The 144179-nt window shown below is 40.6% G+C and overlaps 4 protein-coding genes across 6 annotated transcripts; 1 reads left to right on the top strand and 3 right to left on the bottom strand.

Moving 5' to 3' along the window:
- Positions 1 to 12836: 12836 nt before the first annotated feature.
- LOC121877920 (neurexin-3-like) lies at positions 12837 to 13715 on the bottom strand. The gene has a single exon (XM_042383881.1). It carries the CDS (start codon positions 13467 to 13469, stop codon positions 12852 to 12854), a length of 618 nt encoding a protein of 205 aa, XP_042239815.1. The 5' UTR covers positions 13470 to 13715; the 3' UTR covers positions 12837 to 12851.
- A 17331-nt stretch (positions 13716 to 31046) lies between these two features.
- On the bottom strand, positions 31047 to 31700 carry LOC121877915. The gene has a single exon (XM_042383870.1). It carries the CDS (start codon positions 31698 to 31700, stop codon positions 31047 to 31049), a length of 654 nt encoding a protein of 217 aa, XP_042239804.1.
- A 13363-nt stretch (positions 31701 to 45063) lies between these two features.
- On the bottom strand, positions 45064 to 52372 carry LOC121877919 (3-oxo-5-alpha-steroid 4-dehydrogenase 1-like). 2 transcript variants are annotated; one of them, XM_042383879.1, is made up of 5 exons: positions 51930 to 52370; positions 49529 to 49698; positions 47861 to 47962; positions 47313 to 47463; positions 45064 to 45966 (listed from the first exon to the last, which is right to left on the bottom strand). In XM_042383879.1, exons 1-5 carry the CDS (start codon positions 52250 to 52252, stop codon positions 45900 to 45902), a joined length of 813 nt encoding a protein of 270 aa, XP_042239813.1. In that variant the 5' UTR covers positions 52253 to 52370; the 3' UTR covers positions 45064 to 45899. The 2 variants fall into 2 exon arrangements, with proteins under 2 accessions (XP_042239813.1, XP_042239814.1); XM_042383880.1 differs by lacking the exon at positions 45064 to 45966 and adding an exon at positions 45997 to 46869 and having other exon boundaries at positions 51930 to 52372.
- Positions 52373 to 55519: 3147 nt separating this feature from the next.
- On the top strand, positions 55520 to 84126 carry LOC121877916 (developmental regulatory protein wetA-like). 2 transcript variants are annotated; one of them, XM_042383872.1, is made up of 3 exons: positions 55520 to 56259; positions 78282 to 78433; positions 79170 to 84126. In XM_042383872.1, exons 1-3 carry the CDS (start codon positions 55962 to 55964, stop codon positions 79389 to 79391), a joined length of 672 nt encoding a protein of 223 aa, XP_042239806.1. In that variant the 5' UTR covers positions 55520 to 55961; the 3' UTR covers positions 79392 to 84126. The 2 variants fall into 2 exon arrangements, with proteins under 2 accessions (XP_042239806.1, XP_042239805.1); XM_042383871.1 differs by lacking the exon at positions 55520 to 56259 and adding an exon at positions 71911 to 72418.
- Positions 84127 to 144179: the final 60053 nt, after the last annotated feature.

Here is a 144179-nt window from a genome sequence, read left to right as displayed (position 1 = left end):
CCTCACCACGGGTATCGAACCATCCAACCACGTCAGAGATATTCATACCAGGCAAAGTCTCTCAGTGGGTAACTTTTTTCCTTTCTCTCCCCTCCCCTCCCTCCCACCCCCCTCCTTCCTCTCTCCCCCATTCCCTACGTTACTGCCAGTTTAGGAATGTGGTTAATATTCTACCAGCACAAATTTTCTTTAACGTTTCTTGATACTCTATTAGGTTAGGTTAGGTTAGGTTAGGATAGGTTAGGTTAGGTTAGGTTAGGATAGGTTAGGATAGGTCAGGTTAGGTTTCCTTAGACAAACACCAAATCAATCTGTATCAAATTTGTTTTCTCAATGGCTCCATGGTATCTGTGAGCTGCTCTTATCTTGTCTTCAGTATCTATATAAACTCTTAACTCTGTACAATATTCACTAAGAACTTAAAGACTATCCAGGTGAATCAAACAAAAACAAACAAAAAATCACTGAACTGTCACTAATATATTGGGCTAAAAATTCGAGTCTTCTCCTTCCTCCCCTCGACTGTGTTGTTGTTGACTGAAGACAAAATTAATAGTCATTATGAGGCGGATCGATCATCTGGTGTGTGTGTGTGTGTGTGTGTGTGTGTGTGTGTGTGTGTGTGTGAAAATTAATCCTAAAAACTAACAGATGGAACGAAATGATAATGAGAATAACATTGACCAAATATATATGAAAAAAAAAACATTACAAAATAAAAAGAAACGCCCCATCGTGTGGTCTCGGTAGGCTGTCAAGGGGTTAGGTCTGGCTATGGTAAATAAAATTATTTCTCAAACTTATTCACGGGAAATCGTTTATTACTTTTAATTGTTTTATTTTTGGGTGAGATAATGACTCAAGAATCATCATAATTAAAGCAGGTTTTTATAATAACTTATAAATCCTGTAATGATTCGATTATAAACAAGGTCAGGTCAAGTTAAGGTCAGGTCAAGCCTAAAACTCCAGGCAGGGTAAAATTTTGCTGGGGGATTCAGTAGAGAGAACCCCAGAGACAGGAGATATTAAAGAGACAATAAAAAGAGAACCCTAAGGACAGGAGACATTAAGATAAAAAATAATAATAAAAAGAGAAAATGATCATCGTGGAAAGAAGAACGAAACCATTACAATTTGGATCAGTGTTCGTGAGCACAGGCGCCATTACTTGTATTATGTAAAAACTCCACCGTCTAAATATAATCCCAATGTTTTTTCCCACATTCACTTTGCCCTGTTAATATTCTAAGGTAAAGTCTAATATCACAGGAAAAAGACTTAAAGTTAATTTTGATGTTTAATGAATAAATGTATGTAGACTTATGTTGAATTATTCCTTTAATATTATATGTCAACACGAGAGTATAAGACTAGGATGAAAAAAAGTGACGGTATAGATGGCGCTGTTGTGCACTGCTGGCTGGTTGGTCTTTCTTCAAATGGCCTTTACTAAAGAACTGAAGACAAAGACTAACTAATTTAATGGGTTCTCCAGACTTTAATCTGTGTGAGAGACGCCAACTAATGGATAAAAGAACTGAAAGAATGACCAGAGTTTCAATATTAACGTTAAAGAAAGATGTTCAACAATAGTCGACATAAAGTAGAAAATAACACATTCATATTTCAACAACAGAGAAAGAAATCTTCACTTTACCCAAAAAAACCTTACCACGTCCATTACGCCTTTTGTACGATAATTGAACGGTCAACTGGTCAATTTTACCCATAACTAGATAACAATCAGCATTTTAACATACCCACGCATGTTTTAACAGAATTAAACCCATCGTAAAACCATAAAAAGTGATCAGTTTCCTTAGTTTAAACCTTACCCTATATGGAGAAGATGGCGTCCGTCAAACGCTACCCAAAACCTTCTCTACATCGTATTTCCAACCTCAGTTTTCATCCATTGGAGATAATTTTGTCAAACACTTTAAGTTCCGCAAAACCGCGACCGCCAGTTATCTGATCTGCCCACCATCCTGCCCCACTCCCCTTCCCTCCCTTTAACCCCTATCCCACTCCCCCTCCCACCGTCCTATTGTGTACCCGCCGCGCCCCTCTTCCATCTCTTCTGGGCCACAACACCCGGGCGTGAGGGGGGTAGGAAAGGAAGAATAAGGAAATAATAATAATAATCTCCAGACGTATTTTCAACGGTTATAAACGTGTACACGATAATGTAATAAAAAAAAAACCCTCTGAGGTCTAGTATTCATAGATCCTGTTGGAGATAGTTTATAGGCGAGGGTGTTATAAGGGAAGGGATGGGCTGGGATGGGATGGGATGGGAGGTATAGAGACCTTTCTCCCACCAGGCCATCGTTGTCGCCTGCCTGGCTGGCTAGGTTAGGACACTCAACCATTTTGGTCGATAATACTTCTTGGCACGTCCCTAGGCTTCAGTATTTTATTATCATGATAGGGTTCTTGAGGTGTGTGTGTGTGTGTGTGTGTGTGTGTAAGTTATTTTCTGAGTACATCCTGTGTTAAGACAGATAGATAGATGGAGAGAGTTTGTGTTTATATGTTTTTCTTTAGGTTTTAGTTTAACAAATTTATTGACAATCTTGAGTCTCTTTTTGGTTTAATTTTCACACATATCTCTCTCTCTCTCTCTCTCTCTCTCTCCTGCTCTCTCTCTCTCTCTCTCTCTCTCTCTCCTGCTCTCTCTCTCTCTCTCTCTCTTTCTCTCTCCTCTCTCTCTCTCTCTCTCACCACCACATTCTCCTCTCCCTCCTCTTGCCTCCCCTCCACCTCTCACTCTCCTCCCCTCCACCTCTCCACTCCTCTCCCTCACCTCCTCACCTCCTCTCCCCTCACCTCTCCCCCTCCTCTTGCCTCCACCACCTCTCTCCCACCTCCTCTCTCACCTCACCACGCTCCTCTCCCCTGCCCCCTCTCCACCTCCTCTCCCTCACCTCTCCTCCTCCCCTCCCACCTCTCCCACCTCCTCCCTTTGTCTCACCCCTCCTCCACACTCCCTCCCTCACCTCGCACACTCCTCTTGCCTCCCTCACCTCTCACACTCCTCTCCCTCACCTCTCACACTCCTCTCCCTCACCTCCCAAACTCCTCTTGCCTCCCTCACCTCTCACACTCCTCTCCCTCACCTCTCACACTCCTCTCCCTCACCTCTCACACTCCTCTTGCCTCCCTCACCTCTCACACTCCTCTTGTCCCTCACCTCTCAGTTCATAGACCACTGTTTACTCCCTCACCAACCTCGGCTGACACACAATATGAACTTCAAAAGAATATTGTGGCAGGAGGGATGGTGGGTAGGGGGAGGATGGTGAAGGATGGAAGGGGATGGTGGGTAGGAGGAGGATGGAGGAAGATGGTGAAGGATGGGAGATAGGAGGAGGAGAGTGAAGGATGTAAGGTAAGAGGAGGATGGATGGTGGAGGGATGGAGGGGGCTGGATGGATGGATGGATGGAGGAGGAAGGTGGAGGATGGTGGGGGATGGAAGAAGGAGGAAGGTGAGGGAATGGAGGACGATGGTGGTGGGGAATGATAGAGGGTAGGAGAAGGAGGATGGTGCCGTACTTAAGAGGGTTGTGGCGTAAGGAAGGTAGTAGGTGGGGAGGAGGAGGGATGAAGTGGAGGAAGAGGGAGTTGGGGAGGAAATAACACAAAGAGTTTGGGAGATGAAGGAGGGGGAAAGACGCTAGGATGGGGAAGGTGGGGAAGGTGGGGAGGAGGATATTATACACACTACTTACATTGATAATATAATGAATGAGAGAGAGAGTGGGAAGAGGTAGGAAAGAAGAGTATCAGGAGAAGGAAGAGACGTAGTTAAATGGATCAGGAGGATAAGAGAGTTGAATTGAATTGAAACATTTTATTTAGAAGAGGAAGCGGGGAGAAGGAAGATGATGGGAGGAGTAGGAGAGAGGAAGAAGAATCGAGGGAACACTTAATGGAATAAATCCCCCTCCCCACTAATCTACGCCCTGAAATATTACAGCTTCCCTACCCCCTCCCTCCCCCTCACTTGTGCTCCTAAGCTTCAAGCAAGAGTAAACAGTTTAATTTAACGTTGCATGAGAGACTGTAAAAATCCTTGAGCTAAATTAATTATTGAACTTGAGTAATTATTGCGCTGTGTTGTGGAGGTCATAATAATCATCATCAACAAGTCATTAACATCACAATCATCTGTTATCTCTCGGCTAGTAAACTCAATAAGATAATTAAGGATCAATATCTAGATCTAATTCATTTTGATACACGCAGCTCAGGGGTTTGATTCTATCTCATCCCCCCTCCCCCTCCACTGTTCTAAAGGTAATCAAGGTAATTCACTCCAATCTAGTCTTCAGCGTCGTGTGAGATATGACAGTGCTATACTAAACCAAACTTCAAGATAAAAGAGCGATAGTAACTACGCCTAGCCCCTCCCCCCCCCCTCCTGTGGCGTGTTGGGTGGTTGTGTATTCTAATCTCTGCGACTAACCACGTCACACAATGACTCTTAAGTATTCACAACAGCTCTAGTCAAGGTCAAAGGAGCTCCGAGTCCAGGTTTAATTCCGCACTTAGACTGAGTACTACTGTCTCTACCATCTTCTCAAGTACTCATAAGTCATGGTACTCAAAAAGAAACATTCCAATATTTTTATTTTTTATTTTTTTTTACTCACAAGTTACTCAAATCATTCGTAAGTATAGAGAGTTATCGTATCAAAATATTCCCGCGGTTAGGTTAGGTTAGGTTAGGTTAGATTAGGTTAGGTTAGGTGAGGTTAGATTAGGTTAGGTTAGGTGAGAGGAGTTGGCTGTGAGGGGTTTTGTTTATTATCTGTTCCAAGTCGACATAGAAGACCCCCATTCATTGGCTAAATTAAGTTCGTGACGTCACCGATTAGCTAATTTATGGCTTCAGTATTATGTTCGCAACGACATTAGTTTGTTTGACTTTTATTACTATCATATTAGAGTTTATTACTGTTAGTAGTAGTAGTAGTAGTAGTAGTAGTAGTAGTAGTAGTAGTAGTAGTAGTAGTAGTAGTAGTAGTAGTAGTAGTAGTTAAATAAAGTGGTCAAGAGGTTAAGGTATTTACGGTAGTACTTCACTCCTCTTATACTGACCTTAATCCCTGACCTCTATTTTAAACTCTGACTTTACTGTGCACTAAACACCCTCGCCGACACCAGCTTACACCCTATAGCTAACACCCAACACTAGTATACACCCAATCACCCTAGCCTAGCCTACACCCAATGACCCTAGCCTAGCCTACACCCAATGACCCTAGCCTAGCCTACACCCAATGACCCTAGCCTAGCCTACACCCAGCCAGCCCTGCCTAGCCTGCACCCAATGACCCTAGCCCTGAGCCTGCACCCAATGACCTAGCCTGGCCTGCACCCTTGGCTGACCCTAACCTGTCTCTTGATGATACAACTGTTCTGACCCACCTGGCCTAGCCTACTTACAATGACCCTAGCCTGGCTACGTCGGCCTGGCCTGGCCTGCACCCAATCACCCTGGCCTGGCCTGCCCAATCACCTGGCTGGCCACCACTGCCCAATCACTTACATTTCAGCCTGCACCCAATCACCCTGGCTGGCCTACACCCAATCGCCCTGGCTGGCTACACCCAATCACCCAAGCCAGCCTGCACCCAATCACCCTGGCCTGGCCTACACCCAATCACCCTAGCCTAGCCTACACCCAATCACCAACGACTAGCCTACACCAAATCACACTAACCTAGCCTACACCCAATTACCCTAGCCTAGCCTACACCTAATCACCCTACCCTAACCTACACCCAATCACCCTAGCCTAGCCTACACCCAATCACCCTGGCCTACACCTTACACCCTGGCTTAGACCTTATATCCAGGGCGGCCCCCCAGGGAGAGGAGAGACTCCCTGGGTCGGCGCGACAAAGGGACCCTTGGGGCGCCGTAATATCCTACAACGGGAGTAACAAGAGGCGGTCAAGTGTAGGACTCTCTCCCTCAGCACCTCTGTCCTCCTCCTTCACTACAACATGCCAGAGAGAGAGAGAGAGAGAGAGAGAGAGAGAGAGATGAAAGAAAAAGAAGTTGCAGGAGGGACAGTAAAGATGGGAAGGAGAGAAACAAAGGAGAAAGGACGTAGAGATGGAAGAAGGAGAGGAAGGAAAGGAAGAAGACGAAGGAGAATGTATAGAGGGAAGACAGGTGTAACAATATCCACGACTACACACACACATTCCACTCTCTCTCTCTTTCTCTCTCTCTCTCTCTCTCTCTCTCTCTCTCTCACACCGTCTAGAATCCATGATGGCGTTGGTGAGTAAAAGGAAGAAAAATAGCTCGTGAAAGTTAGTTATTGGTTGGGGGTGACGACTTAGGGGAGGTGGTGAGAGTTAAGGGGGTGAGTGGGAGAGGTTAAGGGGCAGTGGTGAGTTAAGGGGTGAGTGGGAGAGTTAAGGTGAGTGGTGAGTTAAGGGGAGTGGTGAGAGTTAAGTGGGGTGAGTGGTGAGAGTTAAGGGGGTGAATGGTGAGAGTTTAGGGGTGAGTGGTGAGAGTTAAAGGAGAGTGGGGAGTTATAAGGAGTGGTGAGTTAAGGGGTTGAGGGTGAGAGTTAAGAGGGGTGAGGGTGAGAGTTAAGGGGTGAGGGTGAGAGTTAAGGGGGTGAGGGTGAGAGTTAAGGGGGTTGAGGGTGAGAGTTAAGAGGGGTGGTGGGAGGAGTTGAGGGGGTGAGGGGAGTTAAGGGGTGAGTGGTGAGAGAGGAGGTGAGTGGTGAGAGTTAAGGGGTGAGGGTGAGAGTTAAGGGGGTGAGGGTGAGAGTTAAGGGGGTGAGGGTGAGAGTTAAGGGGGTGAGTGAGAGTTAAGGGGGTGAGTGGTGAGAGTTAAGGGGAGGGTGAGAGTTAAGGTGAGGGGTGAGAGTTAAGGTGAGTGAGGAGTTAAGGGGGGTTGAGGTGAGAGTTAAAGGAGGTGAGATAAGGGGTTGAGGGTGAGAGTTAAGGGGGAGTGGTGAAAGGGGAGAGTGGGTGGGAGAGGGAGGAGGAGGAGGAGGAGGTAGAGATAGTGAGAAGAGGCCGACTTGGTGAGAGGTGATGAGAGAAGGAAGAGGTGGGAGGAGGAGGAAGAGGTGGGAAGAGGAGAGAGAGAGAGAGGGGGGGTGAAGACTAGGAGATGATAAGAGGAAGAAGAGGTTACGAGAGAAGAGAAGGAAGAAGTGAAGAGGGACCGTAGAAGTAGGGAAGAGAAGGAGAGATGATGGAGAGGGAGAGGTGGAAAAATAAGACAAAGGAGAATGAACAAGTTAAATAAAGGATGGGAAGGGAGAATGTAGATGAGATAAGGAGAGGGAAAGATAACGAAGATGGTGAGAGAATAATATTAAAGGTGAGAAGAAGACGAAGACGAAGAAGAAGAAGACGAAGAAGAAGACGAAGAAGTAGAAGAAGAAGAAGAAGGGCTCAAGCACCACCGGCATGAGGAGAGTTTAACGTCAGCTAAATATTTCAGCCACAAAGTTCAGAAATCTCTATTGACTTTTGTGGGAGGGTTTAGCAGGAGAGGGGTGGGGGTTTAATGGACGCCCCCCTGCCAATATATTCTCTTACAGCTCCCATCAAAGGGTCAATTTAATTTTACCCTCTCTCTCTCTCTCTCTTACCTCCTCCTTCCTCCACCCTCCTTCCTCCTCAAAGCCAGCGGGAGAATTAATTACACCCAACTATAAAGTAATCTTAGTATGATCTCCTTTCTCCTCCTCCTCCTCTCCTCCTCCCTCCTTTCCCCTACTTTGAAAAAAATACATTGAAGTCGCTAAGGAAAAAGTAAGACAAGTTGAGATGGTGTTGATAGAAGCTTATTATTGTGAGGATGAACCTTAGTCTCTCTCTCCCTTTATTTTCTTCGTCTTATTTTTTTTTCTATTTTGTCCTTGTCCCCTTCTTCATTATCCCTGTATTTCTTCCTTCCTGTTCTCACATTTATTTCCCTAAATCTCTTCTTGTGCCCCAATCTCTATCTTTTTTTTCATTCTTCTTCCTTCCTTCCCTCTCCTTTCTTTCTTCATCTCCTTCCTCTCCCACTATCTGGATCTCCTTCCTTCCCTTCAGCGGCCATCCTCCTCTCCTTCCCCCCACTATCCCTTCCTTCCCTCCCAAAGCCCAAGATATCGTAAGCCAATTCCAACACCAACCACCTCCTCCCCCCTCCCTTAACTACAGTTTAAGAGAACGGACGTATCCAGTTACGGTCGAGTCTCGATGCAATTGCCGCCATTTTTAAGCCCCCCTCACCCTAAACTTTGTGTCGTAGCTTAAAACTGAGCCAATTAGATGCGTTCCCCACATTCCCAGCTAAGAGGAGAGAGAGAGAGAGAGAATATTTGAACTTGCCACTTTGAGAATCCGGCCAGAACAAGCAGCAGCTGTTGATTGTGGGAGGTTTTAATTAGTTTGAGAGAAGAGAGAGAGAGAGAGAGAGAGAGAGAGAGAGAGAGAGAGAGAGAGAGGAGAGAGAGAGAGAGGAAGAGAGAGAGAGAAGAGAGAGAGAGAGAGAGAGAGAGAGAGAGAGAGAGAGAGAGAGAGTGTTGTGTTCTGAACATGGTGTTGACTGCAGTAAAAACAAACAACACCACCACCTTCCATTTTCTGTTTTCTTTTTATTTTTTTTTCACGCAATGGTGGTGGAGGTGAGGTGGGGGGGGACTGTGGCTCAGATAATGCCTTGACAAATGTACCCAGTCGTTTATTCCTACACACTTTTTTCCGCCTCTCTCTCTGTCTCACTTTTCTTTCCGTGTCGGTTTTATTTCTCTCGGTCTCTTATTTTTTCGCTGTTTCTTTTTGTTTGTTTTCTCACTTGCTCCCAGACAAACAGAGAAGACAGACAGACAGACAGACAGACAGACAATGCCATTATCACACCTAACCCTTTAAAAACCCATTTCATTCACTCAATTCAAAAAAGTGAAGCGAAAATTTTCTCTGATTTTCATATTCGTTTTTCTTTAGTTATTTTCCATCCCCTCCTCCCCTCCCTCCTTCCCTCCTCCTCTTCCTTCCCTCCCTTTCCTTCTCTACCTTCCCTCCCTCCTATCCCATGCTAGATGATCACAAGGCACCGCAATGGAGACTTTGTGATAAACTCCCCTCTTCCCTTCAACACCCCCCATTCCCTCTTTCCCCTCATCTCCTCCTACCTCACTTCTACTTCCCTTTCCCTCTATCTTACCTTATTCATTATCATTCTTCTTCCGTATCTCTCTTCTATCCACTTTGCTTCCCCTTCTCCTCCATTACATCTACTCCTTTTCCTTTCTCACCCTTACCTGTACATCCCCCCTTCCCCTTACTCATCACCTCCCCCGTCAATATCACCTCACTTAGAGTCATTCTCTATCATCCCTGGTCATTTAAATCAGGTTCAAGTATCCATAGCTGTCCTCTTTTCTAGGTGACCATCCCTCCTCCTCACCCCCCTTCCCATCCGTCCCTCCCCTTCCTTTCCACTATCCCCTCTCTTTCATTCTATCTCCTCCTTCTCTTCCTCCTTCCATTCCCCTCTCTTCCTTCCTATCTCCTCCTCCTTCCCTTCCCTCTCCTTCCCATCTCCCCTCCTCCTTCCCTCCCATTTCTCTCCCTATTACTTCATCCTGATCTAAATACGTGTTAAGGTTTTGTTGGGTCGTTATTTACTACAAGAATCTGATCCCATGATTGGCTAAAATACTGAACTACTGTATACTTGAAAGAGAGGTTGTTGAATGGAGACCTGCAGTTTTAGCATCGTGTGTATCCTCTCCTCACTGGTAAGCTTGGTAGAGTGGTATGCTTGGTAGTGTGATAAGCTTGATAAAGTGGTAAGCTTGGTAGTGTGATAAGCTTGATAGAGTGGAAAGCTTGGTAGAGTGGTAAGCTTAGTAGGTATCTCCATAATCAAGGTGACAAGGTGACAAGTTGACTATGCGCGTAGGAAACCCTAGACGTGTAAGGGCTATTTCTAGAACTCCTGAGAGAGAGAGAGAGAGAGAGAGAGAGAGAGAGAGAGAGAGAGTTTACAACGATCGACATGTCCCGAGAGGTCAGATCAGGTCAGGTCAGGTTATATCCTCACACTACAACACCTGCATCGGCCCACACTATCCTCAATATTTCAGGGTTAGGTTTCAGACTCGCCTTCATGACACGGAATAAGAAGAACTTCAGGAAATAGACTCCATATGTAATTCATCGCCTCAAGAGTATATTCCTGATCAGCCATACACCATCACCTGTTTGCTCATGTACCGCGTTATTTTCTCCTTTACCGCAACATTAACGTAGAAGTTCATTTAATAAAACGATGTTCAACGTTCCCTATGAATAAAACAATGAACAAGGTCCTCTCTTATACTCGCCAGCACTCAACATGCATCAAACGCTCCAAGTGAATGCTAAGCTTCCATTATACTTTACCTCCCCCCACCAACACCCACTAATATTAAAGGCGATACTAAACTATGCCAGGCACACATTCCTCCTTACAAAACTCCCTTCCTCCTACTGGCGTTATACTTTCAACACACACACACACACAACACCAGCTAGGCTCTCAGATGTAAAGCCGACTCACAGCCCCCTCCCCCCCAGCAGATGAGTCCCGATACAACGCAACAGGCAACACTACACCGCTATCGTTACCTACTTCAGATAGTTTATTTATAAAAGTTCTTCACCAGCCGCTACTTAACCTGTATATCCTGGTGAAATGCGCAGCAGTCTTGAATCTCTCTGGGCTTATATTGAACCTACGTAGATAAATATTCACTTTTATCATGTCTCGTAGGCAAACATCATTTACTTTGTAGGTATCCTGGTGGGGAAGGGGGAGGCGTGAAGGCTCTTAGGTGTTATGTAGGTAAATAAAGATGAAGGAAAGATGTGAGGAGGCGTAAGTATCAGTGAGGGTAAGTTAAGACACACACACACTGGACCCGAAGTTGTTTAGTGATGCATAACGCAACAGTAGCGGCGGCCCCATCCCCACCTGGTGATTCCCTGAGTTGATTTAACGAAGTGGGAGGACACACACACACACACACACACACACACACACACACACACACACACACACATATACACACACACATAGACGTGTCCCTCATCATCATCATCATCATATACAAGGTAGAGTCAGCGAGGGATAGTGACGCGACGTTCCTCTTCTTAACCACACACAGATAACCTGAACCAATTCGTGGATGACCTCGGCTTTCCAACACTAAAAACTAAATTAGATAAGATTTCTCTTTTAAATATGCTCAAACATATAACTCATCAAAGCTATCACGATGTATCTATCCCATGAAACTATAAGTGTAATAATAATGCCTAAAACTGTTATAAGTCTAATTTAATAATACTCTAATGATATAATCGATGCTTCCATCCCAAATTATCATACTGACTACAAAACCTTCACTAAGCTCCACTAACTCATTCATCCAACAAAATATTAACATTTAAAAACTTGAACTAGGTTCTTGTGTACTGAGGATTACAGGTATAAAAGTAACACAATTAGTTGCTGGTTGGAAGTTTTATCGTTTCAAGTTGCAAGTAAAAAAGGCAATTGTGTAAACAGCTCACGTTCAAGGAGTTTTGCAAATTCTGATACAGTACAGTACATTCATAGCGGCGCGGCGGCCCAATAGCTGCCATGTTTACGAGTTTGTTCACCTTCTGGACACTGTGATAAGGAAGGTGGATACAGAAGGGAAGAGATAAAGAGAAGATAAAGATATATATACACACACCGCGACATGGAGAGAAAGATAGATAGAGAGGGAGAGAGAGAGAGAGAAGGATGAATGGGGTTACGAGGGAATGAGTAAGACAACACAACAATGAAACAGACAGAAAGGCACGCACGGGTACTGAAGAGCATCCCCCTTCCTCACTCGAGCCATCCCTCCTGTGATCACAAAAATCAGCCCTCAGGTAGGTGGAGAGTCTAGTGCTCCACACACACACGGCAGATAGCCCAGGGAGGATGTGTACTGCGAAGTTACTTTTGACAGGACGATCATTTGGGGTAAAGAGGACTCCAGAGAGATTCCTGACGGGTTTACTAACAGTACCAGAAGGAGTTAAAATAACCCTAACTTAATTTACAAGGAAATGGTTGATCATCGCCCCTTGTACCACTCACGGATATACTTGTACCGGCATGCGGGTGTTCTCTCATAGCCTAAAGCAGATAGACGCCCGCTGCCTGATTCACTACTCCAACTTTTCAATGCAAAATAAAATGGGATCCTGGACATCACACACCCTAACCCTTCCCCAAGAAACACAAAAAACACACACAATGTTTACGTTTATTACGTCATCAGAAATGGAGTGGAACTAATTTTTATTTTGTTTCTGTAAGAGATTATTTTAATTCACTGGATGAAAAAAAAGTCAGGTTTAAAGGTAAAAGTTAAATCTTCATTATAATTTGTAAATGATATTATAAAGTAAAATATATGAATAAAGTGGTTTATTTTGGAATGGGTTAGTGAGGGGGGACGACACCTCGTACATTACCCGCTATCTGGTTGATACAAAATCCAGAAGGTTGTGGAGTGAGGTGAGTCCCCCGTGGTGGCTGGCGTGTGCTGGAGGGCAGGGTAGGGGCGTGTGCCTCCCTGTTAGGCACGTTGCTGCTCCTCCGATAATCAATGGCCAGCCACCTCAACACAAAACAAAGCATAACTTCACTCACCAGAACACTTTTTGGGGATCTCAGTAAATATTCTGGCGTTGAATAAACAGAATAACATGCAACAACAATGGTAGAATTGAAAGGTTGAACAAACAACAGCTCCCCGAGACAGGACAGTGGTGTCCACCCTCAGTAAACAAGTTGTCTTACCTGGCTGGCGATCATGTTCTGGCTGCGGGAGACGCCGTCGGCCCCGGTATACACAAGCTCACGAAACTGCCCGGCAAAGCGAGGTTCTAGAGTGACGACGGGTAGCGTGAGTCTTGACCCCACCTGCCTGGTCACCAGGAGCGGCAGGCCCCCCACGTACATGAAGGAGTTAGTGTCTGGAGAGCCGAACTCGTGGTTCAGAGACTTGATAACGCGGGTTTCCGTCTTTCCGTCAACCGTGAGGTGTGTTCGGTCGTGACGGCGAGACACCTTGACACGGTGCCACAAACCGTCGTTGAGGCCGCTCCCCACCGTCAAAAGCCGCGCGCCCCCTCCCATGTTGTAGTGCAGGCGAACCGCGCCTTCTACCAGTTTCAGTTCAAAGAACTCATAAGAGCCGCCATCGTCCGTATACAGGAGCAGGCCATTTAGCTCCCGGGTTAAAAATTCAAACTCAAGCGAGCCATTAGCGCCAGGCATCCACCGAGGAAACTGGGCGAAGGAGGTTGGCGATCCCTCCAGCAGGAAGCCGCTGACGGCACGGGTGATCATGAGCGCCACCGCCAGGCACCAACACAACCAACTATCGGCACCCATGGCGATGATACACTAACACTGATAACAATTTCTCGCTGCTTGGCACACACTCACTGACCTAGCATGGTCACACTACGAGAAGCGAGGCAGCAGCGGTAGTAGTAGGAGCAGCGAGGGAGACACTCACACTGGCACTGAACGCGGACGGAGTGGCGGCGCGGCACCGTTGCGGACGGACGCCCTCACTACACTGCCCCGAGAGCTGCCTGCACCTCAACCAGTACCACCACGCTCCCGCACCACGCCTCCTACCCGCGCACCTCCTACTCTTCTACCACCACCACCACCACCACCACCACCACCACCACCTCCTCCTCCTCCTCGACCACCAAGTCCCTCCACCACTACCGCCTCCACATTTTCCTCTGTCACCACCACCAACACTTTATCTTTCCTCTACCACCATCACCAGTCCCTCCACCACCACAAGTATGTCCTCTTCTACCACCATCTTATCCTCCATATTTCTCCTATTATTTATCCTTCTACCACCATCACCCCCTCCTCCTCTTGTCACCAAAGGTCTCATGACAGCACCTTCTTCATCGCAACTTCTGACACCACATGCCTTTCCTAACACCACCAGTGTCCACCACTCCTTCCCTAGCACAACCATTCCTTCCCTAACACCACCACTACTCCTTCTCTAACATCACCATTCCTTCCCTAACACCACCATTCCTTCCCTAACACCACCGCTCCTTCCCTAACACCATCGCTCATTCCCTAACACCACCATTCCTTCCCTAACACCACCACTACTCCTTCCCTAACACCACCATTCCTTCCCTAACACCACCATTCCTTCCCTAACACCACCACACCTTCCCTAACACCACCACCACCTCCAATTTCCAGCCCTCACTCCACCATCAACACCCGGAACTAAACCACAACCAGAGTCATTACCAGTAAGTAGCACACACATTGAGGTACTCCCGGGCAGTGACAGTATCGTCGATATTACTTCCGTTCTATATCTTCAACGTCGTCTTGCCCTACACAACGCCATTACACCTCAAGTATAGAACATAACCTGTCAAAGATCCGATATATACGTAAGTTGACTCTAATGTTTATTTTTATTTTATTTTTTTCACCATACGGCAGAAATTATGAAAGGATAATAATTTACGTCGTTTGAAATTAACTTGGCCAATAATTTACAAGGAAACGCCTTCTGCCAAGACAAACTCCCTCTCGAACTTTGGCGTCTTCATGAAATAAGAGATTCTAGTCAAGGAGTTCTGGTGCTCCTTTATACGTTACTGTACCGAGAAACTTAAGGTCTTTAGTTACACATACCGTCATGTCCTTCCCCAAGCTGTGAAGGTCACCACAATATATCGGGTCATTATATGTACCAAAAGTTCTTCAGTTACACATATCGTGACATGAAATTCGGTCATGTCTAGCGTCAGGAAGATTATATTCATTAGCCTGCCGAGGGGCCCAGGGGAGGAAGGTAATACCCACAGCCAAGTCTCACAGACGCCGTCCACAGCACCCACAGATAACCTTGTAGTGTTGACCAGACCCACCACCACTCTCAAAGGTCCGTACCACGTTATATTGTCCCCTTTAACTGGGAATCACAGACCACATCTACATACAGTTGAGTTTCAGTACAATTTCGACGTCTTAAGAATATAACAACACAGAACAATTTATTGACGTAGAAGGAACCAAGAGTTAGAAATATACAAGACGAACATAACAAGAACACACAAAAAAAATAGTAAAATGTTAAAGCGATAATAAAACACTTTCTGTTAATGAAAATTCACTAATAAAAAATAATAAAGAAGGTTTACATAAATTACTGCTGAAGTTTAATTAGATTTGTGATACATTGCACAGATCACTAGAAGGTTTGCCCCCCCCCCTCCCCAGCCTATATTTCACCTTATGAGTAATCACCTAATACTATTTTAAGGGGGTTAGGTTAGGATGGCGATACAGAGGTTAACCTTAAAGTGAAACAACTGGGGATTAGGTTAGGTTAGGTCAGACTACCGTTATATGGATAGTCTTAAGGTGAAATAAGCTGTTTGGTCTTGACTCATCACCTATAGGAAGAGAGGGAGGGAAGTGACGGAGGGAAGTGACGGAGGGAAGCGAGGGAGGGAGGGAGGGAAGTGACGGAGGGAAGGAGGGAGAGGGGGAGGGGGAGGGAAGCGTGGGAGAGGAGGGTAGAGAGGTAGGGAGAAGAGGAACATAGGGCTGCAATGAAGAAAGAAGGGAGTGAGGGAAAGACGTAGGGAAGGAGAAGGAATGAGGGAAAGGAGGAAGGAGGTTCTTGATACAGTGGGTCTCTTGTGTGAGAGCCTCCAGGAGCTGTGATAACATCTGCCTCGACACACTTTCCCAGAAACCCCCACTAAATATTTGATGATAATTATGCACCTTACGATCCAATTCTCCAACAGTCATACGTTAAATCACCCCCTCATCCCCCCACCCACCCACCTATACCCCTCCTCCCATCCCCCACTTACCCCTCCTCCCATCTCCCAACCTACAGCTCCTCCCATCCCACACCTACCCCTCCTCCCATCCCCCTATCCACCCCTCCTCCCATCTCCCAACCTACCCTCCTCCCATCTCCCAACCCAGCTCCTCCCATCCCATCACACCTGCCCTCCTCCCATCCCCAACCCTACCCCTCCTCCCATCCCCTCCCCCTCCTCCCATCCCCCAACCTACCCCTCCTCCCATCCCCCAACCTTCCTCCTCCATCTCCCCAACCTCCTCCTCCCATCTCCCCCTCCCCTCCTCCCATCTCCCAACCTACCCTCCTCCCATCTCCCAACCTACCCCTCCTCCCATCCCCACCTACCCCTCCTCCCATCCCCCACCCCACCCCTCCTCCCATCTAACTATGGAATATAGATGGCGGTCTTAATAGTGACGAACTTAAAGTGAGACTCTAAATTGGTCAATAAAAAATCAAGAAAAACACCAAAACTACTAAACTCTATTGGAATGGGTATTAATTATTTCAGATTAGAGATTTCAGTACTCTATATTTAAGGTTAATCTACACAGGTAGTACTGTAGGTAGTAGGCAGCTACCAAACAGGGAGGTACTACCGCCTAGGAAGATATTGGAAGCATAATGTGTTGTCTAATGGTAGACCCTGCTGCCATATGGCCCCATGAAAAATGTGACCAAGTCCCAGGTTGCTGATCTGATTTTCTGCCTCATTTACACACAATTGCAGGGTCTCAATTGTTTCTCTTACTATTGACAACACAAGATACATATATTGTTTCTCACTTTTGATATTTAATTAATTTTTTTATTTCTTTATGGTTCTTTATTATTATTATTATTATTATTATTATTATTATTATTATTATTACAGTTTCATTATTATAATCATTATTATTTTAATATTTTATTTTCAATTTTGTATTTTGTATTATAAATTGTATTTACTATGAATTATTAATTATTATTATTATTATTATTATTATTATTATTATTATTATTATTATTATTATTATTACATTTTCGCCCCCAGGCCCCGATGTGGGTCAGTGATTATTCACCCTTAATTACATACAGTATAAATTTCATGTACACCCTTATTCTCCCTTAATTACAGACAGTATAAGATCAACTACACCCTTATTCTCCCTTAATTACATAGTTTATAAGGTTCAACTACACCCTTATTCACCCTTAATTACATATAGTATAAGGTTCAGGTACACCCTTATTCTCCCTTAATTACAAACAGTATAAGGTTCAACTACACCCTTATTCACCCTTAATCACATAGTATAAGGTTCAATTTCACCCTTATTAACACATAGTATAAGGCTCAACCACACCCTTATTCACCTTTAATCACATACAGTATAAGGCTCAACTCCACCACTAATAAAGAGTATTATCAGGTCTATCTAAACAAGGGATTACCACCCTTAGGTCCTCCCAGGGGTATGGCAGAGGGGGTGAACAAGGGTACGTGACACTGAATGAATGAACATGACATTAATACGTGATTGTTCTCTGTATTTCAATGGAATATATAACACTGTGTGATTGTTAGTGTGTAAAACGGTATAGGAAGGACGTGTCAGCGATTCTCATTTGTTTTTGTTTTTTGTTTTGTAAAAGGTTCAGATTGTGTATAGCTTCTACGCCATCTATTCGTGATGTCTTGTTCAGTCATTTATACTTTTCATGATGTGCTGTGTTACGTCATTTATACTTTCAGCATGTGTTGTGTTATGTCATTCATACTTTCATTAGGTGTAATGTTAAGTAGTACCACACGTCACTTCCCACTCATCCATCACGTTAAGTAATACCACATGTCACTTCCCACTCATCCATCACGTTAAGTAATACCACACGTCACTTCCCACTCATCCATCACGTTAAGTACTACTACACGTCACTTCCCACTCATCCATTACGTTAAGTAATACCACACGTCACTTCCCACTCATCCATCACGTTAAGTAGTACCACACGTCACTTCCATCATCCATCACGTTAAAGTATTCGCTCCCACTTATAAAACACGTTAGTCCCCCCTCAGTGTATAGGTCAGAGCCGTGAGCTGGGGAACTCTGCTGGCGGGTATTCTGGATGGCTGCTCCTGGGACGAGTCTTTGATGTAACAAATTAATCCTCTTGGCGGGCCGGTCTGCTCAAACTTTTCAATTTCCCGCCAATGACCTTTTTAACATACGTACGTGGTTCCAAATAGTCGGGTTTTTGATGTCTAATGCATGTCCTAAGTCGTATTTTGTCCACTCATGTCCTCAAAATAGTTATGTGATGAGTTATACTGTCCGCTAGTGTCCTAAAAGAGTAGTATCCACAAATATCCTATGTTGTACTGCTCCACTAATGTCTTATAAGTAGTACTGTCCACTAAAGTAATAAGTAGTATTGGTCAACTAATATCCTAAGTAATATTCTGACTATTTGTACTGTCCAACACATGTCCTAAGTAGCATTAGAACAAGGTTTACTGTACACTAATGTCCTGTATTTGTTTATCTGGTAAATTATATTGTCGAGTAAATGTCCTAAAATAGTTATGGGACAAATTGAAATGTCCTACTAATGTCTTAAAGTTCAATGGCCAGGGACCTTAGAGTAAAAAAAAAAAAATAATAATAAAAAAATAATAAAAAAATATATTAAAAAAGAATAAAAAATAGTAAATAATAATAAAAAAATTCAATAACAAAACTTGCTGACAGAAACGAACCTTACGTATTCATTCAAACTATCACTCCACAAATACAATTTAGTATACTGTATTCTTCTAACACACCTCAAAAATACATAATACATATAATCCCTAACTATGTATTTTTGAAGTATGTAAAAGTCTGGTTTTGGACGTTGAGGTACACAAGTCTTGCTTTTCTCTCATAAGTTCATCACTGGAGACAAGATCATTTATCCAATTCAGTGACATTATCAACCCAAGGACGAAACGTTGCCACACACTTACTATTAATAAAACCCTTTTCTAATCAAACCTTCAGTAACGACTAACGTTATTTCACTTCTTTATACTTTCCGAGATAGAAAAAACTTAATACTTCCTTGCACTATAAATGGTAATATAAAGGAAGACAGCAACCCGGGTGATCAAGGGGAAAAGCCTATTTTTCACTTGAATGAACTAGGGACGGGTAGCCAACTCCAGAGCTTCTGCAGGCTTGATAAGATTGAAGTCATCAGAGAGAATTGTCAACGCTTCCTCTACCACTTCAGTAACTTGTGAGATAGATTAGATTTTCCAGATGGTGTTCGTCCACATTGATCAAACTCGTAGTGTGTCTGTCAGTCTTGTGTTTAAATATTTATCAACAATCACTATTAAATTTAAAGAGCTTTGTAAATAACTGTTAATGATACAATTGACAAAGCCATTTATAACGAAGACTTGCGTAACGATAGCGTTCTTATTATGTTCTTCTACTGTAATATTAAGAGCTGCTTTAATGAGACACAATTACCTTAGTACAGATAATACAGTAAGGTCTATAATGGCGAGTCATTTCTCACTGCATTGTTTTCGAATTCAGCTCATCGTTAAACTAGATCACGATATATTTATGACACCTACCAAATATCTAGAACAAAGAGTTCATATCTCGTTCATTTATTTCTCCGGGTCAAATAAAATCCAGAAGAGTTATTATTAAGGTCGTGGACAAAAGTTCACCTTCTACAAGTGACATTTTCATTACAGACGATGTCCTTCACTGAGTCGATCACATGACTTCTCTTGTCGACAGAAATATCTTGTGTGACTGAGGACTGGAGACGACAACAACTACAACAACAACTACAACAACAACTACAACGAAGACGACACCACCACCAACAACAACACTAATAATAATAATAATAATAATAATAATAATAATAATAATAATAATAATAATAATAATAATAATAATAAATAATAATTCTAAAAAGATCGATTTTCATGAACAACAACATTTATGATAATTATAAAAGAGCAATGATAGTTCGATAATATAAATAAACAATAAATTCTAGTCGGAAGCGGAGCGATACAGTCTGCGGGGTTCAAAATGACATGGAAACGAAGCACCCCGACTGGAAACTAACTCTGAACACAGTCGACTACACACCCATGTTCAAAATACTCTTTGCACAATTTTATCCAATATTTTTATGTCAAAGGTTTACATGACCATTGGTATATTCATGACTAAATGATATTCCCGAAGCTTCAAACCTCCAATACTAAAGCTAAAACGAATACGACTCTGCTTCGGATCATTGTTTGTATTGGTATAATCCTGGTGATTCGGGATTTTAATTGCGATTCATCCTTGCTGTTTTATTATGATACTGAATCTGGCTTCGAAAATATTTCACATTTAGACGATTCACGGCGATTCGATGCACTAATCGTCATTCATCCTTTGTTTTAGTGTGAGAACGAAACTGTTTCAAGTATTTATTTGTATAATTCGTGGCGATTCGGTGCTACAGTCAAGATCAACCCTCTCGGATAAGTACAGTACAGTCACCTCAATAAGTCCGTAGCCTCGGCAATCAGAATGAACCGCTGGGGCGAACCTTGTTTTGATCATATATGGAGCTTCTTTCAGCACGACGCCTAGTATAATTGACGGGAGTGTCCCCGCAATATGGGGAAACAGTAGGAATTCGGGATTTTTGAATAGTGGAGCAAAAACGGAAGCTAATAGGAACCTAACCTAAACAAACCAACCCTAATCCAACCCAACCTAACTGGCCGTGACACATTTTACGTGAATTTCCTACGTGAATTTACCATCTCGGTTCTTATCCATTTGCGACAGAAGTGGTATTAGAAAAAGTTGTTACAATTGACAAGACATAACTTCTGATGAACCCAAAATTGCTCTTACCCAATTGGGAGCGAAACTGCAATAATACCGAGTCTTTCACATCATTAGTTGTTATTATGTCTTGTTATCCGGTGACGTTAAGCTACAACAGGACACAGTGCATGGGGCCCCACTCCCCTGGCCTATAGGGTATGCTGATCTTCATCCAGAATTTACTGTATAATTATCAGTCCCTTCCTTTCCTGCAGTTGTGCTCAAACTATCACGCCTTCTGGACCCCCTGTTATTTTAAAAAACTTAGCTTAATTAACAGATGCTGGAGAATAAAGTGATGCTACTTGTAAGAGGAAGTGTTGGAGTATAGTCTTGTGATCCTTGTATTCGCCCTGGAACATGATCAGGGAGAAATATTGTTGGTAATGTTCCTTTCTATTGCCGACACGAAGCAACGAACTCTTGATATCCTTCCACAATCGTTCTATATTTTGCGTATGAACGTCTGTAGCACTTCACAGAGGTTGGCAGAATACCACCATTAGCCTTAAAAATGTCAATGTCAGCGGCTTCGTTTTCAATTACACGATAAATGGTTCGCTAAGCTGAGAAAGAACACCAGTGCAGAGAGAAGCCACCTTGCCAAGTTGCTACTAGCCATCAGCCAAGTGACAAATACATTCGAAACTCTGAGCATGCGCAGGAGTATCACGTTACACCGAGAGCAACGCTGATTGGCTAGACAGTCAGTGACACCGAGAGCAACACTGATTGGCTATACATAAATACTTAACACCAAGACTTACAGTGATTAGCGCGTGAGTCAGATGGAAGCAATATGTCCCGCCAAAATGTAAATTCTTGAGTGAAACTGAAGTCCAAAGTACTCGAAAATATAAATTTGTGATGAAAACGTAATAAAATAAAGTTTTGTTTTGTGCTATCTCCCTATATGAATATAAATACGAAGTTCCGTGGTCGAACTTTTCCGAATCATAAGCGCACATAGAGAATTCTTGAGCAACGTTTTCACATGATTTATGGCTATGACACGCACTGTTGCAACGAAGGCCTCCTTTCAGACCAAACCAGCACTTTGTTAGGCAGCTACTTCTACAGTGGCACTTTCTAAATCCTTCACTTCGACAGATACTCCGTGTGGGAACAATTTTTCCAGTTTCTGTGCCTATCTTTTTAACACTTTCTTCCTTAGAAAGCACATCTGGTAAGGTGTCATTTTGATGGTATCATGGTAGGTGCTATTCATTACTCACTGCACAAGCCGAAGACCATAACTCTACTGGGAGCATTTATTATCGCACCATCATCCAGTCCTCCGTTCTGGGCGCCTGGTGCACCTCTCATTATACCTAGGTTGGTGGCATCATCGCGTCACTATAGTTCGGGTAAACGCTCATTCACCGCGACTCGTGTGTGGGGGTCAGACCACCACACTAATGTGAAAATTCATATTAAAACAAGTGATCCAATCTTTTAGTAAACACAGGGCGTGAAACAGTTCTATACATTGCCGCCGCCGGGAGAGATTTGGCTGGTGGTGGACGATAAGATTTCATTCGGGTCGCATCTGCTTTGACTATATATTACAATATTTGTGTGTGTGTGTCTCGTGCATAAAGAGCTTTTATTGTGCCTCTCAATTGAAAAACAAGCGCCTTTGCATTTGTTACATAAAATTTCTTTTATGTGATACAGATTCACGTATAAACATGTTATTGATATGCATGTAAAATATATTGAAATTTATGTGTGTTGTTATAATGTAGAGAGAGAGAGAGAGAGAGAGAGAGAGAGAGATCCAAGGTGGCAACAGCAATGAAAGTGGAAGTGAGAAATCATTTGATTGTTCATATTATTTTTTTTTACTATTACCTTTCAGAATGGAATGTTAGAGGAAATGTGTATAACATCCTCAGGTAAGGGACATTATAAACCAGAATTCTCACAGGCATTTAGTTCAGGATCCCAACACTGCTGGCGCTGTACTATTTCATTTAGTTTCGATACTGATTCGTTCATGATGATTCGGTGTTATAATGGAGAAATTCACCCTTTGTTATATCGCTACGTGTAGGATCTCAAGAAAAAATACTAATATTAACTTTATATTTTACAGTATTATATGTCATCGTTTTATTTGGTAGTGACAAAATGAGAATTAGTATGTAGAAGAGAGAGAGAGAGAGAGAGAGAGAGAGAGAGAGAGAGTGTGTGTGTGTGTGTGTGTGTGTGTGTTTGATAATCGAGTTCGAATCAAATGCCAGGCAGTCAGAGATTGCCAATTGATGGTCATCTGGCAGAAGCACGGATTCCTTAATCTGATCAATGGCTTCGAGAACTTATTCAATTGAGTCAAAAGCCACGAGAGTTTTTTTTTTCCTAACCCCGAAACACTTTGATTAGAATGATTTAACCCCTTGCGAATGGTGATTTAAACCTAAACCCTAACCTAAACCGAAGCCTAACCTACCCTATTTTCCCCCCCCCCTTAACCTAACCTAACCCAACCCAAGAGTGTTCAATATACATTCCCAGATGCAACACCGTAAAGTGAGTTCATTATTTACATTTTCCAACGAGCTTATACATATTTTACCCTGCAGAAGTGAGTGTGTGTGTGTGTGTGTGTGTGTGATGTTTACCGCCTTGTGGACCGTATGTGGAGGTGGGGTGAGGAAGGCAGACTCACTACACAAACACAACACTTCAACTTGACTGAGCTAAGTTAAACTCTAACTCCTCTCAGCTAGTTCTCAGAGGCGCCCAATTTGACTCAGTTATAACCTTGACCTTCCTCCTGTTGTAGCTAAAATTGCAACACTGTATTTGACTTCTTCTTGTTTTTTTATTTTTTTTTGTATTGAAAGTTAAAATTGTCCTTGAAATTTATCTTCTTACATCCTACCACATGCAGATGCACTTATATATTACCACAAACACACTTACTACCACAGATGCACTTACATACTACCACAGACACTTGACAACAATAAAACACGAATCACATAAATAGCAATCATAAAAAAATATAAATTGCACTTTACAGTAAAACATATAAATATAAGATCAGTTTAAAAATAGTTTAAAAAAAGAATTACTAATCATACTTTACAAAACACACACACACACACACACACACACACACACACACACACACACACGACTGGTTTAAATGGCTGTGACAATGTATATATATATGAAACTTTTAAAACACCCGATTCATTAGTAAACTTAAGAATGTGAAACCCCAAACCAGTGTGATGGGGGTAGGAGGGGATGGGAGGGGGAAGGGGAGGGGGAGGGGAGGAGGGAAAGGGAGGGGAAGGCTCGACGATCAGAAAATTTTAAGATTCTGGCCACTGTCTGGGGCATTAATCAGTCCAGACAGGAGAGACGACAAGGTGGGCGAGTTGGCTACATGTTGAGCTCTCTCTCTCTCTCTCTCTCTCTCTCTCTCTCTCTTCCTTTCCCTTCCCTTCCCTTCCCCTCCCGCCCCTTCCCTTAACTCTACCATACCCCATTGTACTCGCCGATAAGCGTCCCATCCACACGCTATTTACTGTACTTTATTTTAACTAGACTCGCGTTTCAAGGTTAAATATAAAGGTCAACATTTCGCATTATATCATCATCTAAGTCATCATCTCTACCCCAGGTCATTGTAATGATGTGTGTTAATAGTATTGACTCCCCATTGACACTGATCTGTGTTCATAATGACTGCCAATCTCTCAGGGTAATCTCTCAGGGACCATCTCCCAGGACCATCTCTCAGGACAACCCCCCCCTAAAACCATCTCCCAGGACCATTTCTCAGGGCTACCTCTCACGAAAGTCTCAGAACGAGGCACACATAATCCCTTACGATTTAGTTAACCCCTAACTTGCGATATCTTCACAACATTGTATTAGGATTTGATGCTAAAATTTGCCCTTTCTTTACCACATTCTATTGCGATATCATGCCCAACATGCGATATCACGCCCAACTTACGATATCATGCCCAACTTGCGATATCACGTCCAACTTACGATATAATGCCCAACTTTAGATATCATGCCCAACTTACGATATCCTACCCAACTTGCTATATCACGCCTAACTTGCGATTTCTTCCTTACGTTATTTCACAATCTATGGCGGAACTTTGCGAACTTTTCCCTTAAAATCGCCATACGATCTAATGGCAAATTTACGATCTTTTTTTAATCTGAACTTACCATTCTTTCCCCTTACGATGTTATATTAAACTGAACTAATTTTTTTTTAAGGCCAAAAATCACTTACGATATTTTTGTGATTCGTTCCCCATGCGAATTTGTTCAGGTCGAAATTATGTACTTTGTGTTTTTTCTTTCCCTGTAAGCTTTGACACACACACTCTCTCTCTCTCTCTCTCTCTCTCTGTCTGTCTGTCTGTCTGTCTCTCAAACGCACACACGTACGAGACAGACACACACACACACACGCACACAGTGGGTCACACCTGTAAGACTATCAACCACCCTTTTCTGTACACAAGGAAGCAACAACCTGACCACCACAATACCACTCAACCACCTTTACCTTCCCCAAATGTAAAGTTAGGAACCTCTTCACAGTTGGGTGAGCTAAGAGTACCCAGCAGGGAGTCGAACCAGTGATCTTAAGGATATAGGAAGGAAGATGTGAGCGTCTATATGCACTCGGCCACAGCACCCCTATACACAGACAGACAGACAGACAGACAGACAGATAAACAGACTCATGAGACGATATAAATGAATGAACGCAATAATAGAATGTTAGTTTTTTTTAGAACGGTCCCTGGGATTGGTTAAGTCAGATGAGGTGAGGTTAGGTTAGGTTAGGTTAGGTCAGGTTAGGTTAGGTTAGGCTAGGTTAGGTTAGGTTAGGTTAGGTCAGGTTAGGTTAGGTTAGGTTATAATGGACCCTCAGGAGATAATATCCAATGAAATGAGGAAAAACAAGAGAATAAAGAAAAATGAAATAAGATCAAAAGACGTGTTGGAGGTGTGATGAAGTTGTAAACAGCTAAGAGAGAGAGAGAGAGAGAGAGAGAGAGAGAGAGAGAGAGAGAGAGAGCGCTGTGAGAACAAAATCGATAAGCGAGATACAGTAGGTTCAACCCTCATCCCCCTCCCCCTCACAGTCAGAGGCGACCACCTCCCACCCTCCGTCTTCTCTCTCACTATCTTTCTCACCCTTCGTCTTCTTCCTCACCCTTCTTCATTCTCTCTGTCTTCTTCCTCATTTTCATTCCTTACGTGTTTTCCCTCACTTACCTTGGCTCCCTCGTCTTCTTTCTCCCCTTCTCTCCTTCTTTCTCCCTCACTTCCCTCTCTCCTTCATTCCCTCTCTCCACCTCATTCCTCCTCTCCCCCTTCTTCCTCATCCCCCCTCCTTACCCTTCATCACACACTAAACAACAAAATAATAGACCACTACAATGCAACACGGGATTATTGTATATAATTACTATTATTCAATGCTGGAAATGTCAATAAAACAATAATAAAAACGTAAACTACATAATATTGAATCTCGTCTATGTAACACACTTTATGACTTTTGAATACTATTGATGAATACTAAAAATATCATTGAAATTTCATCATTTAAATGTCAACTACATAATATCAAATCTCAACTATGCAACACGGTGTTATTGAATCCAAATTGTGTCAGAAAATGGTAAATATTCCAATAAAGAGAGATTGTAAAACATCAAATATATCAAATCAAATCTCTCCTATGCAACACGGTGTTATTAAATATAGTTCCGGAATGATAAGTACGTCAATGGAATAAAAAGTTCCCATGAATGGCATAATAAATAAAGCTTACAAGGAAGATTTTAACAACAATTCTACCTTTCGACTTCTCTCAAACAACTTTGTTTATGTAATCGTAAACAAATCTATCGCAATTAACTACCCCCCCCCCCCCAAATAATAAAATCTCTACATTACAACACGATATTAACGAGTCTTGAGAAGCTGTAATGTAACCTGGAACTTAATAAGATGTGAATAGTGTGATCCACATTTTTTTTTTGCCCGTTACTGTAGGTAAGAAAAGGTCGACTGTAGGTAAGGTCTTCTTGCAATGTTGACGGCATTTCGGTCACCATCTCTGTGTCGTAGCTTTAAGTGAGCCAATTTAAAAGCGTTCTTGCATCTCCAGTTGGGAAGGAAAATATTTACACTGAAAATCTATAAAAGAATCTGTTAAGAGGAATTCAAATAGATTCTAGTAAACGTATCTTATTATAAGTTATAGATTCTTAGTGTAATTATTATCCCCTATAACTGTAGCTAAGTGAAGGTAATTATTTTAAGCAGAATCTTATTGAAATCTTATCCTCTTGGTGGGGGGGGGGAAGGTTCAATAAGGCATAATTATGATCTCAAGTGTAAAATGTGCACTCTAGCCTCCTCGATATTTCAACGTGTGTCTAGTGAAAGCAGAATCTCAATGTAGTTTTGATATCATTTTGGAAAGTATTCTTGTGGTTTAGTTACAGACAGATAGTTGTGTGCATTCTTACCTCTCCACTTAAGATGAAAATTTAGTGAAGGAACGAAGGTTGGAGAGTCTGGGGGCGTGGGGGAGGTGGGGCGATTCTTGGCTCTATTCCCGGAGAATTCACGACTGGACGAAATCAATGGTCGACACGTATAAATGTGTGCGAAATAGCGACCGCAGCCGGATTTTGGCACGGGCATCAGCGGCGAAAGACTGCGGTCACTTTAAAATATACGTCTGACAGGTTAGAGACTGCGGTACGGAGATTGTGCTAACGTGCGGCTCACAGGCCCAGACATTGCGGTCGAGAAATTGAAGCAACACGCGGCTCACACAGGTCAGACACTGCGGTCGAGGTATTGTGGTCTATTTACAATGCCTCTCATGGGGTCAAAGTCTGCCGTCAATTTTGGAACGTGTGTTAAACGGTCAAGATACTGCCGTCAAACGCTGGACTACGGTCAACCACAGAGGGAGGGACGGAGGGAGGGAGGAGTGGGATGGGGAATAGACGGGATAAAAAGGAGGAAGGGAGACGATAGGTAATGAGGAAAGGAGAGATTCAGTGGGATAAGGAATACAATGAGTAAGGGAGGGGTGGAATGGAACAGGTAATGGGAGAGGGAGAGAGGGAAGGGGTGGAATGGGACGGGAATGGGAAGGAAGGACGTAACACCGTGGTAATCCCCTGTGGTATAATCCCAGTTTCAGCCTCGAGTTTCACCCCTTATGTTGTGGTCAAAGACCTCTCACGCCTCGAGTCTCAAGTCATACCTCTACCACCGTGTCTCTCAAGTATGCCATACACAACTGCGACACCCAAAATGGAGTCGGAATTACGTTGAGACTCTACCGCAAGAGGATGTGTTCTATCTATACTTACAAATGAAATATATAAGAATAATTGGCACTTATATGAATACTTGGTACTTTACTCACTAGCACCGTCGTTCGTTAAGCGAGAGTTCACTAGGTGTGTTGATGACGTCACTGTAATGAAAGATAATGACGTCACGTTTGTTTACCACGAAACGTTTTAAGAAAGACTCGAGGGAGGAAGATCGAGGACACTGACAAGATCCCTATCAGAATTATTTGGAGGAGTAATATTATACACTGTCTGTCTCACTTAATATAATCATTAAAAATACATCAATACTTATTTCCTCACTGCTATACTGTGGTGCCTATACTGTACTAACTCATAATATAGACCATAAATTGTAATCATCGCCTTATCTATACACTATACATAGATACTAACTGCTATACTAAACTCCACACACACACACATATGTATACTGTATAACGTCATCAAGTTATGTATAAGTGTTGTTGTCATCCTAGTTATACATCACAATTAAGGACCAATTATATATGTTAAAACTACATCCTTGAATCACTGAGCCTCTAACGACACGAGGAGGGGTGGGGGGAAGGGCAGTTACTCGTGTACATAATACTTACAGTCAGGATGGTGTAGAGGTCCTTAGGCCGGGGCATGGTTTTGTAGGATGGTCCCAGGATGTTACTTGTTATATCTGTGATGATATAACCAATATAAATATAGATATATATATATATATAAGCCTTTAAAGTGATGATGGAAGATGGCACACACACACACACACACACACACACGTAGAGATACACACAAAAACATAAATATATATTATACCCAGATGTGTGTGTGTGTGTATGTGTGTGTGTGTGTGTCAATATGAGAGCAATCGAGTGAAGGAGTTAAAGAGGAAATAAGTGAAAGAATGAATAAAATTGAGTGAGTGAGTGAGTCGCTTAATAATAAAAAACCAGGGAATACTAACAAAGATTTAATTAATACTCTCTCTCTCTCTCTCTCTCTCTCTCTCTCTCTCTCTCCCTTTCAACCAATACTTTAAACCCACCAATTAAATACAGTTTTACATCATCACTTACGAGAAATATTCACCTTACGAGACTTTGATAATATAATCTACAGGAGCCTATTGATCTAATGTAGAAAATCCCTTCAAAAATATCAATGCACAGGAAGACACGTTATTCACCTACACTAAAGCTCTTCATCTTATTCTAATTCTATTTTTTTTCATTTTATCTGTTACGTAGTTCTTGTGTTATCTCTCTCCATCCACTTATGAAATGTTGAAGCTCTGTAAAGTTTTGTATGTATGTATGTATGTATGTATGTATGTATGTATGTATGTATGTATGTATGTATGATACCACGCTGCTGTGTTGCATTTGCTTTTCTTGTACACCCAACTGCGCAGTCTGGAGGAGGGATGATGATATTGTATAATCTCTGCTTTCTGCTGTCTGTCTGTGTGTTTGTTCGTCTGTCCGTGTGTTTGTTCGTCTGTCCGTGTGTCTGTTCGTCTGTCCGTGTGTCTGTTCGTCAGTCCGTGTGTCTGTTCGTCTGTCCGTGTGTCTGTTCGTCTGTCCGTGCGTCTATTCGTCTGTCCGTGTGTCTGGTCGTCCGTCCGTGTGTCGTCTGTTGTGTCTGTTCGTCTGTCCGTGTGTTTGTTCGTCTGTCGTTTGTTCGTCTGTCCGTGTGTTTGTTCGTCTGTCCGTGTGTCTGTTCGTCTGTCCGTGTGTCTGTTCGTCAGTCCGTGTGTCTGTTCGTCTGTCCGTGTGTCTGTTCGTCTGTCCGTGCGTCTATTCGTCTGTCCGTGTGTCTGGTCGTCCGTCCGTGTGTCTGACCGCCTTGCCTCATGAGTTCAATAATCACCATTTCCTGTTACCAGTCTCCTCCTGAGTAATGGTGCATTTGGTGCTTGGTTATGGCGCGGCGGAGGGACACTATACCACCACCATTACCACCATTATTACCACCTACACCACAGTTACCACCACCACCACCACCACCATCCCAACACCCCTTAATAACACCATCACCACCACAACACCACCACTAACACCATCACTTACACCATTAACACCATCAAACAAACTTATACCTCATGATACACCTCCACCTTATGGTTCCTGGGCCAGTTTATGCCCATGACTTCCTCCTTTCTTTATGGTTTTTATATGAAGGCAGCCACAACACCTCTCAGGACACCACCAGCAGGAGGGATGAGATCAGTCAACCTTGTCTCGACCGTAATAATACAACATACAGCAATGCGAGTTTTCATTTTTTCCTCCCGTGGTAAGACTGGAGTGATTCAGGTTTTCAATCTTAAAGATGAATTATTTTTTTCCTTCTACAATATATGATTCGTGGTCTAGGTTATATTATATACTATTTATAAAATGGTTTGGTTAGGTTAGGTTAGGTCAGGTTAGGTTAGGTTAGGTTAGGTCAAGTTAGGTTAGATGTGATTCGTAATTGTGTAATTTATTCGTATTAGTTGAATGGTGAAATGGGTACAGTAGTTAGTAGTTAAATATGTAGCTTCCTCAGGCGATACCTAGATACTACATAGAAGAGTACAGAATCCTACACAAACGACTACAGTTTTCTACACAAACGACTGCAGAATCCTATAAATATGACCATAGGATCCTACACAAAAGACCACGAAATCCTATACACACAGGACCATAAGATCCTAAACACATAATTTCAGGAACAAAGAACTTTTTACAGACTATGCAGGACGCGACTCAGAGATCCTTAACCCTACACAGAGTCACAGACGACCTCATAACCCTACAGAAACGACCAAAAAATCCTACACTGATGCACAGACGACCATAGGATCCTTCACTGACACACAGATGACCATAGGATCCTTCACTGACACACAGACGACCATAGGATCCTTCACTGACACACAAATGACAATAGGATCCTTCACTGACGCACAGACGACCATAGGATCCTTCCCTGATGCACAGACGACCATAGGATCCTTCACTGACACACAAATGACCATAGGATCCTTCACTGACACACAGACAACCATAGGATCCTTCACTGGCACACAGATGACCATAGGATCCTTCACTGACACACAGACGACCATAGGATCCTTCACTAACACACAAATGACCATAGGATCCTTCACTGACACACATATGACCATAGGATTCTTCATTGACACATAAATGGCCATAGGATCCTTCACTGACACACAGACGACCATAGGATCCTTCACTAACACACAAATGACCATAGGATCCTTCACTGACACACAGACAACCATAGGATCCTTCACTGGCACACAGATGACCATAGGATCCTTCACTGACACACAGACGACCATAGGATCCTTCACTAACACACAAATGACCATAGGATCCTTCACTGACACACATATGACCATAGGATTCTTCATTGACACATATATGGCCATAGGATCCTTCACTGACACACAGACGACCATAGGATCCTTCACAAACTCCCCTTCAAGAGCAACGCATGGCAGTGACTAAGAGATCCTTCAACACCACAGAGAAGACTTCAAAACCCCTACACACAGTCCTACACATCCCTGAAACCCCTACACATGGCTCTACACATCCCACAAACCCCTACACATGGCTCTACACATCCCACAGCCCTTACACATCCCTGAAACCCCTACATACGGCTCTATACATCCCATAACCCCTACACACAGTCCTACACATCCCACAAACCCCTATGCATAACCCTGCACATCCCACAAACCCCTATACAGAGCCTTACACATCCCTCAAACCACTGTGTATAACCCTGCACATCCCACAAACCCCTATACAGAGCCTTACACATCCCACAACCCGTACACATCCCACAAACCACTGTGTATAACCCTGCACATCCCACAAACCCCTATACAGAGCCTTACACATCCCACAACCCTTACACATCCCTCAAACCCCTACACATATCCTAAACCAGATGGCGTTGTGAGTCTCCTATATACCCCGTAGACCCCAGGTAGTCTCCCCAACACATATCCTAACACATCTTGTAGACTCCCGGCAGCCTCTACACACCCTAACACACCTTGTAGACTCCCGGTAGCCTCTACACACCCTAACACACCTTGTAGACTCTAGCCTCCCACCCTAACACACCTTGTAGAGCCTCTACACCTAACACACCTTGTAGACTCCAGCCTCTACACCCCACACAGAGCCTCTACACACCCTAACACACCTTGTAGACTCAGAGCCTCTACACACCCCTAACACACCTTGTAGACTCTCGTAGACACACACCCTAACACACCTTGTAGACTCCCGGTAGCCTCTACACACCCTAACACACCTTGTAGACTCAGCCTCACACACCTAACACACCTTGTAGACTCCGGCAGCCTCTACACACCTAACACACCTTGTAGACTCCCGGCAGCCCTACACACCCTAACACACCTTGTAGACTCCCGGCAGCCTCTACACACCCTAACACACCTTGTAGACTCCCGGCAGCCTCTACACACCCTAACACACCTTGTAGACTCCCGGTAGCCTCTACACACCCTAACACACCTTGTAGACTCCCGGCAGCCTCTACACACCCTAACACACCTTGTAGACTCCCGGTAGCCCTACACACCCTAACACACCTTGTAGACTCCGGCAGCCTCTACACACCTAACACACCTTGGACAGCACCCTAACACACCTTGTAGACTCCCCGGCAGCCTCTACACCTAACACACCTTGTAGACTCCCGGCAGCCTCTACACACCCTAACACACCTTGTAGACTCCCGGTAGCCTCTACACACCCTAACACACCTTGTAGACTCCCGGTAGCCCCCCTCTCCCCTCAGATCACGTGTGGGTGCTGAACCTCCTTTGTGCCCCTCCTCAAAATATTCCCACTAGGGGGACATCTCCGCCATATTGGTGTTGACTGTCACTCCTTTGCCTTCCTCTACCTGCCTATATTGGGTCTTCTGATCATGCAGGCGTCCATTCTAACTCACTCTCTCTCTCTCTCTCTCGCTCTCTCTCTCTGTCTTTTTCAATTTCTCTCTCTCTGTCTTTTTCAATTTCTCTCTCTTTCTTTCTCAATTTCTCTTTCTCTCTCTCTATCTCTCCCTCTCTTACACTTAATCTCTCTCTCTCTCTCTCTCTATACACTAACCTCACTCAATCACCTCAGTCTTCCAGCTCTAACCTACACATACCTTCCTCCCACGTCTTCTTCCCTTCATTTCTCCCTCCTACGACCTCATTCTCTCCCTCCCCTCCTACGACCTCCTTCTCTCCCTCCCCTCCTACGACCTCATTCTCTCCCTCCCCTCCTACGACCTCCTTCTCTCCCTCCCCTCCTACGACCTCATTCTCTCCCTCCCCTCCTACGATCTCTCACTCTCCCACTCTCCTCTCCCTCCTCCTACGATCTACGACGGCCTCCCTCACTCCCTCTCTCCTTCCTCTCTACGACCACCCTCTCACCTTCCCTGACCTCCTCTCTCTTTCTCCTTCATTCCTCCTCTTACGCTTCCCTGCCTCCCTCTCGCTTCATCCTACTCACACAACCAACTTTATTTCAGACACTGAATCCAATTCCCTAAACGCCATCCCAGCACCAGCGACAAACCTGGAATACGCTAAACAACTTCCCCACGAAAAAAAAAATCTACCTGAAGAACAAACAAACTATTTATAGCATCAAGAGACAACAACATATCAACCTAGAAGAAAGAAAAAAAAACTTGATACAGAAATAATTGACAGATGTTTTGAGTAATTTCTGATATTCTCATAAACATCTGGATTTAGATAGGTTTAGAATACATACAAAATAGAATAAATTGTCACAAGTATAATAGAATTGTATTTATAACACGGGATATAAACCACAACTTGGGTAGGAGGGAAAATAAGACTGAAACAGAGGAAAAAGGAAAACATATATTGAGACAATTTCGATATTCTTTTCGGGTCTGCTGGAACTATCTGGGTTCAGGATATATTGGTGATAATAATAATAATAATAATAATAATAATAATAATAATAATAATAATAATAATAATAATAATAATAATAACAACAACAGTAAGAAATATACCTACCAACACAAAACCTATTTATAGCAGAGAAAGGAAACCATAAACTTGGAAGGAAAGAAAGAAGAAAAAGAAAAAAAAATAGACAAACACGAGACACAGAGAGAGCGAGAGGGAGGGAAACATGTTTTGAGAAAAATTTTGAAGATTCTACCAGGGTCTGAATCATCGTGAGCCCAGAATACTGAACAAGGGAAGGAGTTGCCTTTTGTGCTTGGACTGTGTGTGTGGGGGCTGTGGGTGTGTGGGGGAGGGGTTGAGGGGGAGTGGGTGTGGGGGAGAGTGTGTTTGGGGGGTGGGTGTGTGAGGGGGGCTGTGGGTGTGTGGGGGGAGTGGGGGTTGTGGGGGGTGTGGGTGTGTGGGGGAGGGGGTTGAGGGGGGGGAGTGGGTGTGTGTGGGGGCTGGGGTGTGTGGGGGGAGTGGGTTGAAGGGGTGGGCAGTGTGTGTGGGGGTTGGGAGTTGTGTGTCTGAGCGGGATGTGGTGTCTGGTGGGTGGCAGGTTGTGGGTGTGTGGATGAGCGAGGTGGAGAATTGTGTCTGTGCTGGGGGAGGTGTGTGTGTGTGTGTGTGTGTGTGTGTGTGTGTGTGTGTGTGTGTGTGTGTGTGTGTGTGTGTGTGTGTGTGTGTGAGAGAGTATATACAATAAACTCTCCTTTATTAAATCTAATCTTCTTACTCCTAAATTTCTCGCCCACGCTGGAACGTTCTTCCTTCACCTATTTCATTTTACAGAGGAAATAGTACAAATAAATAAACAAATAAATAAATAAATAAAGGCTAAAATACAAGAGAACGAAAAAGACAAACTATGGAATATGATGATGATGATAAGGGGAATAATAAAGGAAATGAGAGAGAGAGAGAGAGAGAAAGAGAATAATAGGATTAAAAGGAGATACTAAAAGGAATAGGAAAGTCAAGGAAAATAAAAGTCGTCACCCCACACACACAAGGCTCCAGCTTCGACCAATATCAAACACAATAAATACATACACTATAGGCAAGCACAGCCGGTTGAAAATAGCGGTAGTAATATTAAGGGATATTATATACCCTAGTGAATATATTATTGGCCTTAGATCCTCTTTTGGGCGTCGAACTGCACCATGAAGGGGAAAAAAAATCAATTTACTTTCGAATTGAATTTTAGGTGTAAAAAAAAAATACAACTACAGTTACTTTGATTTCGCTAAACCACACTTATAAAAGAAATTATATGCTACTTTCCTATTAAACCTAAAGTATAAAGGGATTTTCAGTACTTTATTACTTTTTGCAGTTACTATATTTTTGGTGTATGTGTGTGTGTGCTTCTGAGTTTTACATATTGTGAAGAACGTAAGCGTTGTGTTTATGTATGTGCGAGCCAATGTGTGTGTGTGTTTATGATAACGGAGGTCTTTGTGCTAATGTAAACGTTCATACATGTGTGAGACCTAAATCATGTATACATATGCATCTCTGGTCCAACTAATCAACAACAACACCCATCTGGCCGCCATCTTGGGTGTACCCCGCCAACACCCCATGAAAGGTCTTTAACCCCAGCTTAGACGAACCGCATCGTGAGGCCCCTGGATCACGCAGGATCATCACCGTCGTCGTCCTCAGCATGACACGGGCGTTCACGGCTGCTTGTGACGTCGCGGAGGGATTTTAACCCGGGTGAATCCAGGAAAAATCGGCCGCTGACGCCTGAGAAAAACACAACTACAGCCCACTGGCACAACCTCTGCGACTCTCCGTTAATAATATAATTTGACAGTGTGATATAAATAAGGAATACTCTTTCAATATTCATTATGAAGATTATTATCCTGTCTTTTATTGAATATTACTTTATCTTTAGTGAAACAAAGATATTTATGGCATCAGTTGGGCTGAGCGATGGTAAACGCTATATTTTGAAGACTCCTGTTATTTCAAAGAGCAAACGCAACGAGGCTACTATATTTTACCTAACCTAACCTAACCTAACCTAACCTAATCATACCAAAACTATGAAAAAAATGAGGTTCAGTTTGGTTGGTTCGCGTCACCCACTGTGTAGTGCTAACAACTTAACAAGCACACGTGGACTCCAGTGCCAGGGCTGCCGTTTGTAGGAAATTGCTTCTACTAGTCGGATGAAAGAAAACGGATACGACGCCATCGGATGAGTGACGTGTCTCTATCCGTCAATCGGAAATTTCGCAAATTTCAAGAATTTTGTTGGGGGGGGGCTAAATACCATATAATAATAAAGGAAGACATTGCCCAGCTATATAAAAATAGACCGGATTTTGCACAAAATCAAACCTTAATGCTAGATGTCACTATGAGATGCACAGAAATTAAAAAGAGGTTTAACATCAATGATCCCTTTCTTAAAAATAGTCTCCTTTCTTAATTCCCAGAAAGCTCTATATCCAATGATTCCAAGAACATCATTGTCAGACTAGGTTGAATTGGTACTAAGGATATTTAATGGAACCCTTCAGGAGTTAAAAGATCAGTGGCAAAGGCTATGCTGGGAGACAATAGATGACAAAACAAAAAGTTTGGATATTTTAAAATTTTATAAGAAACTAATGAAAATGAAAGATGACGACGGGAACCTTAAATATGAGGTAATTGGAAGATTTGCGTTGGACGTCTTGGCATTGCCAACGTCTAACGCAGACGCTGAAAGACTATTTTCAAAATTGAACCTTACCAAAACAAAGTGTAGAAACTCCTTGCAAATGCAAAACTAAATGCCCTTATCACTATGGAAAATATGCTAAGTGTAAAGGAGGTCGTGTGAATATCAATATCGCGGATGTACAACAACTGATTGATGTAATTAATAAACAAATACTGATTTTTTACATATTTATGTGTTCATTAAACAACATTAATTCAAACATTGCAGGAGCTGATCCCGGAATATCAAAAGGGGGGTTCGAGAAGTTGTGGGTGGGGGAATATGGCAAACACAGTGCGACCACCCAGCTGGGGAGAATTGTTTTAAATCTGCCCAATATCATGGACATTTTGAGGGCATGTGCGCTTGATATTTGGAAATATTCTGAAGTTGTGTTTTCTCTTTGCCTTTTATTGGGCGTGTTCATAGTACTCAAAATATCTAAGTTATACCTCGTCATTTTAAAGTTTTCTACAAAGAACTTCTAATTACTTTCAAGAAAATGCGATCGGATACAGACAGTCGGATGAGCGGCAGCCCTGGAATCCACCATCCACCCCAATCAGTCACAATTCGTATTTCTCTGCGAGTGAAAGTGGGTCACACTGGAATGACTGCATGTTAGCACACAGTATACTAAACCTTCGGTAAACATGAAGGCAGCATGGCCGGTACTGCACTTGACCACCTTCACTTCCTTAACTGTTGTGAGATACTGTACTCATTTACAGGTGGGTGGATTGGGAGTGCCGGGGATCGAAGCAGTGACCCTTAGAGCAATTCAGTCACTGCATTCCTAATTCTGAGTACGATTAAAAAAAAAGATAACCAGTCGATGGATTTTTTTTTCTTCAAATATCACCTTGAAGCAGAAGTCGGGATATATTGTATAAACAAATATTCATAACTAACTTCAGGCTAAACGTTTGGTAGACTGAACCAATACCTTAGTTGTCCTGATCAGCTTGCATATAGTAATAATTTCTTCATTCCAGATTCTCACAGCGTATCGTTATTTTACATGTCGTGAATCTGGGGTTTTCATAACACAATATATACGAGGCTCCGAATTTCCGAGGTTTGGAGTGTCGATTTTTTTTAGCTGTGTTTGTCAGCTCTATGAATACAAATCCTGACTGAATGGATGAATTACCGGCTAATTGACTGAAGGATTGGGTGGCTGAATGAATTGGTATCTGAGCGACTGACTGATGTACGGAGTAACTGACGGACTGATGAACTGAATTGCTGATGAACTGAAGTACTGAGTAACTGTCTGACTGAATCATTAACTGTTTGACTTAACTACTGAAGAACAGACTGACTCGCTCACTGATTCACTGACACAAAAAATACATACTAAGTTGTCTAAACGATGTCAAAATTGCACAGACTCTACAGCAAGTAAAAATATTACTTCACCTCCTCACTTGAAAGTTTCTATTGGGAAAGGTCCGATGAATTAAAAAAAAAAACGAACACTACGACTCCTGTTTCGGTTGGCTCGTCAAAAATCCTTCGTCCATTGTGTCATATTGCCTAACAACATCGTTACATTGTGTGCGGAAATTCTGTACCCTGTTTCCTTCCCGTCTATCCGTCCATGTGTGTGTGTGTGTGTGTCAAATATTGAATATCACGTCCTCTGTCTAGTGTCATCATCAGTATACTCAATTAAATCACTGTAACCGTAATTTAAACCAAAATCTGTAAATACACTGATGTTTTTTAGGCCTCTATAAACTTTCTAATTCTGACTAAACTTAAGGTTTTGTTTAAGCTTTGCAAATACAGGTTCACGAATACTGTACTGTACTGTATATTATGCAGTAACAATTTCTGATTCCCATTTTCTTCTTGGTTGCTGTAAACGTAAACTGAAGAAAAATGAATATTCTATAACCTAAAATTTTCTTGAAACTTCTTGACTCTACAAAAATTTTAAAAGCTTCAAGTAGGTTGGAGAATTTTGTTTTAATATTCTTTAACTTCTGTTTCTTAGTGTATACTGTACAGAATTCTAAAATGGCAATCTGACGGAGAGGAATACATAAACTGTACAAACATCTTTTAATCTCTGACATAATTGATTCTCATTATTTACTGAAAGCGTCTTCTATTGATGAGGATGATAATTTTTTTACCCGCTTCTATCAACGCTGACACTATGGAACACGAAAATACAATGGACGACTCACAAGACAAGGCCCTAAAAAAATCACCTCAATATATCCATCGATTTGGCGTGTGTGTGTCAGTGAGCTTGGTGCCAAAAAGTCTCTTGTCCTCGGGGATAAGGTGGTTAGGCTTGGTAGAGTTACTTGGGTACGTTAGGTAAACTGGTTAGGTTATACTGTATTAGTTTGTCTTTTAGGTAGGTGGGTGGGTGGGTGGGTGGAGGAGGGAGGGATTGGATTAGGTAGGGTTAGGTTGACAAATACAGTATTAGGTCTGGTTGTCTTGGATAGACTGGGTTGAAATGGCTGTGGGTTTATAAAAAAAAAAGAAAATGGTTGTTCGGTTAGGTTGTGATGATTAAGGTTTATAATACATCTGCTAAGGTCTGACTGGGTTGGTTTAGTGGGTTAAATTAGGTTGGGATTGCAGATGATAGGTTTTGATATCTGGTACAACAACTAGGAAGGGTTAGGCTACTTGGTTAGGTTGAAGGATTAAAACTTAGGTTAGGCTGGCTTTGGGTTACCTATTTAAGATAAATTGACTTGGCCGAGTTGGGTTGAGTTACCAAAAGATTAAATCCCATTATCAGGTTAGGTTAGATCAGGTTACTGGTTAGGGTGGTAATAGTTGTTTGTTTAGGTTGAGTTGGGTTGATACAGTATACAATTAGGCTAGATGGGTAGGTTATTCGGTTAAGTTAGGCTGCATTTGGTTGGGTTAGTGTAAGTTAATGGGGTTACTTGGTTAAGTTGGGTTATTTGCTTAGGTTAGGTCACTAGGTTAGGTTACAGGGTTAGGTTACTAGGTTAGGTTGGGTTTGGTTACTGGATTAGGTTACTGGGTGAGGTTGGATTTGGTTCCTTGAGTCCTTTATATCTTTGTGAAATTCTTAGTACCTGTACCAGTAAAAGCCTCATTTCCTCTTTGCCAATCCATTTTCCTTAAAGTTTAATATGTGATCAACTCACCTCTATGGTCCCACATTTCTTCTATAAGTTTATCCCCCTCTCTAATACTGTATTATTTCTTTGATATTATTCCAATGTTGCTCTATTTCTTGTTCTTCAAGTCCTTCATTTAACATTACAGTACTGGACTAAAAATCTGTTTTGTGTCTCAATTTCATATTATATTCTTACCTCTGTTTAGAGCTTCCCCAATTCCCATTTGATTTCATTCATTATTTATTTCTTTAATTTCTGAAGTTTTAGACTCGCTAAACTCATTATTAGAATATTGTCCAACTCACAGTCAGCCCTTGGGTAGGTCTCAGCTACTGTTACGAAGTTCCTGAATCATTTATGAATTAAAATGCAATCTACTTGATCCCTGGCAATATTATTTGCATTATCCTGGGGTGAATTTCACATATAAAAATGCTTAGGGTGATATTGAAACCATGTGCAGTACTGTACAGTACATCAATTGTTATGTTGCTATCCTAACTAAAATCAATTAATCTTTCTCCTCTTTCATTTTTACCCAGCTCATGTGGTTATCTGTTAGGAAATGTTACCATGTTATGTTATGCTATCATGTTAAAAAGTTTAGTTATCATGTTATGTTATGCTATCATGTTAAAAAAATGTATAGTTTTCAGGTCAAGTTACTTGACTGACTGTACTCTATTTGGTGAGGTTATCATTTAGGTCCATCCATAACCGTGTCACATAAGATTACGAGATATACACGATCACCCTCTCCCTCTTGTCCTTATTTACGTGGGCTATTTCCTAGTGAACAAAATCCTATCACCCCCAAAAAATCTATCCATAAGGTAATATCTCACTGCAAAAATAAATTTGGAAAACAATCACACTGCATCAATTCTATCATCAAAACAAGGAAGTGGACCAAATCTTATTGGAAAAAATCCCATCACACGATTTCCAAGTAGAAAAAATCCCAAAAGCTAGAGTTTCTTCATAAGTGACATGATTAACAAAAGACAGCCACTGTACGGACAAAATTCCTTTCCATCCTTCCATTTTGTCAGCATACAATAATTCCTAAAACCCTCACAATGAACCTATTTTTACTGTTCCTCACTTTCACAGAGCCTTCATACAATGTCAAAATCACTTATACAAGACACTCCTAAATCACTAACTTCCTCGTTGCTCACTACACCATCTCATAGGTATTCTGCTAAATGCTTTCTACAAATTTACAAACAACAGCTTTTCTCCTTCCCTAGACATACTTCTTGTAGTTGCTTAGTCATAAATATTACCTCTGTAGACCCCCCTGCCTGGCATGAACCCAAACTTCCTTTCAATACAGTAGTCTCCACTCTCTCCCTTCATCAATTTCTGGGTCACTTTTTCCACAACTGTCATAAACTTATCTCACAGCTTCACGAGACTTTTGTTATGGTCACTACCACAGATAAAAAAATTAATAGGATTACGTACCTTTATATTAAAAACAGGTTTCCTCAATAAGATCTATGAACTGCTTGAAAGGTTGAATGTGATCACCAAAGTTCTAACAGTGATTGTGGTAACACTCTTTGCAGCAGAGTGTTCACCAGTCTCAGGCCTTTATATAATACACACAACTAATTCCATTGGTACCAAGCTGGTCAACCTTATAACCTGACCATCACCTGAAAAATGAATCCAGATATTCCTGTTATAAAATTAGTTGCAAACCATCAACAAGTCAAATATTCTTAGAAATGTTCTTGTTCCCTTGAAGATCCAATCCTAGTCATATACTGTACCTTACATATATACAGTCAAGTGTCCTACTCTACTTTAATCAGAGCATTTTAAGTAACTGACCAAAAGGTTCTCATACAACACGCAGAAGACCGAATAAAAAAATAAATAAAAGAGGATAATGAAAAGCCACACTTTTAAATGTCTTCTTTCAGAATTCCCTGTAATCAACGGTAGTGTATACTAGTGGTCTGTAATATAATTTTAACATTCATTCAACAGTGATATAGACAAGGATAGAGGATGTTTATGAATTCTAAAAAGATAGCAAAGTAACAATATTAAATGTTAAATAATTTTTTCAAGGGTCAACCATTCATAATGTACAAATTTTAGAGGATGTTATAAAGAGCGGTTTTTGTATTCAAACAAGAATTTTGCATCCACAGCCTTCTTAAAACACATCCATCAACAAAAAACTCAACAAATTCAATTGACAAAGACCCAATGATATGTTCAAAACATTTACTTTACAAAATATTTCTGTATTGTTTCTGGATTTCAATGTCTGTATCAAATATGTGATGCTACTCTATGCTTCTTGTTTACTATGAATCATTATTAATCGAGGCCCAAGTGTAAAAATGGGAACAAACTGATTAAACAGACCCTCCTGGAAATAAGCACCTGACAGCTTTGTCAGCTATCTTTGGTCAAATTGCCTTACTACCTACCATTGTTGTTTACCTGCACTGTCTAGGCATATGAGAAACTGTATACGTACTACTGTACTCCCATGGCCTACATGCACCATTTATCTACATTGTTTATATTCATGCTGAACTGTATAACTTTAATTTTGGTTTTTACTTTTATTCTCTTCGCCATTAATAGACTCATTAGCCGTTTGCATAGTTTATACAGGAGGTCCCCGACTTACGAACGCCCGCCGATACGAATGGGGTTAAACTTGAAATTTACATTATTTTATTTACCTGATGACTTATTTTTTACTTTCATTTATTGTATTTTGTCGTTCTATTTCTTCTTTTGTCTAAAATTAAGTGATTTTAGATGTATATAAGGACTTAGGCTATGATATAGTGGGAATATAAACATTGTTTTGTAAGTACAGTATGCATAAAGCACGTGTTCCGACTTACGTACAAATCCAACTTACAAACGTCCTCAGGAATGGATCCCGTTCGTAACCCGGGGACCCCCCCTGTAATCATTTCTATCCAAAAGTAAACCTTTATGACAATTTTACTGAATAAATATTATTATTATGAGTAATTATTAATGGTAAGATCATGAGTCATGAAATAGCTTTGAATACATGATGTAGATATATATATATTTTTTTCACATGCAATATCATATTTGAGACTAGTGTGGAGTACTGGTAGTCAGTACAAGGTGTATACTGACAGTTTTGTGAGTGAGACATGCTGACACAATTTTCTAAGTGAAGTACAGTACAGTATTTCCCCGCTTTACGCGGTTTCACTTTCCGCGATTTCTCATTTACGCGGTGCCTCGCCAGAACCGAACTTTCACTTTCTGCGGTGCATATACTCATATACGCGGGAAGCGGCGCGGGCAGGATGCGCACAAGGTCGCCCAGTCATCAAAACATTACCGAGTTCTTCACCCGCCACAACAGGCCTAAGTCAGTGATAGTGATAGTGAGGATTTGGACTTATATGGACTTTGAGGGGTTTGACAAAGAGGCCCTGCAAGCCTATGTGGTGGATAGTGATACAATTGATACAAGTGATACAGGTGAGGGCCAATAATCTGCCCTCTGCCTCGGAACCAACCCCCCATCCCTGTGTGCCCAGCCATCTTTTCTACTAATGTAAGTGTTAAGAAAACTAATATTGATATTTCTCTTAATTATTAATTGTGAGTGCATACCATCATAAAATTAAGATGTAATTTTTACTACAACGTAGGTATTGTGTCTGAAAAAGTGGAGTTTGGGGGTCGGGCCAGTCTCTATTGGAATTAATCCCATATGTTCTGTTGTTCACTTTACGCGGTTTTCACTTTCCGCGGTACCCTGTGGGTTCAATTGACCGCGTAAATCGGGGTACTACTGTATATTGACACAGTTTTACTAGTGAAGTACTGTATTTGGACAGTTTTCTAAGTGCAATACAGTATATTGTACTAAAATAGTTGTTTAGGTGATGTATCTAAAATATAGCGAACTCCTAAACCTTATCAAAACTACATTATCTTATACTATTTCTGTTAGGCTGGACAGAGGTTATTTACTGTGGATATTAGGATTCAGTGATTTGGGGTAATACATATTGTGTTTTTATGACAGATGAGCAGAGGCACTTACTATAATATGATAATTTACCATACAGACATTCTGAAACTCTAGCTGTAATCTGAGGAACATTATATAATGTACAGGTACTGGTACCGGTATCTTTATCATATGGACTGCCCATGTAATTTCTGTAATCATGCTAAAAATGTTACAGTACACAAATTTGTACAATATACCCGATTGGGATGATTGGAAGGTGTTATACCCACTGTGTCAAAAAAGGTACAGCTAGGATAAATACACTAAAAGATGGAAGAGTTTACCGGGGTTATGAAATTTCAGTTATAAATCTTTTTTGTTTGGTAGAATATGTTGAAAGATGGAAGCAGCATAAGTACTGTCTACCCAATAAGTAAAATGTAAAAGAAAAAATTACATTAACATATAGTGAAAAAGTTTACTCTAATTACTGTGTATCTAACAATAGAGGATATAATTCACACACATATGCTCTTATCAAGATCTTCATGGTTGACCATTTCAAGTTACATCAACTGCAACTTCCGGGTTCGATTCCCGGGCCGGTGGAAGTTGTTTGGACATACTTCCTAGCCCCCATTAGTCCCTGTTCACCTAGCAGTAATGTAGGTACTTGTTGTAAATCGAAAGTTGCGAATTCGTATTCAAGGAAAGTTTTTGGAACTTCCAATAACTTGATGACATAAACCATTGACTCTTCAGGCTTCTACGTCCTTGACTCTTCAGGCTTCTACGCCCTTAACTCATGAGACATAAAGGCAAGCATGAACTTAGCATGCTTCCCTGTTGGGCGCTGTAAATGCTTCTGCGCTTCACCTTACACAAGGATGTAGGGAGGTGCCCAATAATAATAATAATAATAATAATAATAATAATAATAATAATAATAATAATAATAAAAATAATAATAATAATAATAATAATAATAATAATAATAATAATAATAATAATAATAATAATAATAATAAAAAACTGCAACTTCTTACTACAAAATAATGCTTAATGCCAAATTACAGAAAATACCATTTCAATAACCTGTTGAACACTGCATTATAAAAATTATACTGTAGGTAAAAATATAATTTCCTACACTGTACTGTACTGTATAATAGATCTCTTGTATTCAGAGTATGACAATGATGCATTCAAAATTTGGCAATACAGTACATACATAATTTTTGTTAATAAGATCAGCTGTAGATTCTCTACACACTCTTTGAGAAAAAAAAAATCCCACAAAACTTCTTGAAGAATTTTGCTTATACTGTACTGTATATACTGTACAGTACGTATATGATTGTCAAATTTCAGTTGCTGCCTGGTCTCAATAAGATATAAAAATGCACACAAAGAATGCATACAACATTCATACAGACAATACAATACTGTAGTACAATAACAGCAATAGTGGTACAGAGATCACCTTAAGATTAAAGGAAATACAGTAACTTGTCAAGAACAACAGTATTGAGAATGGCATACAACTATCTTTGAAGGACACCATACAGTCCAAGACTGTGTAAGAACTACCAAATATTTTAAATTAAAAATGCACAAAGAAACAATCTGTGCTTCCTAGAGTGATTAATAATCAAACTGGGAGCTTTTGGTCGTGCTTAATCTTAAAATTGTTCGATATTGGCAGATGATGGATAACACATTTTGTCTATATGGAGGATGCAAATCTGATTATAGTTTGGATCACTAACATAAACGTGGATCTGAAGTCTCCCTTCTTAGATGAGAAATGGGAACACAGCCTTGCGGGATTTTGGATAATCCTCAAATTTTTTAAGGTACCACCTGAAAAAGTATAAGTTATTGGTAATGACTTTATTCTTTTTTTCTTCTTTAAATTTATAAATGTGCTTCTACAGTCAGCTTCATTCACTAAGTGTTAGTCTCTACACAACACAATACTGTATATTTTTTTTAATCTGATAAACTACAGTACTATATTAAGTACGGTATACTGTATAATTATTTACTTTTCCTTCCCTTTCATTTTACATTAATTTGGTAAAAAGGTGGGAAAAAAAATGTTAGCATGAGTATAGAAGAATGTGTATACTATGAGACAGTTCTAGAAACAAGTAATGAGAAAAAAGTACACTGAAAGAAATGTCACCTTCAATGGAGATAGTGATGTGTGTCATATCTGGGCATGCATGTGTGGCTACAAGAGCAATGAGTTATGACATAGATCACAGAGTTGCAGAAAAAGAAAGTACGCACTGCAATAAGAACATTATGATATAGTATATGGAGAGAGAGAGAGAGAGAGTGAGACCTATGTCAAAGTAAGCAAAGTTTAGGATATATAAAGGAATTGTCGAGTCAACATTATTACTTAGGAGGGAAACAAACTTTGAAAGAAGGAGGAAGAAGCAAATTAAAAGTGAAAGATGTGTTATGTTCCTGAGAGCAATATATGGAGTCAATAGTGTGCAAAGAAAAAGATTACGCAGAAATTAGGCAGAGGCGTGCGTGTAAAAGATGTGCAGAACAAACAGATGGATACATAATAAGGGTTTGCAAAAGCAATATGGACATAATGCAAGACTGGGAAGAGGGCGATTGGGAAAGGGAATATATACTGTAATTCAGACGTGTAGAGTAGAAGGAACGTAAGAAGATGAAAGGATAAGGTGAAAGACGTACTACCTGTAGATGTGAGGGAGACAAACAGCAGGAAACGCAGGAATCCTGAATGATAAGAGAGTATTGTGCTGAGTGTTTCATGGGGAGGTCACAGCAGTCACAGTGAAGGGATGAAGACAAGTGAAGGGTGGGTATATTTATATTTGTTTTTATTCTCATCACCATGTAGTATAGAGGGAGGTGGCAAGGTTTAATGGTCATACAATACTACTTGCCAGTGTTTGGATGCCTATTCTATTTATTTGCATGCTTAATCCCATATGAAACCAAGTGTACATTTCTCAATCTGTCTATCTATATAATAACGGGTGATTTTTGCCATTTGAAGAATTTAAGGGAAATGTTCAGAACTAACCATACATAAAATCTAGACCCATTTCTACAAGCTACTCTATTAGTTACTGTATTACTTATTACTGTATAACATTCTTTTTTTGGAGTCATGAGTAATAATCAATGAACCAAGACAAACATAGGTAAGAACTTACTGATGATGGTCAAGTGCTCTCCTTGACAAGAAGAGAGTTGTGAAGAAGGCGTGAGCAGCAGCAGGCGGGGAAAGACTGGCTAAAGCGTATCCCCACATCTCCACAATTTCCCCAAAATAATTGGGACATGATACTTTCTCAAACAGTCCTCCTGAAAATTGAAAAGTAAAATGTTTATATAGTATACTGTACTGTAAACTGATGTATACAAGACATTCTTAAGATAAAACACACTCATCTTCTAAAATATGATGAATAGCATTAGTAACAGGCCAATCAGCAGTGAAGAGGATAAAGCAAAGGAAATTTGATCATCTAAAACCAAAGCAGCACATGCATAATAATTGTGTGCTGGTGTAAAGGGCCATGTAAAAAAGTGTACGGATGCATAAAAATGATAAAAGTTGTGGTAATGAGTGATTTATTGAGAGGCTTGAGCAAGTTCTAAAAGTCTGTCATGTGTAACACAGAGTTTACAGAAATGGAACTCACATAATTCATGGGGTTTTTGTATAATATTATAAAAGATCAATATGTTGTATACAAACCAGATGGGATTTTGTAGCCAACTTCACCCCAACCTCTTAAATTTCTTAATGCTGCATCTGCCCCCATGTTGATTTTCATGCCATAGAGGAATAACATGAATCCTGAAACATAAGATACAGAATTAACTTTTGCAGTCTACTTATTAATACCAGAATCATTACAATATGGAATACATTAAGAATTACCCTAAGAGCATAGAACATAGTAATTTAAGTGCTAAGTTATAGTAGATTCTCTTCAAAGAGAAATACTCCAAAATTAAATTCTAAGCTAAGTGTGCTTTTAGGAGACAATAAAACATTATTTTAAGATAGTTTTAATTAAGGGGAAAATATTCCAAATTACATAACCTAATTAAGCATCACTTGTGTATTAAATGCTACTGTAACTAATACTTCCTAGTTCAATGATGTGATTAATTCTATTTTTCACTTATCAGATGTCAAAGAAACCTTCCCGTTAGCTGGAATCTTGATCTCTGGAACTCTCCATTACTGGGAAATATTTTTTTTGATCATTCCAAGAAATTTTACGATAGATCTCTCCGTTCTGGACATTAAAAAAAATTTCCGTGTGCATGAATGGTGCGGGTGGGTAAGCTCAGAGTGCTCCTGAGCTACAATTGGCTACTACAGGTACTGTCATGTGACTGCATGGAATGCCTATGATTGGCTGATGTATCTCGTAACTCTTTGCTTGTTCGCTTACTCTACTGGTTTCACATGCAATCAATGTTGTGCAGTATTGTATATTACTGTACCAGGATATAATCAGCCAAGAATGCCGTTAAAGCAGTGTTAAGATGGAAAAAGTGATTACAGTTATGTATATGTACTTTACATTCACTAAGTGTGAAATTACCATATGTACAGTACTGTACATAGCAGAGTGGACAGTATAGGCTAGTGAGTAGAGGGCGTATGTATGTACGTACAGTATACAGTGCATGTACAATCCCTCCTTCATTAAGGGAAAAGAGAGTGACAGTTAGCAACACCTGCTACAAGAAAAACAGGCCATCCTGTATCATCATATCACCATTTAGTTTGCATGCATCACAAGCTCAAGACGACAGCATCTGCTGGTGAGTACAGTATGTACTGTAGTGTATACAGTTGTATATTTTGTTTATTTACAATACTGTATATTGTATGTCTACTGTAGTGTTTGCATAAATAAATACAGCACTAAGTCTGTCCGACTGTAGTCCGATGTGGAAACATTCACCGGTGCCCAGAAAAATTCAGGGGACGTGCGATTTTCTCCAGGCATGAGAAAATTTGTCTCAATACAGTACCGGAAATCTCTCAAACCCAGAACCACTCTGCATCAATTATTCTGGATAATGGGGAGATTAATATACAGTACAGTGCACATATCCAATAAAATACAATACAGAGCATGGTTATGAACAACACTTACAAGTAAACACTTGTAAGAGAACTCTCAGGATAATACAAACTGTCAAAAGACTTATTTCCATTAAAGTTCTCAAATCTTGAACATACCAAACAATTAAAATGTGATCATATAAATCATATTAACATGTACAATATTACACAAGTTACACTTCATGCAAATACAATTGTCTAAGTTACTGACATCCTGTAACTTACTATTACACCTTAGCTGTTTCCCATGCATAAAAAAAATTAAATACTTCTTACCCACATAAAAACTTGGTCTATACACCCATTCTTCATCACTGTAGTGGTAATAGTTGACAAAATAGAGGCCATGAAGAATTCCATTATAGAGGCAGGTTAGGAAAGCAAACAAGAATGGCAGAAAAGGTGTTGGCTTGTTGCTCTTCATCAAGAATGGGTAGATGAAGGATCTGTATGACAACACAGATATGAGTGATAAACAATACTGACACACATACAGTGGCATATCCAGTCCCTTTAGCCCCCCCATTAACCACTCCTGGTTAATAGTTAAAGTCTATATACAGTATTTTCCTTATTCCTATTTTTCCATTGGGTTAAAAAATCACTCCAATCCCACTAACCCCCACAAACAAAAATCCTAGATCTGCCACTGAACACAAGTACAGTATAGTATACAAAATATTAAAAAGAAAAAGAGTGCTACTGTAGTTAAATCTATTAAGGATCCACCCACTAAGTATTGTTAATACTATGTAAAACATGGGGTGTGGGTCTTTAACCATAATTTCTGTAGAGTAAAGTATCGGTCAACCAAAAAATCTACTTTATAAATGAATCTATATACTGTAATGTATTTTACAAAAGATGTGAGCACCCTAAATATGAAATTTAAGAGTACTGTACAGGATATAGAATAAATTCATTTTACTAATTTTCCACATGTACTGTACTGTATTTCATGGGAGTGAATGAGAGGAATTTGGAGTACTGTGTCAAGCAACTGGCTCAGTGACTGTGCATGTTGGTGTGAGTGATGCATCTGCTAGTCTTCATGTGAATTTGAGAAGTAAGTTGCAGTATATTGTACGGTGATTATAGGCAAATGATGACAGATTGAAAACTTATCTTTGGACATTAACAGTAAGAGTGTTAGAGAATCAAGGAAGGAAGTCAGTGTACAGGTGACTTTGAATAGAGTTTGAAATTATTGTTTCCAGTAATTTGCCTACAGTTGATGTTAGACTGATTGGACAGTAGTTAGAGGATAGTGATCTATTTCCCGTCTTGAAAATCGATATTACATTCGCTATCCTCCAGGATTCTGGTACTGCACCCGTTTTTAAGGACATGTTAAACAACTTTGCTAAGGGCATACTAAGCTCTTCCTTAAATTCCTTTAATACTCAGGCAAATATCTCATTGGGACCTGGTGACTTATGAGGCTTTAGTTTGTCTATTTGCTTACTAACATCGTTACTAGCCACTACTATCTCGCTTGATCAATTTTCTTCACTATCTCTTTCAGTATCTATCAGTATCTTATAACCCAATACATAATAAAAATCCTAATCTTATCTGGCCTTGCCCCACTGTAGCTTTTACTCCACTGAATAATTTACAATTTCATCTTATTTCTAGGAGAAAAATTTTTGCAATTGTTGAGTCTTACATAACTGTAATGAGAGGAAAAAATAATATGTGTCATTTACCCATAATAAATCAAGTATGTATCCTATAAGCCACAGTGGCAAGCAAGGTGTGAACTGGAATGAAGTACAGGAGGTATCAATAGTTTGCTATTTGGGTTAAATAACTTATCAGTAATGTTCTACACTGATGGAATGCTAATGTATAGTTGGAACATCCATGCTGACCATACTTATTGTTTATGTCTAGAAAGTCTCAGTTGCCAAGTCATGGAATATTCAATGTTACCTAAAATATAAACCAATTTAACCTACCAGACCTAACCTAACATAACATAACCTAACATAACATAACTTAACCTAAAGTAAAATAAAAGTTATCATCTATTAATTATCTGTAAACAAAAATTCCTGTCTATGAAAGGAACTGTATTCACACAAGTTGAACATAACAGTTACTGCTACATAAAATTTACTGTTTATAAAATAAATAAATCTAATCTAATATAACAGTTACATTCTATTACAGCATCACCTTAGAAAAAAACAGTCTATGAAAGGAACCATCCCAACAACACAACAGCCGAGAAGGAGAAATGTTCACATTAAAGGTCAGTCTAAGGTTTGTGTTCAGGAATAAAAATCATAAAACTGGTATTAGGAGACATGTATTCCTCAAAAATTTAGTGGCATTTTCATGAACTAAGAGAACAATATCTTCTATTCTAAAATGTCTTAAAGTTGGTAGTTTGGGAGTGCAGGAGGCATTAAGAAATGAAAAAAAAACTATATTTAAGGTTGTAAAGGCAAGGTTCATAATTAATAACAACAATGGATCAAAATATTGATCTTGATACTTACTTATTTTTTCCATCATACACCATTGAATTTCATCACTAATCTTATATCATTACAACAAACATGCTGTACAGTAGTAGTAAATATAAAGCACTTTAAAAAAATAACATGAAATAAAATGCGACCCTCTCCTTAATGACAATATTTTTCAATATAACTGACTTAAAACTTACCTGTGAAAGTAGTGCATAATGAACATTCCTAGACACAGTTGATTGACCATTCCCCTGTAGGCTGTCTGTTTGCCGTAAGCCACCATTATGACGGGCACAAAGAAGGACGGGCACTCCTGTATGAACCAGGCCAGCTTGACGGGCACACCAAACCCGTAGGAGTAATTATAGTACCTTCCATAAGGAGCATTTCGGATGAGCAGTGTCAGGACAGCATATATAACAGTCCCATAACACATACGATTTATCAACATCTCATCATTTGTGGCCCAGAAGATCGGGTATACATAACGTTGTATTATGGCTTCTGGGGTGAACGTCATGGCTGCTCCTGGGGCTTGTGTCGTACTGAGCTAGGCTGCTTCTGAGTCCTGACCTCCTTTAAGACTCCCTCTACTGATCGCCGATTGAAAAAATTAACCTTTAGTTTACATAATAAATGTCGTTGCCATGACAACAACAGATGCCATTTATTGTTAAATTTTATACTAAGAAGGACAACTAGCCACTTGCAGACGTGATTTATCTTGAGGTCAGGATAAACTACACAATTCATCAACAGATGGCGCATTAGAACTATGACGGACTAACCTATACAGCTGTGATAACCTATTCTCGCTTTTTCTGTGTATGTGGTCAGTTTCCCAGATGGCTGTTTGAATTTCTGTACGTGGAGTAAAGTGCCCTTTGCTCTCCTTAAACCAGCTTTGAAACATGAATATTTAAAGCAGATAGCACTGTTACTAAGCAGAGGTTTTTATTTAAAAAAATATTGCAGAAAAATGGTCATGCATTGTCCCGTATATCACATTTTTATTCGAAACGGACCGCATATACTGTATACTGTACTGTATATTTGTACATTTGGAAGTTGTTTTGAGGTTGGTGCTCTTATCGTTGTATTCTTATGCAAAGAAAGGTTATTTGACTTTTCCAAGTTTCTTTAACACACCTGCAAAATTTTCCAAAAAATGCCTACATGTCGGGAAAAATAAAAGAAAAATACATTTACTGAAAGCGTATCTCGAAATTCCAAGAACAGAAATATTTGAATAGGGTGTCCACAGTGTTTCTGAGAACAGGATACTCTGTATTTATTTACTGGTGTACGTACATAATTTTTCTGAGAACCAGAAAAATCTGAAATGGGCATCAACAACACTTTTAAGAAAGGGCATGTATAATAACATGTCCAGTGCATTTCTGAGAACAGGAATATTTCATTGTGGACGTCCACCAGGTTTTGACATTGTGTTTGGTGGTGCGATTATACTTTTTACTCCTGCAACACTGTGGGACCCATGAGGGGTTGTACCGTCTACCGTATAACACAAAATCGACAAGATCATGAACAAAAAAGAAAATTTATGACCAGCAGAACTTTTGCACTCCAACTTGAACAAATGCTGAACATGTTGACATTGATATCAAATTCGAAACAGTTTATTCAGCTACGAAAAATGATACAAAGTTAGTAACAACAACAATATTGGCATAGCTGAGCCAGTGCTGAAGCTCTCTAGAAGGCACCTGATAAATAATGTACATTTATCTCAAGAAAATCATAAAATAGCAGAATATTATCTGAATTACAAACAGCTCGGAAACAGGTGACGAAGAAGTTAACCATTATATAATAATTTCCCACATATAATCGCTTAATGATCGTTTTCTATGGATACAAACACCTCAACATGGATAAGAAAATGTAAGCACACGTATCGACAGTAAGTAGACCATCTTATTATACAACATCACTTGAGTAATATTTTGTAACGTTGCATACTAGTAATTAAATTTAGTATTTGTCGACGAGTCTTAACACACTAATATATCCCATTTATGTTATATATTTGAGAACTAAGTACCAGTGCTCCGTCTTGTTTCATTTGAATATCCATAACTTTAGCCTATCTGGCTACTTTAACGCTTAAGATTACGCTACGAGCTTACTGAATCATATCCAATTAGATGCATTCCATTTGATTGATCCAAGATATAGGAACACATCGGATTAGAAATATCCCAATTCTAGAAAAAAATAATAATTTACCAATATCCGGAAGAATGACTTGGGTCCACCACAATAGAATATTAACTGTTGCAGAGTTCATAGAAGAGATGGATCTAGCTTACAAAAATGAAGTATAATTTATTTAATACATTACTCTCAGGGTATAGTTAATTTTGGACCCGAACTGAAGGTGAGTGAACGTATCTAGGTAAGCTATAAGTTCAAGTATAATTATAGCATTATTTTAAATGTTATATTTTTTACGATTTAGCTTAAGTCAACCAGTTAGGTGCATTCTTTCATCTCCAGGTACGAAGAAAATTTGACGTACGAATTCCTCAGAAGCCGACCCCCGAATTCTTTGTAATGGACAAGTTATTAGAACACTGATAAATAAATCTTCCATTTCTGAGGTTTACGTTTCCATGAATTATTTTTTTATACACGAGAACACCGCATAGGATGAACACATCAAGCAAAAAGAGTTAAAATACCAACTATCTGGAACATGAGATAACATTTCGAGAATATGGCTTATGCATATCGTATCTATATGGCTCCAGTTTTATGGATGTAGAGTTAAAGAATCGTAGCATATTCAAGTGGTTAAAACACAGGTATTAATGAAACTACGCAATATAGTGTACTGTAGCCAATATACCTCGAGTTTCATTTCAATTAATCTGTTATTAGTTTCATGTAGAGCAAAATTGATTGAAGAATTAATTGAAAATACCGAATGTTTACAACAGCCAATTAACTCGTGGTGATTTTGTCGTTGTAATTTCTACCGTCAATTTACGAAAGTTGGTGGAAAAAACAAAAGTATGTGTATCTAATGATGATGCTAAAAAAACCGAGAAATGATCTTGACAATATAACTAAACTAAGTATTTGTGTGTTTGTAAGAATGAGTTGTGTGTTGGTTTATGTATAGTATTTGGAAGGAAATTTTGCTTATAAGAGTGAGCTGTGTGTGTTTGTTCAAGACTTATTTGCTCATATCTTTGAGCTGTTTATGTATTTGTAAGAGTGAGATGTCTGTGTGTTTGTAGAGTTGTGCGTGTTTATGTAAGAGTATGTAGTTTGTGTGATTATGGATTTGTGCACTTCAAACTGTAATAATAAAAGTAGTATTTTGAATAATTTCGTAAAATTTCACATAATAATTAAATAAGGAAGTTAAAGTAAATTATATTAAGAAACAATTTTGAAAATATTATGTATTCCAGAAGCGGTTGAACTGGGTATATCATTACCTCGAAAACAATTATATCGAGTCAAAATGTAATTCAAAAGATACATAGTGATAGATGTGCCAAAATGTACTAATAGGTATACGATTCTCTCCCTATTAAACTATGTATAATTGTATACTGTATAATACATCACTAACAAATGCATTAGGGTGTATCAAACAAATATATGTTCATTGGAATTATAATCTGCAAAATTCACACAGTAAGTATTCATATTTACCCCAAAATTGTCTCACTAATTAATGAGAAATAAAGATATCAGAAATAACAAACTTGGAGAGCTCGTGTGACTAGTGGACATTGCGCGGGAAGCGGGAACGTGGCGAGCATCGTCTGCTGGCGGGGATCAGATGGTTACTCACAAGCGCGCATGTCCGATAATCCTGCTCACACGAATTCATCGATTTATCCACACATTCACACTAACTTTTCCAAATAAAAGTCGAATAAATACGCATATTAACGATATTACAGCAAATTCTCCACTGACGCTACGATCAATCTTGAATTAGGGGAGAGATGTGGAGGGCCGTAGGGCGCATGTCCTGGGCCAGAGAGAGAGAGTGAGATAGAGAGTGTGAGAGAGAGTGAACGGGAGTGTCAGAGCGCGCGGCCATAGGCGATATTGTTTACCAGTACAAGTCTAACCCAGCACCGACTTGGAGGCGTCTTAATAGTGGCGTGGGCTGCCTTCAACCATCGCCACCATCACCACCGCCACCACCGCCCACCACCACCGCCACCATACTCTACAAAATAATGAGTGTGAACTTGGGAAACGATACAAAAGCATCTTCCCCAGTCAGAACCCCGGATGAGGGCAAGGAAAGTAAATACGAACCAAAACAAAACAAGAAGATCATTCGCCTCCTGACAGTGATAGCTTACATCATCTCAGTGTCCATGGCGGCGATAATCTTGTCCTTGTACTACGTGTTTCTGTGGGACCCCCAGATAAAATACCCGCCCAAAATCAAGAGTGGGGGGATGGGTAATAGAAATAATCAGAACGTCGAAGATAATTCCCCCTCGCTTAACTCTCTTCCCTTCTCACTCGGTAAGTACCCACCGTCAGTATCGCTTACACCTAAGTACAGTGAGATCAACGTAACCAACATACTGGCTCAGTCCCCAGCCTGAACGTACGAGTGAACGGGTCGTGTTTACACCCCAGACCCATAAAAAAACAAGGTAATTTTTCCTGACCTCTGAGCTGTGTTAACACCTAACATGATACGTCCACGCTACTACCCTTCAGTAAAGTGTAAATATATTTGTTTCTACACCCAAAATAGGTATTGGTATAATAGAAACTGTGTGTAGCTTAGAAACTAAAGGCAACATCTACTTAAATATGTTCTCCCGACTTCCTGGTGACAAGAACATGCCACACATCTGCCACCATTAAACTCGCGAGCTAACTATAATATACGCCTATCACTGCATCAAGGGCTGACTGTGCGCGTAAACGTAACTGTTTATATTAGTGCATAACAGTTAATGATCATCTGAGAGAGGGATTAGATGTTTGTGAGTAAACTAGACACTCAAGTAGGCTATGACTCATGTAGTTGGCGTGTGGACAGAACTTGTATAAAGAGTAGTGGTGAAAAGTGTCTGAGTACTGTATGTATGAAAATTATATATTCAATATTATTGTAGTTTGCTTTATGGTTTGGTGGTGTTCTCACATTTTCTTTAATTCTATGATAATAATAATAATAATAATAATAATAATAATAATAATAATAATAATAATAATAATAATAATAATAATAATAATAATATAACTACTATCATTACTGCTAATAATGATAATGATGATAATTATTATATCATTAATCATTATTAGCATTATTATTGTTATTATTATTATCAATATTATATTAGTTTTATTTTCATTATTATAATTATATTGATTAATATTATTATTAATACTAAATTTAATAATATTCACATTATTATTAGTATTACTATTACTGTTCATACTATTATTATTAGTGTTATTAGTGTTATATGGTAAAGGTTTACATTAGGGTCACCACGTTAACATTATTATAATTTGTTTCCTTCGGGATATTCAGAAACTCATACTCTAATGACTAACCAGTAACTCCAGTAGTAAAAGAAATACTCAAGCGTGAAACTTAAAGGACTGCAAGTAGCCAACACGATTCTACGAACTAACAAAAACAATCACTGAACTTTGTCTGATATTAGCAGGAGCGGACATGAGCGACTGTGGTTTCTTTCTGGTCAAATCAGATACTGTTCTTTTAGGGTTTGTTTTTAATTCACCGATTGAGGCGGTAGTTGTTGTGTTTACGGTTTATTGAAGGTTATATATTTATGTTTTTTTCTGCTAACGTGTATGTAATGAGACAAACGTTTTAGTGTAAATGCCAAAGAAGGCATATTATTATTACTACTTTTATTACTCTATTATTATTATTATTATTATTATTATTATTATTATTATTATTATTATTATTATTATTATTATTATTATTATTATTGCTCTGTAGTACCAAAGTGTGAAATATATGTATACCTGTAAACACCTTTTACGACTAGACTAAACGAACAGTAAGTATTTCTGGGAAGTTTAACTAATGATCAGTGATACTAGAGTCAACGAGAGGATGGCGAACAAATGAACAAAATCTAAATTAAAATATCGCTATCATCATCTTTATTATCAATATTATCACCATCATCATCAGGTCGTCATCTCAACCAATCACCATACCCCTTTCATTTCTATAGTCCAATCAGGGGACGAGTTTTAAGACCCAATTATATTTATCACCTTAATCATGTTCTCCCTCTCTCTCTCTCTCTCTTTCCTTCCATTACTGTTTCTCTTTCTGTTCCTTTCTATCTCACACTGACCTCCCTCTCTCTATATATATTTACTTTTATCCCCTCATTCATCTCTTTCTCTCTTCCTCCCTCTAATTCACCATCTCTCGCTATTCATTACTCTCTTTCCCCCCTTTACCTCGTTTTCTCTATTATATTTTAAAAGAAAGAAAAAACAACAACACATGAATATCCCGGTTTAACAGGGGCAGTGCTTAGGGGACAGCTGGTATGAGGGGGGAGGTGTTCAAGGGACAGCTGGTATGAGGGGAGGTGTTCAAGGGACAGCTGGTATGAGGGGAGGTGTTCAAAGGAAAGCTGGTATCGAGGCGTTAAAATATTACCTTATAATTATTAAAGAAAAAAAATCCCATATCTGGTGTCTCATTGTATTTGAAATCTGTGTTGGATGTATTTTTAAATTATCATAAATTCTATTACTTTATCATTATTATTAATATTATTATTATTATTACTGCTGCAGGTAACGAAGCACAAGCCAGAGTCAGTCATCCGAACATCACTCAAGCTTTTGTTTACGTAACAAATAATCATTAGTCTTGACATCTTCCACTGGTCAACCAATCATGGCAGAGAAACACTTAGAATAATTAGCTCTTCAGACAAACTTTATTTTATATTTTTTGAAAAGCTAGTTGCTAGTAGGGAAGGTGTCACGTATGGCTATTCAATCCACAATGAGCTCTTAGTGACTAGAAGCGTGACGAAGTTTTGGTCATAGAAGGCAGATGAAGCTTTATTAACTTATATTTGTGATGACTAACGTATTTTCGGATCAATTGAAGATTAGAGTAGGTTTATTTCACCTAATGATCAAACACTACCTGGGGGTGGTTAGGTTAGGTTTGGTTAGGTTAGGTTAGGTTTGGTTTGGTTAGGTTTGGTTAGGTTAGGTTAGGTTAGGTTAGAGTGGTTCATTTCACCTATCGTTCTATTGATAAGACTCCGACAATACAAGGAACAACAATACAATACTTGGCTACTCTAGTTAAGACAATTTACCATTTAAATTATCTTAGTATTTGATATTACACTTACGACAATATTCTATTATCAGTCGAGTATTTTACGTGTTTGATATTCTAGTTAAAAAAAATTAAATTGTCTTAGTTTGATATCATTAATAAGACTATCCTATTATCAATCGTCTCAGGTTATTAGAGGTAAGATAATTATCACCACAGGTAGTTTTTAATCGGATAGTAATTATAATCATGAACGGGAAAGGTAACTGTGTGTGTGTGTGTGTGTGTGTGTGTGTGTGTGTGTGTGTGTGTGTGTGTGTGTCACTGGGTTGCAGGGTCTCCCCACCACCACGAGTCTCATCTATACGGAAGGAGACGCCGGAGAAGGGAGGAAGGCAGGAAGGGTTTTGCGGTGGTGGTGGTGAATGTAGGTTGTTTAGGTAATGGTGATGGTGGTAGTAGTGGTGAAGGTGGTAGTGATGGTGGTAGTAGTGGTGAAGGTGGTAGTGATGGTGGTAGTAGTGGTGAAGGTAGTGATGTGGTAGTGGGTGAAGGTGGTAGTGATGGTGGTAGTAGTGGTGAAGGTGGTAGTGATGGTGGTAGTTATATGATTATTGATGGTGGTAACTATTGATGATGATGATAGTTTGTGGTAGTTTAAGTGGTGGGTGGTGGTAGTGACAACAGATGGTGGTGGTGTGGTAGTGAGGAAGGTGGTAGTGGTAATGAGCAAGGTAGAGGAGGAGGGGGGGGGGGACACAGCAGGAGGTAAAACAAGCCTGTTAGCAAGCGGCATTTCCTCCCTCACCTCCTCATCTCCCCTCACCTAGAATCCCCCGAAGGTAAACAGTTGTAAACAAAACGTGTGAGACTGCTTATAAACAAAGGGAGAGAGAGAGAGAGAGAGAGAGAGAGAGAGAGAGAGAGAGAGAGAGAGAGAGACGCCTGGCAGCTACACCAAACCTTTGTCTCACTTTTAGGTACGTCGGCACACACCAAAGATCCTCAAACGAGAATTGAAATTGTTTTTTTCCTGACACATCTCTACACATTCCTTGCACACTCTCTACACTTACCTTCCTCCTTTCTTCCGCATTATATTCCTCTTCTTTATATTAATGGATATTTCTAATTTTTTTCTATTTCCTCGTGGTATTTCTAAACTTGTCTTGTATTATCCTCTGAGGTTTATGTACTCCTTGATCCGCCTCCCCCCCACACACACCAGAGAGAGAGAGAGAGAGAGAGAGAGAGAGAGAGAGAGAGAGAGAGAGAGAGAGGGTGCAGATGACAGATAACACACGAGGAAGTAGGAGGGACTCAAGCATCTTGGATGGAGGTGTGGAGTGTAAAATAATATATATGGGTTAGGTTAGGTTTGATTAGGTTAGGTTAGGTCTGTTCAGTTTGGAAAGAATTTGGATAAATGGTGAGTGTGGAGGGAAAAAAGTATATTTCGTTAATTTACTGACTTTAAGGAGATCTGGGAGAATATCTGGGTAATTCCTTTATCATCCCACCTTACCTGTTATGTTATATCAATGTATTCATACCGTAATAGAGAAACATCATTACAGGTGCAGCGAATCCTACTAGTGTTAAAATTTGGTGTGTCATATTTACATATCTTATTTAACCCATACCGACAGAAGAAGGCCAGTGATCTTCGTTGTTTTTGATAGTCTTGTCTAGGGGTCATTTTGAGGGTCAGTACCATTCCTGATTCCACAGTTTGTGTTGGTAGGCTGTTGTAATTAAGTTAGTATGAGTCACCTATCTACTAACGCTACCATAACCTGTTCAAGAAAAATAGTTATACATTAATATTCTATCAGTATCATATTTCAAAATATATAATGAAAAAAATATGCAATCCACTTATCTTTCCCTCAAGTTGCGAGTTTACGCAGGTTGAGAGAATTACTTCGCCGTGGATAAATTTTATGTAAACAAAACAAACTGCGCATGCGTTTGTCTTCCCTCACGACAGTTGAAGATCACTGATTGGTCAGGATCCCTATAAGGTTTTACTGCCAACCGAATACTGATTGGTTGATAAATGATGTTTTCAGTCTTCTTATTGGTTAACAAGTAGAGAAACTTTCGTATTTATATATACATTCTACTTCGTCATGCACAGGACAAACAATCTGGTTTGTAAAGGTGGAAATATTCGGTATTTTGCTGGACAATAAACACTTTGGTGTCTGGTGATGCTTTGACATTTAAACTGTTGCAGCAGTTTTAATAAGCTCTCACCCACAGAGAACATTAACCGTTTATTTTCAAGCTTTCTTTTATCTGCACGAGAGAGAGAGAGAGAGAGAGAGAGATCCTGCATTCATCACAAGCAAATGCTCTCGAAGATCAAAGCGACAAAGACCACAATAATTTCTTCACACACACACACACACACACACAGTATTATATTCAACGTTTCTCCCTCAGTACGTGTTTCATTTCTTAATTTTTCGACCTGAGTTATTAGATTATTTAGGGAGTTAAGAAGCATTATTTTAAACTGGGATATTCCACAGTTTGTAATTGTAAGACGAGTTTATTTTCATTTGTTTTTTATTAATATTGTCCAAACACACACACACACACACACACACACACACACATATATATATATATATATATATACTGTATATACTTGACTTTATGTCCAATTTATTTTCTAATGTTTATAATTAGTTTTCAGTTACACACGCTTAGTTTGGTTCTGAATTATCTACATTGGTACACGATAATAAAAAAAAAATATCTTTTTAATACGGTCTAAATGTTATGCATGACAGAATGACAATGATCCTAACGAGAATAATGACATACTGTATAATTAATTTATAATAAGATAAAACTCTTAAAATAATTACATATTTCTGGATAACAAGGAACTCCATTAAATACGTAATTAACAGACATACTTAAAAGGTACACAGGGTAATAAAAAAAAAGCTTTCCTCATACGCCAGGCAACGCGGATCAGTCCAAGTGACGTAATCAAAGTAAATACTGTTGTACGGTTGGATTCCACTATACTGTACAACAAAATCAATATACTGTACTGTATAAATGGCAGTGGTCTTAAAAACGTTATCTGAAAGGATTATTTAGATGGACCAGCACACACGCACACACACCCACACTAGGTTCCAAAAATACTGCCAAAATTAAAGATTCTTCCCCGATACACCTACACGTGAACACATTTGAATACGAACTTATGCACAAACACACATGCATTTATATGTGTGTGTTTGTGTGTTTGGCACTTGTCTGTATACAGTACACGAGTGTTAGTACAGGAGTGTGTTTACTGTACTGTATTGTGTGAAAGTACAGTTTATAACGTGTAAACAGTTTAATTCTTCAATACAAAGATACGTCTCTCTCTCTCTCTCTCTCTCTCTCTCTCTCTCTCTCTCTCTCTCTCTCTCTCTCTCCCTCTCATATGGAATTATATTTTCAATCAATTTTCTCTCTGGTGTGACTAATACCAGTTCAAAGTGACGGGTGACAAAGGTATAATGACCAGTGTACCGATCTCTCTCACTCTCTCTCTTTCTCTTTGTCACTATCAAATCTTTCTTTCTCTTCGTATATCTAATCTCTCTCTCTTTGTTCCTATCTAATCTCTCTCTCTCTCTCTCTCTCTCTCTCTCTGTCTCTCTCTCTAATATATTCGGTCACACGGGAGGTTCTTCGCTGACGTACAGTAAATATATAATAAATGTAAATAAAAGTGACATCGATGAATAAATAATTAATAAATAATAATAATAATAATAATAATAATAATAATAATAATAATAATAATAATAATAATAATAATAATAATAATAATAATAATAATAATAATAATAATAATAATAATAATAATCCCCAAAAAACAAAATCGCATCGTGTCATATAACGTAAAGAAATAAAATACACGAAACAAAAATACGTGTTATAATCCGTAAAAAAAATTCCTTTAATCTTTATTTGAAATAAGCAGGGGGCTGGGAAGGGGCCAAGTCAAAGATAAGAACCATCCAATGTCTTGTAATCGGCCAAACGACCCTTAAAATGTGGTCCGATTACGCTCGAAATCGGCACGCTCATAAATATTGAATAGTTGACCGATATTCCGATTTTAGATATGTTTTTGCATCATATGAAGATTAGACACCCAAGTTTATTTTACCTGATGATTTTAACTCAACCTGCCGTTACCAAAGGACAAGGGGGGGTTACTGAGTTAGGTTAGGTTAGGTTAGGGTGGTTAATCTTCAGGTGAAATATGTTCGGAAAATTCAATGACACAGGACACTACCCTGGGTGACAGGGATACTACCCGGGGTGACAGAAGGACACTACCCCGGGGTGACAGGAGGCACACTACCCGGGGTGACAGGAGGTACACTACCCTGGGTGACAGGAGGCATTACCCAGGGGTGACAGGAGGACACCACCCAGGGGGACAGGGAGGGACACTGTGGGGGGACAGGAGGACACTACCCCGGGGTGACAGAGGACACTACCCGGGGTGACAGGAGGACACTACCCCGGGGTGACAGGAGGACACCACCCCGGGGTGACAGGAGCACTACCCCGGGGTGACAGGAGGACACTACCCCGGGGTGACAGGAGGACACTACCCCGGGGTGACAGGAGGACACTACCCCGGGGTGACAGGAGGACACTACCCCGGGGTGACAGGAGGACACTACCCCGGGGTGACAGGAGGACACTACCCCGGGGTGACAGGAGGACACTACCCCGGGGTGACAGGAGGACGTGTCAGGAACTGCTACTGGCAAGAGGTGATGGATCGATCAACTGGCTGGTGGTATTCTCCGCGTCACTACCTCAGCATCCCGTCACCTACACGCTACCCCTCTCTCCCTCCTGTCTACCCTCTCCCCGTCTCGCTGGGTCCATCGTTCTTCTTTTCCGTCCATTCCGCATTGTTTCCTGCCAGTTCTATCGCTCCCTGCGTCACTCCCAATACTTTGCGTCACTCCCAATACTTTCCACAACCTATACTTACTATCCCTCTCTTCCGTCCATTCTATTTCTCTCTCCTGTCTGTTTCTCCTTATTTTCGTCTTCCGTCTACCTTCTCGTATCCATGCCTCTCATCTTCATTCCCTCCGTGTGTCAATACATCAACACACCTAGTCATCTATCCTCTGTCCCTCTCTCCCATCCACCCTCCCACCGTCTCCCCGGTCCTATCCTCCTTCTTTCCTGTCTATTCCTTCCGTCCATTACTTCCTTTCCTTCCATCTCTACGTCACGGAGAATTATCCCACGGTGGATCATTTCTGGATCTCTTGAACTATCCACTATCCCTCAATCCCTGGACTGACCTTTCCTGTTCCACGATACATTTTTAACCCGTGGTATACTATTCTTCTCTCCCCTATCCCATAACTACCCCTCCCTCCCAACCCACAACTATCCCTCCCAACCCACCACCATCCCTCCGTCCTATCCCAAAAACTAACCCTACTCCCATCCCACCCGTATCCTTTCATTCTATCCCACCATTATCCTTCCCTTCTACTCTCTTCTATCCTCCATCCCTTCCCTCTATCCCATCACGCCCTCCTATCCTCCGTTAGTGACTGGATGTCCCTGCGTCAAGGAACACTATCCCCCTCACGTCATCCATCCATCATCCACCAACCAGCCACCGTCGCCTCTAGCACTCGCCTCTGTTTGTCTGTCTGTCTGTGTTTGTCTTTGAAGGTCTGTTTCTGTTTGTGTCTGTGTCTGTCTGTGTGTGTGTCTATCAATCTATGTCTGTTTGTGTCTGTTTGTGTATGTCTTCGTATGTCTGTCTTCATCTGATTCTTAAGTTTGTGTATTTTCTGTGTCTGGATTTCTTTTTCTGTCAATATGTCTGTCTGTCTCTTGATGTATCTGTCTCTGTCTCTCTGTCTATCTGTCCATCTCTCCTCTCTCTGTCTCTCTTTTCATACATATTATGTCTCGTCTCCATGACAAACTCTCCTCACACATTAGAATTTTATTACCATGAAGAGAAAATAAACCCTTTTAACAGGAGGAAATTCCCAATGAAAGCACAGTATCGACTCTTTGACCCTGAACTTTCACTTACTTTCACTAAAATCAAATAAACTTTCCCCGTAAGACTTTGACTTACTTTGTTTTACTTGTATGAAACTCGAGCTGCTTTTTTTTATATGTTCTTAAAAGTTTAAAGATTTAGAACTTGGGAATTTGGGATTTAAATGTCTATTGTAAATGAAGATCAAATTGTTGTTTAAGTGGTGATTATAATTATCTATATATAATTAGTATCATCATAATCTATTAGTAATTAGGTTGCAATAAAATCAATGAGCTTATTATAATTGTTGCAATAAACGAGTTGCATCAATATTTCTATGACACACACACACACTCTCTCTCTCTCTCTCTCTCTCTCTCTCTCTCTCTCTCTCTCTCTCTCTCTCTCTCTCTCTCTCTCTCTCCACCCCTGGCCCCAAATAAATAACACACTAGCTTTATGGCTCCAGTCTCTCTCTTTCCCTCCCTCCCTCCCTCTCTCTTTCTATCGACGTCTGTCTATCTCTCTTTCTTTGTCTCTCTCTCTCTCTTGCATATGGACTCCAGCCACTTCAGCCTCCCATAAATAATAGCTGACAAACTTTAAATATTGCCGACTCTCTCTCTCTCTCTCTCTCTCTCTCTCTCTCTCTCTCTCTCTCTCTCTCTCTCTCTCTCTCTCTCTCTCTCTCTCTTTTCCTCCAATTCTTAGCTTCTCGCCTGAAACTATGGCTCAATAACGTTAACATTGTGCTATTCTCTCTTTCTCTCCTTTCCTCTATCCACTTCTCTCTTTCTTTCTCTTCATTTGCCTTTTCTCTCTCCTGTATTCTCTTTTTGATTCCACCTTTCACTTTTTTTCTCATATTTTCGCTTTTCACTTTCCCTCTCTCTCCTTCCCTCTCTTCTATCTCTCTCTTCCTCTTTTCTCTTTATCTCCCCTTATCTTCTTTTTTCTCCTCTCTCTCTACCTTTCTGTCTCCCTCCCCTCTCTATCTCTCTCCATCTTCATCCTTCATTTTTTCTTCTCTCTATCTTTATCTTTCCCTCCCCCTTTCATACACACACTCCAATCCCCATCCTCCGCACCCTCCCTCACCCTCATCTCCCTCCCTCACCCCTCATCTCCTCCCTCACCCCCCCATCTCCCCCCCGCCGCCCTAAGAGTAATGGTCTGAACTCCAGCTTAGGCTGACCCACATTCAGGGCAGTAGGTGGCTCAGAGAACCAAGTGGGGTCATCCTCCCTGCCCATGCCTCCCCACCCACCCCTACCCCCACCGTCCCCACCCACGCTAACCCCTCCTGGATTCTTGCCCACTCTGGAGCGTCCGTTTCCAGGCGTCTTGACCTCAATTTGACCGCCTTCCAGAATGATCACTTGGTAGTTTCTGTATGATATGGTTTGCAGGTATTTCCGTGTATGATGTATTTCTGATTACTTCCTGTATGATAAATTCTGTCTATCCCGTGTATGATAGACTGTTTATTCCTGTGTATGATGAATTCTGTCTAATTTATGTATGATGAGATCTGTCTATTCAGTTTATGATGAAGTCTGTCTAACCTGTGTATGATAAAATCTCCCTATCCTGTTTACGATAAAGATCTGTCTATATCCTCAATGTAAGGATGATGACTCCTACCGGTTATACCGTCTACAGACAGATATTAAACAGATGTTACCTCACCCGAGCGCTGATGTTTGTTAAAGACTGTAATGATTTTTAATAGAACAATCACCAATAGATTTTAGTTTGCTCTCTGTACTCCTTAATAACCATTCCTTAAATATTAATTATCAAGTTTTATACAATTTCTAAGTTAATTTATGATGATTATGGGTGAAAAACATCATTTTTTTTTTGGATGAGGTTATTTAATTTTAATTTTTCCATCGTCGTGATATTTATAAGAGCTGGATCAGATGGACACTCGTATAGGTATTAATTAACTCTCTAGGTCTCAGAAGTCACTAGGTAGAGGTCTTGGGGGTGTCTCTTATACCTGCAGTTAGGGTTATGATGAAGAACTTGGCAGCTAAAGGAAGATGACCCAAATACTAAAGGGGTGTTGACCATCCAGGAGGAGAAGACGCAATGCAAAGGTTCCTCGAGGTGGTGAAGATTGACAAAAGCTCCGTTAGAAAGTAAAATAAAAATAAAAATGGGACGTGTGACCGATACCCTGGCGCTCGGTCAACCACGTAATGTCAGCTTGAGGGATGTGTCAGCAGGAGAGTTATGAGAATGGCATCAGTCATTCGTCAGCAGGGGAGTTGTGAATAGGGCATCCGGAGCCTCTTGATAGTCCGAATGAAGCTTGTAATACATTAATGACACCTTGTATAGATCCTAACCTAACCAAACCCAACCTAACCAAACCCAACCTAACCTAACCTAATCCAACTATAGACGCTAATCCATCCTCTGGTTCCCTCGTGCTGGATAATAATGTTATTCTTTAAGTTATAGTAATCCCATATCGGTGTCATATGGAATACAATAATGCCAGAGTTAATGTTATCTCTCATAATTCTTAATCCCTTCACTACAGGACGCCACTTCTAATATTTTACCTGCTAACTCTACTCATTCGGCACATACATACACCTGTACACAAGGGGTTAAAAATTATGCTTTAGTGTGGAAACGAAGACTTGTGAACGGTATTTAAAGGCACTTAGTTGTTGAAGAACGTAAAGTTATTATAACAACACCAAAAGCCTAAAATGAACTGTGTGTTTTGTACTTCCTTGAACACTGAAAATAAAAGCTAAATGCAGAGTTTTCATTTGGTCTCAGGAGGTCTCAATAACTAGGGGTCATTTGCGCTGTTGGGAATAATGAGTACTGACCTATTTACCTATGTGGTAATTTTTTAATATAAATTACTTAATAAAAAATAGCAATGAAATAATTATAAATACTTCAGGAATTTGCAACGTTTAAATGCCAATAATAATAATAATAATAATCATAATAATAATAATAATAATAATAATAATAATAATAATAATAATAACGGCACACAACTTTTATAACGCTATATAAAAATTCATATATTAATTCTTGAACAAAAAAAATATACCCATGAAAAAAAAAACATGAAAATAAGAGTGAGAAGAATCTTAACAGAGAAATATTATCTTGATACAAAAGTTATAAATATTATTGATCTTTATCTCGAGTAATATCTGGTAATATTAGTATCTATTAATAATATAGTGTTTACAGCACATATACCTCATAGTATATAATATTGTGTGAGTGTGATGTAGTTATATTATGTAACGCTATAATCTAAATAGGGATAATCGTCTGGTGAAACATTAAAACGCATCTGATGTTTTTGTCAAATAGGGACAACCTTTTGTTTTCAGTGTTATGCATTAATAGGGATTCGTTTATATCTGGTGAATTTTTTTTCTTTCATGTTAGTTCATATATGGTAAAGTTTATTTTCATATTAGTTAATGTCAAGTAAAATTTGGTCTTGGTAGAACTGTGTTTAGTTCCTATACAGCGAGCAGTGGCGGAGTGTGTTATGAACGGTAGCTGTGAGGTGAGGCACTGAACCACTTCTGGAAGATGACAAACAAAGAAACAGACTATGATGGTTATGTTAGTGTGATTCACGTTATCTTTCATTCGCGGTATAATGATGTAGTCTCACACGCGGCCACGTCTCAACAACCACTCGACCCTGTTATTCACAAGTGCATGAACGTGATTCAGAGTTCAAAATCATCCTTCTTAACGCCAGTCAGATGTTTCTGTAATAACAAGTACGTAATGTTTAGTAAATGTTTAATAAAAATGGGAAGAGTAAATATTAAGACCGAGCATGGAAGCTAAATATTACCGTAGGCATTACCACACTGTTTTAAATCCGGGTTGCAAACGTCGCTGGAGTGAGACTTCGTGGCCTGGGTCCTACACACGGGCGCTTTTGGCATTTAAAACACTCTTTAGGGTAACTCAGAGATGATGAACAACAAATCTTAGGTTACTGTGGCGTCTACTGAGCAGTGACTCTAACACCTCTATTGTTCCATAATGTTAAAAGGTTATAAATGCGATAGAACGATAATGTATACTGTATATATTTTTTCTGGAAAATTCAAAATGACTTCTAAATACATACTATCAAATATGTAATAATATTAAACTATTAGTGGGTAGCGTCACGTCTAACGTAACTTAGCCTAATCTAATCTTATGTACTCTAATTTAACCACAGTTATTATAGCAAACATCTCAATTGAAAGAGAGGGCGTTTCCAAGCTTAGTCGGATATGCAGTAATGTATTATGTTTATGACCGGAGTGTTTATTACTGTAACATAGAAAACTTACACACCATTGAGAAAGAGCGGAAGTGTCTTTTCTGCAGGGGTAACATAAACATAAGCGCTAGGAAACCCCCCCCCCACCCCCTAGCTACATTTTCACCCACCCATCTCTTTCTTTTAACCATCTATATACTAAAATGTTCTATGTTTAACAGTAAGCACACGTGAAAATGAATGTATAGGAACGGAGATATACAGTGCCGGATTAACCAAGAGGCACTTGAGGCACTAGCCTCAGGCCCCCGACTCTAAGGGGCCCCCAAATCCAAGCATTCTCGAAGTTGAAGCGTATAAAACATGAACTTCGTTCAACGATGTCCTAGCAACGTCTCAATTTTCTGTCTCTTATGAACATTAATGTGTTATTTTGCATAAGCTTAGTATTGATGAAATCATTGATATATTTGGGTATATTTTGTTCTTGTTATTTATATATACCTTGAGGGTAGGGGGCCCCAAGTTGATCTGTGCCCCAGGCCCCTATTAAGCTTAATCCGGCCCTGGAGATACATATAACAACACGATTAAATAGAAGTAGGAAGGGAAGAGAGATCCTTTGCCATATAGGACCTCCGGAACGTAATTTTACCTGTATCCTTTAAGCTACAACACAATCATGACTTTCTATAATGACATCGAAACTGAGCTGATGCTCTACCTAAATCCACATGCGTTTTCCTACTCCCAGTAAAACCATAACAAGAGCTCTTACTGGCACATCTAACTGGTGAGAGTCGATCAATCCTCACTACACCCTAACTGTTCCCACCTACAATTGCTCTGTAAACAATGTGGTAACTGTAAAACAAAATGAGTCATATATAAGGCTGTTAGAAACACAACAAACACTTTACAACAATAACACCTCTATGATAACAATAACAATCATGGCAGTGGCTTTGGTGGACAGCGTTGGTAACAGTGTTGTTAGTGGCTGTGACATAGTTGGTGGTAATGTTGTCTGTGTAAACGTATTAATGTACTGTACATACTATAAATATAAAAGTACAAAGTGATTATAACCACAACCACCACAACAACAACATAATAATAATAATAATAATAATAATAATAATAATAATAATAATAATAATAATAATAATAATAATAATAATAATGATAATAATAATAATAATGATAATAATAATAATAATAATAATAATAATAATAATAATAATAATAATAATAATGATAATAATAATAATGATAATAATAATAATAATAATAATAATAATAATAATAATAATAATAATAATAATAATAATAATAATAATAATAATAATAATAATAATACTAAAAGCTGAACTTATCTATGGAAAACAACATGCGCAGTCAGTCTATTATGCAGATGAGTGTTCTATGGCTTCAGGTTAGGGCGGTGTTGAAGCCCCACCATAGCTGAGACGCTGAGGGAGGAAGGGAGGGAGGGAGACCAGATGAAGGCCCAGATTCTACTTAGGTCTAGTGCCGTTAAGGTTTTGGTATGAAATACTTATTTTCACAGCTTCTGAGTGGAATTAATAGCCACTACAAGTATCATAGTAATCTGTTGTAAGTATTAAACGCATGAATTAGGTCATCGTTGTAAATTTAAATTACATTAAACTGTTTGTATCTTAGCGTCACTAAATAAGGAGAAATATAAGGTAATTTTCATGGTACCAAGTTCGTCAATTTTCATGTTATAAAATTTTTAATTAGTGTTACCCAACTTAGACAGCGGGGACTGCTGGGTCAATGTAGTATTAAAGATAAGGTATAAACATAAAGTTAATGTTTTAAAACTTGACTGCAACGAAGCCATGAGTTCTGTTACTGAATAATATAACTTTCGAAGATCTGATTTTGCTGTGTATGTACTGTATTTATCAGATAATACTGTACTGTTGTAGGCGGAAATTACTCTTGTTTCTGTACTTTTAAATTAATTTGTATACATATATAGGCTACGGAAGGCACCATCTATACTACACTAAATTATACACAAAGCCTTTTTAATGTTTGAAAATCTAAGAACCTACAACGTGTTAGATTTAGGTCAGTGTGGTTAAAAAAAAAACGCATCAGAATGACACATCTAAGGCATCACAAATTCACTTAAGTTTTCATATACTGAACTAGATCCTGTGCCCAGTAAGGTGACGAGTGATGGCGGTCCTCGTGTTTACCTAATTCCCGGTGGATCAGGGAAGCCTCTCTAGTGCTGGCGGGTGACAGTAAGTTACCTACCTCCTTCCCTCCCCCGTTTATTTACACTTAGGTACTTATACTTACTATCATCATCTCTAACCAATTCTCCTGTGTTGACTGCGTCCTCCTGAAAGCCCTAAAGTAGTGGCGTAAGGTTGCAATAAGTCGAAATGCGAAAGAAACAACTGGAAATGTCGCCAATGGAGGGTAACTGTCTACCTCAGGCGGCCAGCAGCTACATAAGCGGGATTATAGAATCGTTGGTCAGCAGTGGAATGGTGTTGTGCTCTAGAGAAGGTCCAGTCTTCGGTGAACGTAAATACACCCTTTGTTCTCGGACATTTTCTCTCGCGGCTAATCAAGAGGCATAATAACTCAAATCTCCTTGACTTCGCGGCCACCAAGAAAGGAAGGATGGGCGCAGAAGAGCAGCAGGATGACCCCAAGAATGCAGAACAATCCCCCAAGAAGGAAAGTTCTGCCTTAGCTAAGAAAGCTATCAAGATCGTGACGGTGTTGGCTTACGCTTCAGGCATATCCAGCGCCGGCTTCCTCCTCTCCCTGTACTACATCATCTTCTGGGACCCTCAGATCACGGGGGTGAGGCCTCCGGGTTACCTCCAGTCCGGCAAGATGATAGGCGTCCCTCAAGCCAGGATGGCATCCATCCCGGAAGCTTACAAGGGGGATAAGCCCATTCCTTACCCGCACAAGATGTCTAGAGAGTTCATGGACGCTTACTTCATCAACGACACTAAAGGTTGGTTAAGGCAGCGCTCTCTACCCTTGACGACAGCAGAAGTCCTATTACAAGTTGGTGACTCACACTGGTCACACTACGAAGTGCAAAATTATTTATAAGTCATTCCATGATGACTCATACTAAAGTAAAATAACTCATAAGACATTTAATACTAACTCACACTGAAGAAAAACAACAATTATAACTCATACTGACTAACAGTGAGGAAGTCAAAACAGCCAATTTCAATTAAAAAAAACCCTTTCATCAGATCACATGAAGATTAGACACCCCAGCTTAATTCTCATGGGGATTAAGCAACCTAACACTACCTACGATAAGAGGTGTAGATTAGATTAGATTAAGTTAGATTAGGATTAGGGTGTTTACCAATCACATGAGATTAAATGGGGGGTGCCTAATCCACCTTTTTCTTTACGATAATCACAACTTATTACCATTACACCTCAATGACCTTTCTCTCCAGGTGTCGTGACCCTGAGGATATATCACAGTACTATTAATTAACCTGAGTATATTGATGTACCTTTCTCCAGGTGTACTGTTGAGAGTACAAAGATGGTGGCCGTAAAAAATAGTGTCAACAAATACCACACGTGAACTGCTTTGTGTAGTTAGAACGCATTGTTAACTGGGTACCATAACACAGAGAGTCAGGTTAATGTTGTCAGGTTAGTGGTGTCAGGTTAGTGGTGTCGGGCCAGTAATGTTAGTGGCGTTGGGTTAGTAATGTTAGTGGTGTCAGATTAGTGGTGTTAACGGTGTCAAGTTAATGGTGTCAGCTCAGTAATGTTAGCGGTGTCAGGTCAGTGGTGATAAAGGTGTAAGATCAGCCGTGTCAATAGCGTCAAATGGTGTAGGGTGAGTAGTACCAGTTGAATGGTGCTAGAGGTGTCAGGTCACTTGTGTCAGATCAGTAATATCAGTTCAGTGGTGTCAGAGGTATCAGGTTATTGGTGTCAGATCAGTAATATCAGTTCAGTGGTGTCAGAGGTGTCAGGTTATTGGTGTCACGCCAGTGGTTATCAGAACAGCGGTGTCAATAATGGTAGAGTTGTCTGTCAGTTAAATGGTGTCAGACACACACATTAAGTTATCAGTGTCAAGGTAGTGGTGGTAGTGGTGGTGTCAGTCATGGGTGTCAGATCAGAATCCATTACTTCGGCTAAGGTTAAAGACGCAATTGAGTTCCCTGTAAGCGTGTCAGGTGTGTGTCAGTCAAAAGGCAGGCGGTTGTCCCCTGACTCCGAGTAACAATGAATAAGGAATAAGAGAGATAGGTAGTAGGCAGCTATCAAACAGGGAGGTACTACCGCCTGGGAAGATATTGGCAGCATAATGTGTTGTCTAATGGTAGACCCTGCTGCCATATGGCATCACGAAAATTGTGACCAAGTCCCAGGTTGCTGATCTGACTTTCTGCCTCATTTAAACACAATTGCAGGGTCTCAATTGTCTCTCTTACTATTGACGACACAACATACATATATCGTTTCTCACTATTGATCTTTTTTTTCCATTTTTGTATTTCTTTATGGTTTATTATTATTATTATTATTAATATTATTATTATTATTATTATAATCATTATTATTATTATTATTATTATTATTACATTTTTGCTCCCAGGCCCCGATAACTGAGATAAAGAAAAAGAAGAAGAAACATAAGAAGAAAAAGAAAAGAAAAGAAAAGAAAAGAAAAGAAAAGAAAAGAAAGAAGGAGAAGAAGAAGAAGAAAAAGAAGAAGAAGAAGAAGAAGAACCATATCACAAAAAATAAATAAATCCCCAAATATCCTAACTCTAACGTGATTGGTTAAGAACTCAAGATAACATTCTCCCGAGGCGTTGATTGGCTGAAAGCGCATAACACCTTTAAAAATTCAATTAGTCATTTACAGCACTTAACTACCCAATATACAACATATTTTATTTTTTTTTACATTTACAGATTGTTAAATGTATCTATGGTAAATTATAACTCCAGTCCAAGTTATTTAACATTAACATTAACAATTACGTGAACAGAAAACGACTCCCGTTTTTCTATTGGATAACATCAAGTCTATTTAGTGATAATTTAATTTTTCTTATTAATATTAAGATCGTTTAGTAGTTTTCATAAGATAGTTATCTATTAATTAGTCTTGTGTTGATAGTGAAGCCTGGTTGAATTGGTAGTGAAGCTTGGTTGTGTTGATAGTGAAGCCTGGTTATGTTGATAGTGAAGCTTGGTTGTGTTGATAGTGAAGCCTGGTTATGTTGATAGTGAAGTCTGGTTGTGTTTATAGTGAAGCCTGGTTGAGGTGACAGTGAAGTTTGGTTGTGTTGATAGGGAGCTTGGTTGTGTTGATAGTGAAGCTTGGTTGTGTTGATAGTGAAGCCTGGTTGTGTTGATAGTGAAGCCTGGTTGTGTTGATAGTGAAGTCTGGTTGTGTTGATAGTGAAGCTTGGTTGTGTTGATAGTGAAGCTTGGTTGTGTTGATAGTGAAGCCTGGTTATGTTGATAGTGAAGTCTGGTTGTGTTTATAGTGAAGCCTGGTTGAGGTGACAGTGAAGTTTGGTTGTGTTGATAGTGAAGCTTGGTTGTGTTGATAGTGAAGCTTGGTTGTGTTGATAGTGAAGCCTGGTTGTGTTGATAGTGAAGCCTGGTTGTGTTGATAGTGAAGCCTGGTTGTGTTGATAGTGAAGCCTGGTTGTGTTGATAGTGAAGCCTGGTTGTGTTGATAGTGAAGCTTGGTTGAGGTGATAGTGAAGCTTGGTTGTGTTGATAGTGAAGCCTGGTTGTGTTGATAGTGAAGCTTGGTTGTGTTGATAGTGAAGCTTGGTTGTGTTGATAGTGAAGCTTGGTTGTGTTGATAGTGAAGCCTGGTTGTGTTGATAGTGAAGCTTGGTTGTGTTGATAGTGAAGCTTGGTTGTGTTGATAGTGAAGCTTGGTTGTGTTGATAGTGAAGCTTGGTTGTGTTGATAGTGAAGCCTGGTTGTGTTGATAGTGAAGCCTGGTTGTGTTGATAGTGAAGCCTGGTTGAGTTGATAGTGAAGCTTGGTTGCGTTGTGATGACAGAGTGAAGCCTGGTTGTGTTGACTAGAAGGATCGGTAGATTATACCAGGTGAAGCCTCAGTGAAGCCCTATAGCAGGTGGGTCAGTAAGGGTCATGAAACCTCAGGGCTTTCCGAACAACGCTGATGGTGGTGATGGTGATGATGGTGGTGATGGTGATGATGGTGATGGTGTTAGTTATGATAGTGGTAGTAGTTGTGGTGTTGATGGGACGTAATGATGGGGGTAAAGTGTGATGATGGTGATAGTGGTGAGGCGGAATGGTGGTGAAGGTGGTAGTTGCATAGTGATGGTAGTGTAGTGGTAGTGGTGGGGTAATAGTGGGGGTAATGGTAGTAGTGGTGGGGTGGGTAATGGCATGGGCAGTGGTGTATTAAATAGATCCACTCCCTTCCCATTTTCTGTGATGGTGATGGGAATAAGGGAAGGAAAGGTAATGGATAATTAATCTGATTTTCTCCCTTTTCCTTCTATCTCCTCCCTTTCCCATATATCCCCTAATCCCCCTTTTCACCTCCCCTCTCTATTTGCAATTTGGTGAGAGTGGTAGTGGTGGTAGATATCTCCTTCCCCATTCTCCCTTAATACGCCTCCTCTCTCTCCTCTCCCCCTTAATTCATCTCCCTTTCCCATTTCCCCCTTACCCTTAACCCGTCACCCCTTCTCCCTTTCCTACAAACCGGAAGTGCCACCCTGATCTCTGCCTTGTGACCCACGACTATAGGGCTGCCCTGAAGAAGACTTCCTGGTGTATCCTCATACATACATACATACATACATACATACATACATACATACACCAGAATCGAAAAAACGTACATACGGGTGTTGGTTTCTTCCCACATGAATACACTCGGAATATGAAAAACGTACATACAATGATGTCTGGATCGTAGCATACGCACATAGGCTGAATCGTTGAAACATACACATACACACACACACACACACACACACACACACACACACACACACACATATAATGAAGTTTTTGCACAGGTGCACACACGAAATATATAACACGTACATACATATACCAGTGTCGGGATCATTCTATACGCACACACCTGAATCGTTGAAACGTACACAGCTAGGCGTTGGGGGTCTTTTCGCATGTACAGAGGTCACGGTCGGTGGTGTTAAGCTGTCAATTTTCCACATCCTCAACACTCACACCTGTACACCGCCTCTCACACACACACACACACACACACACACACACACACACACACACACACACACACACACACACACACACACACCAATGTCTTTCTTTTTTTTATCAGGTACCTTCGACGATCTCTCTCTCTCTCTCTCTCTCTCTCTCTCTCTCTCTCTCTCCTCGTGCCTGGGTTACTTCTTAACAACTCCCTCCTCCTCCTAAACGCCCCTCACCGCCGAGTCACTATGTTTAAACAGAGTAATTATGGGCAGGGGGGGGAGGGAGAAAGAGGGGGGAGGGGGGAGTGGGTGGTGGGTGCCACCGGCTGGATAAAATAAGACAGGGGTCCATTCAGTGAGTAGGAATGAATGAATGAAAGAAGGAAAGAGGAAGAACACCCCCTAGGAGGCAAGAAGGGGGAAGAACACCCCCTAGGAGGCAAGAAGGGGGATTTGGGAACAAGATGTAAACAAAAACAAACGTAGCAGGGCTGTTGGGGATCTCTCTCTCTCTCTCTCTCTCTCTCTCTCTCTCTCTCTCTCTCTCTCATTCATTCTCTATCTACTTGTCTCCCTCCTTCTCTCTCTCTCTTTTTTACTCTTCCACTCTCATTTCCTATCTATTTACTTCCTCTCTCACCCTTCTTTCTCCCTCCCTCACCGCTGCAACACCTCTCTTCTCCCGCCACTAAATCCTGTTCTACCATACACGTTTGGTAAACATCACCACCCAACCATAAACTCACTACTGTCACATTCTTTAACTCCTCAGAGGGGTAACCAGGACCATGTGGTGATAGCTCCTCTTAGCCTTGGGTAGTGATGGGAGCTATGAACGCCACTAAATGGTTAAATGATAGTGTCGTAAAATTTTCTGAATGGCGGAGTCTTTTTTTTTTATTTAATGGGTGGGGGTGGGTGTTAAGTCGTGTGGGTATGGGGGAGTTATGATTTAAGGGTAGGGGTTGTTATGTATGTTTGAGTATACAGTAATCTATGAGTTTGAATGGAGACGGAAACTGTGTTTGTGTACTGGAGGTGTGTGTGTGTGTGTGTGTGTGTGTGTGTGTGTGTGTGTGTGTGTGTGTGTGTATGTCTAGTCATGTATGTGTGTGTATACTCATACATATTTATATTATGTGGGTTTCGATATACATTTTGTTTGTATGTACGCAATCTTGTGTACATTTGATATATGCGTGTCAATCCTTCAGGTGTGAGTGCTTGTGAACATCTGTACACACTCTTCAAAGAGGGAAACCACTTCTACCCTGGATGTCCTTGTATGTCTTAGGGATCAGGCCACACACACACACACACACACACACACACCACCTACCTGCTGAGAGAGAGAGGACTTCAATTATTAACTACTCTCACAAATCCTAAATCTTACTTAGACAAATTACTTCCTTGCCTACTTAATTAGGTTATTTAGTTACTTAATACCTACTTATCTTGGTTACTTACATGCTTACTTATTTATTCACTTTAATTAATTAGGAAACTTGTATTATTATTTAGTTATTCACTTATTTATATTATTTAAACACTAAATTACTCGATGTTATTTATATTTTTCTCGTTCAATCACCTGACCTCTGTGTGACCTAACTTGACCTTGTTCTCCGGCAGATGAGTTTGGGTCTTCCGGTGACCTGGGTGAGGGACAACCCACCCCGAAGGTGTTGCCTTTGGTGAAGGAGGGAGGTTACGAGGCCGCCGCCCACCCCGCCCAATATTCACCCACTCAGCCCCTTCCCGACCTCTACCAAGACTCTGCGCAGGTAATACACTTTTTAATATTTTTGTTGTATCACCTGAAAATTAGACCCTCACCTTGTATCACCTGAAAATTAGACCCTCAGCTTATTTCACCTGAAGATCAACCACCCTAATGCTAACCTAGCCCAACCTTGCCTAACCTAATTTAATCTGACCCAACTTTATTCTTGTTTTGATTTCTTGGGTCACTTGAAGATTAGGCACCCCAACTTATTTCACTTGAGCACTAACCATTCTAATGTTAACCTAACTTAACCTAACCCACAATTCGCCTTAGGATGGTTAATCTTCATGTGAAATTAGCAAGAGCGTTTAATCTTCAGTTTATCTCATTTATTTAATAATTTCAAAGTCAATAATAGAATTTAAATTGATAAAAATGTCTTAATAGTTTCTTTTACGCTCTCTATCAATCAATAATATACATATAATTTCATATTTAAATTTCTATAAAATATTCAAACTTATGACTTAATGGTATGTGTGTGTCTGTGTCACTACCTTGAAATATCCACAAACATAAAATACATCGTCTCTGGTGATAATCTCTACTTAAACAATGAAATGATATCGTGTCTTACTCAGTAGAATAATGTCGAGCATCTAGAATTAAGTAACTGAACTGGATGTTTGGTGTGATTAACTTTCCCTCATAAGGTGTAACAGATTCCCTTCAGCATTATGCCCACACCACCACGTCCTCTTGGTCTACACAGAGTAATTCTTTCCTCTCTCCAGGGTGGCGGTGGTGAGTCCTCTCAGGGTTACTCCCAACACCAACCTCACAAGACGACCTCACGAGAGCAACAACATCAGCAACAACATCAACAACAACATCAACAACAATATCAACAGCAACATCAACAACAGCATCAACAGCAGAGGCATCACCAACAGCAACAGCGATATCACCAGATGCAGCAGGATCAGCAACAGGACCCGCTGACGGCCCTTGCCTGAGGCCACACCGACCATGGACCCTCACAGGACACTCACACACACCCCAGATGATCCTTCACCTACAGTTAGGAATGACAGAAGAATTAATCAGCAATACACAATCTTCTCTAAACATGTAGAAGCTAAGTCCAAAAATGAGACAGCCACCGACAGCTTTCTGCCTACCTAGTGATGACCCAATCGCTGGTACAGGCAGATAGGCGACACCAACTTCTACTGTTAATTCTCCATGGCTGCACCAGAGGGACTTGAGGCCATGGTTAAAATCACTGCATGACTGACAGAGCAAAGTTGTTTGGCAATATTTTTCTGATAATTAGTATTTCCTGTGTTTTTATATCAGAGAGTGGAACTTTCCCCCAATTTTACAACGTCAGGTACTCAAGTTGGCACCCCGCAATGTGTGATCTGTTGAGGGTTGATAACATGTATATATGAAGACGAGAAATAACACACCTTATGAAAAGAAAGTTTTGTAATTAAGATATATAAAAAAAACCCACATAAATAGAAAACTTAGATGCTAATGATATATCGTTTGACAAATATAACTTCTTCTTTTTTTTGGCTATTTTTATTGTTAAGCGAGACGTGACCGACGTTCTCAAGGTGTGGTACTTAGTTTTGTCTCTTCACCTGCAGGACAACAGAGGGTCTTCATCAGCCTCCCTCAAACACTCAACAACAACACGATCTCATCAAGCCCCAAAGATTACCACATAAAATATTATCATACTAGCATAATATATATCTTATAGTGCAAATACACACACACACACACACACACACACACACACACACACACACACACACAAACACACACACACACACACACACACACACACACACACACACACACACAGTTTTCACACTATTGGCTCACCGCTTGTTAACCTCTCCACTGGTTTGGGGAGACAATTGCTTGTCTTGTTGCTTGTTTCAGTCTAGGCCGAGTGTTTGTAGGCAGCTACCAATGCAATCACTTACTTTCTGAGGCGTTTGTTTTGGTTTCTGGACATTTATTCTCTCATATCTTGGTGTACTTTGTTTTTGTATATAATGTATACATATATCGCACTTTTTTTTTATCCACAGGTGATTTATATAACTCATTAAGCATCTGACGGACTGATTGAACGTCAGTCCATCGGCATACACGAATCATGCATAATATATACATGTACATAATAAACTACCTATTCCAATATTACTTTAGAGCATAGATAATCAAGACTATATTATATAAGTTTTTTGTCAGATGTAAGGCGAGGCGCTGGTTTTGTGGCGTCACTTTGATGGGGCGAGATGACACAAGCTGTTAGTATATTAGCTAGAGTAAGATGGCGAGAGTCTGTTAGCTTAGACAGCTTGACACACAGTCTATTAGCTGAGACAAGTTGACATAGTCTGTAAGTTGACACAAGTTGAGACAGTCTAGTAGCTAAGATGTTAAGTTTACACATAGTTAACTGAGACAAACTGACACTTTGTTGTGAGACCAGTAGACAAGATCTGTTAGGTCAGACAAACTGCCATAGGCTGTTAGGTGTATAGACCTTACTTAGTTTTTGACGATGGAATTCAGTATCATCTGGGCTACATCTGTTTTATAGTAGTGACGTCACACGTATCCGGAGTCTACTGGATTCCTGCGTCGAAAATTGTAAACAAGGATCTGTAGACGGGAGCCAAGTGATAGGTTATGTCTGAGGACGATGGTTAGGTGGGAGATGTTTTTAATTGTGTTGTCATTGTTAGTTAAGGCGACGGTGACCGGGGAGAAAAGGTCACGAGGCCTTTAAGTTAGGTCAATATAATGAACAAATCATTTAATATAAAATAGAGAGGTCAAGAGTAATTTAAATGTTTCCTCACAAAAGTTCCTACTGCGTTATCAAACAAACACACATAAAAAACGTGACTGTTAACTCCGTGTTGGGAGACCTTAACTGATGTTGGTGAAACTTGTGTCAGGGAGTCAGGACAAAGTATGTCATCTGCGACTTAGTTTAGGAGACTAGCGATGACGTCACTGAAGAGAGTACAGTTTATGATAGGAGTATACGCGACTATGATGCATGTATGTTACGGGTACAGGTGTGAGTCAGAGGAAGCTCAAGGTATAACAGGAAATTTTTTTGTAGTGGTGACCTTCGGGTTTGGTTGATGGGCGAGGTACCTTACCTACACGATTTGTATATTGGTGTGTATAGTTGTACATATACCATTTTTAAATTGCCTATATCCACCTGGAGCGTGGAGACTACACCCACACACCGGGTCACATCACATGAGAGCTTAGTACTATTGTTTATGGTAGTAGGCGAATGAACTACCATGTACTCAGTTATCTCATACAAAATAATAATAAAGTTCATTCGTGAAGTTGTTGATCTGGCTACACAGGTCTGCTGTTGCTAAACACATGATACCTCTGTCTTCGAGGGCAGGAGGTCCTCTCTCTCTGTGTCAGGGCAGGAGGCACTGACATGGTACACCGTTGTGCCTGAGAGAACTACGAGAGGCGAGGCGCACACGTCATTATCACGGGTTCTCCCATTCATTTAAATCGTTGCAAGTCTCCTCGCTAACGTCTTGCTAAAGGTGACTCCACTAGCGACAGCTGAACTCTTCGACGTTAAAGTACGACATTCCTTTATCACGACCAATCTTAAAGTGTTGGATTTTATTCAGTAAAGTTCTTAGGCAACATATTTTCCTAACTTGTGGGGACGCAATATAAGTGGGTCTTACGTTTGTAGACGTCCATCTAACTGCCTGGATATTTGGTTAGCAGGCGAGGTATTTACGTGTCTGAATATCTATCTGGCTATGTACTTATCTGACTGCCTATCTTGCTGGCTTGCTGGTTGCCTGTTTTCCTGCCAGTCCACGAGCAGCACATGAAGCAGCCACAAAAATCTCCAACCAATCCCAGACTAAACAGTACACAACAACACACCTCGAACACTACAGAATGCCTTAGAATTTAGAGGTGACTGACCCGCGCTTCACCCTGTCAGGCGACCAGCAGCAGGCGAGCCCTTATTGAGGCGTCTTGCAGGGGTAAGGTCCAGCTGGCCTCAATTTGACTGGTCTACACCATTCTCTGAAGCATGATCCCGTTGTCTCGCGTCACGGTAGTCGGGGTCGTATTATATCTTCCCTTTCCGTCATATTGATTTTTGCAACGTCAACATCTAATGCGGAACTCTAGGGTTCGCGCGTTACCGCCTGTTCTGTGCGTTCGTCACGGACATGTGTTACTTGTGTCGTCGAGCCACGCCTGTATGCGTTAGCGCATTAGTTATAAGTTAATTTTTACTTGGTAAGTTCGTCGCTTTTGTCATAACATATTAAAATGCATGATGTATGACTCACAAGGTGATATGGGGGGCGGGCTTGTCATGTATCCATTTGTTGACAGAGAGCGCGAGTCATATGCCCAGTTGTTGACAAGAGGCGTCTTTGTCGTGCACCCATTTGTTTATATGTGGCGCCTTGTCATGCAACCATTCACTGACATGGAGCTCCTTGTCATATACCCATTTGTTTACATGGGGCGATTGTTATATGCCCATATGCAGTTTATCGTACCCATTCACAGGCATATCTCCTGCTGACAATCACACTGTCACAGGCTTACACACATTCGTCAAAACTTGTACATTGTCATAACTCCCACCAAGTTACACAGGTGAGCTGTCATAACATCCACCGAGGAACACAGGTGGTCTGTCATAGTCATTAACATAATTTGCATATTCATACTATTAAAGCGAGGGACGATCAGCATAAGAATATAACGTTAACAAAACACGTAAGTTATACACCGCAGGCAATACACAGCATGTCGACCACGTGGCTTTCCAATAAAGGAGTATTACGTCCAGTAATATATAAATAAATATTTAGCCTTAGATAGCTTCTTGAGATAGCTTTTGCGATAGTTGGTCTCCGGGTTTCCACGTGTTATCTCTCTCTCTCTCTCTCTCTCTCTCTTTCTCTCTTGGGATATCTCTTGGTAGCAGATTCTTGAGAAAGACGCCATTGGTTTCAGTTTCGTTATCATACTTCCATGGTCCGAATGTCGCGGCAGGGACGCGGGTTTTACTTTCATGGTCTAACTTTCGCTGTATTAGGTCCACTAGCTGCTCCCACTTTCACCTTCTTCAGTTACTTTTACTTGCGCGGTATTATTCTGGGCAGTTTGTCTCACTTTCGCGGTTTCAGTTCCGTGATGTCTTATTTTTCGCGTTTTTCCCCTTTGCGTTCGTCTCGTTTTCGCGCTCTCTCACCCTAACTCACAACATCGGCTTCTTGTTGTTGTTGTTGCTGCTGTATAATAATAAAAGACAAAAACAAATAAAATTCTCTTCACAAAACAACAGTCGTGGACGCTGGTGCAAAATATCCTATAGACTTATTATATAATCTATAATCATCTCATCTATAATATTCAATAATTTTCTAACTAGCAATTAACAAAAAAGAATAAAAAATCTCACATAAAATATTTCCGTATTGTAATTCCTTCTCGCTACTACTGTTTTATTGTTTAGTAATTAACAAATATTTAATATGAATCAGACCCCCAAAATTATGTAACCCACCCCCCCAAAGAGTACCTCTTAGGGGGGGTGGGAGGGGGAGAGATTCAGAATTTATATAAAACCCCGAAATATTGTAATTTGTCAAAAAATCATAAACATTCAATTGTATATTTACATCAGATCTATACGTGATATTTTGATTTATTAAAAAATGATATCTTGAAAAGTGATAAAGATTAGTATATATTAAGTTGTTTTTTCAGACATACGGTTCACCAACACACACATAGTTATTCACCAACGGTTGAGAGATTCACCTATACCACCTGTCTGACTCACCTACACCTGAGTCACAAACACCTGTATGAGTGTTCATTTTACACACAGCCAGAACTACCTCGCAAACCCCTCGTGTTTTTGTTGTTTTTTTAGTTTTTCTGTTTTCCTGCACGTCAGTAAGTTCTACCCTTCACAGTCGAAAAAAACGCATATTATCAACTTTTGAGCAAGAAAAACATACATACATACACTTGCATACATGCTACTTGACTATGTAATTCCTATGGTGAAATATGTATATACACAGCATTTATGTAACCTATGTACTGGTGAACTATCATCAGTATGTAAGCTACAGAAATACAATGCATATATTTTGGATGTACATACATTATATATTGATGATACGTCACCATTGTGTAATTTATAATAATAATGATGATAATAATAATAATAATAATAATAATAATCTACATATATTTAGAATATCTGTGAATTATGTATTGGTGAAATGTCATCATTATGTAATGTATGATGATAATAATAATAATAATAATAATAATAATAATAATAATAATAATAATAATAATAATAATAATAATAAGAATAATAAAAATAATATTAATGCTAACAACACTACATATATTTAGAATGTATGTAAGTTATGTATTAGTGAAGAACTGTTTTTGAACTGTGAAAATCAAATTCCCAATCAAATTACAATGGTAGTCGAGTTTCTCCGCTTCTTAGTACACGCGTAATGTTGCCGTTGTGGTCAGGTTCACACTGCAGTTGACCATATACAACCTACCAGATTTTAATATTTGTTAAATAAAAGAAATACTCAACCGGTGTCCCTATTATTAACCTAACAACATGGTGGATGGGAGACTTGTCCTGTGTTAGGTTTATTTGTGTATTATGTATCGTAATAGTTCAAAATAACTATAGTTTATGTAATGATATAATGATCTTCGCACTATAATGAACGTTTAGTCTCAATGTCCAAAAGAAATTATTTACAATCTGATTTTATTTTTTTACGTCGTACAATTTTATTTGTCTTGAGTTTCGAACCTTTGAGAATTATCTCTTAAAAAGTCATCTGAAAAATAAAAAATAAATAGATTTAAATAGTACAATATATAGCAACAACATCAATACCTTCAGAGGGATACGATAGTTTCAGGTTAAGTTTTTAGAATTACGAATTTAAGTCCATAATTATGAAGGCAGCCAATGGTCTGTGTAGGAACTTTGTCTAAGTGTATTTTGAAACCCAGTACTGTTGTTGATGCCGCGGGTTGGGGTGGTAGACGGTTCCATAGGTCTACCAGCCTCTGTGTGAAGAAGAATTTCCTTATGATCTTTTAGAACAGGCATGAATTGTTGGTATAAAAACTTTAATGGAGCAGAGGGTTATATGTTTTTCGTTTCCTAGACTAGTGTACAGCATACCTAACCATGCTACGCGCTTAATGACTTTCGTTGTTGAACCGTAGTAATGACAACAACAACCCACTGGAAATTCTTTGACTGAGTATTAAATACAACCAAATATAATAATAATAATAATAATAATAATAATAATAATAATAATAATAATAATAATAATAATAATAATAATAATAATAATAATAATAATAATAATAATAATAATAATAATAATAATAATAATAATAATAATAAATAATAATAATAATGATAATAATAATCATTCAAAGAATAAGGATGGTTTACTAACTAGATACACTCGGACAGGGACGGTGTGAAATGACGTATAGAGACCTGGGGGGGAGGGGGGGGGGGGCTCTATACGCCATTTCACACCGCCACTGTACAACAGACGGCTAATGGGTTAATGGCGTCCTAGGTGATACTCTGTATAAAACATGACTCAGACTAAAAATGCCTGCATTCTGAGATCAAAACTAACTTCTATTCTAAGTCATTAGCCAGCTCATTCACGTAATTACCTGGGATGTAAACAAACACGGTGGTGCCACATCCTTTCAAACACTCAAGCTTTTTTTGCACGTGGAGTGCGGAGGACTGTACCTAGACAGTGCAGATACAGTATACAACAGTTGTAAACAATACAGGGGCGGATCCAGGAGGGTTCTGGGGGTCCGGAAACCCTTTTTCATCAGAAAATTCCAATACTTTTTCTTTAATGCAGTATTGTACTCAGGCATTTTTGTATAGTAGAAAATAATTACCATTGATCTCAGAATATCTCCTAATAACAAGTGCACATGGCCTTAAGATGCCAATGATATTCCTCAGATTTCCAAAAAAATTCTGGGTGGGCTCGCTGTGCTCGCCATGTTCTTCCACCTACAACTTCTTGGGCACCCCCCCCCCCTTTGACATTCCTGGATCCGCCCCTGATAATAAGGCAATTTGACCCAGAATGTCCGACAAAGCTGTCAGTGATCTGTGACCAGGAGGCTGCTTGATTCATTTAATCATAGTAATGAATTAATTATGTTGTTACATCAATTACAGCGGTTTCAAATGCCCCCAAAGGCTTCACAGAACAGTTAGGCACAGTACTGGGAGGAGTTAGAAGTTAAACATGAATATCCACCTTTATTTTAATTGACTTATAAAGGCTCCTGGTATTCTTTTAAATGATTCTATTAGAATAGTATAGAAAATACTGGTTACACGAGTTTTTCGTTTACATAATAACTGTTTATATTTTTTTACCTAAGTTACCCAAGTAAAATTCTCTTTAGTATTACTATCATAGAAAACGTATGTCTTTTAATTGTAAACTATTTTATTGTACTTCTCACCCATTTATTCTATTACTATTTACACGGGCTCATCCTGATACCTAAATATATATTAAAAAGAATAAACAAAATAAAATAGCCTTAATAGCTTTAATAGCCACATCTCAAGGATAGAGTTCCTATTGTGTATGTCATAGAAATATGCTAACATGCCGTATAGGTCAGGTAACATAATTATTACTTCTCTATCATGGTGTTTGGTGAAAAAATTATAAATAAAAAAACTGTGCAAGAAAAACTTTACTTTACGTTATATATTAAAGATGTGATGTGGTCCCTCAAAACGCCTGAATTCTCAGTCCATTAGATATCTATGTCAGCTCGAGTATCCAGGTACACTGAGGGCCATAGGACTAACAACCCTTCAGACAAGGCACAATAGGGCAGATCTCATTGAAACATTAAGAATCCTGAAAGCGGATGGAAAACGTGAACCCGGGCCATTTCTGTGTCATGTCACACGCCACCAATAAACTCGCCAAGTTATCATGCAGAACGAACATGAGGAAAATCTTCTTCACACAGAGGCTGGGAAACACTTATACATCTTCATTATATACTACGCCGCCTGAGAGCCTACAGTGCTGAGACATACATAACCAAATCAATACAGATGACTCTTCTTACAGTACTAAAGAAACACAACAAAATCCCATTAAAGATTATGTTTGAATTTCATAAAATATTTGAAATTTCATGTTGGTAGTGAGCGATCTGTTGTGAGTGGTTGGTGTCCAGGGGATTGTTTTTCTTGATAAATGTTAACAAAATTTTATTACACGTGATGTATTTAACCGAAAAAATAAAACTCCGGTTGAACAGGATTCATTACCGATAAAGATTTCGACACACAATTTTCACACCTTCGTCTAGATTTTAGAATATAAATTAAGTTAAATTTAAGTTAGTTAGATGTCTTAGATAAACAATTTAAGTACAACAGTCAACAATACAACTACTATTTACTTTAGAGAAAACGGTTCCTCTCCATACAAGTTGTCAAAGAAAACGATGCCATTTAATATATAGTCATGGGTAACTGTAACTAATCCATGCATTCTGAACACTACTTAGTCTTTATTTCTTACAAATCAAACAATAAAAAAAACTGCAAATTATCTGAGTATTGAGTATATTACTAGAAGCTAGTTGCCCTACAGTACAATAATTAACCCCTTACAGGCCAGTGCCGCAGATAGGTATGTTATTCTGGGTAACGCCAAACGATTTTATTCAGGTGAGAAAAGCCTCTGCCCTCTAAATTATTAAAGATATTACCAGTTCCTCCTCTCAATTTAGGTTATTATAAAACATCTTCAGTCCCAACCAGACAGCAGAGACTAAAGTTAGAGGAGTTATCAGTACAGAATAGAGAAAGACTTCATGTGTCTGTAGTAAGGGTTGTGTTTAACTCTCGGAATAACCTGCCAGAGAACGTTGTGACAGCGCCGTGTTTGAGTTCCTTTAACACTAGACATGGCCAACACTGGAATATGTTCAGGACTTGTCAACAGTGTGTAACAGAGAACTTCCTGACGGCCCTACCGACTAATACGCTGACAGGTGGCGAAGGTGTTCAAGTAAAGTAACTGTCATCTGATGTTCCTAAATCTTGGACTTGCTCAGGTGTGATTCTTTATACAATAAATATCATTCATCACTTAATATTTTCAACATTTTCTTATAATACAAATGCTACAAAGACTGTATAAACCTAACCTAACCAAACCCAACAAAACTTAACCTAACATTAACACTTAAGATCACGGTAGCTTCATACTTCACCTAACTCTCTCAAGCCACATATTTGCCTCCTCATTATTTCCTATTAACTTTATATTTTCCCTTCATAAAACTCTTATTTAATCTTAGCTATGTATCTAACCTCCAATTTCTGTTACTTTTCAATTTTATCAAATGTTTAGCATTCTGTTAATCATAAAGTAAAGGCTTCAAAGGCTTCAATATTATACTCTACCTAAACTATATGAAGCCTCTAATTCAACTCGATCTAATTCTTCTCTTATATCATACTTCCCATTATATCATGTTATATCTAATCTTTATAATCACCGGTTAAAAATCTATTAAAGATTCCATTTGGTCGTCATATCATGTCGCTAATCTTTGGTACACTACTAATCCATAGGTAAAAAAACAACAACATATATTTCAGTATACTTCAACCTTATCAAACCTCAAATTCAATCTCCCTTCCCTGTAATCCTCACTAAAATTATACTCCGTCATATAATAGTTAATCTTTACTATGCCATTAATCCCAGGACAAAGTTATATATCCATTGAATTATATATTAACACGCCCTGGACCCACCCTAATGCTATGACACACACACAACAGCCCCTCCTAATACCCACGTTTAATCCAATAATTCGGTTTTTATGACAACAATCACGTGGGTCTAATTAGCATGTTTAATTATCGTGGCGTTCTCTCTCTCCCCCCCCTCCCCCTTGCTTCATGCTTTGACTGTCACAGCTGATGATTGACTACAACCCTGGACGCTAACGTGGTTTTGTGTGTGTGTGTGTGTGTGTGGAATATATCACAAGGGGATTATAATGGCGGCAGTGTTATGTTATGCGGATATATGTGTCTTGTCGTCCCCAGACTTCACAATATATCAGGTGACAACATAAAGTGTCAACCTGAATTATAATGCGAAGAAGTATAAAATAGTATAATATAAGTTGCTGAATATACCCCATTATTTCTAACATAGCTTTAACTTAGCTAATCTAACTAGTAGGAATGGGGGTTATAGTCCTAATTGGTCCTAATGGGTAGGTTAGGGTGTATTTAGATTAGGGCATTAGGTCATGGGTACATTTGACCAGATACCAACAAGATGTATTATGGATATAGACTTATTCACGAGACACGACCTGGCCATCAATATTAGAGCAATGATAGGGAAGCCATGAACGAGGGGCCAGGAAGAATTATGTTTATATACGAACACACGCAAGCACACACGTACACGTAAGCACACACGTACACGCAAGCACACACGTACATACACACACACACACACACACACACACACATATATAAGACCTACACACATTCACACTTCGAGAAATCAGTCGAGTTAGTCAATAAGGAACATTCATTTCATCACTATAACAGTATGAAACACACCTGTACACTCGCTGGGATATATCTCTCACCAGCATAATAATTACTTACTAAAGGTCTCTGTCTAGCGCCATATACTGAACCCATAGATAAGGAAAACGTAGGACGCGACACAATACCACACAGCTGCTGAAGCAAGACGTTTATAGGCCTATACAACCCTAGGCCTGCTATCACCTTGATGACAACTTCTCTCCCTCCTCCTCTCCCTTTTTCTCTCTCTCTTAACCCCTCCTCCCACGAGCTCATCTGAATATTAACCCTCCTTCCTCTCTACCTCTTTATCCTCTCCTCCTTCTTCCCTCACCTGCCACACACTCCTCCCATGTCTTGGCTGGTCCAGGCTGCGTCGTTCGAGTCGACAGTCTCGTCACTGTGACAAAAACAAGAGTTGGGAGGTTGTGACGCGGCTGTGTATCCCCGTCTATCTCCTCCCTCCATCTCTCAGGCATCTCCACGCCGTCTCCCAGGCGGGTCCACTCAACTAGCGTCTCACTATCTCGCCTCATCTCGTGGACAGGCCCATTTGCCCTACGCCAGCTAGAGCGGTGTCTTGTTGGTAGACTATCCCGGCGAGCGGCTTGTGGTGGTGGTGGAGAGGGGCACACAGTGGGCCAGCCGGGTATTAACGCGTGAACTTGGATCACTATCTGCCTCTGCCACTTGTTGATGCTCGTGTGTCTGTACCCGTGACTGGTGACCAACACTAACCCAACGCCGTCAACAGCTCTACAATCTGGTACAATAATCCTGGATATGATACCCGCTGTCATAAATGGGTAAAAAAAACATAAAAATCCTGATATTTTTTTTCCATTTTTTTTCTGTGCACGTCTCCGGCCGCCCTGTGGGATCGAGATACAGAAAAGCCTCTTACGAACCTCTTAACAGGGTGTTGAAACCTCTTACGCATTCATCTTGTAGCGTGGGTGTGCCAGCTCTCCCTGAATCTTCATTTAATTTACACCAGCTTAAACAACTTTGCTGCTCGGTACTTTACTCGTATCATGAAGGCTCGGAGCTTTGTGAGGCATGCGCAGCTGCCACCGCTCACTACTTCTCCTCCAGGGAACACCTGAAATCCGCTGATATCAGAGGCGACGTGGCAACAGAGGGAGGGGCTATCAGAGTGTTGTGGTCATCTGGTCGGGTAAACACGAGGCTCTTATCCCATTTATACTCACATGAGGCTAAGTGATCGTCGCTGTTCTCCGCCTCTAAACTGTACCTATCGTCAGGGGAAGACGACAAAAAGAGTCCTGAGATAAATATTAACTCATTTACCTCAGAGACCGCTGACGTACACCATTTACCAGAGGACACCGCGAGGTTAAAAACTCTTTCTACACGAAGGAACACTTGGGAGACATCTTAACCCATTAACTTTAAGAGAACGCTGACCTATAACTTTTACCACGAGCTTAAAGGTTAATATCAAGGGTTTAAAATCAACACAATGCTATTTTTGGCGCCTGTGTATGTATGACTGTATGTATGTATGTATGTATGTATGTATGTTTATGTATGTTAGGTCCACGAAAACACACACACACACACACACACACAAACAGGTCCCGGATCCATGACGAAAAACAAACCATAACAAAATGATAATACTGAACTTATAATATCAACCACACTAATATAAATAAATAAAACAAAAACAAATTAACTTCACTGGCCAAGAGAGAGTCTGCGTGTACAGTATTGTGGGTGAACGAGCACTCAAGTATGGCCACAGACACTGAGAAGGGTCGACCATCACCAGATTAACTCCCTCCCGTGTCCGCTTGAGTTGATAAAGTATCCACTAAGTCGAAAAGAGGATTAGATGAAGATGTTTGCAAACCCTGGTCAAGTAAATTATAATGGACTCGTGAAACACCGCCTACAATTTACGTCTGAGGTGTGGGGGGGGAGTGGTACTCTCTCTCTCTCTCTCTCTCTCTCTCTCTCTCTCTCTCTCCTCTCTCTCTCTCTCTCTCCTGGCTGGGGATAAAATGGATGGATAATACTGTATGTTTGCTTTAGGTTCATAGTTCCTTGTGTACAGGTGATTTAAAGGGAACGTTTGTGTGTGTGTGTGTGTGTGTGTGTGTGTGTGTGTGTGTGTGTGTGTGTGTTTCATCAAATCATTATCATCATCATCATCGTCTTTTTAACTATTATTATCATTTTTATTATTCAATCATTTATTATTATTATTATTATTATTATTATTATTATTATTATTATTATTATTATTATTATATGTTTATAAATGGTATACGTGTACAAAAATGACAAAACTACGACCCCAAACCACAACGACTTTACAACACACATACACCCGGTTGATATCATCACTACCGACACAAGCAGCAATTTCTACATCGCGGCAAGAATACACGTATGTCAGTTGACCTTTACCTTCCAATTAACTGTAACATCAGGTGATACAACTATTAACAAACAATACAGATAAAATTACCTTATTATACATGAAACAATTAAGGTAATGCCATTTTTAAAGCATAGGCCTACACATCACCATTAAAGTAGGCCTACACATCACCTTTTTTAAGTACACAGCGTCATTTATAAAGTACACATCACCATTTATAAAGTACACATCACCATTTATAAAGTACACATCACCATTTATAAAGTACACATCACCATTTATAAAGTACACATCACCATTTATAAAGTACACATCACCATTTATAAAGTACACATCACCATTCATAAAGAACACATCACCAGTACAGAGCGCCATTTTTAAAGCCCCCACTCCAAGTTATCAGATAAGACAACTTGAGTCTCCCAACCTAAGTGTGGCCATCTCTCTGACGTGAGCTGAGAGAATGTTGGGGGGTGGCAGACACTTGTGAGAGATCGACCAGTTTTTGAAGTCATAGTAATAAAGATTAATGATGATGATGATGATGATGATGATGATTAATAAGGACTGGTGATTCATGATGGTGATGATAATGATGATGATTTAACGAGGACTGATGGTGATGATAATAGTAACGATGATAATAATGAACATAATGATAATGACAGATGATGAGGACTAATAGAAATAATGATAATGATACTAATGATGATGATAATGATACATGATGATAATTACAACAAAAAACCAAAACACAAAACAAAAACAATATCTTTATTTACAAGTTAGTCCCAAATATGTTCCGCAAATTCCAAGGAACACCAAGAACGGTACAGATTCTATTGATAGTAAAACAAACATTGCATGACTCATTGGTGACTGGTCCTTCACTGACAAGATTACAGATGATCAGGTAATATATATTTATATCTATATACCTGTCGGTTTGTTTACAGTGTATTAATTACAGGTGAAATATATTGACCTGTTTACCGATATATTTCTTGTATTAAATGAACCAAACGATTAGGAAATATAGTTGAGTTGTATTTAATATTATGAAAGGTATTTATAATTATAGTACCACATTATAAGCATATTACCACACCACAACTACAGTACCACACCACAACTACAGTACCACAACACAACTACAGTACCACAACACAACCGAAGTACCCCGACAGCCACAGTACCACGACACAACCACAGTACCCCGACAACCACAGTACCACGACACAACCACAGTACCACGACACAACCACAGTACCACATCAAAACCACACTACCACACCACAAGCACACTACCACACCACAACCACAGTACCACACCACACCACAGTACCACACCATAACCACACTACCACACCACAACCACAGTACCACAACCACACTACACTACCACATCACACTGAATGGGGTATACGCGTTGATCAATACCAACTACAGTATACGCAAGCGAATATAACTGAATTAACAATTATTGAGTGCATGATGATTACTTCTCGTCAACACACACGCAGCAGCATTCCACCTTGTCATGCACACATTGCCGAAAGTCAGTGACATATGTACATGTCTTGCCAGACATCAGTCATGCACACATACCTACATGTTTGTTGATAGGTAGTCTTGCACGCACATATGCCTTCTAAATGTCAGTCATGTAGGTATATATATATATATATATATATATATATATATATATATATATATATATATATATATATATATATGGATGGAATGTTAGTCGGACGTGTATATAACTGTCAAAATTAATTAATACTTGCATTTTTTATCTGCTATAGTTAGTCATGCATACACGGAGAACTCTCTCTCTCTCTCTCTCTCTCTCTCTCTCTCTCTCTCTCTCTCTCTCTCTCCTATTACGACTTATTTCTTTCTCTCTCTCTTTTACTTCTTATCTGTCTCTGTTGTTTCTCTTTCTCTATCAATCTGTCTTCATCTCTTTCGACCGTTTCTCTTTCTTTCCTCCATACCTGTCTATCGTTTGTCTCACCTTTATCTTCTTCACTCTCTCTATATTCTTTCTATATATATGTATCTGTTTATCTTATGTGTCTATCTCTTCTTCCCCCCCCCCAACAAACACAAGGGTTGTAGGAGGAAGGGGGTGGGGGGGAATCAGCAGAGGATGGGGGAGAGTGTGAGGGAGGGAGTGGCAGAGGGATGGGGAGAGTGGCAGAGGGAGGGGAGTGGCAGGGGGATGGGGAGAGTGGCAGAGGTGTGGGGGAGGAGGGTGGCCAGAGGGATGGGGGAGAGTGGCAGAGGAGGGTGTGAGGGAGGGGCAGCAGAGGGGATGGGGAGGTGGCAGAGGGAGGAGTGGCAGCAGGGAGGAGGGTGGCAGAGGGATGGGGGAGAGGTGGCAGAGGGATGGGGAGGAAGTGGCAGAGGGGGGGGTGGCAGAGGGATGGGAGAGTGGCAGAGGGGGGAGGGGGTGTGGGGAGGGGTGTGGGGGGATGGGGAGAGTGGCAGGGGGATGGGGAGGAGGTGGCAGGGGGGAGGGGGGTGGCAGGGGGATGAGGAGGTGGAGGGGGGTGTGGCAGGGGGAGTGTGGGGGTTGGGGGTGGCAGGGAGGGTGGCAGGGGGATGGGAGGGTGGGCAGAGGGTGGCAGGGGAGGGAGTGGCAGGGGAGGGGAGGAGGGTGGCAGAGGAGGAGGAGGCTGGCAGAGGGATGGGGAGGTGGCAGAGGGATGGGAAGAGTGGCAGAGGGAGGGTGGCGGGGGGAGAGGGGTGGCAGAGGAGGTGGCAGAGGGAGATGGCAGGGGAGGAGGGTGGCATGGGGATGGGAGGTGGCAGGGGGTGGAGTGTGGGGGAGGAGGTGGCAGAGGGAGAGTGTAGCAGAGGGGATGGGGGAGTGGCAGAGGGGATGGGGAGGGTGGCAGAGGGAGGAGAGTGGCAGAGGGATGGGGTAGTAGCAAGGGGAGGGGGGAAGTGGCAGAGGGGGTGGAGGAGTAACAAAGGGGGTGGGAAGAGTGGCAAAAGGGATGGGGGAAAGGAGTGACAGGGGGGTGGGGGGAGTGACAGAGGGGGGACACACCTGTAATTAAGACCCAACAATGGCGTCTTCTTACCTAGATGTTGACGCTCACTGAAGCCAGGTAATCAAAGGTGAGGTTGCCAGGTGTCACCACTAACCACGGGGTGAGGAACCTGTAGGGACGTAAAGTTATTGTAGTTACTTATAAACACTTATCTATATGCTCAATAACTTATATGCGTTTTGTAAGTATGTTCAATCACATTCTTTGCACACGTATACACACTTATATGAGTTAAACAGACACTTAAATGGACACGTACACACACCTGAATGCATCTTTATACTTATATGCGCACTTAAATATACATATATACTTATAAGCACTTACAGTAATTCCGATACTTAGATTCTTACACACATAATTATTCACACACACTGACAAACATATAATTACATTGGAAAAGTTTTATAGTTTACACAACACAGCCAAAAAATTACTTATACAAGTCACTTAAATCAAAATAACACCTTTTCAACTTACTATAAACACAATAACTTCCACATAAATCAGTCATGGCGTCACACTACAGAAACTTCTACATAAAAACAGTAGTCCAGTGTGTGATAATACGAGTAAATATACCTAAATAAGTCACCGACCACATCACCGCTGTCGCCACAAAAGGTAATAATCTATGTGTAGTTGTTGAAAGACTAAGTTATAATGTACTCTGTTATTATTACCTAAAGAAAAATCTCTATAATGGAAGTGTTCTTTGTCAGGCGCTCACAACAGAGACTTCCCATGATTGGCCATTGTTGTAAAGAACTTGATAAACCCCTTGCAATTGCCTGGTGCTTTGCAAGATCCCAAACACAAGTTCGAGACCTTTGTTGCATCTTGCACGCTGGCCAGGAAGTCTGGGGACGTCAAGATACCCTTATTAATGTTGAGATATAGATCACAAAAACACAATTACAACTCAATGAATATTCTTGTGCTACGTAATGACCGAGATTACAGGTAATTATTCTTGCATTTTCTGCAATGAGAGTATCCGGTGCTTACAACCTCTTCTTGCTTTTGTCCCCACGAGTGCTGCCACGGACATATGTAAGGTTAGTATCAAGGAGGTCGGAGTCACTAACATTTTCTATGTAAATTTTGTTGCCGACTCGTAACAACATTATTCATTGAGTTAACTTCAGGTTCCAGTGTAATTTCGATGTCAGTTTTGGAGATAAACTCTGAAGTGACTCTGTTGTGTGTGTCTTACATCTCTATTTAAGAGGCAAATTTAAGGAACGATCCCTTAAAAACCTTGACTTTATAATTCCTGGTGATTCGTTCCTACAACAACAGTGATCTGCCTCGACGTTGCTGAGATTGTTGACAATTTTGCGGTTGAGACTCAAGTAATGACTGATAATTCCTGTCTCTTACAATGATGATTTATGATCACCATATTCTTCATACAAAAGGGATTGATCTTATCAGCTTCCCGTTCAGGGTAACTTTGTGCTGTAGCTGACAAAAAAAAGAGAGAATAAACTCCACCGGAAATTCTAAAAAAATAAATAAATAAAAAATCATTAAATTAGGCGAGAGAAAAATTTATTCTTGAACAATGACGAATTTATTGCATTATACCCTAAAAGAAAACGAGATTACAACTAAAAAGGTGGACTATAGTAAACAAAAAAATATTTAGAAATGGGTATAAAATCTTTGAAAATGGACACAATTCTCCCTTGACCTATAACCTTTACTAATTGGATCACCAGAATATCCCCCCAGACCTTAATATAGACCTAATAAACGTAGAAATGAAACCCTCTGTAGTTAATATCTTTTGGTGGTTAATTAATAAATGATGATAGTCAAATTACATACGAGTCAGCATGAGATTAAGTGTGTCTTGAGGGAATAATTAGCAAGACACTCATAAAGGGAACTAGACACAGACACACTCAAGACACCTGGCATATTAACCTCAATAGCTAATAGCATAAAGTCACAATAAATAGCAACATAACACAGGTAAAATATAGAGAAAGAAAAAAATCATTATAATCTACACGTCCAGGAGTTTAGTGAACGAGACTGAGGACACTAGTAGTAAACAAACAAGCAATTGACGGTAATACTTGGGGAAACTGTGGTAGATTGGCGGTGAAATTGAGAGGAAAAAAAAAGTAATCATGATCTAGAATATATGGAATTATAGTCAATAGTCTAAGAAAAAGGTGACCGAAATTTGGGTTATAAACAAAGAAAGAGGAGGGAACATGGCAGCTCTCTCTCAACAGGTAAGTGGCATTAAAACCTGAAGACTATACCGCCATAACTATAATATTTTGACTCTTTTTAAGGTATCTGGTGTATCCTCAACGAATCTGGAACACAGTGGTCAGATATTACTTACGACTGGACTATGAGGAAGGTTAAGGAAGGTCAATAGAGTCTAGCTTAAGAGATGCATCGACTGTCTGACCCATCCACTTCCTCTGCACCGTGACGCCATTACCTGATTCACCTGAGTAATATTCCTTACCTTAATGAGTATTTCCTGTGGGTGAGTAAGTCTAGTATGACATTACCCACACTTACTGTATGTTGTTTCTTCTCCTTAAAACTATACTTAAATTCTATACATAACGCAGAACAAGCATAGATACTCCTTGAATTTGTTATTGCTGTAAAAAATGGGTTTAATTTGAGATTTATCATATCATAACACACTTAAAATACAACAGTAGTAGTAGTAGTAGTAGTAGTAGTAGTAGTAGTAGTAGTAGTAGTAGTAGTAGTAGTAGTAGTAGTAACGTCAATCTTATTATTATTTCTTTTATATAAACAGCAGAGGGAGAGACCAGACGAGCACCATTCCCACATCTATTCACCAAGGATTTGTTCCCAAGCCATATAGGATGTATTGAAACGTTGTATAGCATAGTAAAAAAAATACACTGAAAGAGGGCGCACCACAGAGCCCTCGTCCTGGGTATAATAAATGACCGGTTGGACTTGGAGGTTTACATGGCACAGGGAAAGCACTCAAGGGCGAGGAGATCAAGTGAGTGCTTGTGTCCAGAGTGAGAGTGTTTTGGTGGGTGGGTGGGTGGGTGGGTGGGTTGGTGGGTGGGAATGAGTGGGTGGGTAGGTGTTGTTGGCTTTACTAAGTGTAGCTCCTCGGAACATTGAAAATATCCATAGAATAAGGAAAGAAAAATGGATGTGTTTTGCTGATAATTTTCTGGTAACATTATGAACACTTTACACTTACGAGTAAATTATAACTCTTAATGCGATAATCAGTGGTGCAGAGAATGTTATAATAAGTCATGTTAATATACAGACATTAAGATAGACAGTCAGATCAGACAGTTAAACAAATAGACAGAAGGCGAAGAGATAAACTCGATTAATACCTAAACACACACGCACACACGAGAGAGAGAGAGCGCTGATAAATAATTCTTAGGAGTGGGAGTTTCCGCCTCCCACATCTTCAACACAACATTCCGCCTCCATTAGTGATGTGGGATACAACTCTCATGCCCCCAACTTCATCATTAAGCTCTGTTATGCATTTCACTGGGAAGTAACAGAGCGATACAGTTAAGGTGGAGTTAACTGGGGTTTAGACTGTAGGGGACAGTTAAATCAGTCCAATAGAGAGATTTAGAGAAAGATCCACTGGAATATTAACTAGAAATTAACAGGAAGGTGCTCTTAACCCATAAGCAACAAGGCGATCCAGTTAAGTTAATGTTAACAGTTATTTTAAAAGGAAGATTACCTCCAAGGATTTTTTTAAACGGTTAGTAAAAAAGTGTTGAGTTAAGGAAACGTTTACAAAACTCCTGAATAGAATATCAACTCAACTGAAGAATTTAATTGAACGATAACGCGTCAATTGATTTCTTTAAGCAAATATATATTTTTATATCATTTAACACAAGTAAAGAAACAAGACCAGAACAAATTAGAAAATAAAAGGAGACTAAAAGGAACTCATTTAATTAATACTAATTTCTCGACTTTAGACATTCTGAACCCCGATCCTTAACTAGCATATAAAAAATACATTTGTATGAATTTTAAACCAATTACGCGTTTTAACCTCATATGCTGAAACGATGGGTAATAATTCAGTCGTCATTTTCACGATAACACACCTCTTCTCTGGCAACTGTAAACAAACGTGATTTAAGCGTAATGATAGTCTATATTACTGAGAGCAGGTACAGTTCAAAGCCCAATCATTATTTTAGGAACGGGGAACTAAGTAACCAATCACCAATCACTTTTACATTCATTCATAATTTTTACTACGTACTATAGTAAACAAACGGCCTTGAGTTGCCAGGTGTCTCCAGCAGTGTTCGAAGAATCTTGAACGAGACTGTACATAAGGACGATATAAAAAACTTACAGGTACAACGTATTTGATGTTTTAAATATTCTGGATGTTTAAAATTATATGACAGTTCATTATGACATTACCTGATGATTGCCTCACTTGGTTGGTTGGCTTACAAGGTATATTAAACACATCATCACTATTTATAATACACGAAGACCCCGAACGCTAATCTGTTCGTATCTCTAACTAGTAACAAGACAATCTTATACAGTACAGTCTTTATATCATTCCAACGCCATTTTTAACCACCAGGATAGGATTAGATACATTCTTCAACATCTATTTACGGAAGAAAAAAAAAACTGAAAATCTTTCCTTAAAAACAAATGAAACTTTAACTCGTATCAACATTTCAAGTGAGAGTATTTCCGTATTGGGTCCCGGAAAGGTATCGAGCTGGGATGGTGTTTGGCAGTGTATCGGTCAGTTTGTCTGCCTTTGTGTCTGTCTGTGCGCACCTTACCCAGTAATAGATAATGTCGGCAAGTGCGACCTCATGGAATAGGTATCCTTCTCGACACATTCTCGCCGTGTTCTGTTTTTAAGGTCAAAAGGTCAGGGGTCAAGGTGAAGGTGGTGGTCAATCAGTTATCAAAAGTAGATTATGGTTACAGCCGGTGAAATGAAACGGGATTAGTCCATCGGGGCTTGATGTCATGTAGCAAACCAACACTGTTTTAATTTACCGGGGAAAAATCAGGCAAATGTCAGTCTCTCTCTCTCTCTAGTTCTATTTGTATTCATTCATATATTGACTACAGCTCCACCTATTTGTTTTATATACAGGTAACAAAATAATTACTGTGTTTATATTGACGTGTCTGAATATAAATTTTCATCTTCTTATTCCCTGTCTGTCTGTCTGTCTGTCTGTCTGTCTATATATCTTTCGCTCTGCTTATCTATCTGTCTGTCTGTCAATCTGTCTTTCTATCTTCCTGTCGTATATATATGGATCATCCCTATTATAAAATCAATGGATCATCTCAATTATATAATCAATGGATCATCTCAATTATATAATCTGTGAACCATCCCTTTTAGCTATTTTGCCGATTAACTAACTGCACAGGTATAACATATGAAACACTCCCATTATATAAATCTGAGGACCGTCCCCATTAGAAAATCCGACTTAACCCCTCAAATCTGTTCAAATATTACCAGTATGAACAGCGGTAGGAGAGACATATTCAGATTAACTTTTATAAGTAGTCTCTATAACACCCGGGTCACGATTCACAAAAGTTTCGTATGATGAATTTCCCCGTAAGTGTAGATATAAGGTCTATATAATTAGTTAACTTGAGTTATAACGCAGTATATGATGTTTAAAGGATTATATGAGAATTATACTAAGAGGGTAAAGGGTTAAATTAGGTACGATTTAATTAGACTTTAAGATAAATTAAGGTATTATGTTAGGTGTCTTCAGGTGTGGTAGGTGAGGTGGAGGGGAACACAGGAGGATATCACGTTGTTAGAGCTACTCCTCTCCGTTCTTCTCCTCCTCCTCCGTTTTCCTTATTTCCTCTTCCTCCTCCTTTAGCGCCTCCTTTTCCTCTTCCTTTATCATCTCCTCCTATTATATCTTCTAACCACAATCTTCCCTTTTATTATACCTCCTCTTCCTTCTTCATCTCCTCCTCATTTTTCTTCACCCATACCCCTTCCTCCACATCCCTTTACTCCTTCACCTCCCCCTGCTCTCCTTCATTATCACCTGCCCCTCCTTCACTACCACCTGCCCCTCCTTCACTACCACCTGCCCCTCCTCCTCCTCCTACCCCTCCACCAGCACCACCATGGCCTCCTCCTCCTCCTCCTCCTCCTCCTCCTATCCCTCCTTCACCTCCTCCTTCATCTCCCTGAGCCAACATGAGCGGCGGCGATGGTGAAGAACATCTCAGTGGGTTTTACGGACTTGGGCTAGCGTAAATTTGCATGCGGCAAGAGACCGTAAACCAGCGTCCAATCCAGTAATGGTCGGCCCCTATGTTAGTGTTCAGCAGCCCGGGGTGACGTCCACCACCTGAGCAGTCTTGAGTGCAACTGATGCTGATATATGCTGGGTATACTATATATATCATGTTGGTATATACGGCACTATTGATATGAGGCTTTTTTTTATCCACACACACACACACACACACACACACACACACACACACACACACACACACACACACACACACACTGCTGTAACAGATGTGGTCTTACTATGGTGATCACCGTCCACAACAAGGCCTCAGGACACCCATCAACAACACGTCTTAAAGTAAGCTTATATATAATGGCCTTCATAAGTATCAATTACTTAAGGACTTTCAAACCAACTTAAATCTCCATCAAATCAAATGTTATTACTTAAAGAGACGTTAATATTTGTCAAATTATTCCTTAAAAACAAAAATAACATCAGAGTTCTCCATCCATTAACATTTTCTCTTATCAAATAAACTATGAACCATGAAAACGACCACTCCATCGTAACGACCAGTTGGAGTAAAATTATATGCACAGCTAACGATCACCACCCGAGAGTTGAACTAGCCATAACTGATGAGATGGAGCAATTACCTCGTTAACAGGTAATTTACAACATCACCTGGAGGCTCTGTACGACCTCACCTTCGCCACACATCATCTTCGTCTCCTGTAAAGTTGTGGCTAATGTGGGTGTAGTGGGTGTACCTGTAGTAGTAAAATTCTGGTTTACGCCACACCACCACCCTCGTAACACTTACACCCACCCTCACTTTACCTCACCTCACCTCACTCACAATACTGAAATAAATATCTGGAATTTATTTATTAAGAAAAGAAAATTGATGCGGCGAGCGACCCGAGTCCACCCCTCAATTTATGTATGTCAGACACCCGGGTAGATCATAGTGAACACGAAGCCCATTTGGTCTTAGTATGTATATAGCGTGAGCCACAGCGTGAGCCACAGAACACAAACCTAAGATAGCTTGGTTAGGTTAGGTTAGGTTAGAATGGTTAAACTGGATTAGGCTAGTTTAGGGTTAGTTTTATTAAGGTTGGTTTGACTAAGTTAGGTTTGGTTAAGTTAGTTTAAGTTAAGTCTGTCGGATACGTGTCATCTGTCATAAGCTGCTGTTTTCAGTAGTGTCTACACCTCACCTGGGACACTGACAACACCTCGCTACCTGTACTGACTCTCTCACGACCCTCTCAGTAGGTGGTGGTGAGAGACTTCCCTCACCCCGCTGGACACGTCATCTGTCTGTCACGGAAAATGTCATCACTTCACGCACTGGTCTACGTAGTGATGCCAAGGGGAAGTGTACTCCATATGCGAGGGGAGGGGAAGGGAGGGGGGGGAGAGAAGAAGGGAGGATAGAGGGAGGAGAGGAGAGAAGAAGGGAGGAGAGGAGAGAAGAAGGCAGGGTAGAGGGTAAAGGGGAGGAAGAGAAAAGAGGGGATGGACAGAGAGGTAGGAGAGGAGAGGTGAGGATGGAGGGAGGGAGAGGAGAAAATAGGGAGAGGATAGACAGGAATGGGAGGGGAGAGGGGAGTGTATTACATATATGAAGCAAAACAACTATGAAACATTACTAAAAATAAAGACAAATAATATTTCAATATCCAAAATCTACATAATATTTCAATACCTTTTTCCTCTCTCTTTTCTTTAATCTTCACTACTTTTACTAAAACTTTCTTACCACGTCTCAGTTCACCGCCACGACGTAACACTGTAACACCAAAAGCAAGACGAATATAACGAGACATCTTCATAGGCTCACATTATTTCCGGATATATATATCAGTAACAACAAACTCACCCACGTATAATTCAGCAGCGTCTAATGTCTTCATATGCCGTACACACACACACACACACACACACACACACACACACACACCAAAACGTCTTATTCTTCACCTACGTCTTCCTCCTCTCATCATTAGTCTTCGTGTGTGGATAATAAGGAGGTAGGAACAAGATATACCGCTTCATAAGCTTCCCCTAAATCACGCCATTACTCTCCACCAACCCTGATAAAAAAGAAAGGTACTGCTTCACCTTCTGACCCCCAGCTTCACCGTCAGTACCACCACCCTGTAATAACACACTGTGACGGACGACCTGATTGGTGGGGAGGGGGGGGGGGCAATGTTTTGGACGACGTGATTGGTGGGGGGACAATGTTTTGGGCCCCGGATATATCAGCCCAAGGGTCGACACTCTCTTAAGATTGGTACCGTAAATATGTTCTCTTAATTGAAGGTGTAAGGAAGAACCTGAGTGTTTGGTGTAAGTTAAAGCATTGTAAATATCGTCTAAGAATAGCATAGAAATTTACTATGAATATTATCTTATACCTGAAGGTGAAAGAATCCATCTGAAGGTTAAATTAAGTTAAAATATTCCAAATAACTTCCAAAAATAACGTCAAAATTGAACTAAGATTCTACCTTAACTAAACACATTCATTTAGCATCACTTAAGAGACTAAAATCACTGTATAGAATCTTTACATTGATTCTTTATGTTGATTTATGTGTTTTCTTAAAGTCTTTTGAGGAAATAGACCCAGAGATTTTTTACTTGGGGACGGAGTTCAGTTTCCTCTAACTCAGTCTGCGTTAAACTGTCCGAAAGTAGCGTGTTGTAACAGTCAATGGTAATATAACGTACCACCAACAACGATACCAACAGTAATAACAACGACAGCATTAACTAACGTACTCGTAGTTCTGTTGAGTCCCTGGGGGTGGACATCAATGATCAAGACACACTCAGAGTTCCCCCATAAATGACTCAAGATACTCCCCGAGTCCCTTCACAAGTGACTTCCATGGGCGGATGTAAAGTTTGTTGAAATTCCCTCCTGATCGTCACGGGCTGCGTCCTCCCACCAGCCCTGCAACACAGTCACTCAACAATGGGCGATACACAACACTGAAACGTAAATTATGCGTCCAAATCACGACCAACATCTGCAATTTGAACCGCCACTTCCATCCCTCTAAACCTCGCCATTACGAACGCTCTTCCTTTTTTTTTATGTACGACTCCTCCCACAACGACTCCACGACTACCACAGACCTGACCAACTACCTTTGAGCTCCGTTGTGTGGTATTACTGTCGATTCTCTCTTAATTCGGATGTGTCTGCAGAGGTTGTGGCTAGGTATTCCCATGGGGTCTTCCCTTTGTGATTAAACGGTGTAATTGTTGTCATTATACGCCCACAAGATGAAAAGAAAACGGATATCTGGTCCGCTTCTTCCGGGGGGGTTACTCTGACAGTTTTATATAGTCGCTATTGTCTTCCATGGGTATTAAAGTCGAGGATTTTTTCTCTCTCCCCCGTTGCGGTTAGTGGGAGAGTGTGTTGACACAGTGAGTTAACCAGGATACTTACTGCGGCTGGTAAGGGCTCAATAATCCCGCAACAAAGACACGGGGGCTGCGCATCCATGCCACGGCCATTCTGTGCGGTGCGGTTCGTTGCCGAAGAAAATGGTGATTCAGACAAAAGAAGTTCATTGTCTCGGATATAACGATAAAAAGCGGCCTTTGTGTCTTGGCCAAGCATGGATATTAACCAATAACGCCCACAATAAAACCATCCTGATTCATCATGATTGGTTTGTGGTGCATAAAAAGGTTGTAATTCTTTATGTAGTAACGGCGCCACAGTGATCGGATATCTCGCGCGAATTTGATCCTCAACGAGACGACGTATAGAGACAAAAATGGTAAAGTTCACGATCCACCTTTGACTCCCTTGTGTAACCTCGACATCAGTGTTATTAGTGACTGCACGCTGCCTATTGAAATATTTCCCGTTTGACTGACAGCCAGAGAATAATGGTCGATTGAGATAATAGACGATGTGAATGGCGGCAACGTTGACTGTGTCTCAACCCTCGCCTTGAGGACTCATCCTTCGGGTCGAAATCTCGGAACACATTGAGACTCACACGAACTATAAAGCCTCACCGAACGTTTCGAAACACACCCGCTTCGACCCATGACCCGCCCTAAGAGTAGAGAAAAGATGAAAATTATTGGATTAAGCGAAGGTATTGGAGTCAAAATCAAAGTAGGAGGATTCGGAGAGGTAGAAGTAAATACAGGTTGGAGGCCTTAAGGCAGGTAAGTGGCCGAGGTGAAGCTGAGTGCTGGTGGAGTTTGCGTGTTGGCTACAGTAATGCCCAGGAACTGTATCCCCCACCACCAAGCTGCCCAGGAGGAGGAGGAGGAGGAGAGAAGAATGAACACCGACAACCGCAGATAAAAGAGGAAGGTAGTTAGTAATTAAGAGTAATGGTGGGAAAATAAAATGACGAAGAGAGGTCGATAGTACAGAAGACGTGTAGATAATGAGGATAATAGCGAGAAAAGTATAGCTAACGAAGGAGGAGGAAGTGGGTAATTAGAGTAAACGAAAGACCAATAGCGAAATACCTAATAGATGATTAATTAGAAAGAAATATAATAAATCAAATGGGGAATAATCAAGAGTAAAATAAATAAGAGTAGGTAAAGAAAGAGGCAATAATTAACTCAATAGAAAATAACGGATAATTCAGTAATTAACACAGTAAAATAAATTAACTAACATAAAGGATAATAATTAAGACAATTACCGAAACAAGATTATATACATCACAGAGAATAACAATGGATAGGATGATAATGATAATACCAAAAGATAAAGAGGAGGGATAGTGAATAATCAAAAATGACGTTAAGAAATGTAGATAGAGAGAAGGATAAGGATAATAGAGAAAACAATACAAAAAGATGAATAATGATAAAATAAGATAATAACATGAGAGAGAGAGAGAGAGAGAGAGAGAGAGAGAGAGAGAGAGAGAGAGAGAGAGAGAGAGAGAGAGAGAGAGAGAGAGAGAGAGAGAGAGAGAGGTTCCTGAAACAACTGAAAAGAAAAAGAGAATTAACAGACAGTAAATATATAGACAGAGGGGACCTAACACCTGTGAATCTTACCCCACTGAGTCACCCCAGCCTCTGTTTTTACTGCCCCTGTGTCTCTCTCAGTCGTACCAGAACCTGTACTGGCGACACTCCAAAACATTAATTCACCATTTTCTATTTTTATATTATGGATTAGGTAAATAAACTGATTAACTGTGTTATTGTGTACTCAAGGGGTTAAGTCATCGTGCTCAAGGGGTTAAGTCATCATACTCAAGGGGTTAAGTCATTATATTCAAGGGGTTAAGTCATCATATTCAAGGGGTTAAGCTCCTCATTGCCAAAGGTTTACCAAAGCTCAAACACAGGTAAGATCAAACACAGGTGAGATCAAACACAGATGAGATCAAACACAGGTAAGATCAAACACAGGTGAGATCAAACACAGGTAAGATCAAACACAGGTGAGATCAAACACAGGTAAGATCAAACACAGGTGAAATCAAACACAGGTGAGATTAAACACAAGTAAGGTCAAACACAGGTAAGATCAAACACAGGTGAGATCAAACACAGATAAGATCAAATACAGGTGAGATCAAACACAGGTAAAATCAAACACAGGTGAGATCAAACACAGGTATAATCAAACAGTTCAACTCAAACACAGGTAAGATCAAACACAGGTGAGATCAAAACACAGGTGAACAAAGACGAGTACAGGGACTCAACCAGAGGCTCTCTCACCCCAACCACAGTAATTACCTAAACTTTAATAGCACAAGAGTAAAAATAAAACGGCATTTTTGTCATTGGAAAGCCAGCCTCGAGCTCTACAAACTCAAGCGTGCAATTGGGACCGCCGTTGTAATATTCCGTGACAGCTTATTGATATCATCTCGTAAATGCGTTCGTTTTACAGCTTGAAAATATAGAGTAGTATCAGTCACCCAGGTTCAAAAGATGTTGCTTGGAAATCGTTGACGGTGAGTCCAGAGTTACTGATATTTTTCCTCTCTTTAGTTATTATTTATGGTAGTAAGCGACCTCACACAGTGTTCAGGGGTATGTGCGTGTGTGTGTGTAGGTATGAGGAGCATTGTATTTACTCGTGTGTGTGTGTATGTGATTATGTGTACGAGTGCGTAAGTATATTTTAGTTTGTTTGTGGATTTGCTTACTTGCTGTTGTGTATGTTTGAGTATGGATACGTGTGTGTGTGCGTGTGTGTGTGTGTGTGTGTGTGTGTGTGTGTGTGTGTGTGTGTGTGTGTGTGTGTGTGTGTGTGTGTGTGTGTGTGTGTGTGTGAAGGACAACTACATTACACTTCAGTAAGATCCTTGCTAATATTCAGAGCCGATGTGACTAAGTCAGGTCGGGTAGATAAAAACATCAAAAATAATAATAAAATAGTAAGAAAAAAGACAACTAACTCGAAATGGTAAAAATAAATAAAACTTCAAAGAAAAACAATTAAGTTTTGTTTCTTTTATATCAATATTTTTTTTAATAATCGAAATATTCTAGGGTAATTTTTTAAAGCTCTGTCATTCAGTACACTTCTGTCAGTGATAAACCTCAGGAGCTAAAGAACACGTACACAGTTTCGTGGCCGTGGCGACTAGTGGTCGAGCCATGGCCACTTCCCCATAGGTAAACATAATCAGCTAACCATTACATCACGGTGTACACAATAGAATGATTCACGTTAATAAACAACATCCCCCCCTGGCTTGTACTGTACATTTCCGGGATTCTGTAATAACACTGAATAGAAGGTCAGGACGTGGTAAAGTCTTAACATCGATGCTGGAATTCCATGTTCGAGAGATGGGGAAAAAATTCTAACATCTCTACCTCGGAACAATTGACCCCATTGCCTTTAAGTACTAGTAATAGGAAACTCTTGACCTCTTTGCCTGGAAGTTTGACCTCGTTGTTAGGTTAGGTGGAAGCCGAAGTAATCCCTCGACCTTGATCAAAACATAACAGACTATAGAGACAAACTCATCCTTTGTACACCGGCATAATGTAGACGATCATGGAAGTCAGAAAAGCGGTGTAATTAACCCTTTTATCAGACAGGAAACACACACACACACACACACACACACACACACACACACACACACAAGAGAAATAGATAACCAGTGACAGAGATACCAAGAGAGGGAGAGAGAGAGAGAGAGAGAGAGAGAGAGAGAGAGAGAGAGAGAGAGAGAGAGAGAGAGAGAGAGAGAGAGATGCAGGTACAGACAGGACAGACAGACAGACAGACAGGGAGTAGGAGGGACCCACATAACCTTGAGACCTTGTCACCCATTAGCCCTTATTATTCATGCTGGCTTGCCTCTTTTGTTTACATTGATGACGTCACGATAAGAAGACCTTCCCAGGCTCTCTGATGGTCACTTATGCCGCCGCTGTTGTTGTTGTTGTTGTTGTTGTTGTTGTTGGTGGTGGTGGTGGTGGTGACAGTTTTAGTGGTAGATGATGATGATGATGGTGGTGGTGTTGGTGGTGGTGGTGTTGGTGATGGTGGTGGTGGTGGTGAAAGTTTTGGTGGTAGATGATGGTGGTGGTGGTGGTGGTGGTGTTGGTGATTGTGTTGATGGTAGAGGTTGTTGTTGGTGGTGGTAATTAATGGTATTGGTGGAGGTGGTGGTGATGGTATTTTTGTGGTGGTGGTAAGTCACTATCCTCACTGTTGTCACTGCTGCCACTTTCCTCACTGTTGTCACTGTTGCCACTATCCTCACTGTTGCCAGTTTCCACACTGTTGTCACTGCTGCCACTATCCTCACTGTTGTCACTGTTGCCATTATCCTCACTGCTGTCACTGTTGCCACTATTCACACTGTTGCCACTATCTTCACTGTTGTCACTGTTGCCACTTTCCTCACTGTTGTCACTGTTGCCATTATCCTCACCGTTGTCACTGTTGCCACTATTCACACTGTTGCCACTATCTTCACTGTTGTCACTGTTGCCACTATCTTCACTGTTGTCACTGTTGCCACTTTCCTCACTGTTGTCACTGCTGTCACTATCCTCACTGTTGTCACTATCCTCACTGTTGTCACTGTTGCCATTATCCTCACCGTTGTCACTGTTGCCACTATCTTCACCGCTGTCATTATCCCCACTGTTGTCACTGTCACCAGAACTTGAGGAATATTGAAGTATCCTACACTCACCATCACCAAAACCCACACACCCACCTACACCCACACCTACACTACCACCCACACTACCACCCACACAACTACCTACACCCTCCCCGCCCCCCCCCACACTTACACCCTCATCACCACCTACACCCCAGCGGGACTAAACTGACCACACACAGATACCTGGTCGATAAGAAACAAAACAAAACTACAAGATGGAGATTTGTGGTCGATAAAGAATGACGACCCTCACTAGATATGCTGTTTACAGTATACCCTCACATTATACAGTATACTCTCACATTATACAGTATATATTATATCCTTACTCATACAAATACACACACGTGCGCATGTTCCTCGTCGTCTCAAGTCCCTCAAAGTTCCCTCGCCCAAGCTCTTGAACGCTTACAGTCTTATACACAACATCCATACTTTCTAAGCTCACCTATGATTCCCCTGCCTGGCCTTCCTTCTTATATGTTACACAGCGAGGACTCCTATATCGAATGCTGAAGAGGGCGTGGAAGATTATTCTCTCCTCCCCTTCCTATTCCACATATCAAGAAGCGCTCAACACACTGACCCTCTTGGCTCTCACTGATCATCACCACGACCTCATCTGTAAATTTAGTGAGAAGCCTCTGCACTATTCTCACCACCGGCTCCTGCTCCCACCAGAGATCCCTCGTCCACGAATTGATGTTCGACACCACAACTGCATCCAGCCCCTACGAGCACGTATTGATCGCTATAAGAACAACTCAATTCCAACCATTGTAAAAATTATCTACAAGTCGTAGTTAACCTGTGTGTTCTCACCCTACCAATCTCACTTTTCTACTCTGTGCTGAAATTCCTTGTACAATGAATGTCTCCCTCCTTGTTATTTCAGATTATATATATACTGTATATGTACCACTTATGTCATTTGTATATTTTCAGCTTATGACTGTTGAATTTGTTAATAAATAGTTTATTATTATTATTATTATTATTATTATTATTATTATTATTATTATTATTATTGTTATTATTATTATTATTGTTATTCCACTACAAATCCTACAGTGTCTCACGTTAACATATGCACAACATTCATAAACACTCACAGAAACATCCACACACAAAACTTAACATACTCACACACACAGCTTACACTAAGTAGCACTCTCTGACAATGCCAGAGCGTGTAGGTAGGCCGTATCCCCCTCCCCCCACACACACACCCACACACACACACACCCACACACACATCACATACAGGGTGGTGGTGGTGGTGGCGGTGGTGGTCTGATGCACGACTATTAAATATAGACTTAATATAAAATAATTACAGTGCGAGTGAAAAAATAACAGCCAATCAGAGCTCCTCGGCGGCCGTAAGAGCCAATCCCGACATTAATACCGTCTCGGAATGACCAATCAGGAGGCCGGGTCGCCCCTCTAGCGTCTCAAGCCACAAGCAATGACCAATAATTAGAATCCGTGTTACTCCCCTTTATGCCTCTATAATTTGGGTGTCGAGAAATTTACACTGAAATTGTTGGATGCAGCTCTATAATCTGGGAGATGTGGACCGCCTAGAATAAGAAATAGCTTCCTGGAGACCCTCCGTACTTACGCCATAGGTCAGGAGGTGGGTGGTAAGGGGCTGGGGGGCCTTCTGCTCCTCCTCCTTCTTCTCCTCCTGCTGCTACTGGAGGAAGATGAGGAGGAAGAGATGGTGGAGGTGAACAGTGGCAGAGAATCTTCTACTCCTCCTCTTCCTATTAAGATGAGGAGGAAGAGGAGGAGGTAAAAGAAGATATAGTAGGGTTGAGCAATGATGGAAACCTTTAACTCCTCCTCCTCCTCCTCCTCCTCCTGCTACTGGAGGAGGAGGAGGAGGAAGATAAGGAGCTACTAAGGACAGAAGACAAGCGTTAACCATTACTGACCAAGTTAGTATCGAATCCTAAGAGAGAGTTTCCCATTAACACAAACACCAACTACAGGATTCAACCCTACAATACAGAGACACACATACATCCCTAAAGTATAGTTCCCCTCGGTAACCTTCCTACAGTTGTGAGTACAGGACTGTCAGGAGACTTTCTAAAACAAACATACAGACAGACAGACGTACAGTGCAGTGAGATGGAATTAGTGGTGGTCATAAGTATAGTGTCATAAGTATAGTGTCATAATAATAATAATAATAATAATAATAATAATAATAATAATAATAATAATAATAATAATAATAATAATAATAATAATAATAATAATAATAGTATAAAGTGTTTGAATATATATTTACATTTAGAGCTTTGAGTTACCTGTATAGAAGGTAATATTTTTGACCAGGGAAGAGGAGAGGACAAATTTGGCTAACTGGCTAAATGGTGAGGAAGGGAAAGAAGGGAAGGAAACAAACTTACCTACGTATTGAGGAAGGGAAAGAAGGGAAGGATACACACTTACCTACGTATTGAGGAAGGGAAAGAAGAGAATATTAGCTTTCCATCAGTGAAGAGGAGATGTCGTAGCTTGTTATGTCTCCGGAATATTTCAGGTTAAAAAAAATTGCCCCATATCTACACCAGTCGATGCTGAGTGCCACCTAATTCTTTCCTCGAGATGTTGTTTTAATATAAATTAGATCTTGTTATTATTTAGTAGGTAATTATTAGGTTTGTCTCTATTAGAATATATCGTGATTGTTGATTATTTGTTAACTTTTGGCTTGTGGATGGTTGGATTTTGCAGGGGTCGTATAGATGTTGTTTTGACCTTCACCTGAGACCTTGACATCTGTGAGTGCGTGAGTGAGTGAGTGAATAGCAATGACTGACTGACTGACCAACTAATTAAGCGAACGAGTGAGTGTAAAAAGTGACTTACTGATTGATTGATAGAACGACTGAATAAGTGACTCATTGACTGACTGACTGACTGACTGACTGACTGACTGACTGACTGACTGACTGACAGACTGACTGACAGCTTAACTAACTACACGACAGACTCAATAAATGCAACACTGACTTCATTCCTGAACATATGCTCGACTGACTGACTCACTCACTGCCTGAATCAAACATAAAGACATACTTGCGGCTCGATTCGCATCACAAACACTTCATTATCAAGTGTGACTTAAGTGTGACTAACGGCTTACTGTCCTCACTAAGGGAAAGTGGAGTGAACGCCTGCCTCACCGTGACGTTACAAGCAGGGTGTGGTGTGTTATGTTACCAAGTCAAGCGGCTGATGATGAACAGAAAAATGGAATATTAATACAAAATGTTGATGATAATTTTAGTAATAATCATAAATTGTAGGAAAGGTAATAATATCGATGATGACAATAGTGGTATTAATGTCATTCTTATATTATTATTATTATTATTATTATTATTATTATTATTATTATTATTATTATTATTATTGTTAACCTTTTGAATTAAGGGTTTTAACATTGACACAGAAAAGACAAATTAACACCTGTAATTTATCCTACTCTTTTCTCACTTAATTACCTTTGTATCTGCTAATTACATGATTACCTAGAGATAAGACACCCTAGCAGCTTTGATAGGTTAATTTTCCTGATTTTCCTTGAGTTCTAATACCTCTTTAAAGTTTTAGGCAGGTAATTCTTCATCATTCTCAAAATATATCTCTTTTAGGTTCGTTATCCATCATCGAGCATCCTCAATTTCTATGACTTTCCAGGAAGACTCTACGTGTTGGTGGGGATTCAATGGGACAATAAAAATTAATGCAGCTTATTTCCTCTCTCCTTGTTCTGTCATGACCACATAACGCATAACCACATAACGTATAACCACATAACTGTCATGACCACATAACGCATAACCACATATTGCATAACTACATAACGTATAACCACATAACGTATAACCACATAACGCATAACCACATAACGTATAACCACATAACGTATATCCCATAACACAAACACATAACCACATAACGCATAACCACATAACGCATAACCACATAGCACATAACCACATAACGTATAACCACATAACGTATATCCCATAACACAAACACATAATCACATAACGCATAACCGCATAACACCGTAATGTTGGTTGGTTGAGCTGATCTTTTGGTCTCTGAAGCTCAGTCGTCCGTCTGATCGATAGATGTGGGTTAATGTATGACGGTAAACATAGATAGACAGACAGACAGACAGGTACACATGCAGAGATACAGACAGATGGGCACACTTACAGACAGAGAGACAGACACATTCACAATGACTTTTACACACACACACACACACACACACACACACACACACACACACACACACACACACACACACACACAGACAGACACACACACACACATACACACACACACACAAAACACGTGATCTCGAAACAGAAGCCACACCTTTAATTAAATCACCTGCGCCATCACCTACACGGCTCCTAATCACATAGCCTAACATAACCTCACCTGCCATCTACCTGAGAGTTTCGCACCAACAATTACCAACAATAATCAGACCAAATTGAATTCAAAAGAGAAATAGGAAATTATATGCAAGACACAATGGTTAATTTCCCCACACCCCTTCCCCCTCTCCCCTCCCCCCCCCCCCAATGATGATGATAGTTCTCTCGCTAAAGGTAATATAAGAAGCAGCCTACAATTTTAGCTGATAAAGTGAATATATAGGAGGAGTTGATCTTTGCTACTGAATGCAACACGTGAGAGGAAGGTTTTGTAGTGATGTTTAATTTTGTGTTTTTTTTATATTCATTTTAAGGATTTTATTTCATTTTTTTTAAGTATGTTTGGGAGTGTGGGGTGGTAGGGGTTGTGGAGGGTGGTGAGGGGTGGGGTTGTGGGGGGTGTGGGGTGTGGGGTGAGGGTGTATGTCTGACTGTAAGACTCTTTGGATCATAGGTTGAGAGGATGTGGGGTGTTTTTGTACCAATGTCTGTACCAATAAAGAAAAACACAAATGAAGTTAATAGTGAATAAAGAGAGAGGTGAAATTAGTGAATAAAGAAGAAGATAGAGTAAATAATGAATAAAAAAGGGAGATGAAGGAGTGAAGAAGATAACACACACACACACACACACACACACACACACACACACACACACACACACACACACACACAAGGTTAGAACAATATTTACCACTGATCATTAAAAAAAAAGTCTGGTTTAACAGATACATAAATTACATAATTATATGAATTACAGATTAAAATATACAAAATATTCTTGGAGGTAAAAACACAGTGGTGAGGAGAATTACAGTGGGGTATATTTCTTGTCCCCAGTTAGTCTTAGTTTATTGGAAATTGATTCTAAGAGCAAACCTAACCTAACCTAACCTAACCTAACCTCACCGAATCTGTCCTATCTGAACCTCTCCAAATCAAACCAATCCTAATCTAACTCTACTGAACTAACCTAACCCTAACCTAACCTAACCAAACCTAACCTAACCTATCCCAGTCAAATATAACCTACCCAACTGAGCTCAACCCAACCCAACCCAACCCTAACCTAACCTAACCTAACCCAACCCAACCCCCAACCCCATCCTAACCTAACCTAACCTAACCTAACCTAACCTAACCTAACCTAACCTAAACCTAACCAAAACCTAACCTAACTGTAACATCCGGGTTTATTTAATCACCTGTTATTACAATCTGCAACTCCTAAGCACAAAATTCTAATAACATCTCTCCAACTATCACCATTATTTTGCCATTACATAATACAGTACTGATTATGTAATTACTTCAGGTGTTACATAATACAGGTATCTAATTTCAGTACCTCAACACACACTAATTTGTATCATAATATCTTCAATAATATCTATGAATTTTTGCCTTAAATTCCTTCACATTAATCTAAGATCCTTAAGTATTATTATTATTATCATTATCATTAAAAAATCATTATCGCTATTATCATTGTTGTTATCATGACTATAATTATAACATCATTATTAATACTGCAACATGACATAGCTAGATGTTTATAATTGACATATATAATTTTTTTTATTAATATCAGGTTCAATAATGAGTCACGCTTCAACACGCACAGTAAGTGAGGTGTGTGTGTGTGTGTGTGTGTGTGTGTGTGTGTGTGTGTGTGTGTGTGAGGCTGACATCACCACCCTCAAGCATACTACATACCCACTCGAGTATGTTGGTGTGTATGGAGACGAACCACAGAGAGAGCCAAGGAGAGATGCAAATAGAACCATGGATAATTACTCACAGAACCATGGATAATTATTCACAGAGCCATGGATAATTACTCATAGAACCATGGATAATTGCCCATAGAACCATGGATAATTACTCACAGAACCATGGATAATTACTCACAGAACCATGGATAATTACTCACAGAACCATGGATAATTACTCATAGAACCATGGATAATCGCCTCTAGAACCACAGATAATCAAACAGACAGAACGATGTCAACACAGAACCACTAGAGGTAGACTTTTAGTAGTGGGAAGAATAGAACCAATACAGAACCTCTCAAGAACCAGATAAAATTAGAGAACCGCAATAGAGACAGAACCATTGCCCCCCAAAAAATCATAGAAAACCATTAAATAAACCTGGAGAACCACTAAAGAACTAACTAAGAACTAGAGAACCAAATAGAGATAGAGAACAAATATTAGAGAACCAGAGAATATTATAGAACCTTTAGAGAACCACTAGACAACCCGATAACATTATTGAACCTTTAGAGAACCAGAGAGCATTACAGATCCTTTAGAGAACCACTAGAGAACCAGAGATCACTACAGAACCTTTAGAGAACCACTAGAGAACCAGAGATCATTACAGAACCTTTAGAGAACCACTAGAGAACCAGAGATCATTACAGAACCTTTAGAGAACCAAAGAACATGACAGAACCGCGATAATCACTAGAAAACCACAAAAAGTCACCAGAGAACATTAGAGAACCTCTAGAGAACCGCCATATCACCCCTCTTACCGCAACTAGTTGGAATATACATATGATAATTACAGTATATAGAATTTCCTTTATTACATGGCGGCAGTCGTAAAGGTGAGCGAATCTCTACATAAAACCCAGGGGAAAGGGAGAGGGGGAAGGGGAGGGGAAGGGACAGGAGGGAGGGGGCGAAAGGGGGACATAGTAAGGATGTGGATTAGGGGAGGTAAGAAGAAAAAAGGGGGAAGATTTGGATGGAGGTGGATTGGTGAAGGAGAAAAGGGGAAGGAAGAAAAGGGAGAAGGAGGCCTAGGAAAGAAGGTGGATTGGGAAATTAGAAAAGGGAGAACAGGACGTAGAAGGAAAAGACGTAGAGGAAAGAGGAGAAAAATAGGAAGGAAAAAGAATACAGAGGATGGATAGGAAAGAGGGAAGACTATGGGGGAGAAGGTAGAATATTAGTCTCCCTTAAGTATCAATCTCTCCCTCCATCAGCTTTTGTTTAAGGGAGAAAAATAGTGATAAGTTAATCCAAAGGGAGGAAGGAAAAGGGAGGGAGATGGAGGAAAAAAGGAGAGAGAGAGAGAGAGAGAGAGAGAGAGAGAGAGAGAGAGAGTAAAGAAAAGGGGTATATATCCCTATCTAAACCCTATTCCTCCCCCCCTTTCTATCCTTCCCTCCTCCTCCTCCCGCGTATCTGCTCCAGTATAAGTGAGAGGATTGGTGTTCCCCAGGGCGACACTTATACTCCGTAATGGCACATAATGAAGCTCCACCCTCGTATTACATCCAAACCTTGTGATCGAACAGTAATGTGGTCGGGTCTTTGTGGTAGTTAATTTTAGTGTCACTCAAATCTGATGTTGGTGGTGTTGCTACTCGTTTATTTTTAGTTTTATTCGTTGTTTTGGTTTTTAATGTTTTTTTTTATTTTACGTTCCTTTAAGAATATCGTTGAGTGTTATTGGTCATCGAAGGTTTTTTTTTTTCAGCGGAATTCGTTTTCATTTATACGTTTCGGTCAGTAATTATGGAGAAATATATATTAAATAGTAGTTTTTTATTTATTCAACTACTGGGGAAAATGACATAAAACCGGATGATATGATATGATATGAGATGAGATGAGTGAAAGTGAGTGTTCTCTCTCTCTCTCTCTCACCTAGCCGGAGGAGGAAAGACAGGCTCCGTTTGGTCTCCCGTAATAGCTGGGTTAACGGTCTGAATCGCACCCTTCAGACGAGCGGTAACCAAAAAGTCGAGCTTTAATATTTCCATCAAGAAGAGGTGTGGGGGGGGAGGGGGGGAATTGGAGGGTCTCTCTTTCTCTTCGGGTCGTGGTTGTGTGTCTGGAGTTTCCCGCCATAAAAGTGTTTCATCATGTGGCCGCAAGAGGCGCTCAGGTTCCCCTCATAAAGTGTGCTGCAGCGCGTCATTTACCCCCATAAATCGGCGACACGGTGATGATAACAGAGCCCGCTGCTGGCTGTGACGACGATCCGCTTGTAATGGCTCTTGTTTCGGGGTCCTGTCCATTCTACCGATACCGGAGGCCTCGATGACGGCGGCGTCTCGCTTCACCGATGGAGGTGTTTGAGGGTTTCCTCCCGATAACTTGTTTAAGGGGTTCAACAGTGGCCTTCAGTCCCCCGATACTGCCCTTCAGCCCCCGATATTGTACCCCGATACGCGAAAATTTACCTGTAGTTTACATAAGGTATATTTGTAGATAAAGTCTAACTGTAAACTACCTGTAATCTTCTTGTAGTATACCTGTAGTTTACTTGTAGTAGTCAGCCCGCGTGTTTCATCATGTGGCCGCAAGAGGCGCTCAGGTTCCCCTCATAAAGTGTGCTGCAGCGCGTCATTTACCCCCATAAATCGGCGACACGGTGATGATAACAGAGCCCGCTGCTGGCTGTGACGACGATCCGCTTGTAATGGCTCTTGTTTCGGGGTCCTGTCCATTCTACCGATACCGGAGGCCTCGATGACGGCGGCGTCTCGCTTCACCGATGGAGGTGTTTGAGGGTTTCCTCCCGATAACTTGTTTAAGGGGTTCAACAGTGGCCTTCAGTCCCCCGATACTGCCCTTCAGCCCCCGATATTGTACCCCGATACGCGAAAATTTACCTGTAGTTTACATAAGGTATATTTGTAGATAAAGTCTAACTGTAAACTACCTGTAATCTTCTTGTAGTATACCTGTAGTTTACTTGTAGTAGTCTACCTGTAACCTATAATCGTAGTCTACATTTAATCTACTTGTGGTTGACGGGTATCTGAATTACAAACTAACAATAATTATTCTCTCTCTCTCTGTCCAAACTCACGCCATATCCATTAACCAAATCTTATCGAAATCATCATTCCACAACATAACACAAAATTAACTTTCTCCTCGGTTTATCACGTCTTCCCATTCCCATAAATTATTAACCTTTGCCTCCTCCTCCTCCTCCCACCACGCCCACCACGCCCACCACGCCCACTAAGTTAATTCACTTGATGTTAAATTTGGCGTGAAGTTTAACAGCTCGTGTCGATTGAGCTAACATGGCGTTGGAGTCACCAGGTAATGATAAATGTTAATTAACCCGTGAGATGGAGGTGGTGAAAGCAATTAACCTGAGATTACATACAGGTGATAAATAGGTGAGTTCGTGATCGGTGTGAGGTGATTGGAGGTCAGGTTGTAAGTAAGTAATTAAGTAATTAAGTTAGATTGTAATTAGGTGAAGTATAAGTTCGTGTTTAGAGATGAGGTTTAAGTAATTAGGTGAGGTCAGATGGTTAAGGTCACGGATAGGTCAGATGGTTAAGGTCACGGATAGGTAAAGTAAGTAAGGTCAGGTGTAAGGGTAAAGGTTAAAGAATGAGGTTTGGGGATGAGCAGATAGATAAATGATGAAGATGATGATGAGAGGGAGGAGGAGGAGGAGGAGGAGGAGGAGGAGGAGGAGGATGAGAGGAGAGGAGGATGATGGATGATGATGAGGAGAGGAGGAGAGGAGAGGAGGAGGAGGAGGAGAGGAGGGGAGAGGAGGAGAGGATGATGGAGAGGATGGATGATGGATGGAGAGATGATGATGATGATGATGAGAGGATGATGTGATGATGAGAGGAGGAGGAGGAGGAGGAGGAGGATGATGATGATGATGATGATGATGATGATGATGATGATGATGATGATGATGATGATGATGAGGAGGAGGAGGAGGAGGATGATGATGATGATGATGATGATGATGATGATGATGAGGAAGAGGAGGAAGAATACAAAGAAGAGGGTAAAGAAGACATACACACAAACACACATAAACATACATACAGACATATCTACATACATACATACATACATCCATAGCTGCAACTCTACTAATAAACCGTTTATTATTATTATTATTATTATTATTATTATTATTATTATTATTATTATAACATACATACATACACACATACATACATACATACATACATACATACATACATACATACATACATAAAGATAGAGAGAAAACAGAAACACCTTTATCACCTATGTACACACAACAAGGTACACACACTTTAAGCAACAAAATGATCTGTGTTCATGCCAAAAAGTTTTCCGTATACTGTAGTGTAGAATTCTGCATGACGAAGAACAACAACATTTAACAAGAATTGAAACAGTACTCGTAAGAATTCTGCATGACGAATAATATATACTGTACAAAAAATTCTCACTTCTACTCCATCATGAGAATTTTACATGACGAGTAAGAATTATAAAAAATAAATAAAAAAAGAGACGAACATATTCTACTCCATCTCGATAAGTCGCTATGATATTTATAAAAAGAGACCAAATTACACTTCATCCTGACAATGCCGGATAATGTATGATATTGTGGTGGCAAATTGCGTATGCTTAGCGAGACTTAAGACCGGATGGACCTCTTGTTCTGCTGGAGCCGGATCTGTTCTATTTGTCTGTCTCTTGGCCGGCTATATACCAACTCTTAGTGTGTGTGTGTGTGTGTGTGTGTGTGTGTGTGTGTGTGTGTGTGTGTGTGTGTGTGTGTGTGTGTGTGTGTGTTATATTTCACAGTAACCTATGATCAGTGAAAATGACAGATGCACAGACAGACTGACGACTCTTAGATAAAAACACACAAGTCATGACACCACAGTCACCATGATGAGAGAGAGAGAGAGAGAGAGAGAGAGAGAGAGAGAGAGAGAGAGAGAGAGAGAGAGAGAGAGTACAGACACCCTCGCCTGACTCCTCAATAAACAAGGCTCGTGTCCCCTGCGTGGTACTGATGGTGTCGTGCTGGGAGTCCTGTCCTACAGTCCCTGAAGGAGGAGGACTCAACCCCACTCCTCCCTCTCCTCGATGTATTGACAAAATCCCCACCTGACAAAACCACCAATTTGGACTAAACTATTGGACTAAAGCCCCATCAGATAAAATAACACGAAATATAACAAAATCTGCGTAGAACAGAAACTTCCACTGAATAAAATCTTCTTGGAAAAAAAATCACTGGCACCGAGCCCCGGCATACAAAATCCCACCTCATCATATCCCTTACACCACTTACAAACAAAATCCACACCGGATATAAGTACCACTGGGGTAAATATCCATCCGAACAAATAATAGTCACTGGATAGGTATAGCAGTGAACAAAATCCCACACAATTAAGAAAAAGAAACGAAGAATTAATGAATAAATAACATTAAAAAAAATCCCATTGAACAAACAAATAAAAAATAAACAAAATCCCATTCCTCTGTTAAGTTAATTGCGAGGATAATCTCACTAGGATTCAATTGTTAGATAATGTTAAGTTAAATATATTTGGGTTGGGTTAGGTTAGGTTAGGTTAGGTTAGCTCAATTCAGTTAAAACAAGCTAAAATTCCCTCTTTTAATTACCCTACAACAGTCCTCAGAGAAACAGATCAACATCAGCTAAAAACAATGAAAAAAAATAAAGGCCACAGGACGTAAAGACTCACTATAGGTAATTGGTTTAGAGTAAGTCTCCCCCTTATCATGGAGGAACCAGCCATAAAGGGACCTTCCACAGGTACATCAAGCCATAAATAGGGAAATGATCAGCCTTCGTCAGGATTCACCCAGTTTATGACAATTGGTGGCAGTAAGTGGGATTAAGCCTCCGGTGTTATAGGTATCAATAGGTATCAGATATTCCTCTTATTTTTTTATCCATTTATACTTTTTTTTCATTTCATTTATTTTGTTTTAATAGAAGAATTATTTTGGGTATTATTATATGTTTTTGTGTATAACTGGTATGATTGTTCCATTGTGTTTATCTATAATGGAATGTGATTATAGATGTCAATATTAGGTTAGGTTAGATTAGGTTAAATTTTTGTAAGGTAATTAATTTATGTTAATGAGGTTATTATAAATTACATTTTAAGTAAGAGATCTTATGAATTACTCTGACTTGTGTTAGTGTAAGGCTTATCATACGTCTGGCAGCATAACACAGTACACCCTCACATATGGTAAACAAAACATCATTATCAGTAAGTCGGTGAGGAAAGGTGGTGATCATTGAGCTGACTAATGCAGAAAATTATCATTGTTATCAGTTATATTTACATAGGAAAATTGTAACTAATGAGTACTGTTCTGTTTGTTCATGAGTACTGTTCTGTTTGTTCATGAGTACTGTTCACTTTGTTCATATGTCTCTTGGTAAGTAATGAGAGAGAGAGATAACATAGATATTAATTTCGACAACTTTAACTTTGTAGCTTCTCTTCCTCCTGTTTTATATTCCTTGCCTCATTCTTTCCCACATCCTCCTTCCCTCATTCTTCCTCCTTCCCCCATTCCTCCCACATCCTCCTCCCTCCCCCACCATAACCCAACCCTTCTTCACGCTCTTTCCTTCTCTGGCGTGCTTACATCTCCCCTTCCTTATTTTATTACTGCTTTCTCTATTTTCCTCTACTCCTTCTGTTCCTCCTCGTTCTTGCATTTCTTTTCCAGTCTCTCTCTCTCTCTCTCTCTCTCTCTCTCTCTCTCTCTCTCTCTCTCTCTCTCTCTGTTCTACCTTCTCCTTCTTTCCTCCATCTCCATATACTTTTTCCATTTCCCTCCCTCTCCTCTCCCTCCCTTCCCCCCTCCCTTTCATCTCCCCTTCACCCTTACACCTAATCATCATTTTTTCCACCCCATTCCTATCCACTTCCCATCTCCTCTTCCCCTTCCTGCTATACCCCTCTTTTTATCTTCCTTCCACTCTCTCTTCCTTCTCCTGCCCCTTTTTATCCCCTTCCCTCCCTCCCCATCCCCCTGTCGTCCAACTAGCCAATTAGAGCCACCAATTAATCCACCTGGGCGGCTAACAGTCACCAGGTGTTGTACCGAACGCCCCCATAATGGCGTTTACAGGAGGGTGAAGCTGACCGCGTTAGGGGGGGGTCCTGGTGAGGGGAGGGAGGAAGGGGGTAGAGGAGGGGTGTAGAAGGAGGGGTGTAAGGGGAGGGGGTGTGTTGGGGAGGGGGAGTGTGTGGGGAGGTGGTGTATGGGGGAGGGGGAGAGGGGGGAGGGGAGGGGGGAGGGGTGGGGGAGGAAGGAAGTAAGGGAGGAGAAAAGAGGTAGGGGAGGAGGAAGGAGATAGGGGAAGGAAGGATGTAGGGAAGGATGAAGGAGGTAAGGAAGAAAGAAGGAGGTAAGCGTAGAAGGGAAGTAGGAGGGAAGAAGAGAGAGAGAATGTGGTAGGAGGAGAGGGGGAGGAGGTAGAGGGAAGGGGGCGAGGGGCAAAGAGTATGGGAGAAGAGGAGGAGAAGGAGGTAGGGGAAGGAAGTAGAGGAAGAGAGGGAGGGGGGGAGGAATTAGGAGGAGAGAAAGGAAGAAGAAGAAGGAAGGAAAGACGGAAGGAAGGAAGGAAGGCAGGGAGGGGGGAAATGGAGTAGATGGAGAGAGAGATGAAGGAGGAGAGCGAGAGAAGAGGGAGAGAAGAAGGGTGTATATGGAGAGAGTAGGGGTGATAGAGAGGAGGGGTACTAGTTAGAGTTAGGGGGGAGAAATTGGCTAAGGGGAAAGACTAAGGGGGGGAAGGGGAGGAGTCAAGGAAAGAGGAGGGGAGGGGAGTCGAGGAAGGGGGAAGTCAAGGAAGGAGAAGGGAGGAATAAAGGGCTGGGGAGATAATGTATATCCCCTCCTTCCCCTTACCACCATTCCTCTTTCTTCCCTGTTCACTATTTCCTTTCCTTCCTTCCCTCTCCTCACTCTTACCTCCCCTTCATCGCCTCTTACCTCTCCTCCCCTCCCCTCTTCCCATCACACAAGAGGGGAGGGCAAGGAGGGGAGAGGAGGGGAAGACAAACAGGCAAGGGAGATGGGGAGGGAAGATGAGTGACAGGTAGGCCCAGTACCTGTCCAGGGAGGGTCATCATGTCGTCATCAGGCCAGGTTAATTAGATATCACAGGTATACATTCTTAATTGGGGACATTAGCTTGGTTCGGCCCACCATTGTGTAGATCGAGGTCCACACACACACACACACACACACACACACACACACACACACACACACACACACACACACACACACACACACACACACACACACACACACACACACACACACACACACACACAAGCGTTTATTGTTCTCTATTGTAAGCTGGAATAAAAAAAAATAACACTATAGTCTCAGAGCAATTTTGACGCCATTTTGGGATGTTGAGTATATTAGATGTGTTTTAATATATTATTGTCAGGGAGAAAATTTAATCAATGATGATCTATATAGAACTCGTAGTTTATGTGAAGTAAGGAAGAAATTAAACTGACGAACCAATGAGAATCCTTCTTCTTTCTGTCGCAGTATAAGGGAGTTTAGTTTAGATACACTCCTACATCTAGAGAGAGAGAGAGAGAGAGAGAGAGAGAGAGAGACCTTTGAGATTCAGGAACCCAGTGGTAGAGGAGACAGGTGTGTTGTCCGTCAGTTCATCTCTCTCTCTCTCTCTCTCTCTCTCTCTCTCTACCTGTACTAATGACTCGGGTTATCAGGGGATCCACATCATGCTCGAGGCCCTGACTCACACCGGTATCCATGTTGTAATAGGATAAGACTTAAAGAAGTAATGTTTCTCTGATAGCCACGACCGTGAGGGTACATGTTAGGTGAAATTATGTTAATTATAAACGTGGGCTTTGTTTATTATTATTATTACTATTGTTGTTGTTGTTGTTATTGTTATTATTATTATTACATTAATTACTTTTCATTATTTATTCTTATTTATTTATTTATTTATTTATTTATTTATTTATTTATTTATTGTTCTTTTACACAGAATACCTTGACATCGACCCAGGTAACTTTTCAATACATGTATAGGGGAAGAGTGAGCAGGTTAACAGGGGAAGCCAGGGGGAGGTCAGGGGGAGGAGAGGGATCACGTGTAAAGGACGAGGATTAAGGGAGGATCAAAGGGAGACAACAGATCAAGAGACGAGGCTCAAGGGTGACCTGTTGGAGGCTCTACAGGTGAGAGGATCAGAGGGTTTGGTTGGTAGGAGGAAGAAAGAGATCTCCCCCTCAAGGCAGGCTCTCTCTCTCTCTCTCTCTCTCTCTCTCTCTCTCTCTCTCTCTCTCTCTCTCTGTCATAACAGTCAGGTGGTCTCTTATAGTAGGCACGTGGTTTGTCATACTACGCAGGCGGTCTGTCATACTAGATAGGTGGCCCTCCTCACACTAGACAGGTGGCCCTCCTCACACTAGACAGGTGGCCCTCCTCACACTAGACAGGTGGCCCTCCTCTACACTCTAGACAGGTGGCCCCTCCCTCACACTAGACAGGTGGCCCTCCTCACACTAGGCAGGTGGCTCCCCTCATTCTCTCATACTAAGCAGCTGTACCCTTATACTAACCAGCTGTTCCCTCATACTCGCCAGCTGACACCCTCTGACCCAACACAAACACCAATATTACCCAAGTCTCTATCTACTCAGCTGTCATTCCTGTCATGTTATTAGAGTAAGATGGAAGACCACCTTGGCTTCTCCTGAAGGTGTACTTTGTGGTCTCTTATACTAAACAGCTGCTCTGTGTGTGTGTGTGTGTGTGTGTGTGTGTGTGTGTGTGTGTGTGTGTGTGTGTGTGTGTTTTAGTGTGGATAGCAGAGAAATATTTTAACTCGATATGAAACAAAAAAATTCTCGCCATTCAATTATTTTTTGTCTTTAAGTATCAGAAGAAAGATCAATTCTCTGTCTCTCAATTTTCTATTTTCTTCTATTTTTTGTTTCCATTTTCTTCGTCTATTTATACATAGCTTGAGTATCACAGCAATAAATAAGAGACAGAGGAGATAATTGATGTCTATAGTCGTGAATTAAGACAGCAATAGCCACAACAACAGGTAACTCTCCACAGGTAAATCTCCACAGGTAACTCTCCACAGGTAGCTCTCCACAGGTAACTCTCCCCAGGTAACTCTCCACAGGTAACTCTCCCCAGGTAAATCTCCACAGGTAACTCTCCCCAGGTAAATCTCCACAGGTAACTCTCCCCAGGTAAATCTCCACAGGTAACTCTCCCCAGGTAACTCTCCCCAGGTAACTCTCCACAGGTAACTCTCCACAGGTAAACTCACAGGTAATCCCTCCCCAGGTAAATCTCCAGGTAATCCTCCCCAGGCACTCTCCCCCAGGTAACTCTCATAAACCTCCCCCAGGTAACTCTCCCCCAGGTAACTCTCCCCAGGTAACTCTCCCCCAGGTACCTCCACAGGTAACTCTCCCAGGTGAACTCTCCCCAGGTAACTCTCCCCAGGTAATCCCTCCCCTGTAACTCTCCACAGGTAACTCTCCCAAGGTAGCTCTCCACAGGTAACTCTCCCAAGGTAGCCTCCCGGTGTAACTCTCCCCAGGTAACTCTCCCCAGTAACTCCTCCCCAGGCACCTCCCCAGGTAACTCTCCACAGGTAATCCTCCCCCGGTGCAACCTCTCCCCAGGTAACTCTCCCAGGTAACTCTCCCAGGTAACTCTCCACAGTGTACCCTCCACAGTTTCCACAGGTAACTCTCCCCAGGTAACTCTCCACAGGTAACTCTCTACAGGTAACTCTCCCCAGGTAACTCTCCACAGGTAACTCTCCCCAGGTAACTCTCCCAAGGTAACTCTCCCCCAGGTAACCCCTTTGATAGTCATATTCAAAGGTTACGACAACGAGGAATGACGTCTGTACCAGGTGTTCAACTCTGAGAAAACAACACACTTTCTCAATAAACCTTGAAAATATGAGTCAATGTATTAACACGCCAGACAAGACCACAACTGATTTAAATCAAAACAAAATATATTGATAATTATATAGACTATAATTTACTCCACCCACATATATAAAAACAAAAGTTAATAATCTTATCCACCCAAAAAAGTTTAATTTATGGAGTATTTGTCATTGTCAGGTGTTGATGATTGTAATTTTATCTGTGTTCGTCCTAGGGAAAAGCAATACATCACCTGGATATGTTATAAATTTATGGATGGGTAAGTAATACGTTGGCGTTCATCCTGGGAGAAGTAGTGCATTTGTCAACACCTGGATAGCCAAGCACTGATGACTGCAGTTTGGCGTTAAATTAAAATTCTTGGTATCAAGTGGCACACACACACACACACACATACACACCTTACACACACACACACACACACACACGCGACACACACCCACACACACACACACACACACACACACACACACACACACACACACACTACCACACACACACACACACACACACACACACACACGACCACTGGGAACGACACCTGACACCCACACACACACACCCCTTACACCCACACACGACCATTAAATTACACACACTTGGTCTCAGCTTCCTGTGTACTCGGGTACTACACATCTATCAAACATAAACTTCCGTGACTCGGTTCCACACACAACGTCTCCAGCACACCTGAACACATCCCATACTCCAGCACACCTGAACACATCCCATACCCAGCACCTGTACACATCCCATACTCCAGCACACCTGAACACATCCCATACTCCAGCACACCTGAACACATCCCATACTCCAGCACACCTGAACACATCCCATACTCCAGCACACCTGTACACATCCCATACTCCAGCACACCTGAACACATCCCATACTCCAGCACACCTGAACACATCCCATACTCCTCGCTTCCGGCACAAAAACCCAACAGAGAAAATCCCGGTGGACATAAAGCCTACGGGAAAAAAAAACATCGGGAAAAAATGTTGGGGAAAAGGCGGGGAAAATGTGGGGGAAAAAATCAGTGGGGAAAACCTAAACGAAAATCCCAGTGGATACAAAAGAACAAAAAAATAAAATAAATAAATAAAAACCGAAAAACAGCAAAAATCGTCGGATAAAACCAAGCAGAAAAAAACCCTAGTGAACAAAAACCACGAGGGAAAAAAACAGGAAAAAATCACCCTCACATAATATCCCAACGGACAGTAAACCGAATAAAATCCCGCGAAGCAAATTGACGGTTAGATAAGCGTAATTTACTTTAGATATTTTAGGTTAGGTTAATTTACGATAACTAAAGTAAGGTTAAATTAGGTTAAAGTAAAGATTCAAGGTTCGTGGGATTGCAATTTCTGGTAAAACTACCCTTAAATCACCAGCACATAGAGTCGATAATACCATAACAAAAGACCTATACGTTCGTGGGTTTAGACCTGGTAAAATAACCCTTACATCATCAGCACATAGAGTCGATAATACCATAACACGTCCACTTTAGGTTCGTGGGTTTGCGAGCCTGGTAAAACGAACCTTATATCCCTAGCACATAGAGGCGATATCATAACACGACCCCTACAAAGGAAAGTCATCAATAAATCCGTGTAGAGTTTTGGCTGATGAGTTGTATGTCGCCATTCTCGGTATTGTCTTGAACCAGCCAGGTATCTTTCTCCTTTGTTGATGATCCACCAGGTGAGTACAGGTGTGTAGCCGTGCAATGAGTGATACGGTCTCTTTCTCTCCCCCCTCCCTCTATGTCTCTCTCTATGTCTGTCTCTTGTCTCTTTTTTATCGTCTTTTTTTTACATTCTCCCTTCTGCTGTTTCTCATTTACAGTCAGTCTGTCTGTCTGTCATTCTCTCTCTCTCTCAATCTCTCTCTCTCTCTCTCTTTCCCCTACTCTCACTCTCTCATTCTCCCCGTCATTTTCTTTCACTCTCTCACCTTCTCTCTCTCACTCTCCCCTCCTCTCACTAAAGTCACTGGATATAATTAACCTGGATATATTCTGAAATTAAGTACCTTTAACAACATGGATATACCTGAAATATATCAAGATATACTGTATATTCAATAGTTATCCATAGTAAGATAATTTTTCCCACCAGGTTGTTCTTCCCCCCCCCTCCCCCATGTTACCCCTCCCCATGTTACCCTCCCCACGTCACCTCTTTACTCTCACCTCCCCCACGCCACCTCTTCCTCAATTTCCCCTACACTTCTACTCCAACGCCAATACCCTTTACCTCACTCTCTTTCTCCTCACTCCTTACACCCCTACCCAACGCCACCCCTTTACCTCACCCCTCTTCCTCACACCTCCCCTACACCCCTACCCAACGCCACCCCTTCCACCCACCTCACCTCACCCTCTCCCTTGGTGCCTGCGAGACCAACATTAATAACACGAAGCTTCATTGCCCATTCAACATTACATTCACACGCTGGAATGAGATAACAGTTTTTGGTCATGGTACGTGATGTTGAGGAGGAATGACGATAATATATTGAAGAATCTTATAGTTATCTCGACACTGTATGGATCTCAAGACCTGGTTCACCTCTGTTAGATTGAGTTCAAAAGGTTCGAATCTTTGAAGGAGTGAAGCCGTGCGCTGTAAAGAGAGGTGGCGGGATGGGGTCGGGGTCGGGTCGGTGTAAGTGTGTGTGTGGGGGCAAGTGGTGGGGTGGGGTGGGGTGGGGTCGGGGTGGGGTGGGGTGGGTGGGGTCGGGGTGAGGTGGGGTCTGGGGGTGAGGTGGGTGGGATGGGTAGGGCTGAGGTCAAAAGTTTTTCTCTAGGATGGTTTGTTCTACTTGGGGTGGTTTTGTGAGGCAGAGGTGATGTGGTTTCAAATGGTGATGTGTTTTTCAAAGGCGTGATGGTTCAGCCTAATTGTTTTTTGCCTGTAACATTAAAGGTGCGTTATAATCTCCATCCCTCCAAAAAAAAAAAAAGAATCAACAAAATCAATCACCTTCATCAAATAACAACAATAACAATGACACGCGTAAAAAATCTAAAAAAATAAATAAGGTTCCAAAATGGCTTCACAAACATCAACAATAACCAATATGACCAACCTTTTATACATCCACTATGGTTGGCGGCTGTCAACTGAGGCCTCCATCACTTTGACTCCTCAGCTGGAGACATGAGGTGAAAAAAGGGAGGGTGGAAGAGAATGAGGGAGGGGGGGTACAGAGGGGTGGAGGAGGTGCGGTAAAGGATAGGGTAGAGAGAGAGAAAGAGAGGACGGGAAGAGGGGGAGAGAGAGAGAGGGGGGGGAAGAGGGGGAGAGAGAGAGAGAGGGGGGCAAGAGGGGGGAGAGAGAGAGAGAGAGGGGGTGAAGAGGGGTATATATATAGAGAAAGAGAGGAGCAGGAGGAGGGGTGAGGAGAGAGAGGGGGCTAGACCCTGACACACACACAGACACACTCTTCAGGCTATTTAATATCCTCCCAATGATCCTCGCCACCACAATCATGTTACGCGGAAATAGCGGGCGGAAATGACGACACACGCTGAATGGATCCTGGGCTGAAGTGGTTTTGGTGTTTGATCGCCGTGTTATTATGACGCTTCGCCACAAATAACATGCTCCATCTTCATTGGATACCTGGCTTTCTTTGCGGCTCACCTGAATATGTACTACAGATTTTATGGCTCATGACCACCTCAGATTAACACGAGAAGGGAGGGTGGAGAGTGGGAGGTGGGTGTAAGGGGAGTTTGTGAGGAGAAGAGGTGTGTGTGTGTGTGTGTGTGTGTGTGTGTGTGTGTGTGTGTGTGTGTGTGTGTGTGTGTGTGTGTGTGTGTGTGTGCGTGTGTGTGTGTGTGTGTTCAAGCGTGTCTTATGTGACAGATGAATCAGCAAATATCTCACAATTGTCTCTAAACTTAGACACACACACACACACACACACACACACACACACACACACACACACACACACACACACACAACACCATCCCCATCCCACCTCCCACCCCCCACAGTCACGTCCATCCTGGGAAAAAAATTCACTCACATACCATAACATTAAATCACATCCTGGTACGATCAACAAGAATTCCATATCATGCATACCATTACAGAACTACTCGCTACATTGAGTGATTATAACCCAGGTAATATTATCTCCCGGACTCAACAGCGGCTGGGTGTGTGATAATGGCCGGGAAAAAGCATTGAGGAAAAAAATATATATATAGCAGTTATGGTTAATTGTTGGCGGATGTAATAACAGGTACGAGAGAAGACCAGCACAGCAATTTATGAAGTCAGGTACGAGAGCTGTGTTGGCCCGGTAGGTATCGTATGTATTGTTGTTGTCATCTGACGTGTGTAAATGTAATGAAAAAATAAAGTAAAGGAAATAAAAAATAATAATATAAAATAAAATAAAATAGGAGGAAAAAGTTAAAACAGTAAAATAATAAACCAAAATAAAATAAATAAAAGTTGATATGATACTGAACTGGTAATAATCTTAATCAATTCACAATACACAGAAGTTAAAACAATATTCAGATTATATAGTCTTCGATTATTTCAAGGAGGTGATTTTAACTCATATAGTTAATTATCAACAGGTGTTTTCATTCCACATAATTGATGAAATAAAAAAAATAATAATAATCCCCAACTAAATTAATCAAAATAATCCAAAAAAATTACTCCTAGTTCAAATAACTAAATAATTTCAACAGGTGTTCTCGATGCAAATAATTAATTAATCAGTTTCAACAGGTGTTTACCCATCGTTAAAAATAAAACTAAACCCCAGATTAAAAAAAACAAAAAACTAGTATTAAAACAACATTCAAATGACAATAATTAATTTCAATTACGACTGAGATTAATGGTACACTCGCCACCTACACGACCAACTAATACTTTGATTCTCCATTGACCAAATTTTACCGTCACTTTTATGGCTGCCAATTATTATTAACCAGATTATCATAACCTTTCATCCAGTATGTGCCAGGAGGGGGGCAACAATAACAGCGATGATGATGATGATGATGATGATGATGATGATGATGATGGCCACAATCACGGCAGCAATAACAACTACGGTATTAATAACTACAACTACGGGAATAATAACTCCAACCACGTTAATAATAACTACAACAACGTTAATAACATTTGCATCCAAGGCAATAACAACTACAACCACGGCAACACTCCCATCTCTCTCTCTCTCTCTCTCTCTCTCTCTCTCTCTCTCTCTCTCTCTCTCTTCTTTCTCTCTGACATCATCCCCCTCTCCTCTCTCTCCTTTTCCCGATACCCCCTCTCTGTTCTCCCTCCCCCTCTCCATCCCTCTTCTTCCCGACATCCCCTTTTCTTCTCTCTCTCTCTCTCTCCTCACCCCTCTCCTCCCTCCCTCTCTCCTCTCACCCCCACCCCACCTCTCCTCAGGTAAAACACACACGCTCGGAAAACGTTCATGCAAGAAGCCATCAGAATCAATTAAGTGCTTCAGCTCCTACACTTAAACTGTCATAACTTACGCCAGGGTGGGTATTTACCAACGCCAGGCGAAGCAAAACAAACATATTCTTCCCTGCGTGTTGAATGTGGATCACAATTGAGCTATGTAAAATGCTGTGCAAGGGTGGAGTGAGCTATGTAAAGTGCTATGTCAGGATGGTGTGAGCTATGTAAAGCATTGAAGCAGTAGCGATGAACTATGGAAAATGTTATACCATGACCGACTGCTGAGTTATTCAGTGCTCTGTAAATGCTATACCAGGAGTGAATGAGCTACGAGGATAAAAAGCTATACCACAATAGACTAAATTATGCAAAAGGTGTCATGAGAAGATCGATTTAGCGATACAAAATGGTTATACATGTACCTGAATTGAACGAGCCACGGAGAGTGCTATACCATGAACGACTGAGCTATACCATGAACGACTGAGCTATACAATGAACGACTGATCTATACCATGAACGACTGAGACTATACCATTATTGACTGAGCCATGCCATTATTGACTTAACTACTAAACTACACAACGAGCTCTATTAGGATCGACTGAACAAGGTAAGAATACAATGTCATGATAAAATAAATCATTATACTTTGAGAAGGAAATAATATATGTAAAATCCACACAAACGAAACTTAGTGATGAAATATTTGTGATTTTCGGCTCCGTTGGTCAACATATTACTTACTGAACCTGACTGACTTGATGATAGTGTTTTACCCCATAGAGGGAAGGACACAGACATGGGCCTATATATGTGTGTGTGTGTGTGTGTGTGTGTGTGTGTGTGTGTGTGTGTGTGTTTTGTTTCTATACCCACAGTCTCTATATACTTGTTTTACTGTATTGTCTATATACATCGTTTATACATCCTACCTATATATATTTTGCATACCTGAACTACCTGTAATGCTGACGTACTGTCCTAGAAAAAGTATCATTACTATTTTATGTGAGACAACATGACAAGGAAGACGAAGGTTTTTGACAACCCTACCGAGACAACAGGAGTGTCACAGTGTTCATTCTGAAATTCATCGATCACCCCAAGTACAGATAGTTTTTGGAGCGAATTATATATGCTGAATTAATGTGAAGTTCTATGACAATTTTACTGAATAAATGAATGAATATCTATCTGTCTATCTATCTTGGTACCAGAGCCCTCCCCCCCACCACCACCCCTACCTCCTGACCTAAACTAATCATTCACTAACTTACCTGTGTTTGTTTTGTTGGTAGTGTATGCTTAGTCATTTACGTATATTTAACATGTAAAATATAGAAGGGGGAGGAAGGGGGAGGGAGGAGGGGGGAGGGGAAGAGGGGAGGGGAAGAGGGGGGAATCCAGTTACCTTGTGGTGTGTTGCAGGAATATCAAGACTTACAGAGCTGTGGAAAGCGTGTTAAGGGGTCATATCAGAGGGTCATGTGTGTGTGTGTGTGTGTGTGTGTGTGTGTGTGTGTGTGTGTGTGTGTGTGTGTGTGTGTGTGTGTGTGTGTGTGTGTGTGTGTGTGATTTAGAGCAGACGTTTACAGTGTGTTCATGGGACCTAAATATCAAGTAACATGCTAACTTAGAATCCCTGAATTTACGGCAAAGACGCAAGGATAGGTTTAGGTGTATGTACTGTGGAAGGTAAGGTAGGGATTATTAGACCCATAGATATTGTAGAAATGTCCCTTTTTACACACACACACACACACACACAGCTTCAAACACCTGACATAACCCCCTAATGTATTAAAGTCTTGTGATAAACTGTCTTAAACTGCAGTAATAAGCCTGTGGTAGAGAGAGAGAGAGAGAGAGAGAGAGAGAGAGAGAGAGAGAGAGAGAGAGAGAGAGAGAGAGAGAGAGAGAGAGAGAGAATGAATTTGCACACTATCAATGAGTTACAAAGATGGATTTTTGTCTCTATCACCTTCTACTCTCCTGCCTCTTCCCTCTCCCTCCCACAGTCAGGGGTCTACACGTTCTCCTCCCTTCCCCCCAGATGTAATTATGGCTTACTATCTCCTGTGTTTGGGAGGGGGGATATTGTAGCAAGCCGCAGAACGATCCTCTATTACAGCCACAAGAACCACAATTTGTTTTATAATCCGACAGAAATAACAGGGACTGGAAATTATATATTATACCAGTGGTTGTACATTTTCTGCGAGTATTTTGGTGATTTCTGAATTGGGGGCCGGTGATCCACGTCACAGGAGTTGGGGGAGGAAGGGAGAGGGAGAGGGAAGGGGGCTGAAGAGGAGATGTAGTAGGGGGGTGTGTAGGAGGGAGGAAGAGGGGGAGAGTAATACGCCGTCTCAGCTTGGACGGTAAACTTCAAGAGTGAAACAGAAACTAGTTATTTGCTATTTATGATCTGAGATTACTGTGGTGGGGATTTTTTTTATTAATTCCCTTCATATTCTTCCCCTAACTTCACCCCTCCCCGCCACCACCCCATTCCCCCATCCCCATCCTACCAGGTAAACAAAGGAGCATTCGAGTTATTCCGAAGGACACACACAAAAAAAAAAAATTATGATTGAATGGACACTAATATCGACTAATTCATCCTTTCGCCTGAGGGTTTAAGGACAAGTGGACAAAAAATAAAAATAAATACTTTTAGGGGGGAAAAAGTATTATTCCATTGGTTATAAAATATCCCTTGAGAAAATGAGGTACAGGGTTTATTTACGATGACCGCCATGTTGTGGTTGGGTAAACAAATGAGCGTTCGAGTTCGGCGAAAGAAAAAAAATTATACCCGAAAATTATTGATAACTTCGTCTAATAATCTTCTATACAAGGGATCAATAATAATTAGGGGAGATTATTACCTTCTAAACCTCCTCTGGACTTAAATAATTCAATAAACAAAACACTGAACAGTCTGGTAGCCAAAAGATAAGACTTACATCACACAAGACGCTGAACAGATGACCAAGAGGGCACTGAACCATCCCGTAGAATATAACTAAATAAACTAAATAACTAAGTACCTAACAAAAACAGTCATTAAACAAGTAAGTAATTAAGTAAACAAGTAAGTAAATAAGTACAAGAAGTCGTAAGGGAGTAAATTGAACACTATAATCAAAGGCTGTATTGCTGACACCTGGCGGGGATCTCAGGAACTACAACGTCTACAGTATGTCATCAGGACTTCCATTCATAGGGTGAGGTTATGACTCGCTTGGGGAGGGGAAGGGAGGGGGGTATAAGTCGGGGAGGAGGTGATGTGAGTTGGGGATAGGGGAGGGAGGGGGGATGAGTTAAGGGAGAGGGTTAAGGAGCCGGATGAAGGGCAGGAATTGGGGGGGGAGGGGGGTGCTAGTGGGCAGGTAGCTGAGGGGGAAGGGGCAGGGGTGGGGGGGAAGGACAGGAGTGGAGGGGGGGAGGGCAGGAGGGAGGGTAAGGAGGATTAGGGGAGGGGGCGGGTCAGTAACATGAAGGTTTTGACGACAATAAACCAGACAGCGAGAGTGATGTCTCGAAGGTGCAAGGGGAGGAGGAGGAGGGCTACAGGGGAGAAGGGTTACAAGAGGAAAGGTAGTAATACATGGAATAAAGGGTAAGGGGGAGGGGCAGGGGAAATTAAGGGTTTGGGGGAAGGAGTAGGGGAAAATAAGGACCAGTAGGGGAAAAGTAGTGGGAAGCAGGGGAAAATAAGGGCTAGGAGGGGATAAATAAAGGAAATTAAGGGGCCAGAAGGGGGAAAAATTGGGGAAGATAAAGGAGCAGAAGGAGAACTAAAATACAGCAAATTAGAGATAATATTGAAAGTGGATAAACAGACAAATCCCCAAAAATACGAAAATAAAACAAAAGAAAATTACAATAAATCTAAACAACAGAAACTAATAAAGAACAGACGACAAGAAAAACCCCACAAGAGAGATAATGACTATGTTGAGCAGGTGTGTGTAGACGCTGTTTATAGTGGGGATAATCTCTCTCTTAATGACCTCTGATGGACAGGTGTTCGACTGGTATACAACACAACACTTCCTGCGCAAACAATACCTGTCAACCAGTTTATTGTCCGCTCTTGTTCCAGGTGATGTCCGGTTATCGTCCAGGTGTTGTTCGGTTATCGTCCAGGTGTTGTTCGGTTATCGTCCAGGTGTTGTTCGGTTATCGTCCAGGTGTTGTTCGGTTATCGTCCAGGTGTTGTTCGGTTATTGTCCAGGTGTTGTCCGGTTATCGTCCAGGTGTTGTCCGGTTATCGTCCAGGTGTTGTCCGGTTATCGTCCAGGTGTTGTCCGGTTATCGTCCAGGTGTTGTCCGGTTATCGTCCAGGTGTTGTTCGGTTATCGTCCAGGTGTTGTTCGGTTATCGTCCAGGTGTTGTCCGGTTATCGTCCAGGTGTTGTTCGGTTATCGTCCAGGTGTTGTCCGGTTATCGTCCAGGTAACGTCCACGCCAAGATTACATAAGTAGAGGCCAACATCATATATCTAGAGGCTAACATCATACATCTAGAGGCCAACATCATACATCTAGAGGCCAACATCATACATCTAGAGGCCAACATCAAACATCTAGAGGCTAACATCATACATCTAGAGGCCAACATCATATAACTAGAGGCCAACATCAAACATCTAGAGGCCAACATCATACATCTAGAGGCCAACATCATACATCTAGAGGCTAACATTATACACATCTAGAGGCCACATCATCACATCTAGAGGCTAACATCATACATCTAGAGGCCAACATCATATAACCAGAGGCTAACATCAGAGGCCAACATCATACATCTAGAGGCCAACATCATACATCTAGAGGCCAACATCATACATCTAGAGGCCAACATCACATCTAGAGGCCAACATCGTACGTCTAGAGGCCAACATCATACATCTAGAGGCCAACATCATACACGAGGCCAACATCATAGAGGCCAACATCACACATCTAGAGGCCAACATCATACATCTAGAGGCCAACATCATACATCTAGAGGCCAACATCATACATCTAGAGGCCAACATCATACATCTAGAGGCCAACATCAAACATCTAGAGGCTAACATCATACATCTAGAGGCCAACATCATACATCTAGAGGCCAACATCAGACATCTAGAGGCCAACATCATACATCTAGAGGCCAACATCATACATCTAGAGGCTAACATCATACATCTAGAGGCCAACATCATACATCTAGAGGCCAACATCATACATCTAGAGGCCAACATCATACATCTAGAGGCTAACATCATACATCTAGAGGCCAACATCATACATCTAGAGGCTAACATCATACATCTAGAGGCCAACATCATACATCTAGAGGCCAACATCAGACGCCCTCACAGCTGCCTTGAAGGAAACTTTTGAAGGCCAGTGGAGTAATCACCTGGGCTACTCCTCCTTCTTCCGGAGTCCTGACCTTACAAGGGTCATCACGTGCACTTAAAGGACTCCTCAAAACACAAAAGGACATCTATATATCCTGTAGGAACCCATCCAAAAGGATATCTACGTAATATTCTACAGGAACTCATCCGTAAAGGACAGCCATATATCCTGTAGGAACCCATACACGAAGGACATCCATATACTGTATCCTGGCGCGAAATTTAACAACTGACGTTATAGAAAACATCCATCAGTCAGGTCAACAGAGACCGCTCATTGGACGGACTTAAAAAATCGAAAGACAACTCCACAATCAGAGACTAAATAACCCATAATTGTGAGCTTTACTAAAACTACAGGGAAATATTATACTCGATTCACAGAGTCATATTGATCTCTTCCAGGAATAATACTTTTAGGGAGAATTTAGGGAGAAATAAGACGTGGTTTGTCTATAATCTGGTGAAAAAATCCCTAGCCTGAGTCGCCATTTGTCCCACGCAGCTCCCTTGAGTGTTGACGAATATGAGGGGGGGGCTGATGGACGATGGGGGCTGGTGGGGAAGGGAAGGGGAGCTGGTGGGGAAGGAAGGGGAGCTGGTGGGGGAAGGAAGGGAGCTGGTGGGAAAGGGAAGGGGAGCTGGTGGGAGAAGGAAGGGGAGCTGGTGGGGAAGGGAAGGGGGAGCTGGTGGGGGAAGAGAACTGGTAAGGGAAGGGAAGGGAATGAAGGAAGGTGAAGCGTGGAGGAAGGGGAAGGGGGTGATGGAAGGGGAAGGGGGTGATGGAAGGTGAAGAGGAGATGGAGGATGGGGGCTGGTGGAGGAAGGTGAAGAGGTGGAGGTGATTTACTAATCGGTCTCTGATTCGAGTAACTACCCAATTAGACAACAAATTATCCCATATTCGTTCAAATACATATCAAGTGACCAGATCCATCAATTTTAAGTTCTAAGACATGAATTAATTTTTCCTCTCTCAAGTCTAGACGTTGAGGTATCAGGTAGTGTACACGGGAGAACACGGGCTCAAGACACTTACAGGTAAACACAGATTTTAAGTACAATTCTATTTCTTACACCTGTTAATTATCTCAGGTGGGAGAGGGTAATATACTGACTTTGGTCATTCACACCTGTAGTGTTAAATGATGTCAGGAGTCTTGTGCTTCTGTTGGCAATGCATACCTAACCTAGTAACCTATCTGTGTATGTATGTATGTATGTATGTATGTATGTATGTATGTTTGTATGTTTTATTGTATTATATTTTGTCTCTCTTATTCATACACCTCTCCTTTTCCCTCTATATACTTATCCCCCTTCCCCTCCCACACCCACCCCCCCCCCGATCACTTGCAACACCGGAGGGGGGAGAGTGGGGGGGGGGTGGGGGGTGGATGGGGGGTTTCACAAAGATGATAGTTTTGAAATATTACATTTACCATGACGGATAACTTCCTCTCTGGCTTAGAATAACAGAGATTTGTCGCAGTTACGTGCGTAATAAAGCGTTATTCGGCGTAAAGCTTTATTCGCCCATGTTTTTGCGCCGAAACTCTCCGTAATGAAACGTTATTTGCCGTAAAGCGTTATTTTAGGATGTTCCCCGTGTCCCTGTAACTTCACGTAACATGAGGTAACGCATTATTAAAAAAAAAAATGTTCGGGGTATTTTCGCGACATAGTTAACGTAGTGTTATATGGCGTAATGCGTTATTTGTTGGTGTTTTCGGCGTCTTCGTAACTTTCTGTAATGTGGTGTTATTATCCCATTAATGACGTCATCGATCATGTGTCTCTGAGGGCGTATGATAGAATGACATCTATATAAAATACATCCTAAAAAAATACACGGTTAACGCTCGATAAAACACGGGAACGCATCTAAACACACGGTATAGGAGAGTGTTGGAGAGTAAAATGGTATATTGGACAACCAAATACAGTACTGGACAATACAAGCGAGAGAAGACGTTGGACTGTAAGACCCGGATATAATGCTGTACTGTGCGGTAATACTCGATGATACAACGCGGGTAATACACAATACAACGCGGGTAATACACAATACAACGCGGGTAATACTCGATACAACGCGGGTAATACACAATACAACGCGGGTAATACTCGATACAACGCGGGTAATACACAATAACGCGGTAATACACAATACAACGCGGGTAATACACACAACGCGGGTACAATACAACGCGGGTAATACACAATACAACGCGGGTAATACTCGATACAACGCGGGTAATACACAATACAACGCGGGTAATACTCGATAATATCCAATTAAATCTGATAGACTCGACAACGGATATTAACTCCGAGTAATAACGATAAAAAAGCTAAAAAAAAATATTCGTCGGTACAAAATATCAAAGTGCTATACTGAACTGTAATACGGAGTAGCGAGGCATATCATACATGAACGAACACGGTAACATGACGTAGATGATATAACTCGGCAAAATACGGCCTGGCAGGGTAAGGCACGGACAAAAAATAGAAAATGCGAGGGTATAGCAAGCAAAATACGGTATTCGACGAAAAGCCACGGTGAAATACGGCAAGGGAAAAATACGTGTTGAAATCGGTTTTTCTGGAGGGAAATAGGAAGAGATAGACGGTAATTTACTTTAATACGGTAATACATGACAAAATACAGTAATACACAACAAACTACAGTAATACACAACAAAATACAGTAATACACAACAAACTACAGTAATACACAACAAACTACAGTAATACACAACAAATTACAGTATTACACAACAAACTACAGTAATACACAACAAAATACAGTAATACACAACAAACTACAGTAATACACAACAAACTACAGTAATACACAACAAACTACAGTATTACACAACAAAATACAGTAATACACAACAAACTACAGTAATACACAACAAACTACAGTAATACACAACAAAATACAGTAATACACAACAAACTACAGTAATACACAACAAACTACAGTAATACACAACAAACTACAGTAATACACAACAAACTACAGTAATACACAACAAAATACAGTAATACACAACAAAATACAGTAATACACAACAAACTACAGTAATACACAACAAACTACAGTAATACACAACAAACTACAGTAATACACAACAAACTACAGTAATACACAACAAAATACAGTAATACACAACAAAATACAGTAATACACAACAAACTACAGTAATACACAACAAACTACAGTAATACACAACAAACTACAGTAATACACAACAAACTACAGTAATACACAACAAAATACAGTAATACACAACAAACTACAGTATCACAACTATACGCGTGAAATTTATATCGGAAAAATACGAAAGTGAACAATGTAAAGTGGAAACATGCAACAAATACACCAAAATACACGGTAACTTACAATACAATCCTTCAATACCTTACAAAATAATACGGTAATACACAAACAGAAAATACAACCATACGCAAGAAAAAAAAACATCACTATACCAACCAAAATACGGAAAATAATACGGCAGAACAGAAAATACGCATCAATAAACATTAAAATACGGTAATCCGGTAGCACATACGACTGAACACGGGGGAGTCTCGAGAGGGCTATAATATACACGATATACACGGTGTTGAAGTCCACCGTATATAATCGTCAATGATAAAATACACGTATTATTGGCAAGTCTTATATACCCGCTAGTTCATAAGATATTCGATCGAGTACCGTACATTATTTTTTTCTCTTCAAGTAATCTACATATTCTTGGAAACGTACATAAAAGAGGCACGCAAGACTCCTTATGTGTGTGTGTGTGTGTGTGTGTGTGTGTGTGTGTGTGTGTGTGTGTGTGTGTGTGTGTCATATATACCTATCCGTCACGCGTTTGTGTCTGTGTAATGGGTGTATGCAGTATTTTATGTATGTATGTGTATGTGTGTGTGTGTTTATGTGCATCACTTAACATACAGTCATGAATGAACACAAGTATTCCTCACGCACACGTCTCCCCCAACAACACCACCTGTTCCTGCCTCAGTCACAAGAACGCCGTCTAGGCATTATAAAGCCGGGAGTATCTACGTGCCTGACGTTGCTCTCAATATTTGTATAGGCATTATGTGAACTCCAGGCGATGACGAATGCTCTTAAGGCGATACTTCCTGGCCTCTCTGTGTTTCTATTCACCGCCGCCGCCTCTCTCCACTTCTTCTTTCCTCAGCCATTATTACACTTCTTAAACGTCACTCAATACCTCCCAGTTCCTCACATTCTACCAGTCACTGCGTTCAAGGTTTGTATATCCACATGACATATATCCACAAGTGTATATACCTTGATATGTAATTACTTGGAAACAGGTAATCTTCCCACCTCGACTTACCTGTCAAGAAGCAACAAAAACATTAACAGCATAACAATCACACTGACAACTTTTATGTTTTGTTTTGTTTTTGTTTCTCTACTCCCCAACCCCCCAACCCCCACCCATCAACCCCCACCCCCAACTTCTCCCCCATCAACCTTAGCTAAGAACACACACTCCACTGCGACTCTTAAGGTAATTTAACACGCCAGCATTTATAAATCGTATTCTGCCATCTACCGGTCAAGCTGAGACGACTTGTTACACTCTAATCTCCATGACTCACTCTTAATCCCCTAGAGTATTATGTTGTTGGGGGAAAACACACACACGTACACACACACACACACACACACACACACACACTCTCTCTTCACAACGCCCATCTTTCATTATTATAATCTTTATCTTCTACTCTATCTCAATTTCCCTTTCTCTAATCTTTAACACTATATGCTGTTTTTTATTCTCCTATCTATTCTTCTTCTTCCTCTTTTATCTCCTGATGTTTATATTCTATCTATAATTATCCTCTTTCTTCTAATTCATCATCATCTGCAATATATTTCCTCCTTCTCTTCTTATCGTAGTTATTATCCTCTTATACCAAGTCCTATTTTTTTTTCATTTTGTATTTATTATTCCTTAATTTATTCTTCACTTACAGCTGTTCTTGTCTTTGTGTTAATCTCTTCTTATATTATTCTTATTTCTTTTGATTTATTGTTTGTCTTCTGCATCTTCTTCCTATTTTTTATTCATTATTTGGTATATTTTATTTCTTACCATCGTCTAGGGTTTATTATATTGATTTTTTTTTCACTATCACCATTACCAGTACATTCACCATCACCATCACCACTATATCAATCACCATCACCACCACCCACAACCACTAATCACCACCATCATCACCACCATCTTATTTCTCTTCCTCTAAGGTTCCATTCCACAACCTACACTTCCTCCTCTCCCCCTTCCCCACCACCACCCCCCTTCCCCACCACCCCCACCACCACTTCACTTATTAACCCAAACTACTTTTTCAGACACAACTCGCACCTCTAAACAGCTGCAACATGACACGATTGACTAAAATTAATAACACGTTCTCTCTAAATAAGCCTCTAGCGACCAGTTCTCCTCCTCGTGTGCCTTATACCCTCTCATAACAAGTCTTTATCACTAAGACATCAGACAGACATTCAGACATGCTACAAGCTACTCCCGCGTCCTTGGCAACACACTATTATATTTCTTAAGTGTTAGGAATGGCTGATATGATTAATCCTTAAGATTTTTATATGTAACTTTGTATGTATGTATGTACAGTATATATGTAACTTTGTTTGTATGTACTGTATGTATGTACTGTATGTATGTATGTATGTATGTATGTATGTATGTATGTATGTATGTATGTATGTATGTATGTATGTTTGTATATGTGTGTATGTATGTATGTATGTATGTTTGTATATGTGTGTGTATGTATGTATGTATGTATGTATGTATGTACTTTAACCTCAGCTCGTTGGTATACC

Source organism: Homarus americanus, unplaced genomic scaffold (genome assembly GCF_018991925.1).
Source record: "Homarus americanus isolate GMGI-L3 unplaced genomic scaffold, GMGI_Hamer_2.0 scaffold42391, whole genome shotgun sequence".
Taxonomy (NCBI): Eukaryota; Metazoa; Arthropoda; class Malacostraca; order Decapoda; family Nephropidae; genus Homarus; species Homarus americanus.
The sequence above is the reverse complement of the archived record's forward strand: the minus strand, read 5'-3'. Positions and strand labels throughout refer to the sequence as shown.

Bases quoted from the DNA above. Each gene is read 5' to 3' on its own strand.
- LOC121877920 (XM_042383881.1), bottom strand. From the start codon at position 13,469: ATGGGTGCCGATAGTTGGTTGTGTTGGTGCCTGGCGGTGGCGCTCATG.
- LOC121877915 (XM_042383870.1), bottom strand. From the start codon at position 31,700: ATGGTCGTCTGTGTGTCAGTGAAGGATCCTATGGCCATATATGTGTCA.
- LOC121877919 (XM_042383879.1), bottom strand. From the start codon at position 52,252: ATGACGTTCACCCCAGAAGCCATAATACAACGTTATGTATACCCGATC. The intron at 47,963-49,528 runs GTAAGAAGTATT...CTTATGTTTCAG, and splicing joins TAGACCAAGTTTTTATGTGG to GATTCATGTTATTCCTCTAT. The intron at 45,967-47,312 runs GTAAGTTCTTAC...ATACTTTTTCAG, and splicing joins AGAGCACTTGACCATCATCA to GTGGTACCTTAAAAAATTTG.
- LOC121877916 (XM_042383871.1), top strand. From the start codon at position 72,073: ATGGGCGCAGAAGAGCAGCAGGATGACCCCAAGAATGCAGAACAATCC. The intron at 72,419-78,281 runs GTTGGTTAAGGC...GTTCTCCGGCAG, and splicing joins CTTCATCAACGACACTAAAG to ATGAGTTTGGGTCTTCCGGT. The intron at 78,434-79,169 runs GTAATACACTTT...TCCTCTCTCCAG, and splicing joins TCTACCAAGACTCTGCGCAG to GGTGGCGGTGGTGAGTCCTC.